Source organism: Pongo pygmaeus, chromosome 20, assembly GCF_028885625.2.
Source record: "Pongo pygmaeus isolate AG05252 chromosome 20, NHGRI_mPonPyg2-v2.0_pri, whole genome shotgun sequence".
Classification (NCBI taxonomy): domain Eukaryota; kingdom Metazoa; phylum Chordata; class Mammalia; order Primates; family Hominidae; genus Pongo; species Pongo pygmaeus.
The window spans coordinates 41,835,234-41,979,412 of NC_072393.2; the positions used below are offsets into that span (position 1 = coordinate 41,835,234).

The following is a 144,179-nucleotide window of genomic DNA, read 5'->3' on the forward strand; positions in this document are numbered from 1 at the left end:
AAGACTCTGTCTCAAAAATAAGTAAATAAATAAATAAATTCAAGTATATTGTATTTTCAAAAGCCATCTTTACCTTAAGAATGCAGAAACATTGAAATTAAAGATGGAGGCCAGGCACAGTGGCTCATGCCTGTAATCCCAGCACTTTGGGAGGCCGAGGCAGGCGGATCACTTGAGGTCAGGAGTTTGAGACCAGCCTGGCCAACATGGTGAAACCCCGTCTCTACTAAAAAAAAAAAAAATACAAAAATTAGCTGGGCATGGTGGTGTGCGCCTGTAACCTCAGCTACTCAGGAGGCTGAGGCATGAGAATTGCCTGAACATGGGAGGCGGAGGCTGCAGTGAGCCGAGATCGCACCACTGCGCTCTAGCCTGGGTGACAAAGCGAGACACTGTCTCAAAAAAAGAAAGAAAAACAAAAAAGAAATTAAAGATGGAAAAACTAACAATAAGCAAGTTCATGTAACTATACTACTTAAAATAACAGAAACTTTTTTTTTTTTTTTTTTTTTTTTAGACGGAGTTTAACTCTTGTCGCCCAGGCTGGAGTGCAATGGCGCGATCTCTGCTCACCACAACCTCTGCCTCCCGGGTTCAAGCGATTCTCCTGCCTTAGGCTCCCAAGTAGCTGGGATTACAGGCATGCACCACCACGACCGGGTAATTTTGTATTTTTAGTAGAGACGGGGTTTCTCCATGTTGGTCAGGCTGATCTGCCTGCCTTGGCCTCCTAAAGTGCTGGGATTATAGGTGTGAGCCACCGCGCCTGGCCCAATAACAGAAACTTTAAGACAAAATGCATTGTGAGACATATCTTGCTTCAACATCCTATAATGATCTTGTCTGAGGTAGTTACCTTGCAAGGGTGTTACTGTTTTCCTTGCTACCCTTGTAATATCCAGACCATAAAATGTAATAAAAACCTCAGCATTCTCTGAATGACCAATTATAAAATCAAACCTACATGTCAAAAATATTGCCAGATTTTGAAACTTTATCTAAAAATAATGTAAAGAATAGGTGAAGGAGCACATTCACCAGAGACACAACAGTGATTCCAATAAAATGGAAAGTGAGAATATAATCCAGGTATTTGATGCTCCTTGTGACCATGGGCAACAGACGAAAGGTTGGGGTGGGAGAGGTAAGGGGGAGTAGGTTGGTGTTTGCTGGGCTGATTGATCCTGGCTCTCAAGGGGGAAATAGGTTTGAACCCTCTGAATGTAACATGGATAGAATGCAAAGATTCCCCTGGGTCAACTCCTACCTCTATCTTTTACAATAGTAAAAGTTAATAGAAAACTATAATAACTAACAATAATTTGGATCCTATGAAAGAAGATTCGAGGCACTTTAAAAACTTCCAATCACAGTTGGGTGTGGTGGCTGGCTCATGCCTGTAGTCCCAGCTTTTCGGAGGCTGAGGCAAGAGGATCACAAGCCCAGGAGTTCAAGACGAGCCTGGGCAACATAGTGACACACTGGTGCTACAAAAAATTAACTGGACATTGCAGCACATGCCTGTAGTCCCAGTCACTCAGCAGGGACTGAGGTAGGAAGATGGCTTGAGCCCAGGACATCAAGACTGCAGTGACCCATGATCGTGCCCCTGCACTTCAGCCTGGGTAACAGAGCTAAAACCCTGTCTGAAAAACGAAAGAAAGAAAGAAAGAAAGAGAGAGAGAGAGAAGAAAGAAAGAGAGAGAGAGAGAGAGAGAAAGAAAGAAAGAAAGGGGTAGGGGAGGGACAGAGGGAGGGAAGAAAAGAAAGGCAGGCCAGGCCAGGTGGCTCATGCCTGTAATCCCAGTGCTTTGGAAGGCTGAGGCAGGCAGATCAAGAGGTCAGCAGTTTGAGACCAGCCCGGCCTACATGGTGAAACCCCATCTCTACTAAAAATACAATTAGCCAGTCGTGGTGGCGGGTGCCTGTAATCCCAGCTACTCAGGAGGCTGAGGCAGGAGAATTGCTTGAACCCAGGAGGCAGAGGTTGCAGCGAGCCGAGATCGAGCCATCGCATTCCAGCCTGGGCAACAGAGCAAGACTCCGTCTCAAAACAACAACAACAACAACAACAACAACAACAACAAAAAACCCTCCCAATTTGCTAAGTAAAAGGGAATGAGTCACAACTATGATTTATAGAAAAAAGACTGGGGCATCTATCTGATTAACATATAGTTATATATTATTACTGATTACTTCTTTTTTACTCCCCTTTTCCCTTTATGTAGCTTTTCACATGCTTATATGTATGGGGTACATGAGATGTTTTGATAAAGGCATACAATGTGTAATAATCACATCAGGGGAAATGGGATATCCATCACCTCAAGTATTTATCACTTATTTATGTTACAAACATTTCAATCATACCCTGTTATTTTTAAATATACAATAAATTATTGTTGACTGTAGTTACCCTGGTGTGCTATCAAATACTATATCTTATTCATACTAACTATATTTTTGTCCCCACTAACTATCCCTACTATCCCCTTCCCCTGCCCACTATCCTTCCCAGCCTCTGGTGACCATCATTCTACCTTCTATCTCCATGAGTTCAATTTTTAATTTTTAGCTCCCACAAATGAGTGAGAACGTGTGAAGTTTGTCGTTCTGTGCCTGGCTTATTTCACTTAACATAATGCCCTCTAGTTCCATGCATGTTGTTGCAAATGGCAGTATCTCATTCTTTTTATGGCTGAATAGTACTCCATTGTGTATGTATACCACATTGTCTTTATCCATTCATTGATTGATGGACATTTAGGTTGCTTCCAAATCTTGGCTATTATCAACAGTTCTGCAATAAACATGAGAGTGCAGCTCTCTTCAATATACGAATTTCCTTTCTTTTGGGTATATATCTAGTGGCAGGATTGCTGGATCATATGGTAGCTCTATTTTTTTTTTTTTTTTTTTTTTGAGACGGAGTCTTGCTCAGTCATCCAGGCTGGAGTGCAGTGGTGCGATCTCCCCTCACTCAAGCTCTGCCTCCCGGGTTCACACCATTCTCCTGCCTCAGCCTCCCGAGTAGCTGGGTCTATAGGCACCTGCCACGACGCCCGGCTAATTTTTTTTTGTATTTTTAGTAGAGACAGGGTTTCACCATGTTAGCCAGGATGGTCTCGATCTCCTGACCTCATGATCCACCCGCCTCGGCCTCCCAAAGTGGTAGCTCTGCTTTTATTTTCTTGAGGAACCTCCATACTTTTCTCCATAGTAGCTGTACTACTTTACATTCCCACTAACAGCATATGAGGGTTCTCTTTTCTCCACATCCTCACCAGCACTTGTTATTGTATGTCCTTTGGATAAAAGCCATTTTATTTTTATTTTATTATTATTATTATTTTTGAGACAGAGTTTCACTCTTGTTGCCCGGGCTGGAGTGCAATGGTGCGATCTTGGCTCACTGCAACCTCCACCTCCTGGGTTCAAGCAATTCTCCTGCCTCAGCCTCCTGAGTAGCTGGGATTACAGGCGCCCGCCACCACACCCGGCTAATTTTGTATTTTTAGTAGAGATTGGGGTTTCTCCATGTTGGTCAGGCTGGTCTCGAACTCCTGACCTCAGGTGATCCACCTGCCTCGGCCTCCCAAAGTGCTGGGATTACAGGAATGAGCTACTGGGCCCGGCTTCCTAAAATCCATTTTAACTGGGGTGAGATGATATCTCATTGTAGTTTTGATTTGCATTTCTCTGAGGATCAATGATGTTGAGCACCTTTTCACATATCTGTTGGCCATTTGTATGTCTTCTTTTGAGAAATGTCTATTCAGATCTTTTGCCCATTTAAAAAATCAGATTAGATTTTTTTCCTGTTGTTTGAGCTCCTTCTATATTATTAATCCCTTGTCAGATGGATAGTTTGCAAATTTTTTTCCCATGCTGTGGGTTGTCCCTTCACTTTGTTGATTGTTTCCTTTGCTGTGCTCCAGAAGCTTTTTAACTTGATGTGATCCCATTTATCCATTTCTGCTTTCACTGCCTGGGATGTTGGGGTATTTATTACTCAAGAAATCTTTGTCCAGACCAATATCCTGGTCTTTAATCTCTTTTTTTTCTTCCCAGGCTGGAATGCAATGGCACGATCTTGGCTCACTGCCAACTTCCGCCTCCCAGGTTCAAGTGATTCTCCTGCCTCAGCCCCCAAGTAGCTGGGATTACAGGCTCGCACCACCATGCCTGGCTAATTTTTTTTATTTTTTCTTTTTTGAGATGGAGTCTTGCTCTGTCGCCAGGCTGGAGTGCAGTGGTGTGATCTCGGCTTACTGCAACCTCTGCCTCCCGGGTTCAAGTGATTCTCCTGCCTTAGCCTCCAAAGTAGCTGGGACTACAGGCACGTGCCACCATGCCCAGCTAATTTTTGTATTTTTAGTAGAGATGGGGTTTCACCATGTTGGCCAGGATGGTCTCGATCTCTTGAACTCGTGATCCACCCACCTCGACCTCCCAAAGTGCTGGGATTACAGGTGTGAGCCACGGTGCCCAGCCATTTTGTTTTGTTTTTTTGAGACAGAGTCTTGCTCTGTTGCCCAGGCTGGAGTGCAGTGGCATGATCTTGGCTCACTGCAGCCTCTGTCTTCCAGGTTCAAGCGATCCTCCTGCCTCAGGTTCCAGAGTTTCTGGGATTACAGGCACATGCCACCACACACAGCTAATTTTTGTATTTTTAGTAGAGATGGGGTTTCACCATGTTGGCCAGGATGGTCTCGATCTCTTGACCTCGTGATCCACCCACCTCGACCTCCCAAAGTGCTGGGATTACAGGCGTGAGCCACCGTGCCTGGCCGTTTTGTTTTGTTTTTTTGAGACAGAGTCTTGCTCTGTTGCCCAGGCTGGAGTGCAGTGGCATGATCTTGGCTCACTGCAGCCTCTGTCTTCCAAGTTCAAGCGATCCTCCTGCCTCAGCTTCAGGAGTTTCTGGGATTACAGGCACATGCCACCACACCCAGGTAATTTTTGTATTTTAGTAGAGACGGGGTTTCTCCATGTTGGCCAGGCTGGTCTCAAACTCCGGACCTCAGCTGATCCGCCTGCCTCTGCCTCCCAAAGTGCTGGGATTATAGGCTTGAGCCACCATGCCTGGCCTCATTTTGATTTGATTTTTGTATATGGTGAGACGTAGGGGTTTAGTTTCAGTCTGCATGTGGATATTGTTCTCCCAGCACCATCTACTGGAGAGACTATCATTTCCCCAATGTATGTTCTTGGCACCTCTGTTGAAAATGAGTTCATTGTAGATGTACGGATGTATTTCCAGGTTCTCTATTCTGTTCCATCAGTTGATGTGTCTGTTTTTATGCCAGTACCATGCCGCTTTGGTTACTATAGCTCAGTAGTATAATTTGAAGTCAGGTAATGTGATTTCTCCAGTTTTGTTCTTTTTGCTTAGGATGGCTTTGGATATTCTGGGTCTTTTGTAGCTATTTTAGGGCTATTTTTTCTATTTCTGTGAATAATGTCATTGGCATTTTTATAGGGATTGCATTGAAACTGTGGTTTATTTCTGTAGTTTACACTTAGAGTAAGATGACAGAATGTCTACACAGAATCCTCACAGATATAAAGTACAGATATTGCCCATCACATTTTCAGTTGAATGAAAATGGGATGGAAATAGGAATAGAAAATCTATTTTCTATAAAGTAGGAATAGAAAATCATAGCCTGTACTAGAGACCAGGGAGAAATTAAGGGTCCAATGAAGGCAGGTAATATACACACAGTTTTAACACATTTCACCAAGGCAATAAGTCATTTCTCTTATAACACACAAACAAGAGTAGGGCTAAAAATAGGAAGAAAACAAAATCTCAAAAACTGGCTCTTTGGTAAAAAATGAGTAAAATATGGTTAAAAAAAAAAAGTGCTGCCCAATACCCACTCTCACCAGGTCTGTGGTCTGCATATGCAATAAGAAAATAAGATGGCCCAGGCGCAGTGGCTCATGCCTGTAATCCCAGCACTTTGGGAGGCCAAGGTGGGCGGATCACAAGTTCAAGAGATCAAGACCACCCTGGCCAACATGGTGAAACCCTGTCTCTACTAAAAATACAAAAATTAGCTGGGCGTGGTGGCGTGCACCTGTAGTCCCAGCTACTCAGGAGGCTGAGGCAGGAAAATCACTTGAACCCAGGAGGCGGAGGTTGCAGTGAGCCAAGATCGCGCCACAACACTCCAGCCTGGTGACAGAGGGAGACTCCATCTCAAATAAAATAAAATAAAATAGATATAAAAAATATTGTGAGATAGGTATGTCACCTTTATCTGCAGATTATATAACTATAGAGCCCAAAAGAATCTATCACCTTATAAGCAGAACCCTAATAAATTTTCAGATATTACTAGCATATTTTAAGTATTGTGAGACATCACAGTAGATGGTGTTATTATTAGATATTAGAGGGTCAGGAGGATGAAGAGTTATAAAAGAAACCTCAAGATGTGTTAATGAATTCCACTCAGTGTCAATTGTTTATTCATGTAGGATACTCTGCATTTAAACTGAATGAAATTCAAAATATAATCCTAATGTGTTTTTCATTGGAAAATAAATGAGTCAAAAATTCTCATGAAGAAACATCTTTATTTCCAAATAATAAACTATATATTAATAATATATACATACATCTTTATTTCCAAGTAATAAAAGCTACTGAAAAGTGTCAAGGATTGCTAGAATATGGAGAACAGAAACAGATGTATGTTAGCATTTAATATTCAACTGATAGTATTTTAATTCAGTAGGAGAAAGGTGAATAATAGTTACTTCTGGCATAATTGGTTTTATTCCTGGATAGAAACAAGCCTGACATCCTGCATTATATCGTATAATCAATTCCTGATGTATTAAAATATTAAATCTCTGTGTATACACACTCACAGAATCACATATATGAAAAACTGCACTCCGCTCCTTTATTCTCTTGCCCTCTGAAATCTTCTAGAAGCAAAACCTTCCTAGGAAACATAGAAAACAATGGAAATGACGCCGGGTGCGGTGGCTCACGCCTATAATGCCAGCACTTTGGGAGGCTGAGGAGGGTAGATTGTCTGAGGTCGGGAGTTCGAGACCAGCCTGACCAACATGGAAAAATGTCGTCTCTACTAAAAATACAAAATTATCCAGGCATGGTGGCGCATACCTGTAACCCCAGCTACTTGGGAGGCTGAGGCAGGAGAATCGCTTGAACCCGGGAGGTGGAGATTGCAGTAAGCCAAGATTGTGCCATTGCACTCCAGCCTGGGCAACAAGAGTGAAACTCTGTCTCAAAACAAAACAAAACAAAAACACTGGAAATGACTTGGGAAGCTTATTTTATAGAAATAAAACAGACAAGAATACAAAGTGTTTATTGCAGCATTACTTTTAGATGGCAAAAAAGCGCAAACAATCCACAATATCACAATTGGGAAAGTGGTTGAAAAGGCATTGGTAAATAATACTATGGAACATACTGTAACCATCGGAAAGCCTGTTAGATCATCATCTATTGAAGGAAAATCCAAAATGTACAGTTGAATGTAAAAAAGCAAATTTCAGGGAAATGTATAGCTATCCATTTTTCTGTAAAAACATAATAAAATAAATAATTGTGTGTTAATGTTTTAGCATGAAGAAATATATGGGCAATATACACAACCTTTAAATATTATTTAGAAGAAAAGTGACAGAGGGGAGGAAATGAATGGAGAAGGGCAAAGATAATCATTTTTTCTTTCTTTTTTTTTTTTTTTTTTTTGAGACTCTGTCACCCAGGCTGGAGTGCAGTCAGGATCTCAGCTCACTGCAACCTCTGCCTCCCGGGTTCAAGCGATTCTCCTGCCTCAGCCTCCCGAGCAGCTGGGAGTACAGGCACATGCCACCACGCCCAGCTAATTTTTGTATTTTTAGTAGAGATGGGGTTTCACCATATTGGCCAGGCTGCCACCTGCCTTGGCCTCCCAAAGCACTGGGATTACAGGCGTAAGCCACTGTGCCCAGCCCCTTTTCTTTTGTTTAATGGTATTGTTTCATTAATTTGGGTGCAAATGCACTATCTCTGTAATTTTAGATGAAGAACTTTATAAAAGACATAAGCACACAAGAAAAGAAAGTAAACAAAATTTCATTTGGCAGTTCTCATTTTGATAATGCAAAACATTACAACAGTCTATTTTTAGTAATTCTCTCATTTGCAGGTATTTTTGCTCACTCTACTTTTCTCAAATTTATTACAAAATATTTTACTTCCTTATGCCAGTAAAGTAAAGTAACACAATGTTCAGAGAGACCCGTCTACACAGGATCTACGAAAAAAGGAAGTGGGGCATAAAATAACAGTTCTACAGACATAAACTTCATCCTTCCACACATGCGATCTGTCCAGTGTGGGGAGCTGCTTGATGAGCATGTTTTGAGCACAGGGAAGGCCCATTTCAAAACACTAACTTAACCCCAAACAAAGCTACACTGTGGACTTTTTTTTTTTTTTTTTTTTTTGAGACAGTCTCATTCTGTTGCCCAGGCTGAAGTGCCATGGTGTGATCTTGGCTCACTGCAACCTCCGCCTCCTGTGTTCAAGTGCTTCTCCTGCCTCAGCCTCCCCAGTAGCTGGGATTACAGACATGTGCCACCATGCCTGGCTAAGTTTTGTATTTTTTAGTAAAAATGGGGTTTCAACATGTTGGCCAGGCTGGTCTCAAACTCCTGGCCTCAAATGATCCTTCCTCCTCAGCCTCCCAAAGTGCTGGGATTACAGGCGTCAGCCAAGATGTGTACTTCTATATAACTGAAATAGTTCCTTGAACATTTGATAAAGTTTTCCTTAGAAAGAGACTGTATTTGGTGCTTTATTAGTAATAGTTAACTGATCACATGCTAATTTTTCCCTGTTCTCTCTGTTTATGAGAGTCTTCGAAGAGTCCTAATTTTCTTGGAGTCAATATTGATGTATATTTTCCTTAAAAATCATTTTGTTTAAATTTTCAAACATATCAGAAAAAAGCATTACATTCAACAGAACCTTTTAAATCTGTAACTATGTTTCTATCTCTGTCCATTTTTTAAACATGATGCTGTTTCTCTTTTCATACTTTTTTTCCTCATTAGTGCACCAATATTTTGTTTATGTTCTTTTCTTTTTTACTGGGTATATAATGCAACAAAAAGAGTATTAGTCGGAATAAAGTCCTTCACACACATTATTCACAGTACTTTCCCCACCAACACCTAGGATTATTTCATGTTCAATAGGAAGTACATGATGATGGGAAATTTTCTTAACCTGTTACCTTCAAAGGGTCTTTCTTCAGTCAAATACCCTGCCTAATGGTGACTCAGTTCTGCAGAAGTTAAAAAGCCTTTCTACAAATAATAATACTGATGACGATGAATATAATAACGATGACTAACATTCAGTGAGTATGTATTTATCACGTCAGGCACAATTCTAAGCACTTTATGGGTCTTAATTCATTTAATCCTCACAAAGCATTATGAGGTAGGTATTATAATTATCCCCCATTTTATAATTTTTACTGAGACACGCATGTATATATAAACAGAAAAATGATCAGCAATAAATAATGAACTGATAAAGACTATCCTTTGTGATACGGTCAAAGGGTACATTTGCCTTTTTGTAATGTTTGCATCTTTTATAAGGAAAATATATTCACACATTACTTCTGCAATTAAAAGATATGATACAAAGATGTGCTTAGGGAGAATGTCCATCAGGGACTTGTATTTTGGCATGTATTATGGCAAAATATCTAGAGGAAACTACAATATCCACCAATAGGATTTCATAAGTGATATTACAATAACACAACAAAACACCATGAAGATAATGAAGGATCTCTATTGAGTAAAATGTTGTTCATGAATATTTTTACAATAACAAAGCCTTAATGTTATAAAGAGCAAAAAGAATAAGCCATCTTCAAAAATAAAGAGGTCACTTCTCCCAGGTACCAAAGGTATTTTTAAAATAGTATACAAATCAGGATGTAAACAGATGAAATTTATAGCTGTATAAATTTAATATGGATTAAAATACTAAGAATGTAACAATTAGAGAAATTAGGGGAAAAAATGAAAATCATAGGACTACATTTCTACAAAAATTCTTTGATGTTAAGAAGGTTAGAAAGGTGTTAAAAATGCTGTCATTTTCAGTATGACAGACTGAATTATCTATCATATTGCTAGACTGGATTATCTGATGTCAAGAGAAGTGAGCATTTAGTTAAGGGCTTCCAAAGTATATTCTATTCATAGAGTATTTCTCCAACATTATTTTTCCCAGGTTGAATAAGCTGTAGTCCACAAATAAAATGTTTCTACATTATTCTATCTAGAGGAATTATTAACAAGATAAATTCTGTTTTGAGCCATAAGTAAAAGCCTCCCTACACATTTCTTATATTCTGTTTCATCACCAGTACAAATTTTGATGCTGAATAAGTTGTGGGTCATAATTAAAGTTCTTTCCACATTCCCTATATTCATAGGGTTTCTCACTAGTATGAATTCTATGATGACTAATAAGCTGTGAACTCTGAGAATAAGCCTTCCCACATATCTTACATTCATAGGGTTTCTCACCAGTATGAATTCTCTGATGTCTAGTAAGGTCTGAGCCAGAACGAAAAGCCTTTTCACATTCCTTACATTCATAAGGTTTCTCACCTGTATGGATTCTTTGATGTTTAATAAGTTGTGAGCTCTGACTAAAGGCATTGCCACATTCCTTACATTCATAGGGTTTTTCCCCAGTATGAATTCTCTGATGTTGAGTAAAGTTTGAGCCACTACTAAAGGCCTTCCCGCATTCTTTGCATTCATAAGGCTTCTCACCTGTGTGAATTCTCTGATGTCGAGTGAAGTTTGAACCACTACTAAAGGCCTTCCCACATTCCTTACATTCATAGGGTTTCTCACCAGTGTGAATTCTGTGATGTCGAGTAAGGTCTGAGCCACAAATAAAGGTTTTTCCACATTCCTTACATTCAAAGGGTTTCTTGCCAGTATGAATTTTCTGATGATGAGCGAGTCTTGAGGGATGTCTAAAGGACTTTCCACATTCCTTACATTCATAGGGCTTCTCAATGGTATGAATTATCTCATGTGTAGCAAATTGTGAGCCATGTCTAAAGGTTTTCCTATACTCTTTAGATGCACAGAATTTCTTTTTACTATTAATGATTTGCTGTAATGTAAAGGATGGATGGTGACTCAAAGTGGGCAGATCTTCATGAGTGAATACCAATTGATTGAAATGTCCCCCTTGAGAGCCGAGTTGTTTCTTAAACTGCATATTACATTCCCAATCATCTCTGAAACTGGAGCACTGAAAATCATGTCTTGTGAGTTTTTCCATTATTTCCCACTGGGTTGATTCTATTTCATAAATTTCCTTCTTCAAAAATAATTTCTTGGTCTCACATCTTGATTCCAGGACTGAAAGAAAATATGAAAGTAATCACTCACGTTTTTCTTATTTGGGAGAAACAAAACTTCAATCAATATGGGAGAACTTAACTGAATTTTTTTACAAATGGATGAGGAAAAAAGAGAGTTACAAAACAGGTTACATAATAAGATGAGGGTAGTGATTAGGAAAACAAAGTAAGTCACTGGTTCCCAAACATTGCTACAGATCAGAATTACTTTGGGAAGCTTGCTAAATATACACATGCCTTAGTCCTATCTCCCTTGTTAAAGGATGACTCTAATCATAAACACACAAAATATCTCATTGCATATATACACACAGACATATAATAGCATCCCACAGTATGAATTATAAAATAAAGGAAATGGCCAGGCATGGTGGCTCCCACCTGTAATCCCAGCACCTTGGGAGGGTGAGGCAGGCAGATCACTTTGGTCAGGAGTTTGAGATCAGCCTGGCTAACATGGTGAAACCTGTCTCTACTAAAAATATAAAAATCTAGCGGGCATAGTGGTATGTGCCTGTAATCCCAGCTACTGGGGAGGCCGAGGCACAAGAATTGCCCAGGAGGCAGAGATTGCAGTGAGCCGAGATTGCCACTGCACTCCAGCCTGGGCGACAGGGTGAGTCTCTGTCTCAATAAATAAATAAATAAATAAAGGAATGATCACACTGTTAACAGGGCTATTGTCAGGATGAAATGAATATGCCTAACGGAAAATTCCCAGAGATCAGTAAACTATGGCCTATGGCCCTGCACCCATTCTTATAAATGAAGTTTTATTAGCCATACTTGTTATGTATTGTCTATGGATGCTTTTGCGCTAAAAGGGCAGAAGTGAGTAGTTATGATAGAGAATGTGTGAACTGCAAACCTAAAATACTTACTATTTGCCTTTCAAGAAAAAGTTTGCCAGCCCCTGGTTAGATATGCATTGTCTAATACAGTAGCCACTAGCTACATGTGGCTTTTAAAATTTCAAATAATTTAAGTAAATGTGCATTTTATTTTGAAATAAACAGCTGAATTTGAAAATTCAGTTTCTCAGTCACACTATTCACATTTCCAATGTTCAACAGCCAAACGTGGCTGGTAGCTTTTGTACTGGAAGTCTGTACTAAATATCACAAATGTAAAACATTTCCATTACCACTGAATGTTCTCTTGGATAGCCCTGGTCTGGATTCTGTAACTGGAGGGCCAGAGCACTTTAAAAAATGATAAGGAACTAGAGGGTGGCAATCCGGAAAAAAGCCTAGCTTAAGAAAAGTCAAATGTGGAATGAACATAGTATGAGTGGTAGATAGGACTCATTTGTGGACAGATATGGTATATGTTTGAGGTTTGATGAAAATAGTGTTTGTCTTGTAATTCTGAGATGCTGACCTTTGTTAAAGAGAAGAGGGGACTTAACAAGTACATGAGCACTATAGTAGTAATGACTGACTGGCAGAAAAGACATTTGTAGGTTCAAGAGACGGGGAGAGTAAAATGGAAGGCAGTGTATGGTACTGACAGATCAGAGATACTAGATTCAGTTACATGCGTTTTATACTCAAACTTGAATAATTATAAGCTTTGTTTTCTTGGGCAAATTAGTTCAACTTTCCAAGCCTGCAGTTCTCTGTCTAATACAATGGAATGATAGCCCTTACAACTGTTGTGAGGATTGGGATTAAAGTTTGTAAATACTATGGAAGAATTTCTGCCAGGCACAGTGGCTCACACCCGTAATCCCAGCACTTTGGGGGGCCAAGGCGGGCGGATCACGAGGTCAGGAGTTTGAGACCAGCCTGACCAACATGGTGAAACCCTATCTCTACTAAAAGTACAAAAATTAGCCGGGTGTGGTAGCGCACGTGCCTGTAATCCCAGCTACTCATGAGGCTGAGGCAGGATAATTGCTTGAACCCAGGAGGCGGAGACTGCAGTGAGCCAAGATCACACCACTGTACTCCAGCCTAGGGAACACAGCGAGACTCCGTCTCAAAAAAACAAACAAACAACAAAAAAAAGAATTTCCATACAAAAGTGGGGACATTAGGTCCGACCCCTTGACTCGTTAAAAAAAAAAAAAAAAAAGGAGAATAGCTAGAAGACTTGAAAGTCACTGACTCTTAGACAAGGAAATGGAGGGGTAAGGAAGGTACAGCTTTGTAAACTATTATAATATACATGTAATACAAATAAATTTTTAAAATAGTTTGGTCTGGTTACAGAGGGACAGGATCTCAGCTAGTATTCTTATCAGTTACCCACAGAGAAAGAAAGGACTATGGAATGAGATATGATGAAACGAAAAAATGCGTATAGCAAGGTGGTTGAGAAAACTGAAGGCTTTAGGGTTGTAAAAGAGGTCTGAATTCCGGACTTTTTAACTAGCTGAGAGGCCATAGACAAATTATGAAACCTCAATGAATATTGTTTTTATCATCTGTAAAACTGTCAAGTGTATGACACTAGTAGGCAGTCAATATTTTAGTGGAATAGTGTTCTGAATTAAGTAGGGAAGATAGTTTGAAATCATACTAGATCATATGGTAAAAACGTACATCATGCAATCTTTCTCTGATAGCTATAAGGCACTTAATCTGATCACTGAATCCTAAACAAACAAAAGACGTGAGAGGAAATCAACACTAGATTTAACTTATAAGAAACATCAAAAAGAGTTCTTCAAGTAGAAAGAAAAGGACACTAACAATATAAAAATATAAAACACTGTAAAGGTATGAATATAGTTATATTCAGAATACTCTGATAATGTAATAATAGTGCATAAATCACTTTTAACTCTAGTATAAAAGTTAAAAGACAAGGCTGGGCACGGTGGCTCACACCTGTAATCCTAGAACTTTGGGAGGCCAAGGCGGGCAGATCATGAGGTCAGGAGTTCGAGACCAGCCTCACCAATATGGTGAAACCCCGTCTCTACTAAAAATATAAAAATTAGCTGGGAATGGTAGCGTGTGCCTGTAATCCCAGCTACTCAGGAGGGTGAGGCAGGAGAACTGCTTGAACCCGGGAGGTGGAGGTTGCAGTGAGCTGAAATCTTGCCACTGCACTCCAGCCTGGGCAACAGAGCAAGACTCTGTCTCAAAACAAACAAACAAACAAACAAACAAACAAAAAACAAAACAAAAAACAAAAAAAGTTAAAAGACAAAGGTATTAAAAATAAATAAACCGGCCGGGTGCTGGTGGCTCACACGTGTAATCTCAGCACTTTGGGAGGCCGAGGTGTGCAGACCACGAGGTCAAGAGATCAAGACCATCCTGGCCAACATTGTGAAACTCCGTCTCTACTAAAAATACAAAAGTTAGCTGGCTGTGGTGGTGTGCGCCTGTACTACCAGCTACTCGGGAGGCTGAGGCAGGAGAATCACTTAAACCCAGGAGGCAGAGGTTGCAGTGAGCCGAGATCACGCCACTGCACTCCAGCCTGGGTGACAGTGTGAGACTCCATCTCAAATAAATAAATAAATTAATTAAATTAAATTAAATTAAAATTAAAATAAATAAACCTACAATCATTTGCTAATAGATACACAATATATAAAAGATGTACATTGTAATATCAATAATGTAATGTGGGTGGAGAAGTTAAAGTGTAGACTTCTTGTATGTGGTCAAAGTTAAGCTATTATTATTATTATTACTATTATTATTATTTTTTTTGAGAAACAGGGTCTTGCTCTGTAGCCCAGGCCAGAGTCCTCACTGTAGCCTCAACCTCCTGGGCTCAAGGGATCCTCCTACCTCAACCTCCTGAGTAGCTGAAACTAGACATGTGCCACCACACCTGGTTAATTTTTTTTTGAGACAGAGTCTTGCTCTGTCTCCCAGGCTGGAGTGCAGGGGCGCAATCTCGGTTCACTGCAACCTCTGCCTCCCAGGTTCAAGTGATTCTCCTGCCTCAGCCTCCCAAGTAGCTGGGATTACAGGCGCCTGCCACCACGCCTGGCTAATTTTTTGTATTTTTAATAGAGACAAAGTTTCATCATGTTGGCCAGACTGGTTTCCAACTCCTGACCTCAAGTGATCCTTAAACATTTTGGTAGAGACAGGGTCTCACTATGTTGCTCAGGCTGGTCTCAAACTCCTGGGCTCAAGCGATCCTCCCACCTCAGCCTCCCAAAGTGCTGGGAATACAGGTGTGAGCCACCATACCCAGCCTAAAGTTAAGTTATTATTAACTTACAATAGACTGTTATAACTATGAGATGTTTTAAATATGTAAGCCTTATGGAAACCACAGAGAAAAACTCTCTAGTAGATACACTGAAGACAAAGAGAAAGACATCAAATCATACCACCATAAAAAAATCAAATCAGAAAGAAAGAGTGAGATAGGAACAAAGACACTATAAAACAGTCAGGATTAGCTTGGCAGAGTGGTGCATGACTATAGCCCCAGTTACTTGAGAGGCTGAGGTAGGAAGATTGCTTGAGCCCAGGAGTTCAAAACTGCAGTGAGTTATGATCATATGATCATATGCAGTGAGTTATAAGGGAGACCTCATCTCTAAAACAACAACAACAACACAAACAAAGAATCATAAGAGACTACTATGAATAATTATATGCCAACAAATTGGATAAACTAGGAAAAAAAATGGATAAATTCCTAGAAACAAAACTACCAAGCCTGAATCATGAAGAAAGAGAAAATCTGAACAGACCAGTTATGAGTAGGATAGTTCCATCAGTAATCAAAAACCTCCTAATAAAGAAAAGACAAAGACCTGATGGCTTCACTAGTAAATTCTATCAAACACTTAAAGAAGAATTAACTCCAATTCTCCTCAAACTCTTCCAAAATGTTGAAGACGGAACACTTCCAAACTCATTTTATGAGGATAGTATTACCCTGACACCAAAACCAGACAAAAAATCTACAAGAAAATTACAGGCCAATATCCCTGATGAACATAGATACAAAAATCCTCAACAAAATACTAGCAAATGGAATTCAACAGCACATTAAAAGGATCATACACCATGATCAAGTGAGATTTATTCCTAGGATGCAGGGATGTTTCAACATAAGCAAAGCAATCAATGTGATACACCACATTAACAGAGTGAAGGATAAAAACCATATGATCATTTCAGTAGATATAGAAAAGTCATCTTACAAAATTCAACATACTTTCATAATCAAAACTCTCTCAACAAATTAGGTGTACAAGGAATTTACTTCAAAATAATAAAGGCCATATATGACAAACCTACAGCTAACATTATCCTCAACATTGGAAAGATAAAGTTTTTTCCCCTAAGATCAGAAACAAGACAACGATGTCCACTCTTGACACTCTGCTCAACATAGTACCAAAAGTCCTTTCTATTCCTTTTAGGCAATAAAAAGGAATAAAAGACATCCAAATTCAAAAAAACCCTAGGGGATCTACCATAAAACTGTTAGAAGTAATAAATGTTATTTATTTACAACTCAGTGTGCTCCCACCTCTAATTCCCGCACTTTGGGAGGCCGAGGTGGGCAGATTACTTGAGGTGAGGAGTTTGAGACCAGCCGGGCCAACATGGCAACACCTCATCTCTACTAAAAATACAAAAATTAGCCGGGTGATGGTGGGCACCTGTAATCCCAGCTACTCAGGAGGCTGAGGCACGAGAATCGCTTGAACCCAGGAGACGGAGGTTGCAGCGAGCCAAGATCACGCCACTGCACTCCAGCCTGGGTGACAGAGCGAGACTCTGTCTCAAAAAAAAAAGAAGTAATAAGGCCTCACGCGGTGGCTCATGCCTGTAATCCCAGCACTTTGGGAGGCCAAGGCGGGCGGATCATGATGTCAGGAGATCGAGACCATCCTGGCTAACACGGTGAAACCCCTCTCTACTAAAAATACAAAAAATTAGCCAGGCGTGGTGGCAGACGCCTATAGTCCCAACTACTAGGGAGGCTGAGGCAGGAGAATGGCGTGAACCCAGGAGGCCGAGCTTGCAGTGAGCCGAGATTGCACCACTGCACTCCAGCCTGGGCAACACAGCAAGACTCCCATCTCAAAAAAAAAAAAAAAAAAAAAGTAATAAATGTATGGGTATTCAGTAAGATACAAAAATCGGTTGTTTCTATAGACTAGCAACAAATTATCAGAAAAAGAAATCAAGAAGACAATCCCATGTATAATAACATCAAAAAGAATAAAGTACTTAGGAAAAAATTTAACAAAGGAAATCTGTATATGGAAAACTATAAAACACTGATGAAAAAAATGAAGACACACCAGGCATGGTGGCTCATGCCTGTAATCATAGCACTTTGGAAAGCTGAGACGGGCGGATTGCCTGAGCTCAGGAGTTCAAGACCAGCCTGGGCAATACAGTGAAGCCCCATCTCTACTAAAATACAGAAAAAAAAAAAAAAAAAAAATTAGCCAGGCATGGCAGCATGCACCTGTAGTCCTAGATACTCGGGAGGCTGAGGCAGAAGAACTGCTTGAACCCAGGAGGCGTAGATTGCAGTGAGCTGAGATCACACCACTGCACTCCAGCATGAGCAACAGAGTGAGACTCCATCTTAAAAAAAAAATTGCATTAAATAAAAAAGGGGGGTGGGGAGCTAGGGGAGAGATAGGATTAGAAGAAATACCTAATGTAGATGATAGGTTGATGGGTGTAGCAAACCACCATGGCATGTGTATACCTATGTAACAAACCTGCACATTCTGCACATGTATCCCAGAACTTAAAGTATAATAAAAAATAAATGAAGACACAAATAAAAGATATTCTGCATTCATAAATGGGAAGAATTAATATTGTTAAAATGTCCACACTACCCAAAGCAATCTACACATTCAGTGGAATCTCTAACAAAATTCCAAAGGTACTTTTCATACAAATAGCAAAAACAATCCTAAAATTCATATGGAACCATAGAAGACCCTGAAGAGTCAAGGTAATCTTGAACAAGAAGAACAAAGCTGGAGGCATCACTACATCTGATAGATTTCAAAATAGATTACAAAGCTGCAGTAATCAAAATAGCATGGCACTGGCATAAAAATAGACACATCAACCGATGGAACAGAATACAGAACCAAGAACCCATACAGAACCCATGCATTTATGGTCATTGGATTTTCAATAAAGATGCCAGGAAACACAATGGGGAAAAGACAGTTCAATAAATGGTGATGAGAAACTGGATAGCCACATGCAAAAGAATGAAATTGAATTCCTATCACATACATATACAAAAGTCAACTCAAAATGGATTAAAGACTTAAACATAAGACACAAAACTATAAAACTACTAGAAGAAAACAGAGGAGAGAAAGTTTCATGACATCAGTCTAGGCAATGGTTTTTTTTTGCATATTACCCCAAAACACAGAAAAGAAAAGCAAAAAATAGAAAAATGTGATTACGTCAAACTCAAAAGCTTCTGCACAGCAAAGGAAACAATTAACAGAGTGAAGAGACTATCCACAGAGTAGGATAAAATATTTTCAAACCTTGTATCTGGTAAGATGCTAATATCCAAAATGTATAAGGAACTCAACTCACTAACAAGAAAACAAATAACCCAATTAAAAAATGGGCATTTCTCAAAAGAAGACACAGAAACAGCCAATAGGTATATGAAAAAACACTCAACATTACTAATCATCAGGAAAATGGAAATTGAAACCACAATGAAATATCACCTCATTGCTGGGTACTGTGGCTCAGGCCTGTAATCCCAGCACTTTGGGAGGCCAAGGCGGGCGGATCACTTGAGGTCAGGAGTTCAACACCAGCCTGACCAACATGATGAAACCCCATCTCTACTAAAATACAAAAATTATGCGGGCATAGTGGCAGGCACTTGTAATCTCAGCTACTTGGGAGGCTGAGGTGGGAGAATCGCTTGAACCCCAGAGGCGGAGGTTGCAGTGAGCTGAGATTGCACCACTGCACTCCAGCCTGGGCAAAAAGAGTGAGACTCCATCTCAAAAAAACAAACAAACAAAAATCCCCTCACACCTGTCAGAACTGCTATTACCAAAAAGACAAAAAATAACAAGTGTTGGAAAGGATGTGGCAAAAAGGGAATCCTTGTACACTGTTGGTGGCATAAATTGAAACAGCCATTATGGAAAACAGCATGGACGTTTCTCAAAACTACCCTATAACTCAGCAAGCTCACTTCTGGGTATATATCCAAATGAAATCAAATCAGTATGGGGGAAAAAAATCTGCATTCTTATGTTCATTGCAGCATCATTCATGATAGCCAAGATATGGAATCAATGGATAAATTGATAAAGAAAATGTGATGTGTGGGCGTATATATGTATACACACACTGGAATATTATTAAGCCTTAAAAATGAAGAAAATCCTGTTATTTTCAACAACATAGATGAAGCTGGAGGACATGTGTGAAATAAGCCAGGCACAGAAAGACAGATACTGCAGTGATCTCACTTATATATGAATTCTAAAACGTTGAATTCATAGAAGAAGAAGGTAGAATGGAGGTCGCCAGGGGTCGGGGGATGGAGGAAAGAAGATATTGGTCAAAGGGTACAAAGTTCCAGTTACTCAGAATAAAAAATTTCTGGAGGCTAGGCATGGTGGCTCATGCCTGTAATCCCAGCACTTTGGGAGGCTGAGGTGGGCGGATCACAAGGTCAGGAGATTGAGACCATCCTGACTAACACGGTGAAACCCTGTCTCTACTAAAAATACAAAAAATTAGCCAGGCGTGGTGGCGGGTGCCTGTAATCCCAGCTACTCGGGAAGCTGAGGCAGGAGAATGGTGTGAACCCGGGAGAGAGAACATGCAGTGAGCCAAGATTGCGCCACTGCACTCCAGCCTGGGCGACAGAGCAAGACTTTGCCTCAAAAAAAAAGAAAAAAAAAAATTTCTGGAGCTCTAATATACAGCATTATATATTAATAGTATGTACTGCCATGTAAGTACATACCATTAATAGTAATACCAGTACAGAATGTATACCATAGTAACTATAGTTTATAATATTGTATTGTATACTTGGAATTTATTATGGGAGTAGATCTTAATGTTCTTACCACATACACACATATACAAATTGGTAACTATGTGATCTGATAGATACATTAATTGGCTTGATTATGGTAATCATTTCACAATGTATACACATATATCAAAATACCTAATTGTATACTGTAAATATATATAATTTTTTTTTGAGACAAAGTTTTCGCTCTTGTTGCCCAGGCTGGAGTGCAATGGCGCGATCTTGGCTCACTGCAACCTCTGCCTCTTGGGTTCAAGTGCTTCTCCTGCCTCAGCCTCCCAGGTAGCTGGGATTACAGGCATGTGCCACCACGCCTGGCCAATATATATAATTTTTATTTGCCAAATATACCTCAATAAAGCTAGGAAAAAGCTGGAATGAATTGTTTAAAAAACTTTCAGAGAAGGATGAAAATGATGACAGAAAATAATAAGTCATATGGAAGAAAAATTGATGTAAGAAATAAAATGAATGTAAAATATGAATTCTGGAAGGAAAATATGGCAATGATACAGAACTCTAATAAAACAAATTTCCAGGGTTGATGAAAACTCTTAGTATTCAGATGGTTCCCTTTTTGCTGAGCAATATATATGAGGAAAGAGGTTTTTGTTTTGTTTTGTTTTTGCCTCAGCCTCCCAAGTAGCTGGGATTACAGGCATGCGCCACCATACCTGGCTAATTTTTGTATTTTTAGTAGAGATGGGGTTTCATCACCTTGGCCAGGCTGGTCTTGAACTCCTGACCGTGTAATCCACCCACCACAGCTTCCCAAAGTGCTGGGATTACAGGAGTGAGCCACCGCTCCCAGCCTATTACTTTTTTTTTTTTTTTTTGAGACGGTTTTGCTCTTGTTGCCCAGACTGGAGTGCAATGGCTTGATCTCGGCTCACCACAACCTCTGCCTTCCAGGTTCAAGCAATTCTCCTGCCTTAGCCTTCTAAGTAGCTGGGATTACAGGCATGCACCACCATGCCCGGCTAATTTTTTGTATTTTTAGTAAAGATGGGGTTTCACCATGTTGGCCAGGCTGGTCTCGAACCCCAACTTCAGGTGATCCGCCCACCTCGGCCTCCCAAAGTGCTGGGATTACAGTCATGAGCCACCGCGCCTGGCCACCTATTACTTTTTTTTTTTTTTTTGAGACAGAACCTTGCTCTGTTGCCCAGGTGAGAGTACAGTGGCGTGATCTCAGCTCACTGCAACCTCCGCCTCCTGGGTTCAAGAGATCCTCCTGCCTCTCAGCCTCCCGAGTAGCTGAGATCATACCCAGCTATTTTTTTTGTATTTTTAGTAAAGATGGGGTTTCAATACGTTGGTTAGGCTGATCTCGAACTCCTGACCTCAAGTGATCTGCCCACCGTGACCTCCCAAAGTGCTGGGATTACAGGCATAAGCCACTGCGCCTGGCTTCCATATGATTTAAAGAAAGACCTAGGGTCTCATAGAATAATATTCAGAATGCCTTAGGATACCATCCAAAATCACTCAACATAAGAAGAATGAAGAAAATTTTAACTCACATGGCAAAAGACAACAGACACCAAAATAAAGGTGACTCATGTTGGAATTATCAGATAATGACTTTAAAGCAGCTATTTTAAAAATGCTTGAATAAGGAATCATGCACACTCTGCAAACCAATATAAAAATAGAAAGTTTCAGCAAAAGAGTAGAATATATAAAGAATAATAAATAAGTTTTAGAACTGAAAAGTGCAGTAGCCGAAATAAAAACCACTGGCTAGGCTCAAAAGCAGAATGGAGGTAATAAAGTCAATAAACTTGAAGATAGTTCAAAAGAAATTAGCTAATATGAATAACAGTGAAAAAAAAGATGGAAAATGCAAAAAGAACACAGCCTCTGGGAATGTAGAACAAGAAAAGATTTAACATTTGTGTCATCAGGGTTTCAGAAGGAGAAGAGATAGTATAGGACTCAAAAAAGATTTGAAGAAATAATGGCTGAAAACTTACAAATTTTGTAAAAGATAAAACAAGCAAAGCCATTTTGAGAAGCACAGCCACCCCAAATAGGATAAACCCAAAGAAATCCATACTCAGACACATCATAATCAAACTGCTGAAAATGAAAGACAAAATAAATAGTGAAAGAACTGTAAAAAAATAATGTATTACTTATGGGTGAACAATGACTTGAATGACTGGATTGCTCTTCACAAACTCTGGAGGCCAGAAAAAAAGTGGAACAATAATTTATTGTGCTGAAAAAAAGAGTTGTGAATCCAGAATTTTGTATCTACCAAAAATATCCTTCAGTGATGAAGGTGAGATTAAGAAAAGTAATACTGCAAATGTACATTGCAGCTCAGGCTGTGCCCTCAGAGTCTGTGTGGAAGTAGGCAATAGTGGGGACAGTGGTTAGTAAAAGAGCTTGTATCCCTTCTCAAAGGGGTTAAGTGCTTGTTAAATCCCGGAGACAGCTGTCATGTGAGAATGAAGGTCCAGTGCTGCTTTCCAGCTCTCCAAAGAAAATCAGAAATCCAGATTTCTATATTAAATCCTCTGATAGCTTGAGGCTGGTAACTAATTCAGAACATTAGAAAACTGTAGGGGCAGCACCAAATACAAACATGTGTAGGATACACCCTGAGTTACTAGGTTGTTACTTCAATGGAGTTTTCTGTTTCTTTGAACTTCAGAAATTATACCAAGATACATCTAATTAAAACTCCTGGCCGGACGCAGTGCCTCATGCCTGTGATCCCAGCACTTTGGGAGACCAAGGCAGGTGGATCACCTGAGGTCAAGAGTTTGAGACCTGGCCAACATGGTAAAACCTCATTTCTACTAAAAATACCAAAAAAAAATTAGACTTAGTGGCGTGCACCTGTAGTCCCAGCTACTCGGGGTGGCTGAGGCAGGAGAATCCCCTGAACCCAGGAGGCAGAGGTTGCAATGAGCCAAGATCACGCCACTGCACTCCAGCCTGGGCGACAGAGCGAGACTCTGTCTCGGAAAAAATAAAACAAAATAAAATAAAAAAATAAAATAAATCCTATGGAGATGGTTGATACTTTTGTTTTAACAGGTATTGACCATGTTGGGTTCAGGCTGCAAGTTCCAACAAGCCTTGTGTGGACTGTGATTCCAGTGTCAGTTTTCAAGGCCTTTGCAGTGTTATTTGGATTTGTCCTGTGTGTGCACCACCCAATCCAATCTGAAACTTACACTTTAGTTCTTGAAGTCTTTGATATGTTATTTAGGGACAGATCCACATATATTCGGGCAAAAATGAGCCTAAGAGTTCATAAAAACTGAGTTTTTTTGAACTTTGGGTTTTTTTTTTTTTTTGGAGATGGAGTTTTGCTCTTGTTGCCCAGGTTGGAGTGCAATGGCACGATCTTGGCTCACCCCAACCTTTGCCTCCTGGGTTCAAGCAATTCTCCTGCCTCAGCCTCCCGAGTAGCTGGGATTAGAGGCATGTGTCACCACGCCCGGCTAATTTTGTATTTTTAGTAGAGATGGGGTTTCTCCATGTTGGTCAGGCTGGTCTTGAACTCCCGACTTGAGGTGATCCACCCACCTCGGCCTCCCAAAGTGCTGGGATTACAGACATGAGCCACCATGCCGGGGCCAACTTTGGGTTTTTTAAAGTTGAACATGGGTTGCTTTTTTGAACTTGTTCCTTTCTGGGATCTTCTTGATACTTTCTAGTTCCCTGGAGCTCCCCTATTCAGTTCTCTAGTCATAACGCTGGGGCTTTAGTTACCTCCCTCTGCTATGTACTTTCTGCAACTATGCCTGGGTATGGCAGGAGGAAACAGAGAAAAAAAGTAATGGGGGTTCACTCCACAGCAACTCTAATAGGAAAAGAAGGTTCCTATCCCTTGTAGTTTTAGATACCTGCAGGCCCCCACTGCTTCCACTATTGCTGCTGCTGCTGTGAGATTGCCTGGAGGCTGGGACATGCAAAAACAGGGGGGAAAATATAGACATATATTTGTGTATATATACATATATGTATATATGTACATATGTATGTACATATACACACAAGCAAGAGATTGCCCCAGTCTCTCTTGGTGTTAAGAATCCCATTTCCTCCCATCCTGGCTAACGCAGTGAAACCCCGCCTCTACTAAAAATACAAAAAATTAGCCGGGCGTGGTGGGGGTGCCTGTAATCCAAGCTACTTGGGAGGCTGAGGTAGGAGCATCACTTGAACCCAGGAGGCGAAGGTTGCAGTGAGCCGAGACTGTGCCACTGCACTCCAGCCTGGGTGACAGAGCGAGACTCTGTCTCAAAATAAAAAAAAAAAAAGAATCCCATTTCCTGTGCCTTCCACCAAAACCAGAAGGCTTATCTTGGGCCAGATGCAGTAATCTCAGCACTTTGGGAGGCCAAGATGGAAGGACTGCTTGAGCCCAGGGGTTCAAAATCAGCCTAGACAACACAGGGAGATCTGGTTTCTACGAAAATTTTAAAAATTAGCTGGGCCTGGTGGCACATGTCTGTGGTTTCAGCTACTCGGGGGCTGAGGTAGGAGGACTGCTTGAGCCCAGGAGGTCCAGACTGCAGTGAGCTGTGGGTTCACCACTACACTCCAGCTGGAATTATCTCTGTCTATATCCTACGCAATAAACAAGTCAACTGCATTTGTAGACCCCCAAAAATATATAGAAAATAACTAGAAATAAAATATCAAATGAACTATAAGCCCTTTTTTGAGATAAGTTTATAAAAATACACTGAAATACCATCAAGAAGGCCTAAATAAATGGAGAAAAGTACTGCGATCATGGCAAACATGATTTAACATAATAAAGATATCAGTTACTACTAAAGTGATCTACAAATCACTTTCTTTTTTTTTTTTTTTTTTTGAGACAGAGTCTCACTCTGTTGCCCAGGCTATAGTGCAGTAGTACCATCTTGGCTCACTGCAACCTCTGCCTCCTGGGTTCAAGTGATGCTCATGCCTCAGACTCCCGAGTAGCTGGGACAACAGGTGTGCGCCACCACACCTGGCTAATTTTTGTGTTTACTTTTGTTGGGTTTTTTTTTTTTTGAGACAGAGTCTCACTCCATCACCCAGGCTGGAGTGCAGTGGCACGATCTCGGTTCACTGCAACCTCCACCTCCTGGGTTCAAGCAATTCTTGTGCCTCAGCCTCCCGAGTAGCTGGGATTACAGCTGTGTGCTATCACACCTGGCTAGTTTTTGTATTTTTAGTAGATCCTGGGTTTCACCACATTGTCCAGGCTGGTCTCGAACTCCTGGCCTCAAGTGATCTGCCCACCTCGGCCTCCCAAAGTGTTGGGATTACAGGCGTGAGCCACCACACCCGGCCAAATTCAATGTAATTATACATATTAAAAACTCAACATTTTGAATAAAACATAAAGTAATTTTTAATACTATATGAAAGATCAAAGCGATAAGTATAACCAAAATATGCCTAAAGAAAAGGTGGAGAGATGTGTCCTATCAGAAATCAAGACGTGTTATATAAACAAGAGTAATTAAGGCAGGGATAAAAAGGCTCAATGTAACAAGAAAGACCCAATGCATATATGAAATCTGAATATATGACAGAGGAGCATTGTTGATCAATGAAGAATAGACAGAGTTTTCATTTGAGAGGGAAACATAATTTTTTTGTTTTAAGAGACGGTGTTTCCCTCTGTTGCCCAGGCTGGTTTTGAATTCCTGGGCTCAAGCAACCCTCCTGCCTTAACCTCCCAAAGTGCTGGGATTATAGGCATGAGCTACCACACCCAGCCAATTTGTTTTCTATATAGGAAAAATAACTGATCTCCATCTCATACTATTCATAAAAATCAATTAAAGTTGCATTAATAGATCTTTAATAAGAAAGAGAAAACATAAAAATTCTTGGGAGTTCGAGATCAGCATGGGCAACACGGCAAAACCCTGTCTCTACAAAAAATATGAAAAGTTAGCCGAGAGCGATGGCACGTGCCTGCAGCCCCGGGAGGCTGAGGTGGGAAGATCACCTGAGCCTAGGAGGTAGAAGCTGCAGTGAGCCGTGATTGTTCCAGTGCACTCTAGCCTGGGTGACTTTTTCTGTCTTAAAAAAAAAAAAATTTGGAATTAAAGTAGAAAATTGGGCTAGGAAGGGGTTTCTGAAGATCCAAAAAGTATAAAGCATACAGGAAAAAGATAATAATGTTTATAAGCAATATATAATTTAACCACTAAACATACAATTTGACAATATTAACACAAAGAATTACTGTTCATCAAAAGATATCATAACAAAAGTGAATAAAAAAGACATAAACTGGAAAACATATCTATAAAACATGCGATTGATCAAAAATGAATATCTAGAATTTATACAAGGAATTCCTACAAATCTTAGGAAAAAGACAAATTAGCCTAATACAAAATGGATCAAAATGACATTACACAGAAGAGACACTAATGACCAATAAACATATGGAAAGGTAATCATCTTCAATAATGACCAGGGAAATTTAATTTAAAATGATAAAATAAGATTTCATACTCATCAATCAGATTATTAAAAATTGAAAAAATCTTATAATATCATAAGGAAAGATGGTGGAACAAAAGTACTTCCAACGTAAACTAATACAACACTTGGAAAACAGTTTGGCATCACCTTGCAAAGCTGAATAAGTATGTACACCAAGATCCCGCAATGGTACTCCTAAGTGTATTTCCTAACAAATCTCTTGCACATGTAAGTCTGCAGATGTAAATATTATTGTCATAATTATATGTTTACATATATACATTCTATATATTCTACTATGTTTATAAATACTTTTTTTTTTTTTTTTTGAGACGGAGTCTTGCTCTGTAGCCCAGGAGTGCAGTGGCATGATCTCAACTCACTGTAAGCTCCGCCTCCCAGGTTCATGCCATTCTCCTGCCTCAGCCTCTCGAGTAGCTGGGACTACAGGCGCCCGCCACCATGCCCGGCCAATTCTTTTTGTATTTTTAGTAGAGACGGGGTTTCATCATGTTAGCCAGGATGGTCTCAATCTCCTGACCTAGTGATTCGCCCACCTTGGCCTCCCAAAGTGCTGGGATTACAGGCGTTAGCCACCATGCCCGGCTTATAAATAACTATTTTAAGGGAAAAATTTAATGGATAGATTAAAAAGCATAAAGGTCATTGTTACAGAATATATTAGCAAATCAATATAAATCAAGGCCAAATAAATATATATAATATATTAAATATATATAAAGGCAGTATAAATGGAAAAACAGATGAAGAGTAAGAAACACAGACGTTTTATGTCAGTTTAATAGAAGGAAAAAAGGAAAAGGTAACAAGGCAATATTTGAAGAGATGACTACTAAGAATTTCCTATCACTAAAAAAAAAAAAGATGTAAGTCCTCAGATTGAAAAATACTACCAGAAGCAAAGCATAAGGGGAATAAAGGTAACCATATCTGAATTTATCACAGTAAAAATTTAGCCTATTAGAGGAAAACATTTTTCTCTAATGGAAAGGAACAAGAATCATCTATCAAAAAGAAAACAGTTAAGAATATCTTCATGGCCTTGTGGCAGGCAAAGATATATTTAAAAAGACAACAATGTACAGCTGGCTCTCTGTACTGGGTGGGAGGGGTGAGGAGGGTTGAGGTTTGGTTCCAGGACCATGGCAGACACCAAAATCTGCGGATGCTCAAGTCCCTTATATAAAATGGCACAGTAAGTTGGTTTCAACCAACTGTGAGTCTCAACCTATTAATACAGAGGGCCAACTATACGTATTTTACATCCATGATTGGTTGAGTCTGTGGATGCAGAATCCACGAATACGAAGGGCTGACTATACATATGCAATGATTCCATTCATGTAAGATTCAAATATAGGCTAAGGAAGAATTTCTTAATCGAGTCCCTATAAGTGTGAAGCATCAAAGAAAAGATGGATACATTTGACTACAGTAATCATTAGGAACTTCTGCTCACAGAAAAGAAAACCATAAAGAGAGCTAAATTCAATTCAGAGTAGAAAAAGATACTTGTAGTTCGTAGAACATGCAAAGTCCCATAAGCAGAACATATAAAGAACCCTTACACATTATTAAGAAAAATACAGACAATTCGGCTGGGCGCGGTGGCTCACGCCTATAATCCCAGAACTTTGGGAGGCTGAGGCAGGTGGATCACAAGGTCAGGAGATCGAGACCATCCTGGCTAACACGGTGAAACTCCATCTCCACTAAAAATACAAAAAAAATAGCTGGGCGAGGTGGCAGGCGCCTGTAGTCCCAGCTACTCAGGAGGCTGAGGCAAGAGAATGGTGTGAACCTGGGAGGTGGAGCTTGCAGTGAGCCGAGATGGCGCCACTGCACTCCAGCCTGGGTGACAGAGCAAGACTCCGTCAAAAAAAAAAAAAAAAAAAGAAAAAGAAAAATACAGACAATTCAACAGAAAAACAGGCAAAAGATTTGAGCAGGCATTTCACTACAGAATTTCAGCTGGGCGTCGTGGCTCATGACTGTAATCCCAGCACTTTGGGAGGCTGGGACAGGCGGATCACGAGGTCAGGAGTTTGAGACCATCCTGGCCAACAGTGAAACCCCATCTCTACTAAAAATATAAAAAATTAGCTGGGCATAGTGGTGGGCGCCTATAATCCCAGCTACACAGGAGGCTGAGGCAGAAGAACCGCTTGAACCTGAGAGGTGGAGGTTGAAGTAAGCCAAGATTGCACCACTGCACTCCAGCCTGGACAACAATGTGAGACTCCGTCTCCAAAAAAAAAAAAAAAAAAAAAAGAATTTCAAAAAACCAATGACTTGAAAATGTGTGCTAAAACTCATCAGGAAAGAAAAATGTGGCCAGGCACGGTGGCTCAAGACTGTAATCCTAGCACTTTGGGAGGCGGGTGGATCATTTGAGGTCAGGAGTTGAAGACCAGCCTGGCCAACGTGGTGAAACCCCATCTCTACGAAAAATATAAAAATTAGCCAGGCTTGGTGGCACGTGCTTGTAATTCCAGCTACTTGGGAGGCTGAGGTGGGAGAATTGCTTGCACCTGGGAGGCAGAGGTTGCAGTGAGCTGAGATTGTGCCACTGCACTCCAGCCTGGGTGACAGAGCGAGACTCCATCTCAAAAAAAAAAAAAAAAAAAAAGAAAAAAGGAGGAAATGCAAATTAAAACCACACTGAATTATTATTATACACTTACTAATTGATAAAAATCAAAGTTTGGGCTGGGTGTGGTGGCTCACGCCTGTAATCCCAGCACTTTGAGAGGCCGAGGCAGGTGGATCACCTGAGGTCAGGAGTTCGAGAGCAGCCTGACCAACAGGGAGAAACCCCATCTCTACTAAAAATACAAAATTAGCCAGGCGTGGTGGCCCATGCCTGTAATCCCAGCTACTTCGGAGGCTGAGGCAGAAGAATCACTTGAACCCAGGAGGCAGAGGTTGTGGTGAGCCAAGATCGTGTCATTGCACTCCAGCCTGGGCAACAAGAGCGAAACTCTGTCTCAAAAAAAAAAAAAAAAAAAATTAAAGTTTGACAATACCGTACATTAGGAAGCACGTGCAACAAGGGAACGTTCATATACTGCTGGTGAAATTGTAAACAAATATAAGTGTTGAAGAAAAGTTAAAATTAGGTAGCTCGGCTGGGCGAAGTGGCTTACTCCTGTAATCCCAACACTTTGGGAGGTTGAGGTGGGAGGATCACTTGAGGCCAGGAGTTAGAGACCAGCCTGGCCAACATGGCAAAACCCTGTCTCTACTAAAAATATAAAAATTAGCTGGGTGTGGTGCTGCATGCCTGTAATTCTCACAATTCGGGAGGCTAAGGCATGAGAATCGCTTGAATCTTGGAGGCAGAAGTTGCAGTGAACCCAGATCACGCCATTTCACTCCAGCCTGGGCGACAGGGCTAGACTCTGTCTCAAAAAAACTAAAAAATTAGGCAGCTAGTTTGGGAGCTGTGGCTCATGCCTGTAATCCCAGCACTTTTGGAGCCTGAGTGGTGGGATCACTTGAGCCCAGGAGTTCCAGACCAGCCTGGGCAACATGGCAAAACCCCGTCTCTACAAAAAATACAAAAAATTAACCAGGTGTGGTGGCATGCACCTGTATTCCCATCTACCCAGGAGGCTGAGGTGGGGGGATCATGTGAGCCCAGAAGGTGGTCAAGACTGCAGTGAGCCGTGATAGTGCCACTGCCCTCCAGCCTGGGTAAGAGTGGGACCCTGTTTCAAAAAAAAAAGTAAAAGCACCCTCTGGAAACCAATAGACAGGTAAATGTTATTATTTTGCAAAGTCCATAAAAACTGAAAGAATAAAACACAGTAATAGATTAAAAGTATGAAATATAGAAATGAACAAGTTAATTATCATGCTATGGTGAAAATGTCCACTCTCACAAGTACTCAATATAATGACAATAAAGCAGTTCAGCATACCAAGAAATCACTGTAAAATTTATATAACTTTGCATTAAGGTTATATAAGGGAGAAAATATCCATATTTTTTAAAATTACATAATGAGATTATGCAAGGGTGAAATGACATGAAGTCCTGGATTTACTTGAAATTATTTGCGGTGGGGCGCGGTGGCTTACGCCTGCAATCCCAGAATTTGGGAGGCCAAGGCAAGTGGATCACCTGAAGTCAAGAGTTCAAGACCAGCCTGGCCAACCTGGTGAAACCCCATCTCTATGAAAAATACAAAAAAATTTGCCAGGCATGGTGGCGGGTGCCTGTAATCCCACCTACTCGGGAGGCTGAGGCAGGAGAATCGCTTGAACTTGGGAGGTGGAGGTTGCAGTGAGCCAAGATCATGCCATTGCACTCCAGCCTGGGTAACAAGAGTGAAACTCCATCTCAAAAACAAAGAAAAAAAAGAAAATATTTGTGTGACAATAGGGGTAGATGAGTGGTATGTATTTTTGAAAATTTTCACAATGAAAAGCAACATTCTATGACTTGTAAAATAAATGAGCGAAAACATTTATTTAAAATAAAAATTAACCATTCTTAAAGAGTACAATGAAATGAATACTACCAAACACTGTGAGTGTCTGAAAGCTTCAGAAATATCTTGTCTCTGAGAATCTATCCTAAGCAAATACAGAAAAATCTATATGCATAAGGTTGTGCTTTTACATAAAGAATGCATATATGCATAAAGAATGGTGCTTTTACAAACAAGCATTGATTAGAAAGCAGCTTAACTATGTAAGTATAAGTACTTGAACAGCACTAAAAGAAGAAAAAACAGAATTATATGAGAAAATGCATGTAGAAACTATTACATACCTATCTAATCTTCATGGCCAGATCTTTTTGGTACTTTTCTTCCTGAGTTCCTGAGTTCACCTTCTATCCTGCTGTTGTTCAACCTACATTTCCTTGCCATATCTTCTCCTGCTGTAAACCTCTAGGTATCAGGGTGCTTCAGGTTTCTGTCTTTGCTATATTTATTCCCTAGGGTATTTCATCCAGTCACAAGACTCTATATCTCTATATTGAAGGCTCTCCAAATTTTCCTCCAACGCTGATCTGACCTCCCAGTTCCAGACTTCTATACTGAACTGCCTGCATGGCATCTATGCTGTGTCCAGTAAGCACCTGAAGCTTAACATAAGCAAACCCACCCTTGATTTTGCAAGACCCAAATCTACTCTTTCCCCATTTCAGTAATTACAAAGCCCATTCTTCCATAGCCTCTCCCTAAAAAGCATGAATCCTTTTTTTTCCGCTTATACTCCAAGACTGAATCCTGCTAACTCTTCCTTGAAAAGATTTCAAACCCACCACTTCCTTCCACTGCCACTGATAACATTTCAATGGTCTCTGAGCCATCACTGTATCTCAACCAGACTACTACAAAAATCTGCTAAACAGCCACTCTGCTTCCAATCTTGCCACCTACAAAGCAGCTAGGGAAATCTTTTTAAAATATATGTTGCATCAAAGACAGGCACAGTGGCTCACACCTGTAATCCCAGCACGTTGGGAGGCCGAGGTGGGAGGATCACCTGAGGTGAGGATTTCGAGACCAGCCTGGCCAACATGGTGAAACACTGTCTCTACTAAAATACAAAAATTAGCTGGCCATGGTGGCAGGTGCCTGTAGTCCCGGTTACTCAGGAGGATGAGGCACGAGAATCGCTTGAACCCAGGAGGCGGAGCTTGCAGTGAGCCAAGATCATGCCACTGCACTCCAGCCTGGGTGACAGAGCAAGACTCCATCTCAAACAAAAACAAAAACATGGCCCAGTGTGGTGGCTCACGCCTGTAATCCCAGCACTTTGGGAGGCCGAGGCAGGTGGATCACAAGGTCAGGAGATTGAGATCATCCTGGCTAACACGGTGAAACCCCGTCTTTACTAAAAAAAAAATACAAAAAAATTAGCCGGGTGTGGTGGTATGTGCCTGTAATCCCAGCTACTCGAGAGGCTGAGGCAGGAGAATCGCTTGAACCTGGGAAGCGGAGGTTGCAGTAAGCCGAGATCATGCCACTGCACTCCAGCTTGGGAGACAGAGCGAGACTCTGTCTCAAAAAAAAACAAAAAAATAATGAGTTGCATCAAGCCATTTCTAGGTGCACAGCCTTCTGATGACTTCTTGTCTTAGATGAAAAGATTTCCCATGGCCTGTATGGCAGACAGTACATAAACTGACCCACTCTTTCCCACTCCTGCCTCTTTGATCTCATCTCCCACCCATGTACCCCTCTGCTCTCACTCCTTCAGTCACTGGCCTCTGGGGCTGCTCCTCAAACACAGCCAATGCACAGCTGCCTCAGGCCCTTGAAGGTCTGCGTTCCTCCATCTGGAGTGGTCTTCCGCCCAGTACCCATATACAATAACTTACTATGGTGCTTCTTCAGGTCTCTGCCCAAACGTTACCATATCATTTGGTAAGATACGGTAAATTTCTCTTGCCTCTTCACATAAAATATCATCCTTTATCCCCTTCCTCTACTTCTTATTTCTTTTTAGTATTTACTATTACCTGGTATGTTATATATTCATCTATTTTCATATCTCTCCCTACACTGTGGGGTAGGTTCTGGGAACAGAGATGACGCATGTTCTTTTTTTTCTTTTTTTGAGATAGAGTCTCTCTCTGTCACTCAGGCTGGAGTGCAGTGGCGTAATCTTGGCTCACTGCAACCTCCACCTCCTGGGTTCAAGTGATTCTCCTGCCTCAGCCTCCTGAGTAGCTGGGATTACAGGCGCATGCCACCACACCCAGCTGATTTTTGTATTTTTTAGTAGAGATGGGGTTTCATCACGTTGGCCAGGCTGGTCTCGAACTCTTGACCTCAGGCAATCCTCCTGCTTCAGCCTCCCAAAGTGCTGGGATGACAGGTGTGAGCCACCGCACCCAATCACACATGTTCTATTCATTACTGTAACCTCAGTGTTGAGAATAGTGCTGGGCATACCATAGGCACTCCAGAAACATAAACTAAATGAATGAATGTGCTGTTCTGTTCCTCCTCCATCATACCAAATCTCTCTTTGCCAGCTCTTACCTTCTCCATGGAGACACAGGCCCTTTATTTCCAACCCTCTATATAAAGTCAATGACGCTCACACCAAAATCTCCCCCATGACTTCTATGTGGATCAACCCCTCTTCTACCTCGTTAGCCCTCACTTTCTGCTAAGCTCCCTATTTTAACTTCGCTTATGGTGGTGTTATTTGTAGACATGTTCTAGTACTTCTACTAGGCAGTAAGTTCTGAAATTGCTTATTCCTTTTTTAAACTCTGCAGCACCTAGCTGAGTGCCTTATACATGTTAGAAAATTAGTAAATGTTGGTAAAAAATATGAATGAATCAATGAGGGCATAAATCCCTATCCCAAAAAACTTAGTAAAAGAAAATAAGTCTTTGGCAGGGTAGGAAAAAATCTATTTCTGGAGACAGTGATGCTTTTATTAGACTAAATACAAAGGAGGATGAGAAGCTAGGAAGGAAATGGATCCAAAATATGGATAGAAAGGAATATCACTAGAAAGGGTGGAGGAGGGCACCAGCTGGTTAGAACTGAGAGAGAAGGATAAGAGGAGAAAAGCAGGTAAAGTGTCTTAGGTAAAGGGGAAAGGTTCCTTCATTTGAAAGCTCATGTAGAAAAGGTCTTACATTTGCACAACAGGCCAAAAGCCTTTGAGGAGAGTTTCCCAGATAGCATCTAAAAGATGCAGTCTCTCTACTGGCCAAATCACGCATTACCTGCTGTGCCTCACTTACCTGGCCACTGGCCTCTTGTTAGCTCTCTGTCAACCAACCAGGGCTCCTTCCCTTGCTCCAAGTAGGAGATCACATTTGGTTTAGAAACAGAATGCCCTGCTTACAAAAGAAGTAACAAAACAGATTTATCATGAGAATATCCTAGAATTCAAATCCAGTCCCTTCATTATAAAGAAAGACATGGCATTATGAGAAGAGTCAAAGAGAGGTACAACGGACTTATGAAACATAACGGAAGATGTAAAACATCCCCAAAAACTCAATGCAGCTTCCTTTTTCTAACTCTACCATATTCAGAACATTCCTGTGGAACAGAATGTCAAAATTCGACTGGTTTTTGAAAGCCAGGTGAGCATTTCACATTGGAGGAAGTAGGCCTTCCAAGGGCAGAATCTAAATTACTATGGACAGATGTCCTTACCCATTGAAACCAGGTTGCTGTAATTCTCCAACATCACATCTCTGTATAAATCTCTCTGATCATCATTCAGGCATTCCCACTCCTCCTGAGAGAAGTCTACGGACACATCACTGAACATCACTGACTCCTGGAACAATAACCACGTATATGACTTGATTAATTTTTAAAAAAGTATTTTTGTGAAGGAAAGAGAGAAGAAAAGGATTAAGGTAGAGGAAATAAAATATAGTGAGCATTTCAATGTCTGGGAAACAGTGGAGGACTGTAAACAAATAAGCACAACTGAATCACTGGGTTTCCAGGTCATTCTGTTTCCTCCAAATGAAACTGCCTGAGTATGCTAGGACACCTTCATTATCCAAACAAGGTTGGGAAGGTACAAAAATTCAGCTAAGAGGCCTTTCCCAATTAAATGAAATTGTATATGCAATGCCTCGCACTATACCTGTCATATAATAAATCAACGATACATGTGATCTTTCCCCCTCTCTTTTCCCAAATAGCTGAGAGTCAAATTTCAGAATAAGGGATAAAGACATTAAAAGCCTCCAGAGAGAAGAGCAGGTCATATAAAAGGCATCAAAAATTAGAGGGGCAATGGAATTCTCAAGAACACCTCTAAAAGCAAGAAACAATAAGAACAATTCTTCAATATTCTGATGGAGAAAATAAACTCTGACCTAGACTTTCATAAACAAACTATCATTCTGTTTTGAGTGTTGAGAAAAGACATTTGTAGACATCCAAGGACTCAAGAAGAGTTTCTTCGGAAACTTCTAGAGGATGTGCTCCACAAAAACGAGGGAGTAAACAAAAAAAGAAGACAACATAGGATTCAGGAAGTAGGTAAAGTTTCAGGGAAGCTGTGACTGAGAGAATAAACCAGACCAGATGGGAACAAGAAAACAGGAAATGGGGAATCAAGTCTCTACATCAAAAGGAACTGATGTGTCTGACCAGAGGGAAAACTTATTCATTGGCCTGTGGCAGTGATGCTGGAGATTCTGGATATAAACACACAAATGACTAGGCAAATTAGGGGGGGAAGCAATTAACCCCAGGAAAATGAAGGATTGTATAGAACAAAGCCATGAGCTCGCTTGGCAGAGAATAATATTTGCAGCCATAATAAGGTGTATACTATTGATTCAACCAAAAATGGTGATATGGTAACAGTCAGGAAAAACGAAAGCGCAGTATGGGAATACAATGTTCCCTTTAACTTTGCAATCAGTCAAGAGATAATGACTAAAGTGGGTTTATCAAAAAATGGTAGTTAACCAATTTTCAAGAGTTGAGGGCAGTGGCCACTTGGAGTAGGTCTGGTAATGGGACAAAACCAGAATTGAACTACTTCCCTTGTAGACATGTGTAAAATTAGTTTTAAAAATTTTGTATCTTAGAAAATTAAATTTGCATATAATTTAAGACTCTGATCCATTCCTATGCCAGACTATTATATAATAAGAAATGTTCCGTGTTACAACAAATGCTATTCGTATGTTTCTCACTGAATAATATTCTATTATAAGGCTATAAATGACATCTATCCTTTTGCCTTTAGAAATTCAGGCTAGAGGTGATCTTTAAAGACCTCGCCAACATTGGCCCAATCTTATTTATAACCACCTACTGCCCAGCTGTAAATTCCCCTTATAACTAAGCTACAGAAAACTGGTGAAGGATGATCCAGTTTCACCGTTGGTATTACTGACATCATTGCTTTTGTTTTTTAAACAGGATCTTCCTCTGTCACCCAGGCCGAAGTGCAGTGGCATGATCACATCTCACTGCAGCCATGACCTCCTGGGCTCAAGTGATCCTCCCACCTCAGCTTCCTGAGTAGCTGGGACTACAGGCATGCACCAACATGCCTGGCTAATTTTTGTATTTTTTTGTAGAGATGGGGTTTGCCGTGTTGCCCAGGCTAGTCACCTGGGTTCAAGCAAACCACTAGCCTCAACCTCCCAAAATGCTGGAATTACAGGTGTGAGTCACCACATTTGGCCACTGACATCAATTTTTCATGGATGCTTAGTGAGGTGTGAGAGCTTTGTACCAACCACTAGTCATACTTTCAAACATAAAAGGCTTGTTAACCAGGAGACCTTGCCATGTACTAGGACTGAAATCAAACAAAACCACAGCATGTATTTTCTTATTGGAAAACCCAGGTCTACGGAGCTAATGAGGGCTTTTCCCTATAAGGTGCCCCTAATTACTTATTTTCATCCCATCAAATCACTGTCCAAGCAAATTAAATTCATATTAATTCAATGTGGGGAACACATTTCTGCCCTATCAGGATTTTTGGTAGAAGTCTGAGATAGGAGATGCTGAAGGACTTGTAAACAAGTATGTAAACATTGTTTAAAAGCCGGGGGGTGGGGAACTGGAGAGGAGACTGGGGTTGTTTAGGAGGAAATGCATGTCCTTTTCCTAACAGGGGACCCTGGAAACCAGTGTAAAAAAAATTATTCCAAACCTGATCTGGGTCAGACCATTTTTACATTACATAATTCTTAATCTCTTTATGGAAAGAAATAAGTATTCTTGATGAAATTGATAGGGGATTTTCTGATGGACATTAATCTAAATTAAAACTTCTTCAGAGAAATTTGTTATTCAACCAGTTGGCTGACTAATACTTAACTGTGAGTTAAGAATATAAATTTTTTGCTGGGTGCAGTGGCTCATGCCTATAATTCCAGCTCTTTGGGAGGCTGAGGCAGGTAGATCACTTGAGGTCAGGAATTCGAGGCCAGCCTGGGCAACATGGCAAAACCTCATCTCTACTAAAAATACAAAAATTAGCTGGGTGTGGTTGTGGGCACCTGTAATCCCAGCTACTCAGGAGACTGAAGTAGGAGAATCACTTGAACCCGGGAGGCAGAGGTTGCAGTGAGCCAAGATCATGCCACTGTACTCCAGCCTAGAAGACAGAGCGAGACTCCATCTCAAAAAAAAAAAAAGTGTAAATTTTCTAACAATGATCATGTAATCAATTTTTTTTTTATGAATTGGCCTGTTAGAGATCCTTTCCTTTACAGCAAAATTCTGGCATTGCTCACAACCAAACTTTTTGAAAGGTGTTGTTTTTCTTTCTAACATCAAAAAGCATCATCATGAGGAAAGCAAATGTTTACAGGTACTAGAGGTAAAAATCACCCTATCTGAGCAAAAGGAAACAGTATCTCACCTGAGCCATGGCTCTGATATTTGTAGAAAAGGACCTTCTCTTGGCTCTTCTTTTGGAGAAGGGTAGAGCTGGGAGAGGCAAAAGAAGATAGATAAGACCCCACTTTCCTCACAGCTCCTGGCCCAGAATGATCATTTCCCTTCTGTTCATGCTTCAGAAATGCTTGTGGGGTATCATTGAGGAGAATGGGCAAATGTCTCTATCATCCCTAGCTTCAAAGATACCAGGCTGTAACTGGAGCAGGATGGATTAGGGCAACTCAATATGGCTTGGAGAATATATGTTTATATACACACACATACATACATATAAAGATTTTTTTAACTCATATTATACACACTACTTATACACATTGCTATTTTTACTTAATATATCTTGGAATGAAGTCCCAATTAGCACATACTGTGTTACATAACTGGTTTAATAGCTACATTGTAGTCCATTAAATGGATATAACTTAATTTTTTTTTTTCTTTTTGAGACAGAGTCTCACTCTGTCCCCCAGGCTGGAGTGCAGTGGTGCAATCTTGGCTCACTGCAACCTCCGTGTCCTGGGTTCAAGCGATTCTTCTGCCTCAGCCTCCCAAGGAGCTGGGACTACAGGCATGTGCCACCACGCCCAGCTAATTTTTTATATCTTTAGTAGTGATGGGGTTTCACTGTGTTAGCCAGGATGGTCTCGATCTCCTGTCCTTGTGATCCACCCGACTCCACCTCCCAAAGTGCTGAGATTGCAAGTATGAGCCGCTGCGCCTGGCCATAACTTATTTAACCAATCTGTGGCAAATCATCATTTAGGCTTTTTCTAGTTTTTCACTGTTACAAACAATGCTGTAATAAATATCCTTGTGCATATATCATTTTACCTGTATATGAATTCTTCACAATTAATTCCTAAAAGTATAATTGCTCAGAGATTACACATTTTAAGTTTGGATATACCTGGGTCAAACCAGTTTTCTTTTTCTTTTTTTTTTTTGAGACCGAGTCTTGCTCTGTCGCCCAGGCTGGAGTGCAGTGGCACAATCTCAGCTCACTGCAAGCTCCGCCTCCCAGGTTCACGCCATTCTTCTGCCTCAGCCTCCCAAGTAGCTGGGACTACAGGCTCCCACCACCACGCCCGGCTAACTTTTACATTTTTAGTAGAGACGGGGTTTCACCATGTTGGCCAGGCTGGTCTCAAACTCCTGACCTTCCAAAGTGCTGGGATTACAAGTGTGAGTCACCACACCCAGCCTTGGGTGTATTCTTTATAAACATCTTCACTTTAAGATGTTTAAAGTGCCCAAAAGAATAAGTTATACTAAAATACTAAAGGAAGACTACATTGTTTAAGGGGAAGAACTGAATTAGTGATCAATGTTTAAATGTTTAAGAAAATTTTGGTGTTTTGCTTATTAGCTACAAGAACTTAATAAACTTAAAATTATACAAACTATAAAGAGCACTATTCTTCTCTATGCACCAAGCTGCTTGATCATTAAACAATTCATCAATTATTTCATATAAAACTGACCACCCAGAAAGTAGCACCATGTTATCAATTATCTAATGGCTTCCTCTACCCACAGGCACTCACTCACTGCATTTCCCCAGATGAATACCAAAGGAATACAAGTGTCTCTTCTTCAAAACCTAAATGCACCCTTTGATATTATTATTCTTACTACCACATATTAAGCTCTTAGCATTCTTTTATAAACCAAATAGCCTATGATATATAATAGCCAGGCATTGTGCTAGATACTAAAAAGTCAAAAATAATCCAGAAAGATCTGGAAACATTGTTCCTTCTTCTATATTCCTCATTTTAAGCCCTCCTTTCTGGTCTCTCCTCCTGGCCTTCCTCTGGTTAAAGGGATGTCTTCAAATGCTGTACCTTCCAAGCAGGATGCCATGAAACATTCCCACTTCAACAGCTCCATACCTTGCTTGTTGCATTCTCAGCACTCCTCATCATTGCCCCAGAGGGCAGCCTCCCATGCTGAATTCTTACATCGGGGGATATGCTCTTCTCTTTTACATTCAGCCCTCATTAATGTAAAAAAAAAAAGTCTCATGAAATAAGAAAGAAAACTTCCTCAACTTGATGAGTAGCATCTACAAAATACCTCCTGTTGGGAGAGACAGTCACCATGGGTCTCCACATTCTTAGGCGTCTTGCTGGGTATGCCTAGAATGCAAGATTCTAACTACTCATTTCCCAGGGTTATTTATGCAGCTGATAACCCTGAGAGTTGAGATAAGAGCACAAACAGCAGGGTTGCTTACTGCTGATTATAAAAGCAATGGATTATCCAGGCTCAGTGTTCCTCAGTGGCTATGCCCATGCACTGCATGAATAGCATCCATGTAGACCCACATGCTGTCCCCATGGGAGCTGAGAGAAAGAGGAACTGATGAACACTGATGCCTATGCTGCTTGCTGTGCCATGAGTAATAAAGTCTTTGTCTCTGATCCAGGGGTCTCATGTTTTCTGCCAGCATTCATGAAACTAACAGGCTAATGTATGAGCTTGTATGTAGGAAAATATCAAATCCTAGAGCTAATATTATACCTAATGTTGAAACACTGAAAAATGTCCCCCTGAATCCAGGAAAAAAAGAATAATGTGTATTATCATCATTTCTTTTTAACAATGTAATAAAGGGCTTGGCCAGTACAATAGGGCACGATGAAGAAATAAAAGGTATAAAGATTGGTAGAAAAGGAAGAAAACTATCATTATTCACAGATGATAAGTTGCCAACATAGAAAATCCTAAATAATAAATTCTTAAAATTAGCAAGTGAATTAAACAACATGGTCTCATATAGGGACAATATACAAAAATCAATTGCATTCCTAGTAACAAGTAATTGGAAAATTGTTTAAAATGTAAATAGTATTCAGAGTTTCAATAATAAACATCAAATACCCAGGTATAAAGCTATCAAAAAATGTTACTAAAAACGACAACAAATTGGTAAGAGAAATTAAGGATCTTAACAAATGTAGACATATACCATATGTACTATAGATTGAATATTGATGTCAATTCTCCCAAAATTGATGTCAATTCTCCCTGGGTCTTGCTTTATCACCCAGGTTGGAGTGCTGTGGCACGATCAAAGCTCGCTGTAGCCTCAACCTGTGGGGCTCAAGCGATTCTCCCACCCCAGCCTCCTGAGAAGCGAGGAGTAGAAGCACGCCATCAAGTCCAGCTACATGTTTGGGGTTTTGTTTCTTTGTTTGTTTGCATGTTTGCTTGGTTTTAGTTGTTTTTTTGTTTTTTGTTTTGTAGAGACAGGGTCTCACTATGTTACCCAGGCTTGTCTTAAACTCCTGGGCTCAAGCAATCCTCCAGCCTTGGACTCCCAAAGTGCTGGGATTACAGGTGTCAGCCACTGCATCAGGCCCCAAAATGAACACATATATTTGTAAACAAAACCCCAGCAAGGCTTTGGGGGGAATAAGGTAAAAATTAGCAAGTTGATTCTAACATTTATTTGGAAATTAGAAGAGCTTATAATAGCCGAGATAGCTTGGAAAAGAAAAAAAGTAGGACTAAAACTACAGATTTCAAGACAGCAGTACAGACAAAAAAATAAAACCAAATTAGAATATAGAGTCCAGAAAGAGAGCCACATAGCCACATGTATATACTGTCACCTGATTTATGACAAAGACTCCATGAAATTTTTTTCTTTTTTTTTTTTTTTTTGAGACAGAGTCTCACTCTGTCACGCAGGCTGGAGTGCAGTGGCATGATCTTGGTTTACTGTAACCTCTGCCTCCCAGGTTCAAGTGATTCTCCTGCCTCAGCCTCCGGAGTAGCTGGGATTACAGGTGGCTGCCACCATGCCCAGCTAATTTTTGTATTTTTAGTGGAGTCAGGGTTTCACCACGTTGGCCAGGCTGGTCTCAAATTCCTGACCTCAGGTGATCTGCCTGCCTCGGCCTCCCAAAGTGCTGGGATTACAGGCGTGAGCCACCTTGCCCAGCCTCCATGCAGTTTAGATGGGCAAGGACAATCTTTTCAATAAACAGTGCCGGAACAACTAGGCACCCAACTGGAAAAAAAAATTAACCTTTACCCCATACATAAGAATTAATTCAAGAGGGATCACAGACTTAAGTGTGAATGTGAATGTTTAAAAGCTTCGGGGCCAGGCGTGGTGGCTCATGCCTGTAATCCCAGCACTTTGGCAGGCCAAGACCCACCGAGGCAGGCGGAACACCTGAGGTCAGGAGTTCGAGACCAGCCTGGGCAACATGTTGAAACCCCGTCTCTACTAAAAATACAAAAAAAATTAGCCGGGCATGGTGGCAGACACCTGTAATCCCAGCTACTCAGGAGGCTGAGGCAGGAAAATCGCTTGAACCCAGGAGGTAGAGGTTGCAGTAAGCTGAGATCACACCACTGAACTCCAGCCTGGGCAACAAGAGTGAGACTTCGTTTCAAAAAAAAAAACCACTAGTCATAAAAGACAAAGCACTAAATAAATATCTGTGACAAAAATGGGGAAAGACATAAACAGGCAATCTTTAAAAAGACTCTGAAATGTTCAAACACACTCATAATGAGAGAAATAAGAAAACAACAATGAGGGCTGGGCACAGTGGCTCATACCTGTAATCCCAGCACTTTGGGAGGCCGAGTCTGGTGGATCATCTGAGGTCAGGAATTTGGGACCAGCCTGGCCAACATGGTGGAACCCCATCTCTACTAAAAATACAAAAATTAGCTGGGCGTGGTGGCACGTGCCTGTAGTCCCAGCTACTCGGGAGGCTGAGGCAGGAGAATCACTTGAACCCGGCAGGCGGAGGTTGCAGTGAGCCGAGATCGCGCCACTGCACTCCAGCCCGGGCAACAGAGCAAGACCCTGTCTCGGAAAAAAAAAAAAAAAGAAAAGAAAAGAAAAAGAAAATAACACTGAGGTACTATTTCTCATTTATTAGACTGGTGAAAAGTAAAAAACATGACAACATATTCTGTTAGGTGGGCTGTGAAGGGAAACAGACATGCTCATACACAGCAAGTACGAATAAAAACTGGTACAAAAGTTCTAGAGGGAAATTTTGCAATACTTAACAAAACTACAAAGCACTTACCTTTTGACCCAGCAATACCGCTTCTAGGAATCTACCCTAAAGATACTCCTCCAGCAATAGAAAAATACATATATACAAGGTTATTGCAGCACTGTTTCTAGTAACAAAATATTATAAATGACCTAAATATCCATACGTAGGAAAGTGGTTCAATAAACTATGATAAATCCACAGGCTGCAGTATTATGTAACAATTAGAAAAGAATTATGAATATCTCTTTAACTGGCTAAGTGTTATCCAGAATGTACCATTAAGAGAAAGAAACAATGTACAAAAGAGTGCCTAGAGAATGCTATCTTTAATGTAAAAAGAATACAGGTAACTCTTCATTTGTGCAAAAGAAACACAGCAAGGATAAAGCAGAAACAAATGAAGTTGAATATATACAAGGAGTCTGTGGGAACTAAGTTAATTTTTATTTATTTATTTATTTTGAGACGGAGTCTCGCTCTGTCGCCCAGGCTGGAGTGCAGTGACGCGATCTCGGCTCACTGCAAGCTCCGCCTCCCAGGTTCACGCCATTATCCTGCCTCAGCCTCCCGAGTAGCTGGGACTACAGGCGCCCGCCACCACGCCCGGCTAATTTTTTGTATTTTTAGTAGAGACGGGGTTTCACCGTGTTAGCCAGGATGGTCTTGATCTCCCGACCTCGTGATCCGCCCGCCGCGGCCTCCCAAAGTGTTGGGATTACAGGAGTGAGCCACTGTCCCCTGCGAATGTTTTCATATTCAAAATAGTGTAGCCTGCGACAATCAACCAGGATGTGGGGGAACCCAAAATGCAACAAATGATCCTTAAATGTAAGAAAAAAAAAACCACACTGAAAAGAGTGGCAAAGAAAAGAACTAAATTGAGTAACTTTGGAAGATTTTTTTTACTATATACTATAAGCTTAAAGAAAAAGAGCTACACAGAGATTCTCTACTGTAGTTAGTAAATGTTTTTTACACAGGTCCAGGTTGGCAACTCTGAACTAATTTGCATGTATTCTAGGATAGAGCTAATTATTGATTCTGAGAAGCAGGTTTCTCACTGTTGGAAAATGAAGTAACAAGGAAATGGCCAAATTTGATGGGGGACAATTCTCCATGGGTCTTGCATGTTTCTGCATATCTTGCAAGCAGAGGTACTAAGTGTTTTTGTTCTGCACTATTTTACCAAGTTGTTTATACAGTGAACAGTCTTGGAAGACAGAGTTGGTCTCCTTCTACAGCAAAAGGTAGGCATTCTAACTATCCATTATAAAAAATTCAGGTTTCCTAAGGTCAAGGGAACACACAGATACCTGTGTATTTTGCATAATCCTGGGTGGATGACTGAATCAGTGCCAATCTGAAGATTGCCATGAGCAACAAAGCATCCTTTGTCTCTGACTCAGAAAGTCGAATGTCTTCTGAACATATCTGTGAAACTGACAAGCTAACTTACTAGCTTACAACTAGGGTAAAATCTCAGATAGTTCATAGTTCTTGGGAAAAGAAAATACCCTGTGGTACTGGAATAGAATTAAACATATGAGTGTAAACTGGTGTGTTTTATACATATAAACAAATAAATAGACATAAATGTGTGTGTAGACATTTGTGTATTTTCTCACTCTCTCCACTGACCAGAACCAGAGCAAAGACACACCAGTAGCAATAAGCACACCAAGTGCCCAGATCTTGGTTTATAAATTCATTCTCCAATAAAAGAAACTAACGCTGCTTGGAGAAATTGCTGAGCCCAGAGATGGAAGAGGGAAAATACAAGATGAACCTGGAACATCTTATGTCCCAGAAAGCAGGGTCGGGGGGAAGCTTTAAAAAATGATCACACGTTGAAAGGACACAAGAGCCAACTTAAGGAGCTTCTGATGGCCAAATATGGGAAAATCTGAACAGCAAAATAAATAATAATAATAGAGAATAGAATAAAATAAATATCCATGAGTCCATAGGTAAATAATTGAATAAACAAATGGGGACAAAAGAAAAACTTCAGCTGAATTAAATGTAAAGGAGTTTCATTGAGCAATGAACGATTCGCAAATCAGGCAGCCCCCAGAATCACGGCAGATTCAGAGACACTCCAGGGATGCCTCGTGGTCAGAACAAATTTATAGACAAAAAAAAGGGAAGTGACATACAAAAATCAGAAGTGAGGTGGAGAAACAGCTCAACTGGTTACAAGTTCTTGTTTGCCCCCCCCCCTTTTTTTTTTTTTTTGAGACGGAGTTTTGCTCTTGTTGCCTAAGCTAGAGTGCAATGGCGCGATCTCAGCTCACTGCAATTCTCCTGTGTCAGCCTCCTGAGTAGCTGGGATTACAGGCGCACTCCACCACACCTGGCTAATTTTTTGTATTTTTAGTAGAAATGGGGTTTCACCATGTTGGTCAGGCTGGTCTCCAACTCCTGACCTCAGGTGATCCGCCTGCCTCGGCTTCCCAAAGTGCTGGGATTACAGGCGCAAGCCACTGTGCCTGGACAGTGTTTGCCTTACTTAACATGGTTTGAACACTCAGCAATGTATGAGTGGTTGAAGTATTGCTGCTGGGATTAGCCAAGACTCAGCTTGTTACAGGCACATACACTGTTACAGGCACACAAGTTAGGTTTCCAATTCTGTCTACCTATTAGGTTACAGTTTGTCCATAAGGACTCAAATATAGAAGTACAAAGTCCTTCTCAGGCCACATTTAGTTCACTTTTAACAGGAGGAAGAAGAGACAGCTCTTCCTTATAGTAGAATTTAAATTATCAAAGTGTAAGAAATGATAGAAGGAGAAAATCACCACTAGGCAAACATCACAGTAATAATTGTTACAGGTAAAAATTATCAATGAATGTTAAAACTAATGGGTGAGAAAGCATGATGAGAAATAGGATTTTGGCATAGTTTCTTTTTTTTTTTTTGAGATGGAGTCTTGCCCTGTCACCCAGGCTGGAGTGCAGTGGCGCGATCTCAGCTCACTGCAAACTCCACCTCCTGGGTTCATGCCATTCTCCTGCCTCAGCCTCCTGAGTAGCTGGGACTACAGGCGCCCGCCACCACGCCCAGCTAATTTTTTGTATTTTTAGTAGAGACGGGGTTTCACCGTGTTAGCCAGGATGGTCTCGATCTCCTGACCTTGTGATCCGCCCGCCTCGGCCTCCCAAAGTGCTGGGATTACAGGCGTGAGCCACTGCACCCAGTCATTTTTACATAGTTTCAAATTATTTCCCCACAAGATATTTATTAAATAAAGTGGGAAAAACAGTAATTTTACACAGGAAAAATCTGGCAAACAACACTGTTACCAAGTTTTCAAAGTTAACATTGCTAATAATGAGATATACTAATATATATATCTCCTGATATGACACATTGAGAAGAGTTCACCATCATTTCTGTGATCTTCTTGCCAAAACTGCCCAGTCTAAATCTAACCATAAGGAAACATCAGGCAAACGCAAATTGAACGATATTCTACAGGCCAGGTGTGGCAATCCCAGCATTTTGGGAGGCCAAAGCAGGAGGATGTCTTGAAACCAGGAGTTCAAGACCAGCCTGGGCAATATAGCAAGATGCTATCTCTACAAAAAAAAAAAAAAAAAAAAGAAAAGAAAAGAAAATAGCCAGGAGTGGTGGTGTGCACCTGTAGTCCCAGCTACTCAGGGGCTGAGATGGAAGAATTGCTTGAGCCCTGGAGGTTGAGGCTGCAGTGAGCCATGGTCATGCCACTGCATTTGCACTCCAGCCTGGATGACAGAGCAAGACCTTGTCTATGTTAAAAAAAAAAAAAAAAAAAAAAAAAGTGGCCAGGGCTGGGCGCGGTAGCTCATGCCTGTAATCCCACTACTTTGGGAGGTCAGGTCGGACAGATCACCTGAGGTCAGGAGTTCGAGACCAGCCTGGCCAACATGGTGAAACCCCATCTCTACTAAAAATACAAAAATCAGCCGGGGGTGGTGGCAGATGAGTGTAATCCCAGCTACTTGGGAGGCTGAGGCAGGAGAATTGCTTGAACCCAGGAGGCAGAGGCTGCAGTAAGATGAGATCGCACCATTGCACTCCAGCCTGGGGGACAAGAGTGAGACTTCGTCTCAAAAAAAAAAAAAAAAAAAAAAAAAAGCGGTCAGGCACGGTGGCTCACACCTGTAATCCCAGCACTTTGGGAGGCTGAGGCAGGTAGATCACGAGGTCAGGATTTCGAGACCAGGCTGGCCAATATGGTGAAACCCTGTCTCTGCTAAAAATACAAAAATTAGCTGGGCGTGGTGGTGCGCTCCTATAGTCCCAGTTGCTCGGGAGGCTGAGGCAAGAGAATAGCTGGAATCCAGGAGGCGGAGGTTGTGGTGAGCCAAGATCGTGCCATTACACTCCAGCCTGGGTGACAGAGACTCCGTCTCAAAGAATAAGACAGAGAGAGACAGAGAAAAGAAAAAAAAAAGATATTTTACAAAATAACTGGCCAGTACTCTTCAAAAGTGTCAAAGTCCTAAAGATAAAAAGGATTAAAGAACTCTCAAAGATGGAAGGAGACTAATGAAACAATAAAATTCAATGCAGGACCTTGGATTGGACCCTGAAACAGTAAAGAAAATTTAGCAAAATTTGAAAAAGGGCTCTAACTTAATTAAAAGTCTTCTGTCAGCATAAATTTCCTGGTTTTCATCATTGTACTGTGGGCACCTGCAGAGTATTTGCAAATTCCTTATACTATGTTCACAACATGAAAATAAAATTTTAGGCCAGGCTTAGTGGCTCACACCTGTAATCCCAGCACTTTGGGAGGACGAGGCAGTTGCATCACCTGAGGTCAGGAGTTTGAGACCAGCCTGACCAACATGGTGAAACCCTGTCTCTACTAAAAATACAAAATTAGCTGGCCGTGGTGGTGCAAGCCTGTAATCCCAGCTACATGGGAGGCTGAGGCAGGAGGATCGCTTGAACCTAGGAGGTGGAGGTTGCAGTGAGCTGAGATCGTGCCATTGCACTCCAGCCTGGGCAGCAACAGCGAAACTCTGTCTCAAAAAAAAAAAAAGAAAGAAAGAAAGAAAAGAACATTTTAAAAAAATTTACAAAGGGGAAAGTGGACACAAAAAAGAGGATATACAAATGGCCAGTAAACATACAAAAAGGTGCTGAACATTATTTCACATCAAGGAAATACAAATTAAAACTATGATGAGGCTGCGTGCAGTGGCTCACACTTATAATCCCAGGATTTTGGGAGGCTGAGGCGGGCGGGAGTTTCACATGGTGAAACTCTGTCTCCACTAAAAATACAAAAATTAGCTGTGCATGGTGGCACACACCTGTAATCCCAGGTACTCAGGAGGCTGAGGCAGGAGAATCACTTGAACCTGGGAGGCGGAGGTTGCAGTGAGCTGATATCACACCACTACACTCCAGCCTGGATGACAAAGCGAGACTCTGTCTCAAAAAACAAAACGACAAAACAAAACAAAACAAAAACCTATGATGAAACTGCACCACACAACCAATAAAATAGTTAAAAGACTAACCGTACCAAATTACGGAGAGGATATGAAGCAACTGGAACTCTCATAGATTGCTGGATGGAGGGTAAACTGGAACAACCACATGAGAGCTTGGTAGTATCTATTAAACATTAGCCTACCCTATGATCTAGCAATGCCACTCCTAAGTATTAACCCAGGAGAAAAGCCTTCATGTGTTCACCAAAAACACGGTAGAGTGTTCACAGCTGCAGCATCATTTGTAACAGCCCCAAATTGGAAGCTACCCAAATATCCATCAACAATGTAATCGACTAATATACTACAATATATCCCCAGTATAGTGAGAGCTAAGTACAATTACACTGAACAACATGAATGAATTTCACAAACATAATATATAACAAAAGAAGCCTGGCATAAAACAGTACATGCTGTATAATTGCATATATACATGAAGTTCAAGAATGTGTAAGACAGCCAGACGCACTGGCTCATGCCTGTAATCCCAGCACTTTGGGAGGCCAAGGTGGGCGGATCACCTGAGGTCAGGACTAGCTTGGCCAACATGGGGAAACCCTGTCTCTACTAAAAATACAAAAATTAGCCAGGCGTGATGGTGGGTGCCTGTAATCCCAGCTACTCAGGAGGCTGAGGCAGGAGAATCGTTTGAACCCAGGAGGCGGAGGTTGCAGTGAGCCAAGATTGCATCACTGCACTCCAGCCTGGATGACAAGAGCAAGACTCTGTCTCAAAAAAAAAAAAAAAAAAAGAATGGGTAAAACTAGTTAATGATAGAATTCTGAATAGATTGTGTGAGGGAGAAATTACTGAGAAGGGGTATGAGGGAAGCATCTCAGGTCCTGGCAAAGTTCTTTGTATAGATCTAGGAGTGTTACACAGCTGTACACTTAAGATTTGCACACTTTATATAGGCTCTATGTATCTATTGACAGCCTCCTGCTCTGTTGCCCAGACTGAAGGGCAGTGGTGTGATCACGGCTTCCTGCAGCTGCAAAGCACTGGGCTCAAGGGATCCTCTCATCTCAACCTCCTGAGTAGCTAGGACTTATAGGTGCCAGCCACCATGCCCGGCTAATTTTTTATGTATGTATGTATTTATGGTAGAGTTAGGGTCTCACTATGTTGCCCAGGCTGGTCTCCAACTCCTGGCCTCAAGTGATCCTCTCACCTTGGCCTGGCAAAGTGCTGGGATTACACGCACGAGCCCCCACATCTGGCCTACAAAATTTTTTTTTAACTCTTGGAACTATGCTTTAGTAGGGATATGGAGCAGTAAAATATTTCAAACATTGCTGTTCAAGTACAAATTTGTGCAGCCACTCGGGTATGTATTTTGACACTGTTTAGTAAAGTGGAAGATATATGAACTGGCAATTCTGCTGGTAAATAAACTCAAGCATGTGTAGCCCATGTGAAAGAATGTTTGTGGCTATGTTGTTTATAAAATAAAAAGCTATAAATAACTAATAGGGCATCATTACTAGAAAGGATGCATAATTGTCGTATACTTCAGAAGGGAGAATACAATATAGAAAAGAAATTGAATTAACCGCGATTTTATCTAATAGGGATGATTCACAGAACTGTAAAAATAAACCAAAGACAATAAGACAACATTCATATAAAGTTTTAAAACGGGGAAAAACTGGAGTATAATGCCGAGAGAAGTATACATAAGTGATAAAACCTCACACTGTGTGACTTACCCAGCCACACAAAACTGATCACACTCCCACCATGGGGACATTCAGCTACAGACAATCCACGCCCAAAGCAACAGGGTCGCACACGCAGGGCCTCTATCGGTCACATAAGCACAAGTGCACACTTACCGAGGAGACGGTCACAGTCACAACCACATTGTCACAGTCGGCGCACACTTGTACCGGGTCACAGTCACGATCACACATTAACCACAGCCACACACACAGATAGAAACATGCAGTTACTCGCAGGTATCCCCACCTGAACTCTGCCGCACACAGTCACACAGCACATAGTCGCACACCACTACGGGGACAAACGCAGTAACACTCAACCAGGCACAAGCTCCCCACAGCCGCACACACAATGCCGCACGTGGTCCCGCTCCCTCTCACACACACCAGCAGCCACAGTCTCCGAGGCCGTGCTGCACACGGTGTGAGCGTTGGAAACACACTCATCACAAGAGCAGCCTGTCACAATCGCGCGATCATTCACCACACACCTCCACACAGACGCAAGCGCACACTTTCAATCTCACCTCCACCGCCGCACAAAGCCGAGGCTCGGCCCCCGGCCCCGCCCTCTCCCGGGTTCCTCACCTCAGGCCTTACGAGCTTCCGAAGCAGCCGAACCCTCCCCGGCACTGGGGTAGTTGCTGGTAAAGCCCTGAGGGTCCCGCCAGCGCGTGACTTGGAGGCTGAATTACCGCGAGAAGTACAGTCTTGCCGAGGAGACCTCCGGGAAGCGTAGTCAGAGACGTATCAAGGCCGGAGAAGATGGCTGCCGATCGTCAAAATTCCTGCCCGCGCCTTGCGTCAGCCCCGCGGAAAGGATCGCCCCCCTCGTCAAACCGCTCGCGCCCCAGAGGCCTCATGGAGCCCCGGCTCAGGCTTGGGCCTTGGCCCCCAAAGAAAGCCACTCCGACGTGTTTGAGATGGGCTTAGTTCCCGGACCTGTCCTACTGCCCCCAGGCGCTGGACAGCCTCAGAAAGAGGACAAGTCTGCATGGAAAGATAATGGCACCACTGAGCCTTCTGGGAGATGTAGTTCGGAGCTGGGAAGGCGGTTGGACCCTCCGAAAGTCATCTTAATTGCCCTCACAGATAAGCCGGCGCTGTGCTGCAGGCCTGAGTACTGTGCGCCCAGAGTGCGCAGGCGCAAACATCCTGGGTTGCTGTTTTGGCCTCTTTGTTCGGGCGTGAATTTTTAGTGCTCCTTAGTGCAGAGGGGTTATGGGACCAGAGGTTGTGAGACTCAAAACTGGTTGGGGACGCAGAAGGGGTGTAGACCAGGAACCTGCGACCTGATGCGGGGAGGTCGAAGGGAAAGGAATCGCCAAACGTGGGACGGGTTTGGAGAGGCAGAAAGAGAATTGCAAAGGGCAGGTGTTATTCTGACTTCTGTGTGCTTTGTGATAAATGAGTGGGACAGGAAGTAAGAGGAGTTTCACTTTCTCCTTCTGCAGTTATTTATGTACTTGGACTAAGTGTATCTCATGGCCAGTATTTGACTGCTTTTGACCTGTAAAGGTATTGTATACACAGTCAAGCATAGTTTAATAATAAGGATATATTCTGGCCGGGTGCAGTGGTTCACGCCTGAAATCCCAGCACTTTAGGAGGCTGAGGGGTTCAGGACCAGCCTGGGCAACACGGTGTAAACCCCGTCTATACTAAAACTGGAAAAATTAGCCGGGCGTGGTGATGCGCGCCTGTAGTCCCAGCTACTCGGGAGGCTGAGGCAGGAGAATCGCTTGAACCCAGGAGGCCGAGGTTGCAGTGAGCCAAGATTGCGCCACTGCACTCCAGCCTGGGCGACAGAGTGAGACTCGGTCTCAAAAAAAAAGAAGGATACATTCTGAGAAATGCGTTGTTGGGCAATTTCATTACTGTGTAATAATTTCATCATTATAGAGTGTACTGACACAAACCTAGACGGTATAGCTGACTGAACACTTAGGCTATATGGTATAACCTGTTGCTCCTAAACTACAAAGCTATACAGCATGTTACTGTACTGAATACAGTTGGAACACTGTAGGGACCAGCCCCACAACGTCTGTGGGTTTTTCTCCCCGTGTGCAGAGACTAGAGGTGGTAGAAATAAAGACACAAGACAGATAAAAGAAAAGACAGCTGGGCCCCCGGGGGACCACTACCACCAAGACGCAGAGACTGATAGTGGCCTCGAATGCCAGGCTGCGCTGTTATTTATTGGATACAAGACAAGGGGGCAGGGTAAGGAGTGTGAGCCATCTCCAGTGATAGGTAAGGTCACGTGGGTCACGTGTCCACTGGACAGGGGGCCCTTCCCTGTTTGGCAGCTGAGGCGGAGAGAGAGAAGACAGCTTACGCATTATTTCTGCATATCGGACACTTTAGTACTTTCAGTAATTTTGTTACTGCTATCTAGAAGGCAGAGCCAGGTGTACAGGATGGAACATGAAAGCGGACCAGTAGTGTGACTGCTGAAGCACAGCATCACAGGGAGACGGTTAGGCCTCCAGATAACTACGGGCGGGCCTGACTCATGTCAGGCCCTCCACAAGACATGGTGGAGTAGAGTCTTCTCTAAACTCCCGAGGGGAAAGGGAGACTCCCTTTGCCGGTCTGCTAAGTAGCAGGTGCTTTTCCTTGGCACTGAAGCTACTGCTAGACCACAGTCCGCTTGGTAACAGGCGTCTTCCCAGATGCTGGCGTTCTGCTAGACCAAGGAGTCCTCTGGTGGCCCTGTCCGGGCATAACAGAGGCTCACACACTTGTCTTCTGGTCACTTCTCACCATGTCCCTTCAGCTCGTACCTCTGTATGGCCTGGTTTTTCCTAGGTTATGATTGTAGAGTGAGGATTATTATAATATTTGAATAAAGAGTAATTACTACAAACTAATGATTAGTGATACCTATGTATAATCATATCTGTGATCTATATGTAGTATAACTCTTGATATTTTATATATTTTATTATACTGAAACAGCTCATGCCCTTGGTCTCTTGCCTCGGCACCTGGGTGGCTTGCCGCCCACAGAACACAATGGTAAGTATTTATGTATCTAAACATATCTAAACACACAAAAGGTACAGTAAAACAAAACAGCATAAAAAGTAAAAAATGGTACACCTGTATAGGGTACTTACCAAGAATGGAGGCTGCAGGACTGGAAGTTGCTCTGGAGAGTCGATGAGAGGTGAGTGAATGTGAAGGCTAGGGCATTACAGTACAACACTCTAGACTTTATAAACACTGTACACTTAGGCTACACTACATGTATTTAAAGTTTTTCTTCCATAATAAATTAACCCTTGTTTGCTGTAACTTTTTTACTTTATAAATGTTCAAATTTTTAAAAACTTTTTGACTCTTCTGTAATATTGCTTAGCTTAAAACACAAATACATTGCACAGCCCATGTGGGATCCATATCTCTTGGTAAGGAAATGTTGCAAGTCAGATGTCATTCTTATGTGGCTACATAGAGGTAGAAAGACTGCATATATGATACTGCCTTTCCCAACCACGGGTTCATATTCTAAAATATCACAACAATGCCCAATCTTTATGGGGTCATAGAAAATATGATTCACTATGGTTGGAGAATTTCCAGAGCCAATTTAAGTTCAGGAATGCTGGCAATGAGAATGATGAGTAGGAATCAGTGTAATGATTTACATAGTTGAAACTATTAACTGGGCCAGGCGCGGTGGCTCACGCCTGTAATCCCAGCACTTTGTGAGGCTGAGGTGGGCGGATCACCTGAGGTTAGGAGTTTGAGACCAGCCTGGGCAACATGGTGAAACCCTGTCTCTACTAAAAATACAAAAATTAGCTAGGCATGGTGGTGCACACCTGTGATACCAGCTACTCGGGAGGCCAAGGCAGGAGAACTGCTTGAACTTGGGAGGCGGAGGTTGCAGTCAGCCGAGATCACGCCACTGCATTCAAGCCTGGGTGACACAGCAAAGACTCCATCTCAAAAAAAAAGTTAAAATAAAATAAAACATATAGCCATTATTTTTCTGTTTGGGGCAATTTTAAAGTTTTTCTTTTGTCACAAAAACGGGAATGTACCTATGCAAAGGCTCGAAATAGGCCATCTTTTTTTTTTTTTTTGAGTTGGAGTTTCACTCTTGTTGCCCAGGCTGGAGTGCAATGGCGCGATCTCGTCTCACCACAACTTCCATCTCCTGGGTTCACGCGATTCTCCTGCCTCAGCCTCCCAAGTAGCTGGGATTACAGGCATGCACTACTACGCCTGGCTAATTTTGTGTTTCTAGTAGAGACGGGATTTCTCCATGTTGGTCAGGCTGGTCTCGAACTCCCGATCTCAGGTGATCTATCCACCTCGGTCTCTGAAAGTGCTGGGATTATAGGCATGAGCCACCGTGCCTGGAAAATAGGCCATCTTTTTAAACAAAAAGGCAATGATTCACAAAAGTCTATGAATAGAACATGTAACTAGTTGATAAAAATCTAATAGGATTTGTTAAAAGTCAGTCAAATCTAATACATCTGAAGTGTTCTTGTATAAAATATCACATGAAGAAAAGAAGACTTTGTTAATGTCTTAAAAAAAACGGTTTCTTCATAGACAATATGACAAGTTACCATTAAAAGTGTTTTGGGACAGCTGGGCATGGTGGCTCACGCCTGTAATCCCAGCACTTTGGGAGGCCGAGGCGGGCGGATCATGAGATCAGAAGATCAGGACCATCCTGGCTAACACAGTGAAACCCTGTCTCTACTAAAAACACAAAAAATTAGCCGGGCGTGGTGGCGGGCACCTGTAGTCCCAGCTACTCGGGAGGCTGAGGCAGGAGAATGGCGTGAACCTGGGAGGTGGAGCCTGCAGTGAGCTGAGATCGCGCCACTGCACTCCAGCCTGGGCAACAGAGCGAGACTCCGTCTCAAAAAAAAAAAAAAAGTGTTTGGGGAGACATAAGGAAATGCAACATTATTCTTCCTGAACACTTTTAGTTCAAGACTTTCCACTCAATAAAATAGGAAAGGATCTGAAATTGAGAAAATGTATTTGAGTACAAACAGCTTGTGAAACGTAATACTTTTTTTTTTGCATCATCAGAGGGTTTTACTGAACTTATAACCATCTTGCCCACTCAGTATGCAATTCAGATGTGAGCAAGGGGCCGGGCGCAATGGCTCACACCTGTAATCTCAGCACTTTGGAAGGCCGAGGCGGGCGAATCACCTGAGGTCAGGAGTTCGAGACCAGTCTGGCCAACATGGTGGAACCCAGTCTCTACTAAAAATACAAAAATTAGCTGGGCGTGGTGGTGTACACTTGTAATCCTAGGTACTCGGGAGGCTGAGGCAGGAGAATTGCTTGAACCTGGGAGGCAGAGATTTCAGTGAGTCCAGATCTCGCCATTGCACTCCAGCCTGGGTGACAGAGCAAGACTCCATCTCAAAACAAAACAAAACAAAACAAAGAAAAACAGATGTGAGAGGAGAGAGGTGTCTCACAGGAGCCTGTACTGTCTTCCGTCCTATGTGTGCCGGTACCTACCACAGGCAAAGAGTTTCTCCCCATTTTGTAGTAATACGATCTTGCTACTAGCAAAAAGAAGTAAACAGCCCCTGTAGAACGAAGGGACTAGAGCCACGGGACTAGAGTCATGGGACTAGAGTCATAGGATGAAGGTTTCCTCTTAATATTTTTTAATCTGATGTTTGAACCCTTTTTTTTTTTTCCTTGAGACAGTCTTGCTCTTTCACCCAGGCTAGAGTGCAGTGGCACGATCTTGGCTTACTGCAACCTCCACCTCCTGGGTTCAAACAATTCTCCTGCCTCAGCCTCCAGAGTAGCTGGGATTACAGGCGCTCACCACCACACCCAGCTAATTTTTGTATTTTTAGTAGAGATGGGGTTTCACCATGTGGGCCAGGCTAGTCTTGAACTCCTTACCTCAGGTGATCCACCCGCCTCGGGCTCCCAAGTGCTGGGATTACAGGCGTGAGCCACTGCGCATGGCCTGATGTTTGAACTCTCAATGCAGCATTCTAGAGAAGGGTGTTCAGGACCTCCTGTGCCCAAGGGACCGATAAAGAAAAAAGCTCCATTTATTATTTGGGATTTGATGCACAGATGAAAAACTTAACACACAATAACGGAAGTCGGTTGTTAGTAAATCACATCCTAGTCTTTCAGCACTTCCATAAGCAGACGACATCTTCAGTTGTCTAGCTCTTGTAGTTTTAGCATAGCACTATCAATGATGCCTATGTCCAGAATCAGTTAAAAAGAACATAATTTTTTTCTCTTAGTTCATCTATTTTTCACTGGCTCATGGTCCCAAGTGTATCTGAATGATTACCTTTGGGCATTCTCTGCTATTGCTTATTAGGGTGCTCTCGATTGTCCCCATGTTTTGTGGGCTGGTTGGGAGGGGGAGCTTGGGAAGGATGTGGGCTGGTTGGGAGGGGGAGCTTGGGAAGGAGGTTGTAAGTCATTGGGACACCTCCAGGGATGATTCCTTCCACGGCTGCAGGAAGTCCTCCTGGAGCCACGCCCACGATGCCTGGCAGATATCTGTATGTTGCACCGTTGAGCTCAGGATGAATTGCTTGCTGGTCTATTGCTAACCAAGGCGCTGATGTGACAAATAATTCCTTGTTCACACAGTTTCTTAAGCTTTCTGGGACGCGACCTGTGATGGCTCGGCGGATCCCGGTGGCAGCTGCCTCCTTCATCTCCAGTGATGCCCGCTTGCTGTCCCAGGCAGTGCGAGGAATGAAGATGAGATTTGGCGCATCTTTCAATGGAGCCTGAGCAAAGCTAAAGGGCTCCGATTCGTGCAAGCCAAGGGCTGCCCCTTGTATCCTGTCCTCCTTGAGGGCCTGTGCTAAGGCTTTCTTGTCCACCAGGCCACCACGGGCTGCGTTCACAAGGAATGCTCCCTGTCTCATCTGCTTTATAGTAAAGTCTTTGACGAGGTGGTGGTTATGTTCACTGAGATTGCAGTGCAAGGAGACGCAGTCACTCTGATACAGCAAACCCTGCAGGGTGTATCAGGGTCCCCTCTGCACGCCCTGGGACCGCTCTATCCCATCCTACAAGTAGGGGTGATAAAATACGACACTGAATCCAAAGGCCTTGGCTCGAACTGCAAACGCTTGCCCCGTGCAACCGAAGCCCATGAGGCCTAGCGTCTCCCACGAATGAGGGCCACTCCCGAGGCCACCTCGAGGATCTGCTCCACGCTCTGAACCCACATGCCTTCCCACAGTGCCTGGTACAGCCACGTGTTCCTCCGGCACAGATTGAGGATGTGGCAGACAGTGGAGTCGGCTGCCTCTTCCACGGCTGCGGAGGGGGTGTTGCACATAGTAATCCGGAGCTCCCTGGCAGCCTTGATGTCCACGTTGTCATAGCCACTTGCCTATCCACACGTTCACTCTCAGGGCATTGAACTTCTCCAGCTCTTCCCTTGTTTAGAATCTTCTCGTGGATCTCCTGCGTGGACTGTGCGTCACAGAAGGCCACAGTGGCCAGCTCCTTCAGGACCGGCATCTTCCACGGTGCGGTCGCAGCCATCCAGCAGCGCCAGCAGCGGGAGGGGGTGCAGGGGGCTGTTCGTGATCTGGGGGTGGATAGCTTCACAAATTCTGTCCAATCGCTGTCTCGTGATTTTGTGCTTATCCACCAGGGCCATTCTTTATGGAACTTTGCAACTCTCAGATCAAAAGGCAAAGCAGGCCCGGCATGGTGGCTCATGCCTGTAATCCCAGCACTTGGGAGGCCGAGGCAGGCAGATCACTTGAGGTCAGGAGTTTGAGACCAGCCTGGCCAACATGAGGAAACACTATCTTTACTAAAAATATAAAAATTAGCTGGGCATGGTGGCGCGCTCCTGTAATCCCAGCTACTCCGGAGGCTGAGGCAGGAGAATTGCTTGAACCTGGGAGTCAGAGTTTGCCGTGAGCTGAGATCATGCCACTGCACTCCAGCCTGAGTGACAGAGTGAGACTCTGTCTCCAAAAACCAAACCAAAACAAACAACAACAACAAAACAAAAGGCAAAGCAGTCCTCTAAAAACTTACGGAAACTCGCAGGAGTGTGTGTGCAAGACGCCACTATGAACCCAATATATATCTGTCCACAAACACTATAGTTCACAGGATGGGCTGTCCATCTTTTTTCTTTCTTTCTTTCTTTCTTTTTGTCACCAGGCTGGAGTGCAGTGGCACAATCTCAGCTCACTGCAATCTCCACCTCCCGGGTTCAAGTGATTGTCCTGCCTCAGCCTCCCGAGGAGCTGGGATTACAGGTGCGCACCACCACACCTGGCTAATTTTTGTATTTTAGTAGAGATGGGGTTTCACCATGTTGGACAGGATGGTCCCGATTTTCTGAACTTGTGATCCACCTGCCTTGGCCTCCCAAAGTGCTGGGATTACAGGTGTGAGCCACTAGCTGTCCATCTTTTTAAGGGAATGAAGCTTCGTTGGTTCAAAAACACTTAAAGTGATGAAACCCTCGTCCTGGGCAGTCAGCGTCCACAGCGGAAAGGCTCTCGCCTCTCCCACCCCTCCCGGAGGCTGTGCTGCCTCAGTTCAGCGCAGCATGGCTCCTGGTTCAGTCCCTCACTCCTCGGGCTGCTCCCAAGCCACCTTAAAATGACACACTGAATTTGGATTATTATTATTATCTTTTTTTTTTTTCAGATGGAGTCTTGCAGTTGTTGCCCAGGCTGGATTGCAGTGGCGCAATTTTGGCTCACTGCAACCTCCGCCTCCTGGGTTCAAGCAATTGTCCTGCCTTAGCCTCCCAAGTAGCTGGGATTACAGGCACCTGCCACCACGCCCAGCTAATTTTTGTATTTTTGGTAGAGACAGGGTTTCACCATGTTGGCCAGGCTGGTCTTGAACACCTGACCTCAGGTGATCCACTCTCCTTGGCCTCCCAAAGTGCTAAGATTACAGGTATGAGCCACCAAGCCTGGTCTAAACATTTATTTTTTTAATTTATTTTTTATTTTTCTTTTCTTTTTTTTTTTTTTTCTTTTTTGAGACAGAGTCTCGCTCTGTTGCCCAGGCTAGAGTGCACTGGCACAATCTCAGCTTACTGCATCCTCTGCCTCCTGGGTTCAAGTGATTCTCCTGCCTCAGCCTCCAGAGTAGCTGGGACTACAGGTGCCCGCCACCATGCCCAGCTAATTTTTATACTTTTAGTAGAGATGGGGTTTCACCATATTGGCCAGGCTGATCTCAAACTCCTGACCTTGTGATCTGCCTGCCTCGGCCTCCTAAAGTGCTGGGATTACAGGCATAAGCCACCGCGCCCGGCTATTTCTTATTTTTTTGAGACGGACTCTCGGCTCACTGCAACCTCTGCCTCCTGGGTTCAAGTGATTCTCCTGCCTCAGCCTCCTGACTAACTGGGATTACAGGCATGTACCACCATGCCTGGTTAATTTTTGCATTTTTAGTAGAGACGGCGTTTCACCCTGTTGGTCATGCTAATCTCGAACTCCTGACCTGGTTATCTGCCCACCTCAGCCTCCCAAAGCGCTGGGATTACAGGCTTTGAGCCGCCGCGCCTGGCCCCAAACATTTATTATTAATTATTCCTTATATTACATTTCCAGGATCTACTATATATATTTTTTATATTTTCATTTTATTTTTTATTAAGAAGTAATAATTGCATGTATTATGGGGTACAATTTGATGTATACATTGTATACATCGTGATGTGTACACAATGACACGTGTACATTGTGGAATGATTGAATCAGCTTTTCCAAGTGTGTTTTCTTCTCAGCACCTCCAAACCTCTCCTCAAGTTAGCCCCAGGCCTTGAGAGAAACAAAGTGCTCTCGCTTAAACTGGGTCGCTTTGATTCCCAGTGGAAAGTTGAGTCACAGAGGGAGGCTCTCTTTCATGTGCTTGGGTTTCACTCACTTTTATCAGCTGGACACTGCCGCAGGGGCTGATTGCTCCCACTCCCTTCCCCAGGTTCTGGGTTATCGTTCATGATTCCAGTGGATTTCCATTTTTCTTCTTGAAATAAAGTACACGGAGTTTATCTTTATGCACTATCATGCTATTCCCAAGTGGCTGAGGCATGCTCTAATCTGCCATCTTGGGGAAAGAAAAGTTTTACGTTTGATATCACAATTTACATATAATTTGTATCAATTAACAAATTGTTGTACCTATGGGTGTTTTGTAGTAGTTTTGTCTTTTTTTTTTTTTTTTTAAGTCAGAGTCCTGCTCTGTTGCCCAGGCTGGAGTGCAGTGGCGTGATCTCGGCTCACTGCAGTCTCCACCTTCCAGGTTCAAGCAATTCTCCTGCCTCAGCCTCCCAAGTAGCTGGGACTACAGGTGCATGCCATTATGCCCAACTAATTTTTTGTAGTTTTAGTAGAGATGGGGTTTCACCATGCTGGGCAGGCTGGTCTTGAACTCCTGACCTCGTGATCCCCCTGCCTGGGCCTCCCAAGTGCTGGGATTATAGGCGTGAGCCACCGCACCTGGCCCCCAGTTTTGTCTTTTAATCTTCAAACTAGAGAGAGAATTGATTTACACCTCACCATTACAGTATTAGAGTGTTGTGAATTTCACAATGTACTTATTTTTTACCTGTAAGTTCGTTTTTGTTTTTTTGGTTTTTTTTGAGATGGAGTCTCATTCTGTCATCCAGGCTGGAATGCAGTGGTGCGATCTCTGCTCACTGCAACCTCCACCTTGCGGGTTCAAGCGAATCTCCTGCCTCAGCTTCCCAAGTAGCTGGATTATAGGCATGTGCCACCATGCCCAGCTAATTTTTGTATTTTTAGTAGAGACAGGGTTTCACCATGTTGGCCAGACTGGTCTTGGACTTCGTCAGTGATCTGCCCGCCTTGGCCTTCCAAAGTGCTGGGATTACAGGCGTGAGCCACCATGGCCGGCCCTTTTTTTCTTTTTTGAGATGGAGTCTTGCACTGTTGCCCAGGCTGGAGTGCAGTGGCGCAATTTTGGCTCGTTGCAACCCCCACCTCCTGGGTTCAAGCAATTCTTCTGCTTCAGCCTCTCAAGTAGCTAGGATTACAGGCACCCACCACCACGCCCGGCTACTTTTTTTTTTGTATTTTTAGTAGAGACAGGGTTTCACTACGTTGGCCAGGCTGGTCTCGCACTCCTGACCTCGTGATCAGGTCGCCTCAGCCTCCCAAACTGTTGGGAATACAGGCGTGAGCCACAACGCCCGGCCCCCATCTTAGACATTTTAAAGTGTACTGTTCAGTGGTATTAAATACATTCATAATGTTGTGCAACCATCACCACCACCCATCTTTATAATTCTTTTCATCCTGTCATAATGAAAACCTATACCCATTAAACGATTAACTCCCCATTCTTCTTTTCTGCTAAAAACCGTAATTCTACTGTCTCTATGATTTTTGACTACTTTAAGTACCTTGTATAAGTGGAATCATATAGTATTTGTCTTTTTGTGTCTGGAATATTTCACTTAGCATTATGTGCTCAAAGTTCATCCACATTGTAGCCTATTACAGAATGTCCTTCATTTTGAAGGCCTAATACTATTCCACTGTATGTATATACCACATTTTGCTTACCCATTCATCTACCTATAGACACTGGGGTGGCCTCCATGTTTTCGGTATTATGAATAACACTGCTATAAACATGAGCATTTGAGTCCTTTCTTTCAATTCTTTTAACTATATACTCAGAAATGGAATTGTTGAATCATATGGTAGTTGTAGGTTTAATGTTTGTCTCTTTTCTTTTGGAGACAGGGTCTCTCTCTGTTGCCCAGACAGGAGGGCAGTGGTGAGACCACAGCTCACTGCAGCCTCAACCTCTAGGGTTCAAGCAATCCTCCCACCTCAACCTCCTGAGCAGCCTTCTGAGGAGGCAAGGGCTGAAGTTGCTGTGAACTGATATGAATATGCTGCTGGAAACTTGGGATAACTTGGATCTGTGCCACTGCTAACATTATCATGACATTATCAAGAATTCAGGGAGCGGTGGCTGACGCCTGTAATCCCAGCACTTTGGGAGGCTGAGGTGGGCGGATCACTTGAGGTCAGGAGTTCAAGACCAACCTGGCCAACATGGTGAAACCCTGTATCTACCAAAAATACAAAAATTAGCTGGGTGTGGTGGCAGGTGCCTGTAATCCCAGCTACTTAGGAGGCTGAGGCAGGAGAATCGCTTGAACCCGGGAGGTGGAGGTTGCAGTGAGCTGAGATCTCACCACTGCACTCCAGCCTGGGCAACAGAGCAAGACTCAAAAAGTCTGGCCAGGCGCGGTGGCTCACGCCTGTAATCCCAGCACTTTGGGAGGCCAAGGCAGGTGGATCACCTGAGGTCGGGAGTTCGAGACAGCCTGACCAACATGGAGAAGTGCTGTCTCTACTAAAAATACAAAATTATCCAAGCGTGGTGGTGTATGCCTGTAATCCCAGCTACTCCAGAGGCTGAGGCAAGAGAATCATGCCACTGCACTCCAGCCTGGGCAACAAGAGCAAAACTCCGTCTCAAAAAAAAAAAAAAAAAAAAAGTTAAAGTACAGGTGCATGCCACCACAGCCAGCTAATTTTTATATTTTTGTAGAGGTTGCCCAGGCTGATCTCGAACTCCTGGGCTCAAGAGATCCCCTCGTAAGCGGCTGGGCGCGGTGGCTCACGCCTGTAATCCCAGCACATTGGGAGGCCAAGGTGGGCAGATCACAAGGTCAGGAGATTGAGACCATCCTGGCTAACACGGTGAAACCCCATCTCTACTTAAAAATACAAAAAAATTAGCCGGGCGTGGTGGCGGGTGCCTGTAGTCCCAGCTACTTGGGAGGCTGAGGCAGGAGAATGGCGTGAACCTGGGAGGCGGAGCTTGCAGTGAGCCGAGATCGCGCCACTGTACTCCAGCCTGGGTGACACAGCCAGACTGCATCTCAAAAAAAAAAAAAAAAAAAAAAAAAAAAAAAGAGATCCTCTCGCCTCAGCCTTCCAAAGTGCTGTTTAATTTTTTGAGGAACTACTCTAATTTTTTCCACAGTGGCTGCACCATTGTACACCCTCATCAATAGGGCATAAGAGTTCCCATTTCTTTTTTTTTTTTTTTTTTGGAAACGGAGTCTTGCTCTGTCGTCCAGACTGGAGTGCAGTGGCTAATTTTTTTGTATTTTGTAGAGATGGGATTTCAGCATGTTGCCCAGGCAGGTCTCGAACTCCTGAGCTCAGGCAATCTGCCTGTCTTGGCCTTCCAAAGTGTTAGGAGTATAGGCATGAGCCACCTGCCAGGCCAGGTTCCCATTTCTTTTTATCCTTGTAAACACTTGTTACTTTCTGTATTTTGTTTAATAGCTATCCTAATGGATGAGTTGGTAATCAAATTTTAGTTTTGGTTTGCAAAGCACTGGCACATGAAAAAATCTTGGGCCGGGTGCAGTGGCTCACGCCTGTAATCCCAACACTTTGGGAGGCTGAGGCGGGCAGATCACCTGAGGTCAGGAGTTCGAGACCAGGCTGGCCAACATGGCGAATTCTCACCTCTACTAAAAATACAAAAATTAGCCAGGCATGGTGGTGTGCGCCTGTAATCCCAGCTACTCGGGAGGCTGAGGCAGAGAACTGCTTGAACCCAGGAAGCAGAGGTTGCAGTGAGCCTAGATTATGCTGCTGCACTGCAGCCTGGGCGACAGAACCAGACTCTGTCTCAAAACAAAAAACAAACAAACAAAAACTTCTTTGCATAAATGGCTATTTAAGTCATTTACCCTTTTGATCTGGTTGTTTGCTTTCTTGTTGAGTATTAGGAATTTTCTATATATTCTGGATATTGATCACACATCAGATACATGAATAACTTCAAATAGTGACTTTGTCTAATATCTCAGTTTTCAGAATTTCAGTACAATTGTTAAAAATAAATCAATTAGGGCCAGGTGCGGTGGCTCACACCTGTAATCCCAGCACTTTGGGAGGCCGAGGCGGGCGGATCACAAGGTCAGGAGATCGAGACCATCCTGGCTAACACGGTGAAACCCTGTCTCTACTAGAAAATACAAAAAATTAGCCAGGCGTGGTGGCAGGCACCTGTAGTCCCAGCTACTCGGGAGGCTGAGGCAGGAGAATGGCGTGAACCTGGGAGGCGGAGCTTGCAGTGAGCCGAGATCGTGCCACTCACTGCACTCAGCCTGGGCAAGAGATCGAGACTCCGTCTCAAAAAAAAAAAAAAAAAAAATCAATTAGGTAAATGTAAATGGGGTAGACATAAAAAGACTTTTCATGTAATTTAACATCTTACCATTATGTTAATTAATAGATATTTACTAAATGTCTTGGTTGGTACCAAATAAGATTAAAAAACCAAAATATGGATTGTTGAACACAAATGTTTGTTCTTGGCATTTTAAATCCTATAAAAACTGTAAATAGGCCAGGTGTGGTGGCTCACGCCTGTAATCCCAGCACTTTGGGAGGCCAAGCCGGGTGGATCATGAGGTCAAGAGTTCAAGACCAGCCTTGCTAACATGGTGAAACCCCGTCTCTACTAAAAATACAAAAATTAGCTGGGTATGGTGGCAGGGGCCTGTAATCCCAGCTACTCGGGAGGCTGAGGCAGAGAACTGCTTGAACCTGGGAGGCAGAGGTTGAAGTGAGCCACGATGGCACCACTGCACTCCAGCCTGGCAGACAGAGTGAGACTCCATCTCAAAAAAAAAAAAAAAAAAAAAAAGGAAAAGAACCAATAAGACAGAGAGATGTAAAGAAAGTTATTAATATGAAGATACATTTTTGGTAAGGCAAGTTAAAAGCAAAAGAGAATAACTTTGTATGAGAAAGAATTTTATGTGATAAATATTGGTCCTAAAGTGATTTTTTTTTTTTAAAGCATATGACAAAGTGGAAAGTCAAAGCATGTTGTCAAAGGTCTGAATAAGTTGTGATAAAGTTAGTGGAGACAGAGATCTGAATTACCCCATTACCAGTATTCATAGGAGACCACAGCAACTTCAGCCCGTGCCTTCTCAGAAGAAAGAATTCAACTGAGGGGAAGCAGAGAAAGAGACCAAGGCAAGTTTCAGAGCACGAGTGGAAGTTAATTTTAAAAGGCTTTAGAACAGTAAAGAAAGGAAAATTCACTTGGAAGAGAGCCAAGCAGATGCCTGAAGGTCCAAGAGAGAAAAGACCAAAAAAAAAAGAGTCTCTGGCCGGGTGCAGTGGCTCACGCCTGTAATCCCAGCACTTTGGGAGGCCGAGAAGGGTGGGTCATGAGGTCAGGAGATTGAGACCATCCTGGCCAACATGGTGAAACCCCGTCTCTACTAAAAATACAAAAATTAGCTGGACGTGGTGGTGCACACCTGTAATCCCAGCTACTTGGGAGGCTGAGGCAGGATAATCGCTTGAACCTGGGAGGTGGAGGTTGCAGTGAGCCGAGATCACGCCACTGCACTCCATCTTGGGTGACAGAGCAAGGCTTCGTCTCAAAAAAAAAAAAAAAAAAAGACTTTAGCCTTGATCCTAGGACTTTATAGATTCACCTCTTTCCCATGATTCTTCCCTTAGGGTGGGCTCCCCAATGCACAGTGCTTTCCTTACCCTTGGGAACTGAGCACACGCAGCATGTTTAGGGAGTTATATACATGCCCATCTGAGGCTTTTTTCCTTTATCTGGTGGCATGTGCCCCTGGAACGTCATGTCGCCATTTTGTCTCTTCACACACATGGCCAAGAAGCTGCTTCTCCCTGGGCCTGCAATCAATTAACACTTTTAATGTTAACAGGTGTGGACCATCAGGAGATTGTCCCTCCTTGGAATTATCTTTTTTTTTTTTTTTTTTTTTTTTGAGATGGAGTCTCACTCCGTCACCCAGGCTGGAGTGCCATGGTGCAATCTCAGCTCACTGCCTCTCGGGTTCAAGCGATTCTCCTGTCTCAGCCTCCCGAGTAGCTGGGACTACAGCATATGCCACCATGCCTGGCTAATTTTTGTATTTTCAGTAGAGGCAAAGTTTCATCATGTTGGTCAGGATGGTCTTGAACTCCTGACCTCAAATGATCTGCCCACCTTGGCCTCCCAAAGTGCTGAGATTACAGGTGTGAGCCACTGCACCCGGCAGAATTATCATTTTTAAAGAGGCAATGTCAAAACTGCCAAACTATTACCTGACATTCCTAGTGGGTGGGCGGAGAGCCCTCACCTGCCTTGCTCATGCCTAACTACATTTAACTATAAAATTCATGAAGGATAAATTTATGCAAGAAATTTTGTGTGTGACCAACTTGGCTATAATTAGAAGACAATTATTTGTCTAAATATTTAGCTTTGATATTAAAAATACACTAATATAAAATGGCCAGGCGCAATGGCTCACGCCTGTAATCCCAGGACTTTGGGAGGCCAAGGTAGGTGGATCACTTGAGCTCAGAATTTCAAGACCAGCCTGGGCAACATGAACCCTGTCTACAAAAAATAGAAAACCAGGCTGGGCACTGGTGGCTCACGCCTGTAATCCCAAGCACTTTGGGAGGCCGAGGTGGGCGGATCATGAAGTCAAGAGATCGAGACCATCCTGGCCAACATTGTGAAACCCAGTCTCTACTAAAAATATAAAAATTAGTTGGGCATGGTGGTGCGCGCCTGCAGTCCCAGTTACTCGGGAGGCTGAGGCAGAATCGCTTGAACCCAGGAGGCAGAGGTTGCGGTGAGCCAAGGTCGTGCCACTGCGCTCCAGCCTGGGCAACAGTGCAACACTCTGTCTCAACAAAAAAAAAAAAAAAAGAAAAAAGAAAACAATAGCCAGGCAGCCAGGCATGGTGGCGCATGCCTATAGTCCCAGCTACTTGGGAAGCTGAGGTGGGAGGATGGCTTGAGCCTGGGAGGTGGAGGTTGCAGTGAGCCAAGATTGTGCCACAATACTCCAGTCTGGGCGACAGAGCCAGACCTTAACTCAAGAAAAGAAAAAGGGGGGTAAAAAGACAAATAATCCTATAGAAAAATGAGCTAACAATATGAAAACTCTCAAAGAAGCAAATCTGGGAGCAAATGAGGTTTATACTCATCAAAGAAGCATACAATTAAGTAGCATCATAGGATCTATTGCAGAGCCAGAGGATATGTTGTTCTTTTGGACCTGACTCTGACATTTATTAAAAAATTTAAAATAACATCTATCCTTTGATCTACCAATCCCTTCCCTGTAATCTGACCCACAGAAATAAAAACAACTGAAATTGAAGGGGTGATTACATGAATTTTTATTGTAGCATTTCTTATGGTGGCAAACAAGCAAACTGTGAGTAAACAAGGGGCAGCTGAATAAATTTACAGTATATAATATTAGAGAATATGATGTTGCAGTTGCTCATCTTACTCTGACCATCGTAATCATTCTTTTTGCTGGGTCCAGGACCATGGCTAACTTATGGCACAAAGATAGCCCTGGTTTGGTCTGAATTTGAGTCCTAGTTATTCTGGTGGCTTCAACGCTACACAAGCACATGGGCAAAACACTTAAAAAATATGAAAGATTATTTAAGTAAAGCAAAATGAGGAACGGAAGAAGACAGTTTAGATTCATGTACATATACATATATTTTATTTGGGTATATTACCTCAGAAAATCAACAACTATCATTTTTAATCTTATCTCAAGACCAACCTTCAGAATGCTAATAAGAAATGCTTATTATAATGCTATAGTAATATTAACATTATATTGAGTTTAAAAGAAATTAATATATTTAAAATCAGTCTACGGTTTTAATGCTGTATACCCATTTTCATAATCATTCAAAAATATCAGGCCAGGCACAGTGGCTCACGCCTGTAATCCCAGCACTTTGGGAGGCCAAGGCGGGCAGATCCCCTGAGGTCGGGAGTTCAAGACCAGCCTGACCAACATAGAGAAACCCCATCTCTACTAAAAATACAAAATTAGCTGGGCGTGGTGGCTCACGCCTGTAATCCCAGTACTCTGGGAGGCCGAAGCAGGTGGATCATCTGAGGTCGGGAATTCGAGACCAGCCTGGCCAACGTGGTGAAACTCTGTCTCTACTAAAAGTACAAAATTAACCTGGCGTTGTGGCACATGCCTGTAATCCCAGCTACTCAGGAGGCTGAGGCAGGAGAATCACTTGAACCTGGGAGGCGGAGGTTGCAGTGAGCCAAGATCGTGCCATTGCACTGCAGCCTGGGCAACATGAACAAAACTCCGTCTCAAAAAAAAAAAAAAAAAAAAATCATTAGTAGCTTTCTCTGTCAATTTATTGTGGAAAGAAATCAAGTAAACAGAAATTCTCAAAAAGATTTGCTTCAAATAAAAGAACACTGTTCAGGTGGAAGATCTCCTTTTTCAGCACTGTCTTCCCAAGGTAACAAGGGGGTTGCGATTGACTTGAGTGTGTCTGACACAATTGAGAAAGAAATTTAGTCTGCAGGTTAAAAGTGAAGATGAAATTCAGGAGTTAATGTCTTACTCAACGGCTTATAAAAAATTTTTAAGAGTGACACAGTTTTCTCATTTTAAAAGTGGCTAATTTCTAATGCTAATACTGGTTATGCAGAGTATTAAAATTTCTGATAAATGTTTTAGTAAAAACTAATTCTGTCCATGTCTGTGCATATATTATTTAATAATATGATCCTTAAATGTATGTGATCCAACCAACCTGTGGCAAATCATAACCTTCAAGACTATATACAGATTAGAACTACGTACAGATTATGTAAAATTTACTCTTGTGACACATGAGTTGGTTTAATTGCAATCAAGTTGCCACCCCAATTAAAAATTATTTCATATTTTAAATATATGATTTTAGAAATATCTTCTATAGAATATTAGTATCTGACTAGGAATGTAAGTCCATTATATTTCATGTACAGCTTCCTCACTCTTATCTGGACTTTTTAATTTTCAGAAGTTTAAGGAAATAAATAGCACGAATGATAGAATGAACACAAATATTACCACCACCCAGAATTAATATTTCGTTATGTTTACTTAGAATGTTTATTTCTTTTTAATAAGAAATAGATACAAAATTGAAGTATCCTTTAACTACCATGCTTGGTAACATTTCCCTTCCACCTCCTTTCTTCCTAGAGGTAACCGCTCCACTTTTGGGAATTGAGTACATACATATCCTTTCAATCCATTCTTTAGTTTTACGTAATTTATCCATAACCAATTCTTAGTACTAGGGCTGGTTAGTGTTGATTTTATTCAAATTCACAGAAGCTTCACTACAATATGTTCATCATTTTCCTTCACTCTAATTTTTTTAAATATTTCTGTTAATATATAGACTTAATTTGTCACTTAACTGCTAGAGAGTACTCTACTATGTTACTATATCACATTTTATTCATCTATTTCACAAGAGACAGCATTTGTTTCCCAACTTCTGGCTACTATAACTCATGGTGCAATGAATTATACAGCTACAGACCAGTACATGACTCCCTGTGTTCATGTTTCTTGGGTATATGCATATATATAGTAGTTCCCCCTTATCCACAGCTTTGCTTTCCATGGTTTCAGTTACCTGTGGTCACCACAGTTCATAAATAGTTGAGAACAGTACAATAAGGTATTCTGAGAGAAAGATCATATTCACATAACTTTTATGATTACAGTATATTGTTATAATTGTTCCATATTATGTTTATTATTGTTTTAAATCTCTTTCTGTGTCTAATCTGTAAACTAAATTTTATCATAGGTATGTATATATAAGAAAAAAACATAGACATAGAGTTTGGTCCTATCTGGGTTTCAGGTATCCACTGGGGGTCTTAGAGTCCATCCCTTGCAGAAAATAGGGGACTACCATACTCAAGAGTGGAACTACCGGGTATTCTGGAATGTTTTAGAAATTCTTTCCTGCCCTAAGGTTTTAAAAACATTTTCTTATAAAACTGTTATATTATTAAGTATTGCTTTTTGCATTTTAGTCTTCAGTACTTTAAGAATTCGTAAGAAAGATATTTTATCATATGATGGGAGAGATTATTTTTCCATATGAAGAGTCAATTAATTTTTAAATAATCCATGATTCCCCCACCAATCTCGGATACTGCCTCTATCAATTACCAGTTCCCCATATATTCATGCACATATTTCTGAATTCAATATTCTGTCTCAGTCTCAGTTTATGACTGCCTCAACAACAAATAATTTTGATGATTCTAGTTTTACAAATCATGTATGTAGCAAAACATCACAAAAATGATAATTTTGTCTTTTAATTTCAAATCCTCATACGTCTCATATCTGTTTCTTAATGCATCTGTACGCCTTCCAGGAACACATTAAGTAGTGTCCATGACTAGATCCTAACTTTAATGAGAATACTCCTAGAAGTACAGCATCGATAATGCTTGTTGTGGCAGTTTTGGGGGTACGGGTTTTCTTTATACTATAATACTTATTAAACATCACAGTATTTAAGTTTTGAATTGCTGCTGAAGGACTTCCCACATTCATGTCACTTTAATGTAAAATGAATTTTCCAATACACTATTAAGTGTAAAATCTGCTGAACATTTTGCTAAATCCAAGGCATTCATAGAGAACTTTAATGAGTATGAATTCTCTGGTGTCTAATGTGATGTGACTTTTGGCTGAAAGCTTTCCCACATTCACTACACTGATAAGGTTTTTCACCAGTATGGATTCTCATGTGCAGAGCAAGGGTTGAGAACTGAGAAAAGGCTTTCCCACATTCATTACAACCATAGGGTTTCTCACCTGTATGGCTTCTCATATGCACAGTAAGAGATGAGCTTTGACAGAAGGCTTTCCCACAGACCTTACACTCATAAGGCTTATCACCCGTATGAATTCTCACATGTACAATAAGTGATGTGATTCGAGAGAAGGCTTTTCCACATTTATTACATTCATAGGGTTTCTCTCCTGTATGAATATTGTGATGTTTAATGAGGTATTGCTTCTGCCTGAAGATTGTTCCACATTCATTACATTTGTAGGGTTTCTCTCCAATATGAATTTTCTCATGCTCAGTGAGATTTGACTTGCCACTGAAGGCTTTCCCACATTCCTTACATGTATAAGGTTTCTCTCCTGTGTGACTTCTCTGGTGTCTAATGAGGCTTGACTTCTGAATGAAAGCTTTCCCACACCCTTTACATTCATAAGGTTTCTCTCCAGTATGGATTCTCTGATGTATAATGAGGTTTTCCTTCTGGCTAAAAGCTTTTCCACACTCACTACATTTAAAGGGCTTCTTTCCAGTATGGATGTTCTGATGTTTAATGAGGTATTGCTTCTGGCTGAAGGCTCTTCCACACTGATTACATTCAAATGGTTTTTCTCCAGTATGAATTTTCTCATGCTCAGTGAGATATGCTTTGCCGTTAAAGGCTTTGCCACATTCCTTACATGCATAGGGTTTGGTTCCTGTATGATTTTTCTGGTGTCTGATGATGGTTGGCATCTGAATAGAAACTTTTTCACATTCATAAGGTTTCTCTCCAGTGTGATGTTTCTGATGAGAAAGGAAGTTTTCCTTCTGGCTGAAGGCTTTTCCACATTTATTACATTTATATGCCTTCTTTCCTGTGTGACTTCTAAGGTGTAGAGTAAGGGATGAGACTCGAGAGCACACTTTACCACATTCGGTGCATTCATGAGATTTCTCTCCAGTATGCATTTTCTTATGCTCTATGAGGTTTTGCTTCAGGCTAAAGGTTTTTCTACATTCATTACATTCATAAGGTTTCTCTCCAGTATGAATTTGATCATGCTGAAGGAGATCTGATTCATGCTGAAGACTTTCCAACATGCCTATCATGCATGTGAATTTAATCAGGAGATTTCCCTAGTATCAAATAAGATGTAATAAGGATGAAAGCTTTCCCACATTCACTAAATTCATATGGTGTATTTTCAATATTAATTCTCGGGTATCTAATGAAGTTAAATTTATGATAGAAGACTTTTCTCACATTGATTACCCTGAGATGAGATGATTACAAAAAGGGATAAAATGTAACATTCTCTTTATATTCTTAATGGTTCTTATACAGCTTCTCTCATATTTAGGTATAAATTGTGTATAAATTATGTTTCAAACTCTTTTAAACTGAGTCCCATACACAGAAGGGTAGTCTTGAAGAATCAATGACTGTGTTCAGAGGAAATACTGTTTCCTAAATTTTCCCTCAGTCTGTATTTTCACAGAGAAAGATGAGACTTAACTTACAAGTCTTTCATGTTGCGTCTTTATCTGTTTATAAACTTCCCAGGCTTCTTCTAAAAGGAAGTACAAAAAAATCATCATTGAAAAAGAGTTAATACAATATATAGTGCCTGGCATGTAATAAGTGTCCAATAAATTAGGTCATCATTATCATCAACATAATATCACTAACACCTTTGAAGTTTCCCATTATTAATATAATTTCAGAAATGTGTTACTGTAAAATAGATTTTTTTTTTTTTGAGATGGAATTTCGCTCTTGTTGCCCAGGCTGGAGGGCAATGGTGCGATTTTGGCTCACCGCAACCTCTGCCTTCCAGGTTCAAGCAATTCTCCTGCCTCAGCCTCCTGAGTAGCTGGGATTACAGGAGCCCACCACCATGCCTGGCTAATTTTTGTATTTTTAGTAGAGACGAGGTTTCTCCATGTGGGCCAGGATGGTCTCGAACTCCTGACTTCGGGTGATCCGCCTGCCTCAGCCTCCCAAAGTGCTGGGATTACAGGCATAAGCCACTGCGCACGGCTGTAAAATAGATTCTTTATCCAAGCCTAGTCTCATTATAAAATAAAGTTCAAATACAAATAACATTCCCAGGTATGTGTAATTTTAATTGCTTTTAAATGTAACCCAGCACACTTCATAAATCAGTAAAATGAGAGAAAATAAGGCTAGGTATGGTGGTTCACACCTATAATCCCAGCACTTTGGAAGGGTGAGGCAGGAAAATTGCTTGAGGCCAGGAGTTTGAGAGCAACCTTGGTAATATAGCGAGATTCCCGTCTCTATAAAAAATTTAAAAACTAGCCAGGCATGGTGCCTGTAGTACTAGCTACTGAGGAGACTGAGGTGGGCAGATTGCTTAAGCCCAGGATTTCAGGGCTGCAATAAGCTATGATCATGCCAGTGTCTGGGTGACAGTGCAAGAATTGGTCTTTTATTTTATTTTTTTGAGTTGGAGTCTTGCTCTGTCGCCCAGGCTGGAGCACAGTGGTGCGATCTCGGCTCACTGCAAGCTCCGCCTCCTGGGTTCATGCCATTCTCCTGCCTCAGCTTCCCGAGTAGCTGGGACTACAAGCGCCCACCACCATGCCCTGCCAATTTTTTGTATTTTTAGTAGAAACGGGGTTTCACCACGTTGGCCAGGATGGTCTCGATCTCCTGACCTCGTGATCTGCCCGCCTTGCCCTCCCAAAGTGCTGGGATTACAGGCATGAGCCACCGCGCCTGGCCGACTCGGTCTTTAAAACATAAGGAATAGGTGAGAAACAGGATGAAAGGACAAATACTTAAAACACTGGGAGTGCATAGGAAGACAGGGCAAAAATAAAATGAACAGAAAAGTTTAAATAAGTTGCTTATTTCTATGTCTTCCCGAAACACCATTAAAATGACAGTAAAAGGGTGAAGAGGGACACATAAGAACTAAAAGGTTAAGAAGATATCAGTGGACAAAAAGTATTAGGAGGACTAGGGACAGTGGCTCATTCCTGTAATCCCAGCAATTTGGGAGGCCAAGGCAGGAGGACTGCTTGAGGCCAGGAGTTTGAGATCAGCCTAAGCAGCACAGCAAGGCTTTATCTCTAAAAAATTTAAAAAATTAGGTAGGTGCAGTAGCATACACCTGTAGTCTTAGTTACTTTGGAGGTTGAAGTAGGAGGATTGCTTGAGCCCAGGAGTTCGAGGCTGCAGTATGCTATGATCATGCCATTGCAATGCAGCCTAGGTGACAGAGTATGACCTTGTCTCTAAAAAAAAAAAGTATTAGGAAATTTTGGAAAGAAAGCAAATAAAGAACTGTAAATTAACAGCAGAACTGAGTGGTTTAAAGAAAAGCCAGCAGATGCGGGTGCCATCTTCACAGGTCTGTAACACAGATATTGACAGATAGGCTCTATCAGTGGAGAAACTGGGCAAGAGTGGAAGGCAGGGCTTACAAAATGACCGTGAAAGGACCAGCTAATGCCCTGAACTCTCCTAGCTGGACAGAAATGTGAAGTTTATCATCCAGACAAAACCAAGAGGCTCCAAATTTAGTGACGACCAGCAAAGTAATGAGAGCATCCTAGTAAGAGAAGAATGAGTAAAAGTTTATACACGTAACAGAGGGTCTTCTACTGTTAGATTCCGAGAATGCTGGTGGTTACTAGGTGTCAGATGATGGAAGAATTATTTTCTTTTTTCTTTCTTTCTTTTTTTTTTTTTTTGGGACAGAGTCTCACTCTGTTGCCCAGGCTGGAGTGCAGTGGTGCGATCTTGGCTCACTGCAACCTCTGCCTCCCGGGTTGAAGGGATTCTCCTGCATCAGCCTCCCGAGTAGCTGGGATTACAGGCGCCTGCCACTGCACCCGGCTAATTTTTGTATTTTTAGTTAGAGATGGGGCTTCGCCATGTTGGCCAGGCTGGTCTTGAATCCTGACCTCATGATCCACCCGCCTTGGCCTCCCAAAGTCCTGGGAATACAGGCATGAGCCACCGCACCCGGCCCGGAAGAATTGTTTTCTGAAAAAATGAGAAGACCATGAGAACACCTACAGATGCTAACATTTGGAATCGTCTAACGAAACACATCTATACTACTGATTGATGCACAGTGAAAATCACCATTTTATAAGCCCCGCTTATGTACACAAATTAATGTAGAGCTAAAGATCAGAAAACATTTGATGAAAGCCCTAACATCCAAGGCAGATCAAACAAAATACAAGGCAAAGAGCAGAAAAACTCACCCATATAATACTACAATTAATATCATGGAAAGTTAGGAGATTACTATTATCACTGCAATGAAATATTAACAGTGTTCTACAAAGAGGTGTTTTTAGAAATAAACAATATGAAATTGATCTTAAAAATTCAGTATGTTGGGGAAAGAAAGTCTAGAAAATCTCCTAGAATAAAAAAAGGAAGAATGGAAGAAGGGAGAAAGAGTGTAATGATTGGAACATTAGTGGGTTAGTAGAAGAATCTGGAAGGATCAACATCTACTAAAGAAGTTCCAAAGAAAGTATGAAGAAAAATGAATACAGGACATTTTCAAAGAGCTAATAAAGAACACTTCCCAGAATTACAAATCATGAGTCCACATACTTAGCAGTCCCATTGAGTACAAAGAACATTCCATTTAAAAAGATCCCGGCGAAAGCACATCAATACAAAATTTCAGCTAGGGATAAAAAGAGGATCCTAGTTTGAGACCAGCCTGTGCAACACAGTGTGATCTTGTCTCTACTAAAAATAAAAAAGATTATCTGGGTGTGGTGGCATATACATGTACTCCCTTCTACTTGGGGAGGCTGAGATGGTACGATGGCTTGAGCCCAGGAGAGTGAGCTATGATTACGCTACTGAACTCCGGCTTGGGCAAGAGTGAGACCTTAACAAACAAAAAAAAAATCCTAAATGTTCCAAAACATTTATCATATAAAAGGAAATAAAAGAAAAAGACATACCACATCAAAAAGGCATCAGATTGCAAGACAATGGATAATCCTAACCATAAGTTACTTCCAACCTAGACTTCTAGGTTTTACAGCTCTGTTTGAAAGCTTGGGAAGAATCAAAACACAAAAATGGAAAACTAAGCAAACAAAACAAAGAAGCAAATATTAATTAAAAGAAAAAGCAAAAGGTTATACAAGAAATCAAACAGAGTCATAGCAAATCATTTGGTTTACCAGTCAATAACGCTTACAGTGTTACAGTTATGTAAATGCTTACAAATGCTTTAATAAAAAAGCAGTGATCTTACTAGTATCAGAAGTCAGAAGGGGAAGTATGGGTATAACATACTGGGGGTAACATTTCAGAACCCCATTAGTAACTGAGAAAACAACCACTTTCAACCTCTGAATTCAAATCCATAAAATACAATATAAATAAAAAGAAAAATGTATACACATTTATAACATATTTTATTAATCAGTTTATCCTATATCTTGAAAATAGATTATAAACCACCTTTTTAAATGCCCAAAGAACATTCTCAAAATCAGCCCATATAGTAGCCTATTCCACAAAGTAGTAAAGGATGGACAAAATACTCTGACCAAAAAAACAAAAAACCCAACACATAGAAATGACAGAACAAAAACAAAACCTTTCACTTGTAAATTTCAGAATCTATTGGTTTGAACAAACCCTTTGGCCAGGGAAAATTAATGCTTGGAGAATAAAGTTTTAGCATAAAAGCTTACATCATTTAAAAAAAAAAGTAATAAAATAAGCACTCAAAGTAATTAACATAAGAAAAAGTAAATATAAGAAAAACAGACCAGGCATAGTGACTCACGCCTGTAATCCCAGCACTTTGGGAGGCCAAGGTGGGCAGATCACTTGAGGTTAGGCGATTGAGACCAGCCTGGCCAACATGGTGAAACCCCATCTCTACTAAAAATACAAAATTAGCCAGGTGTGGTGTGCACCTGTAATCCCAGCTACTCGGGGGGCTGAGGCAGGAGAATTGCTTGAATCCGGGAGGAGGAAGTTGCAGTGAACCAATATTGTGCCACTGTACTCTGGCCTGGGCAACAGAGTGAGACTCTGTCTCAAAGAAAAGAAAAGAAAAAGGAAAGAAAAACAGAAAATTAGTAAAAATAGGAAAAAGAAATTAATGTATTACAAACAGAAAAAGAGAAATAATAAATCCATGAGTGGATTCTTAGGGAAAAACTTAAAAGAAGTAAGAGTAAAAAAGAAAAAGATATTTGGAAATAACTATAGATAGAAAATATGGATAGTACAATTTTGTTAAACCTCATGCAAACAGAAAACTTAGCAAGTATAACCGATGCAAACTGAAAACAGAAAAGACAAAAAACCTAAACAGAAACATAAACATAGTACAAAATAGGGCTGGGTGTGGTGGCTCACGCCTATAATCCCAGAACTTTAGGAGGCTGAGGCAGGCAGATCATTTGAGCCCAGCAGTTCAAGACCAGCACTTTGGGAGGCCAAGGCAGGCAGATCACAAGGTCAGGAGATCGAGACCACTCTGGCTAACACGGTGAAACCCCGACTGTACTAAAAATACAAAAACAAAAAAAATTAGCTAGGCGTGGTGGCAGGCACCTGTAGTCCCAGCTACTCGGGAGGCTGAGGCAGAAGAATTACTTGAACCCAGGAGGCAGAGGTTGCAGTGAGCCGAGATCGCCCCACTGCACCCCAGCCTGGGTGACAGAGCGAGATTCCATCTCAAAAAAAAAAAAAAAAAAAGACCAGCCTGGCCAACACCGTGAGACCCTGTCTCTACAAACAATTTAAAAATTAGTGGGCGTAGTGGCAGGTGCCTGTAGTCCCAGCTGCTCAGAAGGTTGAGGTAGGAGGGTTACTTGAGTCAGGAGTTCAAGGCTGCAGTGAGCTGTGATCATGCCACTGCACTCCAGCCTGGGAGACAGAGTAAGACCTTGTCTCAAAAAAAAAAAAAAAAAAAAAAAAAAGAAAGAAGGAAAAAATAGAGCTCTTGCCCCTTAAAGCCCAAGGCATGGATGGCTTAGATGTGAATTTTACTAAACTTTGATTAGATAATGGTATTATTTATTTTAAGTTTTCCATTTACTTTTAAAAAATTCATGAAAATTGGTATGATGCATAACAGATCAGGACTTATGCTACTATATTCCAAACAATCCAAAAGAAAATTAAAAATTACATCTTCTCTGTAATTAAAACCCTACATCCTTCAGACACTTGTCAGAATTGAATTTTTAACACTGTAAATGACAATGCTGAACTGAACTAGAAAACATAATCAGAATAACAAGTAAAATGGTTCTTTCAACATTTATCCCATGGTTTAAAAAATATTCTCAGGACCAGGCGCAGTGGCACATGCCTGTAATCCCAGAACTTGGGGAGGATGAGGCAGGCAGATCACTTGAGGTCAGGAGTTCGAGACCAGTCTGGCCAACATGGTGAAACTCTGTCTCTACTAAAAATACAAAAATTAGCCAGGCATGGTGGTGGGCACCTGTAAATTCCAGCTACTCAGGAGGCTGAGGCAAAAGAATCGCTTGAACCCGGGAGGCAGAGGTTGCAGTGAGCCAAGATTGTGCCACTGCACTCCAGCCTGGGTGACACAGCAAGACTCTGTCTCAAAAAATAAAATAAGGCCGGGTGCGGTGGCTCACGCCTGTAATCCCAGCACTTTGGGAGGTGGAGGCAGGCAGAACACAAGGTCAGGAGTTTGAGACCAGTCTGGCCAACATAGTGAAACCCCGTCTCTACTAAAAATACAAAAAATTAGCTATGCGTGCTGGTGGCGCCTGTAGTCCCAGCTACTTGGGAGGATGAGGCAGCAGAATTGCTTGAACCTGGGAGGCAGAGCTTGCAGGGAGCCGAGATCACGCCACTGCACTCCAGCCCAGGTGACAGTGTGAGGCTCCATCTCAAACAAATTAAAAAAATAAATAAATAAAATAAAAAATGCTTTCAAAATATAAGTCAAAATGCTCTAATGGCGAGCAAACTCTTAATTGTATTATATGTAAATAGTGACCTGTTAAAACAAGGGTTGGCGCCAGGCTCGGTGGCTCACGCCTGTAATCCCAGCACTTTGGGAGGCCGAGGCGAGTGGATCACCTGAGGTCAGAAGTTTGAGACCAGCCTGGCCAACATAGTGAAACCCTGTCTCTACTAGAAATACAAAAAATTAGCTGGGCGTGGTGACATGTTCCTGTAATGCCAGCTACACAGGAGGTGGAGGCAGGAGAATCGCTTGAACCTGGGAGATGGAGGTTGTAGTGAGCTGAGATCGCAACATTGCACTCTGGCCTAGGCAACAAGAGCGAAACTCCATCTCAAAAAATAAATAAATAAATAAAATAAAAAACAAAAACAAAAACACCACAAGGTTGGCAAACTAAAAGAGTTTTCCTGGAACATGGCCATGTTTATTTATTTTCTTGTCCATGACTACTTTCACAGTATAATGCTTGAGTTGAGTAGCTGAAATGGAGACCCTGTAGCCTACAAAGACTTAAATATTAACCATCCGGCCCTTTACAGAAAAAGCTTGCTGAACTCCTGTCCTAGAGTAGCAATTCCTCCATCTTCTATCTGGCTGAAACCAGGCTGCATTGTTGATCCAGCTCCAACCACAGCCAGATAATAAAGAGACAACCTGGGAGGAATCCACATCCTTCAGGGACCATAAGCACCAAAGTTAGCATGCAAATCTGGACTATTCACCACATGAGTGTTATGTGACCAAGGAATCAATTCCTACATTCCTTAAACTGGCACTTTGAGGCTTATTATAGTCACTTAGCTTTACTGTGATTAGTACACTTCTTATTGCTTTACATATCATGAATCTGAGATGCCTAACAAATACTAATCACCAGCCTGGACCTCTCTCCTCAACAATCAATTCAAATACCAGCTGACTACTCAACATTTCCACTTGGATGTCTAATAGTGATCTAACTTACCCTGCCCCAATTCAAACTCTTGCTCCAGCTCCCAAACCAACTCCTCTCAAATTCTTCTCATCTCTTTAAATAGCAATCTCATTCTCCTTGTTGCTCAAACAATACTTCTCTTTCAGTCAGATTACACACCCTTTACAACCTTGTAGCTTACTGGCTATTCTGGACAATCCTCACTGTGACCACCAAGGTCTAAGCCACGTGTCTTGCCTGGATTATTTAATAGCCTCCTTACCAGTCTTGCTACTTTAGCTTTCACCTCTTTACAGTTCTCAACACAGCAGCCACAGTAATCTTGTCACAGTCAAATCATGTCACTGCTCTGCTTGAAAGCCTTTTTGTATCCTCATAAAAACATGTAGAAGCATACAGCAGACACTGTTAACAGTGGCTGCTTCTGGGAAACAGGGGATTGAGGGCCAGGAATGAAGAGACATACCCGATTGTTTTAATTTTCTATCAAGTATACATATTAAATTTTGATAATAACAGTATTATTTCTTTTTTTTTTTTTTTTTGAGATGGGAGTCTCACTCTGTCGCCCAGGCTGGAGTGCAGAGGCATGATCTCGGCTCACTGCAACCTCCGCCTCCTGAATTCAAGTGTTTCTTCTGCCTCAGGCTCCTGAGTAGCTGGGATTACAGGCGTGCGCCACCTCGCTAGGCTAATTTTTGTATTTTTAGTAGAGATGGGGTTTCACCATGTTGGTCAGGCTGGTCTCAAACTCCTGACCTCATGATCCACCTACCGCAGCCTCTCAAAGTGCTGGGATTACAGGATTACAGGATTACAGGTGCGCCACCATACCCGGCCATTATTATTTCTTTTTAAAATTAACAGGGTAATGAACTAATAGGAAGTCAGCTCTAATCCCCAAGCCTGTAATATTGTTAAAAAGCAGGAGTTGACATAGTGTTGGACTATGATGGCTGGAGGTAGGAAGACAATAGAAAACAAGAGTAAGGAAGCAAAATTCAATTCTGAGGAATATAACAATGGAAGGAGAAAGAATGATAGAAAGTTAAAATGTAAAGAAAAGAATCTACTTGCTAGTTTTTGAAAGTTTTTTTTATTGATACATAATTGTTGTACATAGAATGATTAATTTATTTTATTTATTATTAGTAGTATTATTTTTTAGACAGAGTCTCACTCTGTTGCCCAGGCTGGAGTGCAGTGGCACAATCTCAGCTCACTGCAAGTTCCACCTCCCAGGTTCACGCCATTCTCCCGCCTCAGCCTCCTGAGTAGCTGGAACTACAGGTGCCCGCCACCACACCTGGCTAATTTTGTTTTTGTATTTTTAGTAAAGACAGGGTTTCACCGTGTTAGCCAGGATGGTCGTGATCTCCCGACCTCGTGATCCGCCGGCCTCGGCCTCCCAAAGTGCTGGGATTACAGGCGTGAGCCACCAGGCCTGGCCAGAATGATTACATTTTAAAGAAAATAACTTACATGCTAGTTTTTGAAAACTAACAGATCTATGAAGGGCTGTGTGCTTAAGGAACTGCATCTAGGCATACAGGGAAAAGTGAAAAATGGAGAATGTTAGTGAAAGGAAGAAAAGTGAAATTGAGGCTTGTAAAAAAATCATAAAATTGAGGCTGCAAATGATGTAGAATGACTGGCATCCAGAATAGATTTTAGAAGAGCAATCAGTCCTCTAGAATCTGATAAAAAGGATGCATAGATTCAGGAAGACAGTCTGGAAATGTCATTTAGGTATCTAAAGAATTCCCAGCAACAGTCACTCTAAAAGACAAAGGCTAGTACGAAAATCTCAAACGAACAAACAAACAAACAAACAAAAAAACCCCACAACAACTCAGAGGCTGCAAATTCTCACTGAATAACTGCAATAAGTCTTTATCTCATTCATACCTACCAGGTTCTTGCTTACTCACACAAAGAGAACCTTCTTTACATTTCTTTCTCAATCATCTGTTGCTGTCTTTTAAGTGCTGACTTTAAACTTGTGAGCAGAAAAATGACACTGGACTTGGATGTTATGGTTGGGGAACAAAGCAGCATCCCAAAATTCAGGGAGAGCCGTTAGAACTCTAAGAGGTTTTGCAGCTCCTGAGGATGTACAAGGAAGCAGGCCTGTGAAAAAGAACAAAGTAATGATGACTCTTTGGCTTTGACCTACATGTGAGCAAATGGAAAAACAGTATTTGTACATAGCACCTCAGACCAGACCCATTATGCCATTCAAAAGCTCTACACATTTCAATGGCTGGGCATGGAAGCTCACGTCTGTAATCTCAGCACCTTGGGAGGCCAAGGCAGGCAGATCACTTGAGATTAGGAGTTTGAGACCCACCTGGCCAACATGGTGAAACCCTGTCTCTACTAAAAATACAAAAATTAGCCAGGTGTGGTGGCATATGCCTGTAGTCCCAGCTACTCAGGAGGCTGAGGCAAGAGAATCACTTGAAGCCAGGAGGCAGAGGTTGCAGTGAGCCAAGATCACGCCACTATACTCCAGCCTAAGCGACAGTGGAGACTCCATCTCAAGGAAGGAAAAAAAAAAAAAGCTCTAAACATTTCAAAAATGAGAAACAGAAAGGATCTTATTTTCAGAATTTAGGTTACACAGAGAAACTATGAGAGGCTAAGATGCCAGTTATCCACAATCACAACCTGTACAGGTTCCTTCGAGCAGGTGTCACTTGTGACCTTGCTCCTGACTGAAGTCACATCTTTGAATATAATTTTTCCCCATAACACTTTTCTCATACATATGAAGTAACCAACCTTGAGTGATATAGAAAAAAATACAGGAAATTATTCTGATGGTATTTATAGGTCAGAGCTCTAAAAAATTTAGAGGACTAATATTTTACTTAGATTAACTAGGAGAAGTTAAATATAGTAAGTGTCCTACAATAATAGTCTTCCCTTGATATCACAGGAGATTGGTTCCAGGATCACTATGGATACCAAAATCTGCAGATGCTCAAGTCCCTTATACTGCAAATATAAAGCCAGGCATGGTGGCTCACGCCTGTAATCCCAGCACTTCGGGAGGCTGAGGCAGGCGGACCACCCGAGGTCAGGAGTTCAAGACCAGGCTGGCCAAGATGGTGAAACCCTGTCTCTACTAAAAATAAAAAAATTAGCTGGGCATGGTGGCACACACCTGTACCCCAGCTACTTGGGAGGCTGAGGCAGGAGAATCGCTTGAACCCAGGAGGCAGAGGTTGCAGTGAGACGAGATTGCACCACTGCACTCCAGCCTGGGTGACGGAGTGGGACTCCATCTCAAAAAAATAAAAATAAAGTGAATGGAAGTATATTTACATATAATCTATGCACATCCTCCCATATACTTTAAAATTATCTCCAGATTACTTAATATACCTAATACAACGTAAATGTCTGGTAAATAGTTGTTATACTGTATTGTTCAGGGAATCATGACAAGAAAAAAAAATCTGTATATGTACAGTACAGACACAACCATCGCAAGCTTAACAACAGTTATGATTCATGTTTGGAGAATCCGTGGAAGCAGAGCCTACAGACACAGAGGGCTGACTGTATGTTCATTCACTGATTCAGCAAACATATACATTTATGATTATGTGTGCTGAGAAACCTTGGTTTACAATTTGTAATGGGATATAACAAATGAAAGGATCAAACTTACTCAGAAGCCTTCTCCAAGATTTAAGAGCCTTAGAACATGGCTAGACAGTGCTATGAATTGCTGAAACAGGTAGAGGGGAAACAGATGGAGGCAGACTCAGGAAGAAGGAGCTCTTTAGACATAATGAGCTTGAAGTTCCCTTGCAACTTCCAGGTGGACTGCACATTGGGCAATTAGATAATATGGATTAGGAGCTCAGGACAAGCCTCCAGCAGAAACAGACATTTATTAGTCATCTGTATTAGATGAAGCCATGGCAGTGTAATGTTGTTGCTGATAGGAGTACTTAGAGGTGAAAAGATGATCAAGACCAGAAACTTAGAAACACCAATAGTTAAGGGAAAAGCAGAAACTAAGTCCTGTCTTCTTTGTATCTTTTACTTTTTCTGTATATTTCAAAACTATTAACCCTCTTCCGTTTTTATTTTATTGAAAAATATGTTAAGAATAAGTGTGACAAGATACTTGAAGATAGAATACTTCTATCTTTGTATATAGAAGAAAAAAATTTTCCCTATATTTATAAAAGGCTGGGGAAACCCTGATTAAATTAGGAGTCAGATTGCTGCCCTCACTGACGAACTAGGGAGTTTCTTGACCTCTGCGCTAAAGGCAGGACAAGTAGCTTCCAAATTCTGTGCCGTCTGCACCACTGGAAACTACCTCTTAAAGATATTCCTTAGTCCAGGGTTTGTCCAAGCAACTGCACCAAAGTTTCTCCAAAGTATTAAGAAAAGTCAATGCCTACTGGGTGTACAGGCATCCAGTAACAAGTTTTTCGGAAATCTTTCCTCTTTAAAAAAATAACGGAAAGGTAATGCTGATTTTGTTTTCTACTCCACAACAGGTCTGCTTTTATATAAAAAATCATGTTTAAAATTACTTATCCGCTCAATTCCTTAGCCTTTTCCGTTTCCTATTTTCCAGAAAACGCATCTTTATTATTTCAGAAATGAGAAAAGTGGGGCTTAGAGGTTACTCCTCACAAAGCCATCCGTCCATCCTCACAAACTTGGAACCAGTTTCTCACTAACTCTGCAACCCTCAACACCCCCTCACACTCTCGGTCACCCACCTGCGAACCCACCCGTACTGTACCCCTGCCCCCAGCCACACAAACTCGGATCACCGCACATCACAGAAGGCTATTCCTCCCCTCCATACTCCCAGCCCCGTCGCAGGCACTGCAAATCCTCCCCTCCAGCGTCCCTGGCCCGCTTCAATGTCCAGAAACCCAAGTCCCACAGGGCCGAAGCCCAACTCACCGGCAGACAAAGGCGACCATGGCGAGTCGGAAATTCCGCGCCTGCGCACTCCTTCGGCGGGCAGCGCTCCCAGAGGTCTCCTGGGCTGGGCCAGGCCCCGGCTCAGAACCGGACAGAATCGACAGATCTTGGCCCGTCCTCCGTGCCACTCTTTCGAGGGTAGACTACATTTCCCAGAAGGCTCAGCGGTTTGAGTCAGCTTTTCGCGCGAACTTTTCCTCCGCCAGAGCTTGTGGGACTGTCTCTCTGGCCGGGACAGGGGTGTAAGGCCTTAGTCTTAGTTTACTCTATCCCTGGGATTGGGTAGTGGTGTGCCACAGGTGTAACATCAGTTTAAACACGCTGTGCTGACTTTATGTAACAGCCACGGTGCGATACTAAGCCAGGACCCCCCAGGAGACTCTCAGACACGGTTTGGGAATGAGGGTAATCCCTTTGGCTGGGATCAAGCCGGGCGCCATCTTGCTCATCGCGGGCGTGGCGCTGAACTACACTTCCCAGAAGGCGCCGCGCCCTCGGCCCTTCCCCTCGTGACTCCCGCGGCTCCGTGGAGAACTGCACGCGACCCAGGTGCTGGGCTCTGAGAGGGTCGGCTCGGAGACTACAGGATCCGGAGGAGGTTGGAGGTGAAGCGTATGGAATCCGGTGCGGAGGTTGAGACTGAGTATTAAGTCTGTTCAGGCGGAACGGGCTGAGGAAGGGCGGTTGTGAAATTGTGATTTTGTGACTGTATGTCCTAGCACAGTGTGTGTGTGATTGTGATTGTGTGTGACACCTTGTATACGGATGTGGGGAGGACTCTGCGGGTGTCCCGTGAGTCCTTGTGTTAGGACTGTTATTGTGTGACTGTGTAACGCTGTGTGAGAGTGTGGGTTAGCTGTGACTGTGTGCCCGCGGTGGGTGTGTGATTGTGACTCTGTGACCATATGTTCGTCTGTGTGCAGATATAGGGAGCTTTGTACTTGTGTAGTTGTGACTCTGTGTCCTTGTGTGGGAGTATGGAGGGTGGGTGCTTGTGACTTTGTGTCCAGTGGTGGGTGTGTGACTGTGAAGCACTGGGTGTGCGTGGAGTTGAGACTGTGTTTGTGTGTCTTTGACCAAATGTCACACAGTCATATGTAAGAGCAGAAGACAGTTCGGCCCCGTGATAGTAAAGGGGATTTTTCTATGACACTGAGTTTTGAGTTGGAAGCCCCAGTTTCCTCTGATAGCCCTCACATGGCGGGGGAGGGGAACGCAGAGTAAGCTCTGGCCTTGTCATTTGGGCCCCAGGGGAGGTGTATTGTCTCCCTTCTCATTTCTGTCCTCCAAGAGAGGTTCCCCAGAGGAGAGGAAATAATGGTTGTGATATCTAAAAGCCATGTTTAAGGTGCCTTTAAGTTTTCTCTTTGTTCCTGAAATGCTTTATTTTTCCAGGACCTGAATTTTTTTTTTTTTTTTTTTTTGAGATGGAGTCTCACTCTGTCGCCCGGGCTGGTGTGCAGTGGCGCGATCTCGGCTCACTGCAACCTCCGCCTCCCAGGTTCAAGCGATTCTCCTTCCTCAGCCTACCGAGTAGCTAGGATTACAGGTGCTGGCCACTACGCCCGGCTAATTTTTTTGTTGTTGTATTTTTAGTAGAGACGGGGCTTCACTATGTTGGCCAGGCTAGTCTCGAACTCGTAACCTCGTGATCCATCCACCTTGGCCTCCCAAAGTGCTGGGATTACAGGCATGAGCCACTGCGCCCGGCTGATTTTTTTTTTTTTGCAAATGCCTAAAAGGACTTATCAAGTAACCTGGAATCTTCTGTTTCTCTTTGGAAATATCTTCCTAATTTTCTCTTATTAATATAGCAAATGGTTCAGTTTAGCATGTATGCTTAGTTTGGTTTTACCTATATACATATGTAGATATATATGCATATACATGCAAATACATACACATATTTGTATATGCACATATTGAAATGTATCTCATGTTTTAAGGGATATTTTAACTTCCTACATAATTGAAAGCTATTTGAGAATACATTAAATTGTAGATACTGTTAATTGTTTTGCCACATGTGTGGCTAACCCAATATCCATTCCCTTTATTGCTATAAAAGTCCTGATCTTGTTTGTTTGCTCTGCTTAAATAAAGAAAAACAAACAGAAAACAACCCAAACTACATGTTCTAGCTTCTCCTGTTGGTGTAAGTTAAAGTTCTTAGATTGGGCTTCTCAGACAGTTTCTTTTTTTTTTGAAATGGAGTCTTCACTCAGTCACCCAGGTTGGAGTGCAGTAGCGTGATCTCGGCTCACTGCAACTTCCACCTCCCGGGTTCAAGCGGTTCTCCTGCCTCAGGCTCCTGAGTAGCTGGGATTACAGGCGCCCGCCACCATGCCCTGCTAATTTTTGTATTTTTAGTAGAGACGAGGTTTCCACCGTGTTGGCCAGGCTGGTCTCGAACTCCTGACCTCAGGTGATCCGCCCGCCTAGGCCTCCCAAAGTGCTGGGGTTACAGGCGTGAGCTACTGCACCTGGCCACTCAGGCAGTTCTTTAAAGGTGTGGGGATGGGGTGGGGCAGGCTCGGTGTGCATGCATTCTTTTCCCCTTTCTGTCTGGAATGTGGTTATCATGCTTCATGCAGAGCAGCTATCTCATAACCATGCATTTTTTTTTTTTTTGAGACAAGAGTCTTGCTCTGTGGCCCAGTCTGGAGTGCAGTGGCGCAATCTCAGCTCACTGCAACCTCAGCCTCCTGAGTTCAGGTGATGCTTCTGCCTCAGCCTCCTGAGTAGCTGGGACTACAGGCGTGCACTACCATGTCTGGCTAATTTTTGTATTTTTAGAAGAGATGGGGTTTCACCATGTTGGCCAGGCTGGTCTCAAACTCCTGATCTCAGGTGATCCGCCTGCCTTGGCCTCCCAAAGTGCTGGGATTACAGGTGTGAGCCACCATGCCCGGCCATAACCATGCATTTATAATGGAAGGAAGAGGATGAGAGTTTACAATGTCATATTAAATGAAAATAGAGGATTTTAAGTTATATATGTTGTGTGAAAGCAATTTGATTAGAAGATATGTATATTCTACCTATCTATGCATGAAATGTGTAGTTGCACTTTAATTTTCTTCATTGTAACTAGACTCAAGCTTGTGAAAGAAGGGACTTGTCTTTTTGTTTAGTTGTTCCATCTTCACCATTTACAATGGCTAGCACATAGTTGGCTCTCAGTAAATATGTGATTAATGAAAGAATAGTAAGTAGTTAGTTAATAAATGATAGCAGTGCTACTTAGTTTCTTTTTGGTTGCACAGAGGAAACATGCCCAGATTGCCTTAGGTTTCTGTTACTCTCTGAGATTACTCTGTGTTAACCCTACCTCTGGGGTAGGGAAGAGGTACGGCCAAGGGGTGTTATAAGCCAACATTCTTCAAACTGGGTATAAGTTCTTCATCATCCATAGGACTTTTTATGTTGGGCGAAAGATATTCACTGCTTTGATTATTTATTGTTTTCTTTGATTATTTATCAAGTTTCTGTAAAGCATAAAATATAACCAATTTTTCTCATATTTAAACTTGATTATTAATTTTGATTAATATATATTTCTTTTTTTTTTTTTTTTGAGACAGAGTCTTGCTCTGTCGCCTATGCTGGAGTGCAGTGGCACACTCTCGGCTCACTGCAATTTCCACCTCCCGGGTGCAAGCGAGTCTCCTGCCTTAGCCTCCTGAGTAGCTGGGATTACAGGTGCACACCACCATGCCTGGCTAATTTTTTGTATTTTTAGTAGAGACGGAGTTTCACCATGTTGGCCAGGCTGGTCTCGAACTCCTGACCTCAAGCAATCCACCCACCTTGGCCTCCCAAAGGGCTGGGATTACAGGAGTAAGCCACCGCACCTGGACAATTCTTTTTTTTTTTTTTTTGAGATGGAGTCTCATTCTGTCGTCCAGGCTGGAGTGCAGTGGCACTGTCTTGGCTCACTGCAACCTCTGTGTCCCAGGTTCAAGCGATTCTCCTTCCTCAGCCTCCCGAGTAGCTGAGATTACAGGTGCCCACCACCACTCCCGGCTAAATTTGTATTTTTAGTAGAGATGGGGTTTCGCCATATTGGCCAGGCTGGTCTCAAACTCCTGACCTTAAGTGATCTGCCTGCCTTGGCCTCCCAAAGTGCTGGGATTACAGGCATGAGTCACCGCACCTGGCCAGATTTGGATTCTTAAATGCCAACTGAGTTCTTAACAGGGAAATACTAGAAGCATTTCTGTTATATAAGGAAAGAGACAAGAATATATATCACATTACTATTTAACTTTTTTTTTTTCTTGAGATGGAGTTTTGCTCTTGTTGCCCAGGCTGGAGTGCAATGGTGCGATCTCGGCTCACCACAACCTCCGCCTCCCAGGTTCAAGTGATTCTCCTGCCTCAGCCTCCCGAGTAGCTAGGATTACAGGCTTGCGCCACCATGCCTGGCTAATTTTGTATGTGTAGCAGAGACAGGGTTTCTCCATGTTGATCAGGCTGGTCTCGAACTCCCGACCTCAGGTGGTCCACCTGCCTTGGCCTCCCAAAGTGCTGGGGTTACAGGTGTGAGCCACCGCACCTGGCCCTTAACTTCTTTTTTTTTTTTTTTTTTTTTAAGAGATGCTTGGTAGAGTAATTAAACAAGTAAAAAGATTTAGAGGCAAAAAAATTCTGAAAAGAGGAAATAACAATGACATTAAATGCCTAATTCCATAGGAAGTATGTCTGGAAGATAAATGTTTATGTATATATTTTTAATCACCCTCTGAACCTGAACTTGAGTTAATCAGACTCATTTATCACTAATATTTAAAAGGGCTCTATTGATCTGTTTCCAACACCATACTCTACTTCCATTCTCCTGCTGTAGACACTCATTCAAAATGATTAATTTGTTGGACGCGGTGGCTCACGCCTGTAATCCTAGCACTTTGGGAGGATGAGGCAGGCGGATCACCTGAGTTCAGGAGTTTGAGACCAGCCCATCCAACATGGCAAAACCCCCATCTCTACTAAAAATACAAAATTAGCCAGGCATGGTTGTGCACACCTGTAATCCCAGCTACTCGGGAGGCTGAGGCAGGAGAATTGCTTGAACCTGGGAGATGGAGGTTCCCGTGATCCCAGGTCATGGCATTGCACTCCAGCCTCGATGATAGAGTGAGACTCCAACTCAAAAAAAAAAAAAAAAAGATTAATTTTATCTTTATGCTTGAAAATGTTCTTACAAAGCATGTAGTTTATATACATGTATTAAAAATATATATAAATGTCTCCTGTTCTTTTTCAGTAATCACAATGTTTTTACAATTATCTGTTACTATGTCAACATTTATTTCAAGGCATTGATCACATTACCTACCTACTCTTCCAGGGAATGGACATGCAGATTGTCTCCATACCCTCCCACCACAGGAAATGCTGAAATTAATAATCTCACACATATCCCTTTATGGGCCAGTTTGAGAATTTCTTAGGCCACAGAATTTCTGGGTCATAGGATATGAGTTTACTTGACTACGTGGTGCCAGATTCTCTCCAGATTGGTTGTACGAGTCCAGACTCCCACCAGTATGGAATGAGAGTTTCCATATCCCACATCTGTATGAACACAGCACTGTGTAGCTCTCTCACAGTTATCAGTCTAAAAGGTATAAAGTAGTATTTCTTTGTAGTATTAATGTGCATTTCTCTGATTGCCAGTGATTTTGAATAGCTTTTATGCTTGTTAGCTTTTTCAGCTTTTATTTGTAAATTGCTTTTTGTACCTTTTGTTAAAATGTAATTGGGATTAGTCTTTTTCTTGTTAATTTGCAAATGTTTCTTACGTTTTCTAGATATTAACTCTCTGATAGTTTTAGACTCTGCTGATATCCTCTTATGTATTGTTTATTATACTTTTTATTAAACGGAAATACTTATTTTAATATTATTGTTATGTGTTTGCGTATATGTATGTGGCTTATGGTATTATTTAAGAAACATTTTTCTGGCTGGGCACGGTGGCTCACGCCTGTAATCCCAGCACTTTGGGAGGCCAAGGCGGGCGGATCACCTGAGGTCAGGAGTTCGAGACCAGCCTGGCCAACATGGTGAAACCCCCATCTCTACTAAAAATACACAAATTAATTGGGCGTGGTGGCGGGTGCCTATAAGCCCAGCTACTCAGGAGGTTGAGTCAGGAGAATTTCTTGAACCTAGGAGATGGAGGTTGCAGTGAGCCAAGATTGTGCCACTGCACTCCAGCCTGGGCAACAAGAGCAAAACTCTGTCTCAAAAAAAAAGAAAAAAAAAAGAAACATTTTTCTTCTCTAAGGTCACGAAGAAATTCTTCTACATTTTTGTCTCTTGACTTTGTAGTTCTACCTTACACAGTTAGGTCTTTAACCTATTCCAGAGTAAAATTTTGTATTTTCAAAAAAAAACTATTCTCCCATAATTCTCTTTCAGCCCTTCTCTGTGAGATGGTATTTTTTCCTGTCTCTGGATGAAATGTCTGTCAAGTGTCCTTATAGTCATTCTTAAGTAATAAAAAATCCAGTAGACAAGATCAGTCTTAATTTGCTAAATGAAATACCTGGTATATTACAATGATTAGTACTCTGAACTGTTTAAAATTAAGACTTCTTCCTACAACTGAATCTTAGGTAAAGATGGACACCTGCATGAGGGAAGGAATATGTGAGCAGCTTCCATTTCACCTCCATGGTCTTCTCAGCTTCCTCCAACAGTAGATTGTTCAGCCTCCCTAAAGCAGAAGAGGAAGGGGAAGGAAGAAAGGTAAGAGACAGGAAAGGTCTTACTTAACTGGTATTGTTATAATCAGTATTTGGTTCTCTTCTGCCTTCATGGATAGTCAAAGCTGACCCTTTTTCTTATTGTTAGGTGTTTTTCCAGGTTTCTAAGCAAACACCTTGCTGCAGATCTTCAACTGCAGGTGAGGCCATGTTGCCAGAACATCCTGTTTACAGAGGCCACTTAAAATCCTTACATTAACCCTAGGCATACTGTGGTCATCCTTTTCTGGTGGGTCACATTGACCCTCCAGAAGTTCTCTAGAACAGGATCCAAGATCTCCTGAGGTCAGCTCACTCCGTATGGTCCATATCCTGTCACCACGTGGGAATTAAGTTCCTATCTCTGTTTCTCCTAAATGCCAGGAAAAAAGGTAAAGTTCTCCTAAGAACTCTCTTAACACACTCCCCTTTGGATCTTAGAGGAACTGAGATGGATCAGGTCAACTTGCTTGGTTTGATTAGAGGAGGAAACACCCACCTCCTTTCCTCAGGGTGCTGAGAACAGACCCACAGCTCTTCCCCAAAATAGTCCCACCTCACAAAAAGTCCTCTTCCCCAGCCTCCCCAGCCTCTCACATGTCCTTGAGATATGTGGAACTGTAGCAAAAATTGTTTATAGCCAGTTTCTTTTAATTTTTTAAAATATGGTTGGCTGGGCGTGGTGGCTCATGCCTGTAACCCCAGCAATTTGGGAGGGCGAGGCGTGTGAATCACCTGAGGTCAGGAGTTCGAGACCAGCCTGACCAACATGGAGAAACCCCCATCTCTACTAAAAATACAAAATTAACCAGGCATGGTGGCACATGTCTGTAATCCCAGCTACTCGGGAGGCTGAGGCAGGAGAATTGCTTGAACCCCAGAGGCGGCGGTTGCAGTGAGCTGAGATCGTGCCATTGCACTCCAGCCTGGATGACAAGGCTCAAAAAAAAAAAAAAAAGATAGGGTCTTGCTCTGTACTCCAGGCAACCTTGGCTCACTGCAGCCTCAACCTCCTGGACTCAAGTAGTCCTCCCACCTCAGCCTCCTGAGTAGCTGGGACTACAAGCACATGCCACCACAGCTGGCTAATTTTTATAGTTTTTTTCTAGATGGCACCCGGCCTAGAAAGCAATTTTAAACAATGAGAAATTTCAAGAAGGTGGCTCGATATAAAATACGCCAAAATAGTACATGTAATGTATATGATATACATATATATATATGAAAACAACAAATAGAAGATTCAATTGAAAAAGTTGTAAAAGACCCCAGCAATGACAGACATAAAAATATAAGTTACTAAGGAATATAATTAGCAAGAATTGGTATAACCTTATGAAGAGAACTTGAATATGGAGGGACTAATCAGAAAACAAGTGGAAAAGCATAGTATAGGATGCCTCAAACTCCTAAGGGTTTAAAACTTAATTTGTAATAATTTAATGTGATCCCAATCTGATATTTTATTAATAAATTAATAATTGTTTTATTAAAGACAAGTTAATTCTGAAGTTCATGTGGAAAAGTCAATATGGCAGAATAGCCAGGAAAATTCTGAAAAAGAGTAATTCAGAACATTTACTCTACCGTATGTTTAAACATAAAATAATAGCCTTGGCTGGCTGTGGTGGTTTATACCTGTAATCACTAAAAGCACTTCGAGAGGCTGAGGTGGACGGATCATTTGAGCCCAGGAGTTTGAGACCAGCCTGGGCAACATAATGAAACACCACCTCTACAAAAATACAGAGATTAGCTGGGTATGTTGACACATGCGTATAGTCTCAGCCATCCTCCCAAATGCTTTGGGAGGCTTAGGCGGGAGGATGGCTTGAGCCTGGGAGGTCAAGACTGCAGTGAGCTGTGACTGTACTATTGAACTTCACTATTGACAGAGTGAGACCCTGTCTCAAAAGAAAAGAAAAGAAAAATCTGAAAATAGCATGGTTCTGACAGATGAGCAGACGGATCAGTGGAGTGGAATAGAAACTCCAGACCCAGTAGGTAGTGCAGTATTCTTCATATGGTAAAGACAGCATTTCTAATTAGGGGCACACATATGGATTTAGTACTTTGTTTATAATATACAACTGTATATTGTAACCGTTGTGGAGGGAAAGAAAATAGGTTCTTAACATTTCATATCTATTATTCCAAGTGGATCAGAGATTCAAATGTGAAAGATGAAATCTTAAAAGTTCTTGAAATAATGTGGAAAAAATGTTAGCCTCAGGACGTGGAAATCATTCTAAGTCTAACACAAATCCTAGAACCCATAATTGAAAATAGTAATAAATTAATTTTTTTACTTGGCAAAAACTATTAATGCTAAAATTCCAAAAGATAATTGATAGCCTGGGAAAACTTACCTGCAACATATATCCCAGAAAAAGTTAATTTTAATGAAATGAAAGTACTGCATATCTAATAAGGAGGAAAAATAATCAAAAAAGAGAATGAGCAAGGGATACAGAGATGGTTCATAGAAAAGGAACAAAAAATCGCCTTTTGGGATGCATGTTTTCATCTGTTTGGACTGTCATAACAAAATATCACAAACTGAGTAGCTTAAAAGACATAAATTTATTTTCTTATAGTTTTGAAGGCTGGAAGTTCAAGATAAGGGTGTCAGTACGGTTGATTTCTGGTGAAGGGCTGTCTTCCTGGCTTGTAGATGGCCACTTGCTTTTTGTGTCTTGACATGGCTGTTCTTCCGTGTGTGGGAGGAGAGAAAGAAATCTCTGGCGTCTCTTCCTGTTCTTATAAGAACACTATCAGATTAGGTTCCCACACTTACGACTTTCATTTAACCTTAATATCTCCTTAAAGGTCCTATCTCCAAATCCAGTTCCATCAGTCATTAGGGCTTTAACATGAAATACAGGTAGACACATTTCAGTGTACAATAATGTGAAAAGATAATTATCCTCGCTGATAGGAATAAAATGTAAATTAAATCTACAATTTTTACCTAGTAAAAGTTTACTGTGAACTAGATTTTTTCAGATGTAAGGCCAGGTGCGGTGACTCATGCCTGTAGTCCCAGCACTTCAGGAGGCCGAGGTGGGCAGATCATTTGAGGTCAGGAGTTCTAGACCAACCTGGCCAACACGGTGAAACCCTGTCTATAGTAAAATTACAAAAATTAGCCGGGAGTGGTGGCATGTACCTGTAGTCCCAGCTACTCAGGAGGCTGAGGCAGGAGAATCACTTGAACCCAGGAAGAGAGGTTGCAGTGAGCCGAGATCATGCCACTGCATTCCAGCCACCTTTTTTCCCCAATAGTGATATGGTTCGGGTCTGTGTACCCACCCAAATCTCATGTCAAATTGTAATCCCCAATGTTGGAGGTGGGGCCTGGTGGGAGGTGATTGGATCATGGGGTCAGATTTCCTCCTCGGTTGCTGCTTTCATGATATTGAGTGAATGCTCTTGAGATTTGGTTGTTTAAAAGTGTGTGGCACCGCCCCACTCTGTCTTCTTCCTGCTTTGGCCACGAAAGACGTGTGTGCTTTCCCTTCACCTTCTGCCATGATTTCAGTTTCCTGAGGCCTCCCGAGCCATGCTTCCTGTCGAGCCATGAGCCAATTAAATCTCTTTTCTTTATAAATCACCCAGTCTCAGGTATTTATTTATAGTAGTGTGAAGAATGAAGTAATACAAATAGCTTTTGAGGTACATGTGGTTTTTGGTTATGTGGATGAATTGTATAGTGGTAAAGTTTAAGATTTTAATTTTCGTGGTGGCTAACGCCTGTAATCCCAGTACTTTGGGAGGCTGAGGTGGGCAGATCATGAGATCAGGAGATTGAGACCATCCTGGCTAACATGGTGAAACCCTGTCTCTACTAAAAATACAAAAAATTAGCCAGGCATGGTGGCGGGCACCTGTAGTCCCAGCTACTTGGGAGGCTGAGGCAGGAGAATGGTGTGAACCCAGGAGGCGGAGCTTGCAGTGAGCCTAGATAGCACCACTGCACTCCAGACTGGGTAACAGAGCAAGACTCCGTCTCAAAAAAAAAAAAAAGAGTTTAACTTTTTAAGAAACTGCCAAGTTAGAAAATTAAAGAAACTAGAAAAGAGCAACTAAATCCAAAGCAAGCAAAAGAAAAACAATAAAGATCACAATGGAAATCAAAGAAATAGAAAACATTAAGACACATACTAGAAAATGTCTGAAACCAAAAGGTAATTATTTGAAAAGATAACTTGACAAGCAAAAAAGAACTCAAATTACCAAAATCAGAAATGAAAGAAGGGAAATCACTATCAAAAACCTACAAAATTTAAACTTTATGCTAACAAATTAGGCAAACTAGATAAAAGGGAAACATTTCTGATAAGTCGTAAACTATGAGAACCAACTCTAGAAGAAATTTCAAAACTTGAATTGACCTATAACTAAAAAAGGACTTTATTAAAATTTTCCATGAATAGTCCATAAATAGAAATCTATGAAATATTTAAAGAAAAAATAATACCAATACTTCACAAATTCTTTCAGGAAACAGACAAGGAGAAGGAGAAGGAAACAGTTCTGAGATCATACTATGAGGCCAGTATTAAGCCTATACCAAAGGCAGATTTTAAATATCAAAAGAAAGCCAGGTGCAGTGGCTCATGCCTGTAATCCCAGCATGTTGGGAGGCCGAGGCGGGCAGATCACGATATCAGAAGTTTGTGACCAGCCTGGCCAACATGGGGAAACCCTGTCTCTACTAAAAATACAAAAATTAGCCGGGCGTGGTGGCTTGCAACTGTAGTCTCAGCTACTCAGGAGGCTGAGGCAGAAGAATCGCTTGAACCCAGGAGGCGGAGGTTGCAGTGAGCTGAGATGGTGCCACTGCACTCCAGCCTGGGCAACGGAGAGAGACTCCATCTCAAAATAAATAAATAAAATAAAATAATACAAAAATTAGCTGGGTGTGGTGGCAGGTGCCTGTAATTCCAGCTACATGGGAGGCTAAGGCAGGAGAATTGCTTGAACCCAGGAGGTGGAGGTTGCAGTGAGCCAAAATCACACCATTGCACTCCAGCCTGGGCAACAAGAGCAAGACTCCGTCTTAAAAAAAAAAAAAGTAAAAATAAAATAAAATAAATATCAATAGAAAAACTGCAGACCATGAACTACAGACTCTCATGAACACAGACACAAAAATCCTGAACAAGGCCGAGCGCAGTGGCTCACACTTATAATCCCAGCACTTTGCGAGGCCAAGGCAGGCAGATTGCTTGAGCCCACAAGTTTGACATCAGCCTGGGACCCATGGTGAAACCCTGTCTCTACAAAAAGTAAAAAACTAGCCAGGCATGGTGGCGTCACTGTAGTACCAGCTACTCAAGAGGCTGAGGTGAGAGCATCATCTGAACCCATGGAGGTCAAGGCTACAGTGAGCCACGATCACGCCATTTTACTCTGGTCTTGGCAACAGTGTGAGACCCTGTCTCAAAAAAGAAAAACGTCCTTAACAACAACAACAACAAAAAACACTGAAAAAAAGCATCTGACAGAATCCCAAACCCATTGATAAGCTCTCAACATACAATTAAGTTGAAAATATATGATTTCAATAGACAAAAAATTATTTGATACAGTCCCACATACATGCATGATTTAAAACTTTTGAAATGCTAGGAATAGAGCTAGGAAAATAAAGGAGTTTCCTCATCCTGATGAAAGGTATTGTATCAGTCAGGCTTGAATAAGACAAGCAGAGTCGATAAGAGATATATACATACTGTATCTGTATATTAAGGGATTTATTAGAGGGGACTGGCTTGTGTAATTATGGGGGTTGGTTAAGCAGTCTCTATAAGGCTGTATCTCTCTGATGCTACAGCTTAAAGTCCAGGCATGGTACCTGAAGTCCTAGCTACTCAGGAGACTAAGTCAAGAGGGATTGCTTGAGCCCAGGAGGTTGAAGATGCAGTGAGCTGTGGTTGTGCCACTGCATTCCAGCCTGGGCAACAGGGTGAGACCCTGTCTCTAAAAATAGTAATAATGAAGTAAAAATAAATAATGTAAATGTTTCATGCAGAAATGAAAAGATACTAGAAAGTAACACAAAGCTACAGGAAGAAATAAAGAACACTGGTAAAGATAACTACATAACTATGTATTTACATAGGTAAATACAAAAGCCAGCAATATTGTATTTTTGGCATGTATTCCTGTCTTCTTCCTATATGATTTAAAAGAAAAATGTAGCTGGGCACAGTGGCTTATCCTGTAATCTCAGCGCTTTGGTAGGCCAAGGTGGATGGATCACTTGAGCTCAGGAGTTCCAAGACAGCCTGGAGAAACATGGTGAAACCCTGTCTCTACAAAAAATACAAAAATTAGCTGGGTGTGGTAGCAGGCACCTGTCGTCCCAGCTACTCGGGAGGCTGGGGCAGGAGAGTCGCTTGAACCCAGGAGGCAGAGGTTGCAATGAGCCGAGATCACGCCATTGCACTCCAGCCCAGGCGAGACTCCCATCTAAAAAAAAAAAAAAAAAAAAAAAGGTAAATGCATACAACAGTAATTATAAGTCTCTATAAATGGGCACACAATGTGTAAAGATGTAATTCCTGTCAATAATAATATAAATGGGGAAGGACAGAGATGTATAGGACCAGAATTTTTGTAAACTATTGAAGCTAAGATAGTATTAATTCAAAGTAGAATATGTGTTAACTCCAAGGCAAACACTGAGAAAATGAATACAAAATGTACAGAAAATAAAATAAAGGAACCAAAATGATACAGTAAAATAAATTCCGGCCAGGCATGGTGGCTCCCGCCTGTAAGCACCTTGGGAGGCTGAGGCGGGTGGATCACCTGAGGTCGGGAGTTTGAGACCAGCCTGACCGACACAGAAAAACCCTGTCTCTACTAAAAATACAACATTAGCCGGCCATGGTGGCACATGCCTGTAATCCCAGCTACTCAGGAAGCTGAGGCAGGAGAATCACTTGAACCTGGGAGGCGGAGATTGCTGTGAGCTGAGGTTGTGCCATTGCACTCCAGCCTGGGCAACAAGAGTGAAACACCATCTCACCAAAAAAAAAAAAAAAAAAAAAAAAGAAAAAATGCCATTAAACACAAAAGGTGGCAATATTGGGAGAATTAAGAAACAAAGAGACATACACAAAACAAATTAAAATATGGCAGAAGTCAGTCCTTCTTTACAAGCAATTAATTTAAACGTATATTGATTAAACTCTCCAATTAAAAGGCAGAGATTGCCAGATGGATTAAAAAAAAATGATCCAACTACTATATGCTGTCCACAAGAGACTCAGTATAAATCCAAAAGTGTAAATAGGTTGAAAGTGAGAGGAGTGGACAAAGATTCCATGCAAATAGTTAAGCAAAGAGAGGTAGGGTGGCTATGCTAGTATCAAACAAAATAGACTTTAAGTAAAAAATTTTTACAAGGGACAAAAAACGACATTATATATTGATCAAATGGTCAATGCATCAAAAGATATAATAGTTATAAACACAAACACACCAAACAGAGCCCCAAAAGAAGTGAAGCAAACACTACAAAAAGTTGTAGGCAAAAAAAAAAAAAAAAGTTCTACAATAGTTGGAGTCTTCAATACTTCACATTCAATAACGGATGGAACATCTACACAGAACATCAAGAAGGAAATAGAGAACTGGAAGATTATCAACTAACAACACCTAACATGTACACAACACTCTACCCCAAAACAGCAAAATACACATTTCCTCATTTTTCCCAGTATGGTTATGTTAAGAATTTCCCAAATCTTCACATTTTAGTTTCTTATTGCTTAAGAATTCCTCCTTCAATTCATCTCTCTCCTTTCCTGTTTTATATGCACAGTAAAGGGAACCCAAGCCACAAGTTCAATAATTAGAAATCTCTGCTACTATTCAGTTTTCACTGGTTGGAAGTGCTACCTTCCACAAAACACTAGAACATGATTCACCCAAGTTCCTTGCTACAATAACCTGTTTCTCATTTCTGAGACTAAACCATTATGGCCTTAAATGTCCATATTTCTACCAACATTTTGTTCTTGATTGTTTCTTTAATATGAATACCGTTCATGACAGTATTCTTTAAAATGGAAGCTTTCTCTCCAGTGGTTCAATTTTTTTTTTTTGAGTCCTCCCCAGAATCATTTTTACATCCATATTTCTAGTATCCACCCTCAGAATTCTTCCAGCCTATTTGCCCACCACCCAGTTCCAAAGCTTGGATTTGCACATTTTTAGGTATTTGTTACAGCAGCACCCCACTTCTCAGTACCAACAACTGTCTTAGTTTGCTTAGGGTGTTGTAAGAAAATGCCATAGACTGTGAGGCTTAAATACAGATATTTATTTTCTCATTGTTCTAATTAAAATAGGGATTAGCAGGTTTAATTCCTGGTAAGGGCTCTCTTGGCTTCTCCTTGTGTCCTCAGGTGGACTTTCCTTTGTGTGTGAGCATAGGGAGAGACGTCTCTCCTTCCTCTTCTCCTAAGATCACCATTTGTATCAAATTAGAATCACATTCTTATGTCCTCATTGCCCTATGTCCAAATACAATCACATTGCAGGTTAAGGGGTGAATTCTGGCAAGTTGGAGTTGGGTCGGGGGGTGGCACAGTGGGTTATATAACTCCAGAAATCTCAGTCACAGACTGTTTACCTGTCCCTAACATACACATGTTAGTCGCCATTAAATACAATTAGAATTCCTTCAGGACATATAAAATTTAATGGTGCAGGACAGCAGAAAACAGGATGAGACTGCAATATCCTATCCTATTGAATATGAGAATAAAGCTCCTATGCAGGCTGGAGAAAAGTCAGAAAGAATAAAGGGGCAAATGAAAATGGAAAGAATGGTGAAGTTTTATATTTTTGAGTAAAAATAGTAAAAACCAAACAGTAATACCACCAACAATAATTATATTATGGTTTCAAGTAAGTGTGAAATGCCATAAGTTCATTACAAAGTTCAATGAAAAATGTTAATATGATAAAAATATAGCTGTAACTACAAATAAGGAAAACATAATAAGGATACATTTTATTCATTAATTATTTGTTAATGACTTCAAAAAGTAAAAGCCAAGACACAAGGATATTTTGTTCTCTCACTAATTTTAATGTCTGTATAGAAGGTTTAGATATTTAGTTTTAATTTGTTTAAGCTGAAAGGAAAAAAAACACACACAAAGAAATACAGGACAAGTTCTCCTGGAGAACTATACCAAAAAGAGGAACATTAGCACTGATGGTAACTCAGGATAAAAAGGTAAAATGAGATCCAAGAGTAAATTAGCTGTGTTGTCACATTAATAGAATTTAGTTAGAAATAGAGCTACTACTCTATTTCAAAGATACGAAATAGCAAATATCCTGACAAAAAGGTTAACATACTCTTGTTCTTACCATGTGGGACATGAAACAACCAACTACATATCTTTTAAAACTACTTGAATAAGCAATATTTACATAAAACATAGCTCAATATATCAGATGAGAAAGTGGCTTAATACTGGTAATCATTCACACCTTTATAGAGTACATAAATTCTGGGAAAGACACCAGTTTCAAAAATTAAAATGTAATGAATGACGGTGACATAAATTTATCTGAAAATAATAGTAAAATTTTCTTATAAAAATCAAATAACCGGCCAGGCATGGTGGCTCACACCTATAATCCCAGCACTTTGGGAGGCCGAGGCGGGGGGATCACAAGGTCAGGAAATTGAGACTGTCTTGGCTAACATGGTGAAACTCCGTCTTTACTAAAATACAATTAGCCGGGCATGGTGGCGCATGCCTGTAATCCCAGCTACTTGGCAGGCTGAGGCAGGGAAATCGCTTGAATCTGGGAGGTGGAGGTTGCAGTGAGCTGAGATGACGCCACTGCACTCCAGCCTGGCGACAGAACAAGGCTCTATCTCAAAATAAATAAATAAATCCAATAACCAGGCTGGGTGCGGTGGCTCATGCCTGTAATCCCAGCACTTTGGGAGGTTGAGGCAGGCGGGAGTTCAAGACCAGACTGACCAACATGGAGAAATCCCGTCTCTACTAAAAATACAAAATTAGCCGGGCATGATAATCCCAGCTGTAATCCCAGCTACTCGGGAGGCTGAGCCGGAGAATAGCTTGAACCTGGAAGGCAAAGGTTGAGGTGAGCCAAGATCGTGCCACTGGACTCCAGCCTAGGCAACAAGAGCAAACCTCTGTCTCAAAAAAAAAAAAAAAAAAAAAAAAAAATCTAATAACCAGTGGCTCGTGATCTCATTGACTGCATAACCAAGTCAGCAGTCCTAAGAGAGATGATTTTGGAGTTAAATGAGATTAGTTAAACCAAAGAAGGTCTGCTGATTGTTGAAATGCCCAAACCTAGTAAGGCAACTCTGAGAGGGAATAAAAAGAAAAATAATGATAATAGATTAAAAAACAATTGAAGCCATGTTAATATATAGTTGTAAATCCTCTTAATGCAAGTTCAGTGGTCATTTTTTCTCCCCTTTTAAAGGTGTTTGACAAATTTAAGAATGATAATTTAAGAGAATGATAAATTTTAAGAGACTTACTGGGTGAGTAGTTTTATCAAATATTTAAGAGTTCTCTTCATTTGGATCCTGGTTGGTACAGCCTGCAGGTAAAAAGACTGCTTAAAGGAACTGGTTATATTCCAATATAACACACATACACACTATATATACACACACACATATATATGTGTGTGTGTATATATATATAGTACCCAGTATATAGTGTATATACTATATATACATATATTGTGTGTGTATATAGTGTTATATAGTGCATGTGAGTATATATAGCATACATCACACACTATATACACACATATAGTATATGTGATATAGATAGTATACATCACACACACACTATATACACTATATGTGAAGGGGTGGGTTGCCCCTCCACAACTGTGGGTGTTTGCCTTTAGGTGGAACGAGAGACTTGGAAAAGAAAGAGATACAGAGACAAAGTATAGAGAAAGAAAAAGGGACCCAGGGGACTGGCGTTCAGCATATAGAGGATCCACGCCGGCACCGGCCTCTGAGTTCCCTTAGTATTTATTGATCATTATCAGGCGTGGCAGGATAATAGGGTAATAGTGGAGAGAAGGTCAGAAGGTAAACACATGAACAAATGTCTCTGCATCATAAACAAAGTTAAGAAAAAAGTGCTGCTTTTGATGTGCATATACATAAACATCTCAATATCTTAAGGAGCTGCCAGCATGTCCCACCTCCAGCCGTAAGGCAGTTTTCCTCTATCTCAGTAGATGGAATATACAATCGGGCTTTACACCGAGACATTCCATTGCGCAGGGACGAGCAGGAGACCGAAGCCTTCCTCTTATCTCAACTGCAAAGAGGCATTCCTTCCTCTTTTACTAATCCTCCTCAGCACAGACCCTTTACGGGTGTCGGACTGGGGGACGGTCAGGTCTTTCCCTTCCCACGAGGCCATATTTCAGACTATCACGTGGGGAGAAACCTTGGACAATACCTGGCTTTCCTAGGCAGAGGTCCCTGCGGCCTTCCGCGTGTTTTGTGTCTCTGGGTACTTGAGATTAGGGAGTGGTTTGAGATTAGGGAGTGGTGATGACTCTTAACGAGCATGCTGCCTTCAAGCATTTGTTTAACGAAGCACACCCTGCACAGTCCTTAATCCATTTTACCCTGAGTTGACACAGCACGTTTCAGGGAGCATAGGGTTGGGGGTAGGGTTACAGATTAACAGCATCTCAAGGCAGAAGAATTTTTCTTAGTACAGAACAAAATGGAGTCTCCTATGTCTACTTCTTTCTACACAGACACAGTAACAATCTGATCTCTCTTTCTTTTCCCCACAATATGTATATAGTGTGTGTGTGTTATGGTGGAATATAACCAGTTCCTATGTATGTGTTTTTTTGGGGGGGAATACGTTATATCAAAATAAAGTAGAAATTTAAAGAGAAGTCAACAATTTGATGAAAATGGAAAGGAGATCACACTTCTATCATTCAAAACAAAACACAACAAGAACATTACACAAAATGATCTGTAAGACTGTAAAAATACATAGCATCTGACTAGGAGTTCTAACTCTCTGGAGGAAAATAAGTATAGATATCACAAGCAAAGAATTACAATGCAGAAAAGATAGTGAATATTACAATTAAAAAACTGAATAGTCAAAAGAGCAATAATACAGACATCAAAAGCTATTGTAAACAAAACATGCCAGGATGAGAAACTCATGAAAAAAACTCTTTTTAACATAAAAAGGAGAAATATTTGGCAACATCTAACAAAGCTGTAAGTATATATCAGCTGTGACTAAGCAATTCTACGTCTACATAGAATGACCATGAAGTTTAAAAACAGACTTTAAAAGAAGGAGATACTGAATTGCCTTGATTACCTATTAAATCCATCCACAGTATTTTCCTGTGAAAATCAGAAATAGAAAACCACTTTATACATTTATTTCAGTCAAATGATTTCTCACCAGTGTAAATTTTCGGTTGGCAAGTAAGATGCCCAACAACACTAAAGGAATTCCCACATTCCTTACATTCATAGGGTTTATCATCAGTATGAATGCGCTGATGTTTGGTAAAGGATGAACTATGTCTAAAGGCCTTCCCACATGCCTTGCATTCATAGGGTTTTTCTCCAGTATGAATTCTCTGATGTTCTGTAAGGGCTGAACTATGTCTAAAGGCCTTCCCACATACCTTACATTCATAAGGTTTCTCACCACTATGAATTCTTTGATGTTGAATAAGGGCTGACGTAAGTCTAAAGAACTTTCCACACTCCTTACATTCATAAGGTTTTTGACCACTGTGAATTCTTTCATGTCGAGTAAGTTCACTACCTACTCCAAATGCTTTCTCACATTCTTTACATTTATAGGGTTTTTCACCAGTATGAATCCTCTGATGTCTAGTCAGGGATGAACTATTTCTAAAGACCTTTCCACATGCTTTGCATTCATAGGGTTTCTTACCAGTATGAATTCTCTGATGACGAGCAAGTTCTCTACATACTCCAAAAGCTTTCCCACATTCCTTACATGCATAAGGTTTCTCACCAGTGTGAATTCTCTGATGTTCAATGAGCTGTGAACTAATTCTAAAAACCTTCTCACAGTGCATACATTTGTAGGGTTTCTCACCAGTATGAATTCTCTGATGTTCGGTAAGCTGTGAATGAAATCTGAAGTCCTTGCCACATTCCATACATTTGTAAGTTTTCTCATCAGTATGGATTTTCTGATGTCGAGTAAGTTGTGCATGCACTCTAAAGGATTTCCCACAGAATGAGCATTCAAAGTGTTTCTCACCATCATGAACTCTTTGAAGTGGAGTAACTTCTCCAACTCTTTCAAAGGTCCTTCTGTATTCCTTACATTTATAGAACTTCTCATTATGAATTTTCTGGTATACATTAAGGTCTTTATAAAAACTACATGTATTCCCATATTCCATATATTTACAAGGTTTCACACCAGTATGAATATTCAGTTGTAACATATTGGAGTTATCTATCCCAAAGGTTTTCCAACATTGATTACATTCATAGTTTTTTCCACCAGTATGTATTTTCTGATATTCATCAAACTCTAAGTCACAACTGAAGACCTTTTCATATTTGTTGTATTCATAGGGCTTCTCACTGTCATGAGTTCTCTGAGGTAAAGTAAGAGATTCATGAGTTTTGTAACTGGGCACATTTTCAGGGATGATTTTCATTTGACTGAAATATCCCACTTCAGGTCCTTGTACTTCAATCTTGCTTTTGCTTTGCCAGTCATTTCTGAAAATGGAACTTTCAAGGCCACGTAACTTGCTACTTTCCATTACCTCCCACTGAGAACCAGTGTTTTTAATAATATCTTTTCCTACAGATAAATGCTTAGTCTCATTCCTGGACTCCAAATCTAAAAGAAAGGAAAAAATAATTTTCAGGTACTACAAAAATAAAACAGTTACAGAAAGAAGAGACAATTTAAGAATAATTCACCATATACATGAATTGGTTAAAATACTGTTATGAAAGATAAATTTAGAGAGCTCACAGACTAACAGCAGAACATAAATATTATGAGGATTGTGATAAAGGTAACAGATTAAGTCAGTGGATCTGAAATTTGTGTGTTGGTCATCACCTGGTAAGCTCGTTGGTTAAACGGAATCAAAATCTGTAGATGCAGAACCAGTCATTAGCATCTTGTAGAGGTAATACTAATGCAGATCAAAATTTGATAATCCATATATACTAACACTTTTGTGGTTTTCCTCCCCAAAAATAAACTTTACTGAGGATAATAACAAGGTGCGGTTTGTAAGCCCTCATTTTGCCCGGGCCTGTTGGCTCACGCCTGTAATCCTAGCACTTTGGGAGGGCAAGGTGGGTGGGTTACCTGAGCTCAGAACTTTGAGACCAGCCTGGGCAACACAGTGAAACCCTGCCTCTACTAAAATACAAACAGCCGGGCATGATGGCTTGCACCTGTAGTCCCAGCTACTCGGGAGGCTGAGGCACAAGAATTGCTTGGACCCAGGAGGTGAAGGCTGCAGGGAGCTGTGATCGCACCACTGCACTCTAGGCTGGGCAGTGGAGCGAGAGTCCGTCTCAAAAAAAAATACACCTCATTTTAACCCATTCTCTTAATCATTTTTCACTTCCTAGATCAAAACAAATTTCCTATCATTTAGAGCTATCCACAGGACATTTCATTTCACATAAATGGTCTCTTTGTATGCCAGCTTCTTTTCAAGGTCTCAAGATACCCTCAGAAAGGGCATATTAGTTCACCCTAAATAACTTCATTTCTGTTTCTAATCCCATATCTAGTGCCTTACCCTCATATACTGAATAAAGTGTATTCAGTACTTTTCTCTTACACCATTTACTTCCTTATTTCTTAAATTCCACAAGGACAAATGTGATAAATTTTCATGTGCCAATGTATAACAAGCCCTAAGGACATAGTATATGATAATTAATTAGAGGAAAAGTAATTCACTGTATGAATGAATCTAAATAAAAATAAAAGTATATATACAAAGATAAGTCACTAGAAAACAACAATTATCAAAATAATTATGTAACTATAAGAATAATGCCAGTTATCAATGCCTCCCAACCCTCACATTGTATTAGTGATTACATATGTATATTTATAATACAGTAAGATACATAAATATGGCAAACATTCATATGTATTTATTTTCCAACTGCTTCTCCACTTACACATATTGTCCACCACTATTACTTACTCCCTCCTATGCAGAGCCATGATTGACATGTGGAATGAAGAAATACAATCAAGATGAGATGTGTTATTTACTTCTCTTCAATAGCATATTTACATTTACTCCGCTGTCCTCCTAAAACCTTCCTCTATTTTTTCTTTTATGTTCTTTTACAGATATTCCTTTCCATTTTCTTATAGCGAAAGTCAACTAATGCTGTACTTCCCAAAAATATATTTCAGATATTAAAATAATACCTGAATATAATTATAACTACTGTTAGACTTACACAATTCTGAGCAAGGGCTTATGAGTGAAAAGGAGAATATGCTAACAGAATCATATGAAGAAGGTGGTCTAGGTAGACAAGATTGGAAGGCACTTTGTAACAAAGGATTTATGGACATCATCTGGAGGCCAACAATGAGAGAAGGGAATGCCTGAGGAAAACTCAGAGTGATACATAAACACTGCATGATAAAGGGCAAGAATAATTTTCTGTGACTTAATTATGTATAAGATGAAATAATACAGGCATCAATATCTGACAAAAACATTAAAACCAGATTTGAGTGCCAGTATCAGTAAATCAAAAGTAGTTTCAGTTAGAAATAAAGAAGCTCTCTACTAGGCTGGGTGCAGTGGCTGTAACATCTGTAATCCCAGCATTTTGAGAGGCCAAGGTGGGTAGATCACTTGAGGTCAGTAGTTACAGAACAGCCTGGCCAACATGGTGAAACCCCGTCTCTATTAAAAATACAAAAAAACTTAGCTGGGCATGGCGGCACATGCCTGTAATCCCAGCTACTTGGGAGGCTGAGGCAGGAGAATCATTCAAACCTGGGAGATGGAGGTTGCAGTGAGCTGAGATTGCGCCACTGCACTCCAGGCTGGGCACAGAGTGAGACTGTGTCTTGAAAAAAAAAAAAAAGAAAAAAAAAAAAGAAGCTCGCTACTAAATAAATAACTGTTGAGTCAATGTGGAAATGTAATTGAAATCACAAAGTTTGTAGAGAACCATGATGTTGAAAACATTTCTAACTGACATCTATGGAACACAAATACATTTGTCTGATAAAAAGTAAAAACTTAAATGCTTTTTTAAAAAAAAGTAAAAATAACCAATGTATATATCCTACTAAAGATAAAAGAACAGTGACCTAAAGGTGAGAAATTAGCAAACAATCACAATGTGATGAAAACATACACAAAATGTTATAAGACTCCTATGCTAATAAAGCTGAAAATGTAGATTAATGAATGGATTTCTTGGTAAAGGGATATTTAAAACCAACCCAAAAAGCAACAATAGTTGGAAAAAAACAAATTCCTGGAGTGAGATAAAATTTTCAAACACTCACTCCATGAAACAGAAAAATCATAACCATGCCTTATTGTCCTTATTGAAATAAACCAGATAATAAACCAGGAATCGTAGAACAAAGACCTGAATCATGATCTGGACCAGGGGAGGTATGAGATGTACCCTGTAATGTTTTGCCAGAAAGAAAAAAGTTTTACAACAGTGGGTCACGTCAAAGGGACACAAAAATAGCTTGAGGGAGCTAAAGTGCCACCATTTTGACAATTCAAGAGTCAAATGAGGGGAAAAAAGTTTATGTACAGAAACATGCCAAACTAAACAAACCAGAAAAATGCACTCATATCCAATTCAATGCTAGGTCTGGGATAGGGAGCGTATGGAATGAGCCTTGGATAAGCTTTTGACAAAAAGTGAGAATAAATTCAAAGGTTAAAGGATAAAGCCAAAGCACCCAGAAATCACCATAAGAAACATGGTATCAGTATATCAAAATTTCATCCAATATTCATACAGCTGGACATCAAAAATCAGACTCTGGTGGGCTAATGTATACTGAACCAATAAAATCAATACACATAATGAGACTTAATAGAAGGTATGAAAATTTCTACTGCACCATTTGAGGTGGCTACTTACTTACAGTAATATAAAAGACATATAATAAAAAAAGCCTCTTTGCCTTTCCTATTAGAATTACAAAAGTTTACCAAAGAACATGACAGCAACTAATATATAAAAGGAATGACAAATTGAAACACATTGATTCCAATAAGGACTTCCACTTGCAAAAACATTAGGTGAATCACTGAAAAGGAACTGTGTATCTATAAAATGCCAAATTAAGACCAGAGAGATTGGTTTCTGACCACACTGTCTGAATTAGCTCTTTCTCCATCATACGCTATCCCTTTATTCTTACACATATCACTATATATATTCTCTACTTATTTGTTTACTTGTTTATTATACATCTCAAGAACTAGTATGTCAATTCCATGAGAGCAGGTTCTGTATTGGTCTTGTTCACCATTGTACTGATATCTGTCTCAATGTAGACACTGAATAAATATTGAGGATGTGAATGAGCATTTTTTTTTGGTCAATATATACATACATAAGTCTACATACAAGATGAACTGGAAAACAGTTGGGGGCATTGAAGATCTTAATTTCCTCCAAGTGCCAGGCTTTTGTTTGTTTTTTTAAAACAAACAAACAAAAAACACCGTCTGGGCTGGGTGCAGTGGCTCACACCTGTAATCCCACCACTTTGGGAGGCCAAGGCAGGGAGATCACGAGGTCAGGAGATCGAGACCATCCTGGCTAACACGGTGATACCCCGTCTCTACTAAAAATACAAAAAATTAGCCGGGCGTGGTGGCGTGCGCCTGTAGTCCCAGCTACGCAGGAGGCTGAGACAGAATGGCATGAACCCAGGAGACGGAGGTTGCAGCGAGCTGAGATTGCGCCACTGCACTCCAGCCTGGGTGACAGAGCGAGACTCTGTCTCAAAAAAATAAATAAAACAACAACAACAACAACATCAAAATAAAAACCCACAGGCTTTTGAAGGGATTTTCCCAACAGAATCACAGGGGCTAATCTCCCTCCTGGACCAGATGGGCTTTGTGCTTTGGCAATGACTTTCTATCACTCATTGGCCATCACTTACCTGGCCCTGTCTTCTTTCACATCCCATAAACTCTATAGAGCAACTTCCCTTCCTGCAGTAAGGTGATCCCAATTGGATTAGAAATGGAAGACTGCTTCCAACAAAGAAATGTAACAATATATTTTTTATTATGGCCAATTTTTAAAATACAGCTTTGAGAATTGGCTAAAGTTTTACTAAATAAAATCAAAATTATATTGATAAAGATGTCAGAAAAGAGAAATGTGAGGGAACTGGAAAAACATTCACCTTAGAGTAACCACAGAATTATCAAGTATAAAGAGACTAGACAGGCAAAGAAAGCTCTTATGTTATTTAAACCCATACTAATTCCGTCTGGAGAAGCAGTATAACAGTTAAAAATTATTGTCTTTGGTGCCAGATTGCCTGGGTAGAAAGCCTACCTCTGCAATTAAGTGGCTGTGTAGCCTTGCAGAAGTACCTAAATACTCTCTGTTGTAAGCAACCTCTTCTGTACAACAATAATACAAATAGCACTTATATCACAGAGTTATTGTAAGAATTAAACAAGTCCTTTTTTTATGAGATGGAGTCTTCCCCTGTTGCCCAGGCTGGAGTGCAGTGGCGCAATCTCGGCTCACTGCAACCTCCACCTCCCGAGTTCAAGCAGGTTCAAGCAATTCTGCTGCCTCAGCCTCCTGAGTAGCTGGGACTACAGGCACATGCCACCATGCCTGGCTAATTTTTTTGTATTTTAGTAGAGATGGGATTTCACCGTGTTGCCCAGGCTGGTCGCGAACTCCTGAGCTCAGGCAGTCCACCCACCTCGGCCTCCCAAAGTGCTGGGATTACAGGCATGAGCCACCACGCCCAGCCGAGAGTCAATTATGTAAAGTGCTTAGGACGGGGCCAAGTAGAAGGCAAGAACTGTGGAAGCTGAGAAGAAAGTTAGTAACTTTCTGAGCTATTAAAAGGTCCTTGGTGGAATACTAATTTAATGTTAAATGCGAAGTTCTTTAGCCATAAAGCAGGTGGGAGGAAATGAATATGAACTCTTTATCAATCCATCAATATATAAGTTGTAGAGATTCTTTTAACGATCATAACAAATCAGGACACACAGTATGTTAAAAGTTCTCCCAGAAGGCAGGTAAGAATATAAAGTATTTATAGCAATTCTGACCTCAAACACAATGTACAGGTTGTACATCCCTAATCTACAATCTGAAATTCAGCTACAAAATCCTAAACTTTTTGAGCACTGACATGATGCTACAAGTGAAATACACGTAACTACTTAACATAAACTTTGTTTCATGCACAAAACTATTAAAAACATTGTATAAAATTACCTTCAGTCTATGTGTATAAAGTGTACATGGAACATAAATGAATTTTGTGTTTCAATTTGGGTTCCATCCCTAAGATATCTCATTATGTATATGCAGATATTCCAAAATCTGAAAAAAAATCCCAAATCCAAAACACTCTCATCCCAAGTATTCTGGATAAGGGATACTCAACCTGTAATGTCTCAATGATATGCTGTATGTGTCCCATAAGTCAAATCCAGCTCCTTGGTATCAAAGAAGGTAGAAAGTATACGAAGGGCCTGAGAAGGTAAGAATATCATGAAGAATGTAAAAGACTAATGGAGATGTCATTTGCAACACAACAATACTGAAAACATGCCTTTGAAATCAGAAGTTCACCTAGTTTCTTAAAACATAGCCTTGAGGCCAGCGCAGTGGCTCACGCCTGTAATCCCAACACTCTGGGAGGCCGAGGTGGGCGAATCACAAGGTCAGGAGTTCAAGACCAGCCTGGCCAACATAGTGAAACCCTGCCTTTACTAAAAATACAAAAAATTAGATGGGTATAGTGGCGGGCACCTGTAATCCCAGCTACTCAGGAGGCTGAGGCAGGAGAATCGCTTGAACCCAGGAGGCAGAGGTTGCAGTGAGCCAAGATCATGTCACTGCACTCCAGCCTGGGTGAAAGAGTGAGACTCCATCTCGAAAACAAAACAAAACATAGATAGCCTTGAGTTCATTGAATATCAGCTGATCGTCTAGAGAGTATATTCTAAGTTATTTGAGGCAGATAAATTTACCCAGTGAGAGTAAGTTGCTGTAGTTCTCCATCATCACATCCCAGTACAAGTTCCTCTGAGCAGAATCCAGATATTCCCATTCCTCCTGAGAGAAGTTGATGACCACATCCCTGAGTGTCACCAGTTCCTGAAACAACAAACCCGTACATTACAGGTAAAATTTAAGGAAATATTTTTGAGAAAAAGACAAGAGGAATTGCCTTATAGCAAGGGGATTGGACAGTAAACAAGGAGGCCAAAAGAAGACTGTGACATGGGAAGTAAGGAAATTAGTGCTTCCAAACCAGACTATCATCTTTCAAGACTCCCTTTGATCCACTGAAATCTTTCTGCATACTTATGGGATCTCTTATTTAGCCAACCATGTCTGGAAATTAATAACCAGTTTACAAATTAAAAGAAGTACTATATACAAGCACATTTCATGCTATGTGCCTGCCTCATGAATCATCAATAAAGGTAAGTTTCTATACCGTCATTCCCCTGTACAGGAGAAAAATATCTAACTTTGAAAACGGGGTATGAACAAAATTAAAGATTTCTTGTAGCTCCAAGTTCATTACTATGTGACATATTATTTCACATTATATAATAAGAATTATTACTTCTAGCGATAAAGTTTTTAGTGTTTTTTAGTGGCTACAGAGTAGTTTTCTTGTTAAAAATATAATAGCCTTAATTATATTCCAACATTTAGGTTAGACAAGGTCTTCTCCAATTCTGCGTCTACAATCATCATCATTTTGTATGACTTGAGGCCATTCAACATCAAATCAATCTACCTGGAAACTCAAGTCTGTGGAGAAGGTCAGAGTATGCCCAATTATCAAACAGATCCATCTGCTTTTTCCCTATCCAAGAATACGACAAGGAAAAGTCTAGGGATTCAACTTTTGCTTTATATCTGCTCTTGACAAAGGACTGGACACATAGGAGTGTTGAACATTCTTTGGGGAATAGAGGCACACAGGAGGGACACTGTGCTGTTAGACTCCAGCCCTTACTAGAAAGCGAAGAAGTATGGGGTTGTGGTACAGGTTCTTTGACAGAGGTGTTTGGTAGGAAGAATCAGAAAAAGGAAATATCACAAAGAAAAGAGAAATAGTTAACTTACATGGTCCATGGTTAGAACTGTAAAGAATTGGTCAGGGAATTCCACTTCTGGCATGACAGCATGAGGAGCTCCATGGACATGATCCCCAATGAAACTGTAAACATTATTTTTTAAGAAAGAACCACCATTTAAAGTCTCTGGAAATGGTGCTAGGAATGTACAGCAAATGAAGAAACATTAGTTTAAGAAAATCTCAAAAAACATGTTAAGAACTCTGAGAGTCTAGACTCCGTGAACCAAACCTGAGCCCTCCATTGTCCATTCTATCTTGGTGAGAAAGACTCCACTCCAGACAGGATAGCCAAGGGCATGGTGCTTCTTCACCACTTCTCAACCCTTGCCCCAGTCGGATAGCTATCTTCCTAGGTGGGGTAAGACATCATCACTTTTCACTCTGCCCCAGTTACCTGTTGCACAGCTGAAGAATGAGGACTCCCTTCCTCTGCCTAGCCCCAAAACATGAAATGTAGGCTTTAACTTGGATGTGGTACTGCTGAGCATACTGAGGTTCCAACTGTTGTGTCCTGGCTCCCGGGGCAGGTGTTCCATGCCCAAACAGGCAAGCCAGGGAGACCTGGCTGCTGCCCCATCTGCCATCTACCAAGCACTCAGCTCCTAAAGCAGGGGAATCACTCAGAGAGATGCATGCCTTTGTCCGAACCTCCAGCAGTAGAATGGTGGCTCTGAGATTTTGTCCAGGGGGAGAAGTAGGCCATAGAACAGAGAGTTCTGTATTGCTTCTCAAAGGAACTGAATTGACTTGCAACAGAATGTGGAGAAGTTTAAACCTAAGGGCAATGTCAAAAACTGAAAATTTTGGTGAAGGGCAATTGGGAGGAGGTTGATAGATTAGAGATGTATGTTATACTGTAGGGTGGCTTGTTTGCCAGACAGAAACTGAGAGACACCTGGGAAGACATTCTATTGTCAGAACAAATCTCAAACACTGACCTCAAAAAAGCCCCAGTTTGATTACATTAGCCTGTGAAGCAATGTATACTCCAGGGCACTTATGAAAGCAATACTGCCATAAGTTGCAACTAGTGGTGCTTAACAGCTGGGGGTGGTCAGGGAGATGCTCAAAGACAGCCCAGTCAAAACCACTATCATCTAATGCTGTCTGTAGAAGTAGGCAAGGCTGTACTCCCAATGAGCAACATCAGAGATTTTACAACATGGTGGGAATAGACTTCACTAAAATAATCCAGATCCAGAGAGTCCATTCTCATGCTGCTATAAGAATATACCCAAGACTAGGTAATTTACAAAGGAAAGAGGCTTAATTGACTCACAGTTCTGCATGGCTGGGGAGGCCTCAGGAAACTTACAATCATGGCAGAAGGCACCTCTTCACAGGGTGGTAGGAGACAGAATGAGAGGCGAGCTAAGGGGGAAGCCCCTTATAAAACCATCAGATCTTGTGAGAACTCACTCACTATTACAAGAACAGTATGGGGGAAACCACCCCCATGATTCAATTATCTCCACCTGGTCCTGCCCTTGACATGTGGGGATTATTACAATTCAAGGTGAGTCTCGGGTGGAGATACAAGAGCCAAACCATATCACAGTCACTAAGCAAGTAAATAAGCAAGTACCAATAACAAGCCCTGAGGCAGAGGGTGTGGACAAAAGTACTGGAGTTCCAACAATAGTCTATAATGTCCACTTTCCACAAACAAGAGACAGGCAAAGAAACAGGAAAGTATGATTCACACACTGGAAAAGAAGCCCACAACAGAAACTGCTTGTAAGAGCAACCAGATTTAACAGGCAAAGACTTCAAGTTATAAACAGGCAAAGACTTCAAATTATACATTATAATACATATTCAAGTAGACAAAGGAAACCATAAAGAAGTAAATGTAGGTATGATCATAATGTTGCATCAAAAGGAGAATATCAACAGAGATAAAAATTACTAAAAAGAAACATGGAAATTCTGAAGTTACAAAGTATAATAACTGAAATGAAATTTTCACTAGAAGGACTCAATAGTAGATATGAACTGGCAGAAGTATTAGCAAAGTTGAAGACAGATTAATAGCAATGGTGTAATATGATGAACAGAGAGAAAACAAGACAAATTAACATCTCAGAGAAATGTGGGACCCCATTAACCACACTGATATAAACAGGAGTACCAGAAGAGAGGTGAGAGAGAAAAAAAGGATTTAAAATTTACAAAGAAATAATGGATTTAAAATCCCCAAACTTACTGAAAATCATTAAACTGCACATCCAGGAAGCTCAACAAACACCAAGCAGGATAAATGCATAGAGATCCAAACATAGATGCATCATTATAAAAGCACTGAAATCCAAAGAAAGAAATGGAGAAAATCTTGAAAGCACTAAAAGGAAACTGCAGGCTAGAAGTGAAACTAATACAAAAGTATTAACTGCTGATTTCTCATCAGAAAAAAATGAAGGCCAGAAAGCAGTGGGATGATATATACAAAGTACTCACACACACAAAATCCTTCAACCCAGAATCCTAAATCTATCAACATGTAAAAAAATGAAGTGACCCCCTACCTCACACCACTTACAAAAATTAACTCAAAATGGATTAAAGTCTTAAATATAATGCCTGAAACTATAAAAATCCTAGAAGAAAACATAGTGAAACTCTTGACATTGGTCTTGCGATGATTTTTAAAAATATAACACCAAAAGCACCAGAAACAAAAGCAAAAACAAAGAAATGGCACCAAATAAAATTAAAAAGCTTTTACAAAATAAAGGAAACAATTTAAAAAGTGAAATGACATTCTACAGCATGGGAGAAAATATGTGCAAATTATATATCTGACAAGGGGTTAATATCTAAATATATAAGAAATTCATTCAACTCAATAGCAAAAAAAAAAAAAAAAAAATCCAATTAAAAAATAAGGAAAGAACCTGATAGACATTTTTGCGAAGAAGATATACAAATGGTCAACAGGTATATAAAAAGGTGCTCAATATCACTAAACATCAGGGAAATGCAAATCAAAGCCACAATGAAATATCACCTCACACCTGATAAGACTGCTGTTATCAAAAAGACAAGAAAGAAAAAAAATGTTGACAAGGATATGGAAAAAAGGGAAGCCTTGTACACTGTCAGGGATGTAAATTAGTACAATCCTTCTGAAAAAGAGTATGGAGGTTCCTCAAAAACTTAAAAATAGGACAACCATACACTCCAGCAATCCTGCTTCTGGCTATACAGCCAAAAGAAATGAAGTCAATAACTTATTTCCCCCTGCACCGAGACAGTCTCGCTCTTTCACCCACAGTGGAGCGCAGTGCCGCAATCTCGGTTCACTGCAACCTCTGCCTCCTGGGTTCAAGCAATTCTCCTGTCTCAGCCTCCTGAGTAGCTGGGATTACAGGCGTGTGGCACCATGCCCGGCTAAGCTTTGTATTTTTAGTAGAGCCGGGGTTTCACCATGTTGGCCAGGCTGGTCTCAAACTCCTGAGCTCGTGATCCACCCATCTTGGCCTCCCAAAGTGCTGGAATTACAGGCGTGAGCCACCACGCATGGCCAAAGTTAGTAACTTGAAGAGATATTTGCAGTCCTTTTCATGGCCACATTATTCATAGTAACCAAGGTATGGAAACCTAAGTGTCCATCAATGGGTGGACAGATAAAAGTGTGTTTGTATGTGTGTGTATACATATATGTATGTGTCAATTATATATCAGTAAAACAGAGGGGGGTGGTTATCCTTATGCAGCAAACCTACACTTCAAAACTTAAGAACATTTCAAAACTTAAGATGAAAAGACATTTCCAGATAAAAACTGAATTTATTGCTAGCTGACTGACCTTAAAAAGTACTCAAGGAAGCTCTTTAGGCTGAAAACAGGTGATCCCAGGCAGTAATACAAATCCATATGAAAAAAGAGAAGTGGCCAGGTGCGTTGGCTCACACCTGTAATTCCAGCACTTTGAGAGGCTGCGGCGGGAGGATCACCTGACGTTGGGAGTTCGAGACCAGCCTGATCAATGTGGAGAAATCTGGTCTCTACTAAAAATAAAAAATTAGCTGGGTGTGGTGACACATGCCTGTAATCTCAGCTACTCGGGAGGCTGAGGCAGAAGAATCACATGAACCCGGGAGGCAGAGGTTGCAGTGAGCCGAGATCACGCCATTGCACTCCAGCCTGCGCAACAAGAGCGAAACTCTGTCTCAAAAAAAAAAAAAAAAAAGAGAAGCAAGGCAATTTTATGTAATTATAAAAGACAGTATATATATGTATCTCTTCTCCTCTTAACTGATATACAAATTTTATGAAACGTGTATTTATGTATTATTGGGCCCATAACATACAGAAATGTAATATATTTGCCAATAATAACACAAAGAAGGCAGGGGAAAGCAAAGTTGTACTGGGCTAAGGAAATGAATCCAGATGGTAACTCGAATCTATCTGGACCAAATGAGGAGAACCCAAAGAGAGAAATCAGATTGATAAAATAAAAGTTATAAATGTATAAAGGTTCTCCTTTCTTCTCATTTTTTTTAAAACATAGATTTATATAAGGTAAAAATTACAACAACGGTTGGTTGAGTTCGAAACATCTGTAGATGTAATGTGAAGACCAATATTACTATAAGAGAAGATGAAAGGAAATAAGAGTTACATAGGAGTAAATTTCTCTATCTCACTTGAATTAAGCCAATATAAATCAGAAGCTGTTTCTGAAGTAAGATATTTGGCAGAATAAATCTCTAAGCAGCAAAGTGTTCAGGGTGCTGCTCGGCTTCTCTTAACTACTCAGAGTAAAATGTGAGAAGAAACAATACAAAGATGGGATTTATAACACGGAAGCAAAACATAGAGATTTGAAAATTCTCAGCCTGAGCATGTAAATAAAAAGGTATTTAGGAAAGTAAACCAAGTGTGTGACCAAGTAACCTTCTGATCAGAGTGTGGCTAGAAAGAAGCCAGGTGTTTTCATCATGACAAAAGGAGAATGAACCCAATGGCACTTCAGAGAGCTTCAAGGCTGCTCCTCCCATCACAGGTCCACAGTGCGAGGGCTTTGAAGGCAGGATGGTTTCAAGGGAAGGGCCTAGAACACTCATGGAACTTTGGGCTGCCCGGGGCTGCCTCAAGTCTCTGCTCTCCACATCCTGGCACAGTGCTCCTTGGCTGCCGTAGTTGTGGCTCCAGTGGGCTCAGGTGCAGTTTAGTCCCTGCTCTGGAGGGCAAAGTGGTGAACCTCAGCATCCGCATGGTGCTGATTTTGCAAGTGTGCAGAGTGCACAGGATGTGGAAGCATGGCATCCTTCAAAGAGATTTCTTTTTTTTTTCTTTTTTGAGACAGAGTCTCACTGTATTGCCCAAGCTGGAGTGCAGTGGTGCGATCTTGGCTCACTGCAACCTCCGCCTCTCCCAGGCTCAAGCAATTCTCTTGCCTCAGCCTCCCAAATAGATGGGATTACAGGCATGCGATTCCTTGGAGAGCCTCAGGGCCTAGACAGAGACCTACTAGAGGCAGAGCCACTGCAGACAGTCCCCACTAGGGCATTGTCCAGTGGAGTCATAGAGGCTGTGCCACTCCCCAAACCCTAGACCTGTAGAGCCAGCAGCATGCAACATGGGCCTGGGAGAGCCAGTGGCACCTGACTCCAACCCATGAGAGCTGCAGTATGAACTGTGCACACCAAAGCCATGGTGGCAGGGTCCCTTCGGGCCTTTGGGGTCCAACCCCCATCCCAGTGTGTCTGGAATATGTGACAAGGAGTCAAAGATGATTATTCTCCAGGCTAAAGGTCTATTGTTGTTTGCCCTGTTCAGTTTTGGACCTACTTGAGACCAGTGACCCATACTTTCTTATTTATCTGTTTTGGAGTAGAAATGTCTGTCCTGGCCCGGGTACAGTGGCTCATGCCTATAATCTCAGCACTCTGGGAGGCCGAGGCAGGCGGATCACCTGAGGTCGGGAGTTCAAGACCAGCCTGACCAACATGGAGAAACCCCGTTTCTACTAATAATACAAAAAAATTAGCCAGGAATGGTGGTGCATGCCTGTAATCCCAGCTACTTGGGAGGCTGAGGTAGGCCTCCCTCGCTTCAACCCGGGAGGCAGAGGTTGCGGTGAGCCAAGATCGCACCATTGCACTCCAGCCTGGGGAAAAAAAAAAAAGAAATGTCTGTCTTATTCCATTATTATTCCATTGTAGCTTGGAAGCACATAACTAGTTTGGTTTCACAGGTACAGGACTAGAGAGCAATTTGCCTCAGGATGAATCACCACATGATTTAGATAATACCTAGATGAGACTCTGCCCTTTAAGTTGACTTTAAAGTTTATGCTGAAATGAGTTTTAATACTTTGGGGGCTAATGGAATGAAACGAATGTATTTTGTATGTGAGAAAGACATGAATATAGGGGGGGTCCAGGGGCAGAATGTAACATGTCCTCTCCAAAATTCAGTTGTTACCAATGCGATAGTATTAGAAGGTGAAGCCTGGCCAGGCGCAGTGGCTCATGCCTGTAATCCCAGCACTTTGGGAGGCCGAGGTGGGCGGATCACGAGGTCAGGAGATCGAGACCATCTTGGCTAACATGGTGAAACCCCGTCTCTACTAAAAAAAATACAAAAAAATAGCCGGGCATGGTGGCAGGCGTCTGTAGTCCCAGCTACTCGGGAGGCTGAGGCAGGAGAATGGCATGAACCTGGGAGGCAGAGCTTGCAGTGAGCTGATATTGTGCCCTCCAGCCTGGGCGACAGAGCAACACTCTGTCTCCAAAAAAAAAAAAAAAAAAAAAAAAAAAAGAAGATGGAGCCTTTAAGAGGTGATGAGGGCTCCTCCCTTTGTGAATGGGATTACAGCCTTCATAAAAGAGGCTCAATGCAGACTTCCTTGTCCTCCCTTTTGCATGTGAGGACACACGTCCTTTCTGGAGGATGCAGCATCAAGGCACCCTTGAAAGAGGACAATTGAACCTGATGATGCCTTGATCTTGGACTTCATAACCTACAGAACTGTGATACATTTCTGTTCTTTATAAATCAGGTATTTTGTTATAGCAGCACAAACAGACTAAGAAAGTTGTCTATGGGTGCTGGGCGCGGTGGCTCACGCCTGTAATCCCAGCACTTTGGGAGGCTGAGGCGGGTGGATCATGAGGTCAGGAGTTCGAGACCAGTCTGGCCAACATAGTGAAACCCTGTCTCTACTAAAAATACACCAAAAATTAGCCGGGCCTGGTGGTGTGCGCCTGTAATCCTAGCTACTCGGGAGGCTGAGGCAGGAAAATCACGTGAACCCAAGAGGCGGAGGTTGCAGTGAGCCGAGATCACACCACTGCACTCCAGCCTGGGCGACAGAATGAGACTGTGTCTCAAAAAAAAAAAAAAAAGAAAAGAAAATTGTCTATGGGTGACTCAGCTGCAAAGCTTCAAGGAGATTGAGAGTAAGACGATGGAAACAACAGTCAAGCCAAGAACCAAATCAGGAACACAATCCTGTTTACAATTGCCACTAAAAGAATAACATACCTAAGAATACAGCTAACCAGGGAGGTGAAAGATCTCTACAATGAGAACCACAAAACACTGCTCAAAGAAATCAGATGACACAAATGGAAAAACATGGTAGGAAGAATCAATATCATTAAAATGGCCATACTGCCCAAGGCAATTTATAGATTCAATGCTATTCCTATCAAACTACCAAGGACATTCTTCACAGAACTAGAAAAAGCTATTTTAAAATTCACATGGAACCAAAAAGGGCCTGAATAGCCAAGGTAATCCTAAGCAAAAAGAACAATGCTAGTTATATCATACTACCTGACTTCAAGCTATACTACAAGGCTACAGTAACCAAAACGCAATGGTGTTGGTACAGAAACAGACACACAGACCAATGGAATAGAATAGAGGACCTAGAAAGTCACACACCTGCAACCAACTGATCTTTGACAAAGTCAACAAAAATAAGCAATGAGGAAAGGACTCCCTATTCAATAAATGGTGCTGGGATGACTGGCATATGCAGAAGAATGAAACTGGACCTGTACTTTTCAACATATACAAAAATTAACTCAAGTTTGATGAAAGGCTTAAATGTAAGAACTAAAACTAAAAATCCAGAAGAAAACCTAGGAAATACCCTTGTAAACATCAGCCTTGGCAGATAATTTATGACTAATTCCTCAAAAGCAACTGAAACAAAACAAAAATTGACAAGTGAGACCTAACTAAAGAGCTTCCGCTCAGCAAAAGAAATTATCAACAGAGTAAACAACAACTTACAGAATGGGAGAAAATACTCACAAACTACACATTTAACAAAGGTCTAATATCCAGAATCTACAAGGAATTTAAACAATTCAACAAGAAGAAAACAATCCCACTAAAAGTGGGTAAAGGATATGAACAGACCCTTCTCAAAAGACATACAAGCAGCCAACAAACATACTTTTTAAAATGCCCCACACCACTAATCTTCAGAGAAATGCAAATCAAAACCACAATGAATTAGCCATCTCATATCAGTCAGAGCGATTATTGTTAAAAAGTCAAAAGTAACAGATGTTGGTGAGGCTGCAGAGAAAAGGGAATGCTTATACACTGTTGGTGGGAGTGTAAATTAGTTTAGCCACTGTGGGATGCAGTTTGGAGATTTCTCAAATAACTAAAAATAGAACAACCATTTGACTCAGCAATCCCATTACTGGGTACATACCCAAAAGAAAATAAATCATTTTACAAAAAAGACACATGCACTCATGTTCATCACAGCACTATTCACAATAGCAAATACACAGAATCAACCTAGGTGCCCCTCAACAGTGGCTTGGATAAAGAAAATGTGGTATACATATGTCATGGAATATCATACATAAAAAAGAACAAAATCATGTCCTTTGAAGCAACATGGATGCAGCTTGAGGCCATTATTCTAAAAGCATTAATGCAGAAAAAGAAAATCAAATACTGCATGTTCTCACTGCTAAGTGGGAGCTAAACACTGGGTACAGATAGACATAAATATGGGAACAATACACACTGCGACTACTAGAGGCGGGAGGAAGGGAGAGAAACAAGAGTTGAAAAACTATTGGGTACTAGGTTCACTACCTGGAAGACAAGATCAATTGTACTCCAAATCTCAGCATCATGCAATATACTCATGTTAACAAACCTGCAAATGTACCCCCTGAATCGAAAATAAAAGTTGAAAAAAAAAACCAAAAACAAAATGAAGGAGAAACTAAAACATACCCAAGTAAACAAAAACTGAGGGACCTCATTCGAAGACATGCCATAATAGAAAAGCTAAGGGGAGCCCTGCAAGTTGGAATGAAAAGACAGTAGAAAGTAACTCAAAGCCATGTACAAAAATGAAGAACAGGCCAGGCACGGTGGCTCACGCCTGTAATCCCAGCACTTTGGGAGGCCAAGGCAGGCGGATCATGAGGTCAGGAGTTCGAGACCAGCCTGGCCAACATGGTGAAACCCCATCTCTACTAAAAATACAAAAATTAGCTGGGCATGGTGGCACATGCCTATAATCCCAGCTACTTGGGAGGCTGATGTAGGAGAATCGCTTGACCCCGGAGGTGGAGGTTGCAGTGAGCAGAGATCATGCCACTGCACTCATGCCTGGGTGACAGAGTGAGACCCTGTCTAAAAAAAAAAAAAAAAGAAAATAACGATAAAGGTAGCTAAAAAGGCAAAGCAAATACAAAACTCTATTGCATCTTGGGCTTGTGGGTCCTCTTTATTTCCCCAATATGATTTAAAAGACTAATGTGTAAAACAGTCATTATAAACCAATGTTAAAGGGCACACAATATATAAAAATGTAACCTGTGACAAAACAACATGAAGAGGCGCAGAACTGTATAGGAACAGAGTTTTGGATATAGTATTAAAGCTAAGGAGTGTGCAGCACAGTTTTGACTCAACAGGTCTGGAATTTTGTTTGTCTAAGACAGGGTCTCACTCTTTTGCCCCAGCTGGAGTGCCGTAGTGTCTGGAATGTTTAAACCCTGCCTATTCCAAAGAAAGTTGTAGCCCTTGACTAACACCTAGAAGATAAATTCTGGCCCCGGAATAGCCAGCTTTTATTAATTTTAATGTGATCCTTTCACTAGTGGGAAAACAACAACAACAACACTTTTCTGAGTTGTGTGAGTCCATCCAGCAGTCAGTGAATCTGAAAGTGGTCTTGGAGTTCCCTGACCAAAGTCTATTAATTCAAACCAGTTATTTGTAAATGTAAAATATTCACTATAATCTTCAGAATACATGCTAAGAAAACAATCAGCTTATATAAAAGAAATGACAAGGGAATTAAAATGGTACAGTACAATAAGTCAATTAAAAACAAAAGAAGGCCAGGCGTAGTGGCTCATACCACTTATCCCAACACTTTTGGGAAGCTGAGGCAGGCAGATCGCTTGAGCCCAGGAGTTCAAGACCAGCTTGGCCAACATGGTGAAACCCTGACTCTACCAAAAATGCAAAAAATTAGCCAGGCATGGTGGTGCTCACCTGTGGTCCCAGCTGTTGGGGAGGTGGGGGGCGGGGGTGTGTGGGAGCTGGGGCTGGGATGGGAGGATCACTTGAGCCCAGGCGGTTGAGGCTGCAGTGAGGTGCGACTGCACCACTGAACTCCAGCCTGGGTGATGGAGTGATACCTTGTCTCAAAAAAATTTAAAAAAAGGGCCAGGCCTGGTGGCTCATGCCTGTAATCCCAGCACTCTGGGAGGCCAAGACAGGTACATCACCTGAGGTCAGGAGTTTCAGACCAGTCCGGCCAATATGGTAAAATCCCATCTCTACTAAAAATACAAAAATTAGCCTGGTGTGGTGGCAGGCACCTGTAATCTCAGCTACTTGGGAGGCTGAGGCAGGAGAAGCACTTGAAGGAGGCGGAGGTTGCAGTGAGCCGAGATTGCGCCACTGCACTCCAGCCTGGGCAACAGAGCGAGACTGTCTCCAAAAAAAAAAAAAAAAAAAAAAATTCATATGACATTGCAACAGATTCGGAATAGCCAAAACAAATCTGCTGGAAGACTGATATTTCCCAATTCAGAACTGACTATAAAACCACAATAATCAAGACTGTGGGGCACGGAATATGGATAGATATATTGATCAATGGAATAGAACTGAGTGAAAATTTAAACCAGTGTAGCTGGGGTCAGGTGATTTTTGACAAGGGTGCCAATCTAATGAAATAGAGGAAAGAACAGTCTTTTCAACAAATGGTGCCAGAAAAATTGAATATCCACATGCAAAAGAATGAAATTGCATCACTCCTTAAAAACACATAAAAAAAAATAACTGAAAACAGATCAATGACCCAAATATAAGAACTAAAACTATAAAACTCAGAAGGAAATGTAGGGGTAAGTCATCATGAACTTATATTTGGCAACGGATTCTTTTTTTTTTTTTTTTGAGATGGAGTCTTACTCTGTCACCCAGAGTGGGGTGCAGTGGCGCCATCTCGGCTCACTGCAACCTCCACCTCCCAGGTTCAAGTGATTCTCCTGCCTCAGCCTCCTCTCGAGTAGCTGGGATTACAGGTGCCCACCACCATGCCTGGCTAATTTTTGTATTTTTAGTAGGAGATGGGGTTTCACCATGCTGGCCAGGCTGGTTTCAAACTCTTGACCTCAAGTGATCCACCCATCTCTGCCTCCCAAAGTGCTGGGATTACAGTCTGAGCCACTGCATCTGGCCTATATTTGGCAATGGATTCTTAAATGATGACACCAAAAGCAGAAGCAGCAAAAGAAAATTTTGATAAATTAGGATGTATCAAAACTAAAAGCTTTTGTGCATCAAAAAATCATTATAGAAGAAACTGATAGGACAGCCTGCACGATGTGAGAAAATATTTGCAAATCATATATCTCATGAGCATTTAACATCCAGAATACATAAAAACTCCTACAACTCAGCCCAACAAAAAGACAAACAGCCCAAGTTAAAAACTGGCAAAAGACTTCAGTAGACATTTCTTCATAAAAGATGAACAAATGGCCAACAAGTACATTGAAAAGATGCTCAAAATCATTAGACAATAGGAAAATAATAACAGAACCATGAGAATAACATCAGCAAGATGGCAGTTGAGGAAGCTTCAATTCCCTATTCTCTATTGAAACACTTGAAAAACAACTAGAGACTAGCTAAAATATCTTTGTAAGGGTCTGGAAATCACTCAAAGACTATAACTATCAAGCAAATGCCCAGTCAAGAGAAAGCCACATTCAAAATGGTAGTGAATTTGTTGATTATGTTACTTGTGCCCTTACTCCATCTCTAGTGCAGCCTGGAAGAAGCAGCCCAGTTCCCATTTCCCTCCTTCAGGCCAGAAGGAACAAAGCAGAGCTTATTTGGAACATGCTAATCTGTCTGTGGGCTCCTTGAGGTACTAAGGTACTGGGTTCTGTTTTGTCTGATTTTCTTTCTTTTTTTTTTTTAGACAGAGTCTCGCTTTGTCATCCAGGCTGGAGTGTAGTGGCATGATCTCGGCTCACTGCAACCTCTGCCTCCCAGGTGCAAGCAATTCTCCTGCCTCAGCCTCCTGTGCGGCTGGGATTATAGGTGCACGCCACCACGCCTGGCAAATTTTTGTATTTTTAATAAAGACAGGGTTTCACTAGGTTGGCCAGGCTGGTCTCGAACTCCTAACCTCAAGTGATCTGCCTGCCTCGGCCTCCCAAAGTGCTGGGATTACAGGTGTGAGCCACTCTGACTTTTGAGTTTCAACATGTAAAAAGCTGCACAGCTCAGATCTCAGGCAGGTAAAGGCCACAAAGGACAGTGGTGGGCACTGTGGTGCATCAAAGCTAAAACACTATTAAAACTAGAAATAAGTGCAGCAGCACTGCAGGATATAAGATCAATATGCAAAACTCAATGATATTTTAATTGCCTGGACACTTGTGGATACTTGAAGCAAACAATTACAGGTGCGAAAATATAACATCTAGGGCCTAAGAAGCAAGGGTGAAACCCTATGGAAATTAAGGCATTTGAAAGCAGCTATGCATATTGGGGAAACTGGTAAAAGCACATACACAGGTATAGGCACAGGCATGCTACAGACCCAGGAAAAATGTAAGACCTTAGACTTTCACCCTGAGATGATCCCAAGGCCCTAATTAGTGAAGATCTTCTCCAACAGTCTGCAAAAATTGGAGAAGTAGCTGTTTCTTCAAATGCCCAGTTTTCAACAAAAGACTGCAAGGCATACAAAGACACAGGAAAACAGGGTCCAAATAAATTACATTTGAAGGAACAAAAGCATTGGAGTAACTAGAAAAAGGCTTTGTAAAAACTGTCTTAAATATGCTCATAGAGCTAAAGGAAAACAGAGAAAGAACTAGAAAGGAAATCAGGAAAATGACATATAAATAAGTGAGATACCAACAAAGAGAAATAATTACTTTTTAAAAAACTGGCTGGGTGTCGTGGCTCATGCCTGTAATCCCAGCACTTAGGGAGGCTGAGGCGGGCAAATAACATGAGGCCAGGAGTTCCAGACTAGCCTGGCCAACATGGTAAAACCCTGTCTGACCTGTAGTCCCAGCTACTCAGGAGGCTGAGGCATGACAATTGCTTGAGCCTGGGAGGCACAGAGGTTGCAGTGAGCCGAGATCACACAACTGCACTCCAGCCTGGGTGACAGGGCAAGACTCTTGTTGCAAAAAAAAGAAAAAGAAAAAAACGAAGAATTGGCTCAGAGTGCTCAAACCCTGCACATTCCAAAGAAGAAATTGTCCTTGACCAGCTCCTGGGAGATAATCTCTGAGCAGTTAAGAGTATCCTGCCTGATTAACAGAGTCTATGTATATCTGAGGTCTTAGCCATGCCAGATAGCTTTTGTTAACAATGTGGTTTATGGTAAATACCTGTATCCATCTGACTTCTGGGTAGGCTTGACTAAGTAGGTAAGGTCAGTGCACAGAACCTTCATGCCCACATGACTGATCGTCAATAAAAACCCTGGACATGGGCCAGGGCAGTAGCTCACACCTGTAATTCCAACACTTTGGGAGGCAGAGGCAGGTGGATCACTTGAGCCCAGGAGTTCAAGACCAGCTTGGGCAACATGGCAAAACCTCATCTATACAAATAATACAAAAATTAGCCAGGTGTTGTGGTGTGTGCCTGTAGTCCCAGCTACTTGGGAGACTGAGGTGGGAGGATCCCTTGAGGCTGGGAAGTAGAGGCCGCATTGAGCCGTGACCCCACCACTGCATTTCAGCCTGGGTGAGAGAGCAAGACCCTATCTTAAAAAAAAAAAAACAACCCCACAAGAAAACAAAGCAAAACAAAAAACCCTGGAAACCATGGCTTAGGAGAGCTTCCCTGGTTGGCCACGCTTCACGTTTGTATTTACACATTGTTGCTGGGAGAATTAGGTGCTGCCTGTGCAACTGCACTGGAAGCTTGCACCTGGTTTCTCCCGGTATTTGCCCTATGCAACTTTTCCCTTTGCTGATTTTAATGTGTACCTTTTCATTGTAATGAAGAATAACCATGAGCATAACAGCTTTTCTGAGTTCTGTGAGTCCTTCTAGCAAATCATTGAACCTAAGACAATCAAATTGCCTTAATAGAACATTTGCAAATCTGGCTTTTAAAAAATTCATTTCAAGTGCCCATCAAAATTAACTTTGTATTTTCATTGCTCTTGATTTACAGAAAATGTATGGGGAATACTAAGAATCTTCACAAACCAGCTTTTTTCTTCCCTTGCGGATAAGGACTTAAAGTGCCAGGCCTTTATTTATTTCTCTAGGTTTATGTCCATATTAATGTATCCAGGCCTCACAAAGACCCTAAAGCACTTATATAATTATTGTCTACATTCTACAACAAGAAACTGTAAAGCGGAAAAATGAGTAACTATTAACCCCTTTGAAATGTAGTATGAACATATAACTGAATTTTAAATTTTTTTCACTTTTCCTAAGCTAATTAACACAGGATTACCTTTTATTTTAATTAACTTAAATTTAAATACAAAAGCAATATAAATGTTTTTCTATTAAATGCAACTTTATTGTTTTGGTAGGACTATAATTCACCTTAAACACTGAAAATTTAGCATCCAAACTGAGACATGCAATAACAATAAAACATATACCAGATTTTGAAAACTTGGTATAAAGATATGAGTGTAAAGTATTTCAGTGTATTCATATCATTACATGTTGAAATAATATTTTGGATATATTGGTTTAAATAAAATACATTACCAAAATTAACTTCAGCTGTTTCTTTTTCTTTTTAAAATGTGTTTAAAGCCGGGCGCAGTGGCTCACGCCTGTAATCCCAGCACTTTGGGAGGATGAGGTAGGTGGATCACCTGAGGTCAGGAGTTCGAGACCAGCCCAGCCAACATGATGAAACCCCGTCTCTACTAAAAATTCAAAAATTAGCTGGGCATGGTGGCAAGCGCCTGTAATCCCAGCTACTTGGGAGGCTGAGGCAGGAGACTCACTTGAACCTGGGAGGCAGAGGTTGCAGGGAACTGAGATTGCACCATTGCACTCCAGCCTGGGCAATAAGAGTGAAACTCTGTCTCAAAAAACAACAACAACAAAGTGTCTAATGGAAATTTTTAAATTACCTAAGTGGCTTTATATTATATTTGCATTAGACTGTGCTGCTTTAGACTCAAACACCACTGTATCAGGCTGCCTCTCACAATCTACACCAATATGTGGTCTGAATTAGTCACACTGCCAAATCTCAAACCAGATTTGGTTGTCACCACTTAAATCCCCTCATGAATGTTCTGGAAAAACTCCCTGCCCTTGTTGACATAGCCTTCTCTGCATACAACTCCTATCATATTCCCACTCCTAAATGTCTCCAAAGCCAACTTTGATTAATACCTACCATCTCCTATCTTGCTTTGTTTGCAAATCAAGTCTGTAAATAAGATCAAAGGTATCTAGTGTGCTATTCTACTTAATCACTCATCTCCTCCTTAACAAATTACATTCTAAAGAAAAGTTTCAACTTCTCCTCCAGGAGTTGTATTTCTATACCATAAAAACCCTTTGGAAAAAAAGAAGCACATGGGAGAATTGAATGATTTACCTAATGGGTATGTGAATATTCAATGAAAAGGAAATGGGCATTCGGAAAGGCAATGGAGGACAAGTGGACCCATCTCTACGGTCCTGTTGTTAATTGGCAAGGGAAAGCCAAGGGACCAGGTAAATGAACAAAAAAATAAACTAACCTTGAGTTAGCCATTAGTACCAATGCTGTCTTCCACTTCAGGGGGCCTTCACTTGCAGAACTACATAACCAAGAGGGAGAAAGGACTCATGACATCCTGGACTGGTTAAATAAGAACACATTGTTCACCACCAGAAAAGCCCATCACACACAACAAACACACCCAGATCGAAGAGGGAAACTAGAATACTGTCGACTCCTCCCCACATCCGAGAAAAAGGTACGACCAATGCCTAGCAGTTTCTAGGGAACACAGCTCAGGAAATACTGTAGTTCTTCAATGTATAAATGGCCTCCAAATTCATGCAAGGGGAGTTATCCCAGGAATAAATACTACACCTATGCCTTCCCCTTCACGTGTTCCCAGGAAACTTCATTTATCTATCTTATCTATCTACCTATCTATCTATTATTTATCTATCATTTATCTATCTTCTATATATCATCTATCTAATCTATCTATATGCGTGTGTGTGTATGTATAAGACCTCACGAAGAGATTACATCACAGACATCACAGAGTCGGGAAAATGACGCTTTACCCAAAACAAACTCCTACAGGCTCATGGAAAAAAACAAACAAACAAACAAAAACACTTCTACCCCGTTCACACTTATAGTTGGTCACAACAGTGCTGTCACACGATCACGTCACCGTAGACCAGGGTTACACGATAGGCCCCGCCCCTACTCACCGTCCTGAGTCCGATCAAACAGCACCCACGGCACACGCTAGGGTCTCCGTCTCACACACACACACACCACAATGACGTCGTAACAAACAATAGCACTAACAACCATCGTCCGCAGCTCCCGCGTACAGAGGCCTCAGGCTACCGGCTCCACGTGGACCGACCGCGCCCAGCAGCGCGGGGCCACCTCACCGCGAGCTCCTCCCGCAGCCCGGCCCGGGTCACCTCGACTCACCAAGCTTAACTCAATAACCACAACACCGGAAAAGGAAGCAAAGCTCGAAGTTCATCCGCGGCCCTGGGGCCTGTGGGAAACGTAGTCCAACAACGAAAGCGCCCTGAAGCTCAAGCGGAGCCCGCTGGCCGCAGGGGCCGCACCACGCCCCAGACCCCGGAGTTTCCGGGTGCGCAGACCCTTGCCCTCAGCAGAGGCTGCCGCTGCGCGTCCCCTAAGCGCGGAAGAGGCGGCTGGTGGTCCCCGACGGCAAGGTGAAGTCGAGGCAGTAATCGGGAACCTAGGTTGGGAGGACAGAATGGGGAACAGGAAGCTGGGGCGAGGGTGGCCTTGGGGGAGGTGGGGGGCCGCGGAATTCTAGGTGGCCCCTGCCTCACCTCTGGAAAGAACCGGAAGCCCGGGCCGGGGAGGGTGAAGGGAGTCGCGGACCCGGCTGCTCAGCCGAGGAGGAAACCCGGACCCCAGGCTGAGGGAGGCCGAAGAAGGAACTGGAGGGCCGGGCTGGGAAGGCCTGAAGCAGGTACAGGCTTTAGGCTGGGGAGGGTCGAGGGGAGAACTCGGAGCCTGAGTCGGGCGAGGTTTTGCTCCACTCTGGCTTCTAAGTGTGAGGGCCTCAGGATGTAACCCGTGGTCGTAAACCTGAGGGTGACTTGGAGTTTTTGTCCGTTTTGCACCATGAGAAAGGCCCCAAGTGGAATCTGGCAGGTAGCGGCGGCTCAGTATGTGTGTGTCTGCCTTAGGGCGTGTTTTACACTGTTGACGAAAAGACTCAAACTCTAAAGTATTTGAAGAGACTTATTCTGAGCTAAATATGAGTGACCAATGGCCGGTGGCCCAGCCCTCAGGAGATCTTGAGAACCTGTGTCCAGGGTGGTCGGGATATATGTGGTTTTATATCTTTTAGGGAAACATGAGACACCAATCAAATACATGTAAAATGTACATTGATTCCCTCCGGAAAGGCGGGACAACTGGAAGGTGGCTGGCCTTCCAGGTCATAGGTAGATTCAAAGATTATTTGATTGGCAATGGGTTGAGTTATTGACGTAAGACTTAGGAATGTCTCCAGGTAGCAGGCTTCACAGAGAATAGATTGTAAATGTTTCTTTTCAGACTTGGGGTCTTTTCTATCAGTAATTCCAAAATGGAGGAGGGGATAATGAGGCATGTCCGACCCGCCCACCCCCGCCTTTCCATCATGGCTTTACTAGTTTTTCAGGTTAGGAATGCCCTGGCCAAGAGGAGGGATCCATTCAGATGGTCTGGGTGTGCTTAAGATTTTATTTTTGGTTTACAACACCAGCACCACCGGAGTTTGCTGGTGTCCTTTTCAGTCAGTTTCAAAGCAGAGACAGCCATAGTTCTGATTTGTGTCACTGTAACTGTCAGTTCTGGAATTCCGTATTTCTCCTTTAGTTTACCCTAATGTCTGTGAGATTTCATGTGTAGTTCATTTTTCTTTTTCTGAACAGCACTCCATTGTGCAAATATACCACAATTTGTGTAGTCATTTTTCTGTTGTTGAACATTTGGCATATTTACAGGTTTTATACATTACGAATAAAGCTGGCACGTTTCCATTTCTCCTGGGCAAATATTTAGAAGAAAAGTTGCTAGGTAATTGGTAAGTTTACATTTAACTTTCCAAGAAGCCGATAAGCCTTTTAGAATGATTAGTTGTGATTTGTGTGTGTGAGATTGTGTAACTGGAGTAAGTAGTTTTTGAGTTTGCTTTGCTATGTTTGTATGGAATTATGAGATGGGCTCAACAGGGTTGTGAATGTCATGTAGGGTCCATAGATTGTGGCTTTGTGGAGTAGGTAAGATCACAGGAAACTGAATGTGTCTGTGCTAATTGTTATTTATCATGGTTTTGTGTGTACATTCCATGATAACTGAAAATGGATCACTATGTAAGTGATGTTAATGACTGAAGAACTCTGTGTGTCTGGTGTATTTCATTTTGCTTGCAGAATTATGACAGTTTCTAATAACCAAAATATCACAAGCATTGGAAACTAGGAGGTAAAATTATAATTTCTAGATGACAGGGTTGCATTACCTGGAAACATCATACAAACTAAATCCAATATGTTGAAATGAGGAGGACTCCATATGTAGCACAGAAGAAAAATACTTTCATCCCTACCACTTTGAATAGTTATATAGATGAGGTCCCATCCCCCCGTCCCCTGCTTGCCCCTGGATGAAATTGAGGGCGATTTAATGCCCTCCTAAATCACTTTAAGCCAGGTAAAAGTACTTGAAATACTAAAAATCACAAAGTCAGCTGTGTAGTAATTAAAATAGTCATTTTCTAATTAAAATATTTACTGTAAAAATCAAATTTCAAACTTCATTTAAAAGAAAAATTCCTTTCAACTGTCTGGAGCCTACAGTGTAATTACTTTCTTCTCTACTTCCCCAACCTGTATTACTAAATAGTTACTATCTGGCATAATGATTAGTATTTAATAGTAAATGTTTATTAGTTAACTAGGCAGGTTTAACCAAGTTATTATAGAAACTCTAAGAGGTTTCACATGTGTTTTTTTTGTTTTGTTTTGTTTTGTTTGTTTGTTTTGAGGTGGAGTCTTGCTCTGTCACCCAGGTGGGAGTGCAATGGCGTCGTCTCGGCTCACTGCAACCTCCGCCTCCCGGGTTCAAGCAATTATCCTGCCTCAGCCTCCCAAGTAGGTGGGATTACAGGCACCTGCCACCACACCCGGCTAATTTTTGTATTTTTAGTAGAGACAGGGTTTCACCATGTTGGCCAGGCTGGTCTCCAACTGCTGACCTCTTGATCCAGCCACTTCCGCCTCCCAAAGTGCTGGGATTACAGGCGTGAGCCACTGCACCCGGCCTCACGTGGCTTCTTTTGCCTCCCTTCTCTGTGTTGTTCACCTTTTAAAAAAAAGAATCCAAAAGAGCAAGGGTCCTTTCCTGCAAATTATAAAAGCTATGGCTGAGAATGTTTCTTCTCTCCTTTCTGAAATATCTTTCCCCCAGGATAACTGAGCATTTGCCTACCATGAAACTTCCATGAGATAGGATTCTCCATTTTCTTTTATTCTAGTCAGATAACCATGTTGCCTTCTCCAGTTTCCCTTCTAATTGTAACTACTGTTCACTTAATTGGATATTTTGGCCAGGCGCGGTGGCTCATGCCTGTAATCCCAACACTTTGGGAGGCTGAGGCAGGTGGATCACGAGGTCAGGAGTTCAAGACCAGCCTGGCCAACATAGTGAAACCCCGTCTCTACTAAAAATACAAAAATTATCCAGGCGTGGTAGCCCGCGCCTGTAGTCCCAGCTACTCGGGAGGCTGAGGCAGGAGAATTGCTTGAACCCGGGAAGCGGAGGTTGCAGTGAGCCAAGATCGTGCCATTGTACTCCATCCTGGGCTACAAAGCAAGACTCCGTCTCAAAATAATAATAATAATAATAATTGGCTATCACTCAGCACTCCTTTTCACTCCTATAAACAGAAACATATTCCCTTGAATTAAATAAGCATATATTCCTTTTATAAACCTTTTTTATACAGATAGTGATTTGATGTCTATGTAGTGAGTACTCAGGAGAGCCCATACAAGGGAAAGCCTCATCATGTCCACATATCTCAGTTTACTAGTGAGTGATTCTACTTTTTCTTTTTTTTTTTTTTTTTTTGAGACAGGGTCTCTGTCACCCAGGCTGGGGAGCAGTGGCACAATCTTGGCTTACTGCAGCCTCGACCTCTCAGGCTCAAGTGACTCTCCCATTTCAGTCTCCTGAGTAGATGGGACCACAGGCACCCACTACCATACCTGGCTAATTTTTGTATTTTGTATTTTAGGTGGAGACAAGGTTTCGCCACATTGACTGGGCTGGTCTCGAACTCCTGAGCTCAAGCAACCCGCCCTCCTTGACCTCCCAAAGTGCTAGGATTACAGGTGTGAACCACCGTGCCCCGCCCTACTTTCTATGAAGTAGAATGGGTAGATCACATTATTATTAACAGCATATGGGAAGAGGGAGGTCCTCCCATGTTACATTGTTCTCCCTTCACCTTCTGGGTCATGTTGCACCACTGTTTCCCTTCTAGCCATATCCCAGGGGGCCTTGTCCCATTTATACAGCTCCATTCTAGTGGCCACCAGAGGAATGGGAGTAATCTGATTGAAAGATAAGATACAAGATTGTACTCTCTTTTTTTTTGGAGACAGAGTCACCCAGGTTGGAATGCAGTGGCATGGTCATGGCTCACCGCAGTCTCAAACTCCTGGGCCCAAGTGATCCTCCCACTCAGCCTCCTGAGTAGCTGGGACTACAGGCACATGCAACCACATGCAGCTATTTTTTTAAAAATTTTCTGTAGAGACGGGGTCTCACTGTGTTGCTCAGTTTGTCTCAAACTCCTGGGCTCAAGTGATCCTCCTGCCTTGGCCTCACAAAGTACTAGGGTTACAGGCATGAGTCACCACGCTCAGCTGAACTCTACTCTTGATGTTCAGGAAAGCACTGGAGAAGAGAGAGGACAAGAGAAACAGGTCCGTGGTGCCAGGAGCCTAGGAATAGAGCAGGCCTTCAGTCTTGGTGAAAAAATAAATGGTATTCTAAGCCTTCCCTTGGACATTAATTCAGTACTACCCACTCTTTTTCTCTTGTCCATTCCTCCCTTACATTTTTTTTTACAAAATGAAGAACTCAATCCCTTATTTTTTTTTCCTATCGTTCAAGTGAGGGGCAAGAACAAAGAGTGGGGGGGAGATTTGTTTTTTTTTTTTTTTTTTTGAGACGGAGTCTTACTCTGTCGCCCAGGCTGGAGTGCAGTGGTGCTATCTCGGCTCACTGCAACCTCTGCCTCCCAGGTTCAAGCGCTCCTCCTGCCTCAGCCTCCCAAGTAGCTGGGACTACAGGCGCGCGCCACCACACACAGCTAATTTTTTGTATTTTTAGTAGAGACGAGGTTTCAACATGTTGGACAGGATGGTCTTGGTCTCTTTTTTTTTTTTTTTTGAGATGGAGTCTCACTCTGTTGCCCAGGCTGGAGTGCAGTGGCGCGATCTCGGCTCACTGCAAGCTCCACCTCCCGGGTTCACGCCATTCTCTTGCCTCAGCCTCCGGAGTAGCTGGGACTACAGGCACCCGCCACGATGCCCGGCTAATTTTTTGTATTTTTAGTAGAGATGGGATTTCACCGTGTTAGCCAGGATGGTCTCGATCTCCTGACCTTGTGATCCCCCCACCTCAGCCTCCAAAAGTGCTGGGATTATAGGCATGAGCCGCTGCACCCCACTGGGGGAGAATTTTTTTTTTGAGATGAAGTGTTGCTCTGTTGCCCAGGCTGGAGTGCAGTGGTGCGATCTTGGCTCACTGCAACCTCTGCCTCCCGGGTTCAAGCAATTCTGCTGCCTCAGCCTCCCTGGTAGCTGGGATTACTGGCATGTGTGCCACCACACTTGGCTGATTTTTGTGTTTTTAGTACAGATGGTTTCGCCATTTGGCCAGGCTGGTCTTGAACTCCTGACTTCAAGTGATCTGCCAACCTTGGCCTCCCAAAGTGCTGGGATTACAGGCGTGAGCCACCGCACCCAGCCATATGTAGTATTAAGTTGGGTATTTGCGCCTGGAGGCAGTGGCTCATGCCTATAATCCCAGCACTTCGGGAGGCCGAGGTGGGTGGATCACCTGAGGTCAGGAGTTCGAGACCAGCCTGGCCCACATGGCGAAAACCTGTCTCTACTAAAAATTAGCCGGGCATGGTCGTGGGTGCTTGTAATCCCAGCTACTCGGGAGGCTGAGGCAGAGAATTGCTTGAACCTGGGAGGTGGAGGTTGTAGTGAGCCGAGATTGCGCCGTTGCACTCCAGCCTGGGAGACAGAGTGAGACTCCATCTAAAAAAAAAAAAATACTACATGTGTGAATTAGAAATTCTAAGCTGAGAAAGCTACTTAAAATTGGTCAAGAAAAATATACACATTAAGTATAAGAAAGTTGGCATGGCTATAGTAGTATCAGATAATAGGCCTCAAAACAATGTATATGGCAGGAGATAGGTAACAGTCATAAAAGAGCAGGTCATTAGGAATTTGCATATACATTTGTCACTACAGGGATACATTCTGACAAATGTGTTATTAGGTGATTGCATCATGCAAGCATCATAGAGCACACTAACACAAACAGCAGTGGGGTAGCCTACTACATACCTAGGTTATATGGTATAGCCTATTGCTCCTAGGCTACAAACCTGTATAGCACATTATATAGCATATAGCATACCTGTATTGAATGCTGTAGGCATTTATAACACAGTGGTATTTGTGTATCTAAACATAGAAAAGGTACAGTAAAAATACTTTGTAAAATATTAAAAAATGGCACACCGATATAAGATACTTGCCATGAATGGAGCTTGCGGGACTGAATTTCTGGGTGCATCAGTGAGTGAGTTGTGAGAGAATGCTAAGGACTAGGATATTACTGTATACTGCTGTAGACTTTACAAGCAGTACACTTAGGCTTCACTAAATTTATTTTTTAAAGTTTTCTTCAATAATAAATTAACCTTAGCTTCCTGTAATATTTTTACATTATAAACTTACTATTTTTTATCTTTCTGAATTGTAGTAACACTTCACTTAAAACGCAAACACATTATATAGCAACACAAAAATATTTCTGTCCTTATTCTATAGGCTTTTTTCTATTTAAAATTTTTTTTATTTTTAAAATGTTACTTTTTAAACTTTCTTGTTAAAAACAAACACACTTTAGCCTGGGTCTACACAGGGTCTAGAGTATCAATATCTCTGTCTTTTACCGCCATATCTTGTTCAACTAGAATGTCGTCTTCAGGATTAAAAATATGCATGGAGCTGTCATCACCTATGAAAAAAATGCCTTCTTCTGGATACCTCCTGAAGGACTTGCCTAAGGCTGTTTTTCAGTTACTTTTTTTTTTTAATAAGTAGAAGGAGTACAGTCTAAAATAATAATACAAATAGTACAATAAATTACATAAACTAGTAATGTAATCACTTATTATTATCACCTATTACGTACTATACATAATTGCATGTGCTATATTTTTATACAACTGGAAGCACAGTAGGTTTAATTACACCAGCGTCACCACAAACACCTGAGTGATATGTTGCATGACAACGTCAACAAGTGATAGGAATTTTTCAGCTCCATTGTAATCTTATGGGACCACCATTGTATATGTGTCCATCATTGAGTAAAATGTTATTACATGACACATGACTGTATGTGTTCATCAGGAATATGTATGCTGGTATGAACCTATAATGAGAGTGTTAAATTTTATGAAGCAAAAACTAACAGAACAAAAGAAAGATCCACACGCATAATTGGAAATCCACAATTATATCTCATTAATTGATAGCACTTGTAGGCAAGAAATTCAGTAGTATATGTAATCAGCTCTTCATATATGCAGATTCAACCAATGGCAACGCACAAATATTCAGAAAAAACACAATGACAGTAAAAAAAATACAAATTTTAAAATACAGTATAAAATTATTTACATAGCATTTACATTGTATTAGGTATTATAAAAAATCTAGAGATGGTTTAAAGTATACGGAAGGTTGTGCATAGGTTATATGCAACTACTACACCATTTTGTATAACAAACTTGGGCATCTGTAGGTTTTGGTATCCACAAGGTGTCCTGGAACCAGTCCCCTGTGGATAGCAAGGGACAACTGTATAGAAGATGTGAACCACACCAGTCAACATGACCTAATTGTTGTTTACAGAACACCATACCCACAATTGAAAAATTACATTCTTTTCATGTACCTGAACAGTCCCCACAATAGACTATAGGCTGGACCATAAGTCACAATAAACTTCAAAAGATTGCCACATTACAGGGAATGTGCATTAGAAACCAGTAATAAGAAACCTATACAGTCGTTCAATACATGGAAATTAAATAACCCACTTCTAAATCTACAGATCATTGAATAAGGGGAAAATGTTTTGAAATATGAAAAAGTGACAATACAGCATATCAAAATTGGAAGGATACAGCTAAAGCAGAGTTGAGAGGAATGTTAAGTACTTAAATAAAAAAAGGAGAAATTCATAGCAGCATTATTCACAATAGCCAAGAAATAGGTACAACCCAGATGTCCATCAGTGGATGAATGGATAAACAAAATGTGGTAATATGATTTGGATATTTGTTCCCTCAAAATCTCACATGGACATGTGACCCCCAATGTTGGAGGTGGCACCTAGTGGGAGGTGTTGGATTATGGGGTGGATCTCATGAATGGCTTGGTGTCCTCCACATGGATATGAGTTCACCCTATAGCTAGTTGTTTAAAAGAGCCTGGCACCTCCTCCCTCCCCCTTTTGTTCCCTCTTGCCATGTGATATGCTAGCTCTTCCTTTGCCTTCTGCCATAATTGTAAGCTTCCTGAGGCCTCACCAGAAGCAGATGCTGGCACTATGCTTCTTGTACAGCCTATAGAACCATAAGCTAAATAAATCATTTTTCTTTATAAATTACCCAGCCTCAGGTATTCCTTTATAGCAACACAAAATAGACTAATACATGTGGCATATACATACAATGTAATATTATTCAGCCTTGGAAGGAAATTTTGACATATGCTACAATGTGGCTGAACCTTGAGGATATTCTAACAAGCCAATCACAAAAAGATAACTACTTATGATTCCACTCATATGAAGTATCTAGAGTAGTCCAACTCATAAAATCAGAAAGTATTACTGGTCTCCCACTTTTAGGCTATTAACGCTTGTAGTGAGAGTTTGTAGGTTTCTTGTGGTTGCCAGGGGCTGGGGGCGGGGGGGGAAAGGGTAATTATTATTTGATGGATATAGTTTCACATTTACAGGATGAAAAAGTTGTGGATGTTGGTTGTACAAAAATGGGAATATACTTAATGCTGCTGAGCTGTGTACTCAAATAGTTAAGATGGTAAATTTTATATTACATGTATACTTTGCTACAATTTTTAAAAATGAAGAAAGGCTTAAACAAGAATAATAAACATGCTATATGCTAAACCAAAAGTCAAAAAAAAGAAATAAAGATGGGCATAAATCGGCCGGGCGTGGTGGCTCATGCCTGTAATGCCAGCACTGTGGGAGGCCGAGACGGGCGGATCACGAGGTCAGGAGATCGAGACCATCCTGACTAACACAGTGAAACCCCATCTCTACTAAAAATGCAAAAAATTAGCCGGGAGTTGTGGCAGGCGCCTGTAGTCGCAGCTATTCGGGAGGCTGAGGCAGGAGAATGGCCTAAATCCGGGAGGAGGAGCTTGCAGTGAGCCAAGATCGGGCCACTGCACTCCAGGCTGGGTGACAGAGCGAGACTCCATCTCAAAAAAAAAAAAAAAAAAAGATGAGCATAAATCAATTAGGTAGAAATAGAAAGCAGACCATTAAGAAAATGAACAAAACAAAAAGTTTATTTGAAGGTATTTTAAAAATTGATAAATCCTAGTAAGCATAATTAATAAAAGAGAAAACACAAATTACCCATGTCAGGAATAAAAATGAAGATGCCACTACGGATCCTATAGACAGTAAAATGATAAGGCAATATTATGAACAATTTTATGCCAGTAAATTTGACATTTTAGATGAAATTCATCCATTCCTTTAAAAGCACAGCTTCTCAAAACTCTTGACTCGAGATGAAATAGAAAAACAAAGTCTGTATCTAATTTTTTGTTTGTTTGGAGACAGGGTCTTGCTCTGTCACCCAGACGAGTCTAGTGGCATGATCATGACTCACTACAGACTCAACCTACTAGTATCAAGTGATTCTCCTGTCTCAGCCTCCCAAGTAGATGGGACTACAGGTGGGCACCACTATGTCCAGCTAATTAAAAAAAAAATTTAGAGACAGGGTCTCACTTTGTTGTGCAGGCTGGTCTTGAACTCCTGGGCTCAAGAAATCCTCCCACCTTGGCCTCCCAAAGTGCTGAGATTTCAGGCATGTGCCATGACACCTGGCCTAAAATTTTAAGTTTTAATAAATAAAAATCCATACATACAGAACCAGGTTCAGCTCCACTGAAACCCCTGCAACAGCCAAAAGTAAATGTAACATGGTTTTGAATGCTGTCTTAATCCAGGGCACATGAAAAACCCTTAAAAACAAAAACAAAGCATACCTCTGCCCCACCGAGATGAGCTCAAAAACAAAAATTACAAACAACAAGGAAATAACCATCACAGGAGGGTCAGCAGAGTAAATAAATAATAAAGTTGGCACCTACAAGAACTGCATATGATATGACAATATGAAAGAATATGAAATGTTTTAAATGGAAAAAAACTCATAATGAAAGCATAATACTTAAAAAGAATCAGTAGATTTAAAAAATAACCAAAGAAAATTTCTAGAAATAAAAAAGATCTTAAGTATAGAGAACATAACAGGCACAGCTCAAAATTAATGAACTTAAAGATATATCTGAAGAGATTACCTATAATGCAGCACAGAGATAAAAAGTGAAATACAGATGAGAAACTGAGACATGGAAGAAAATAAAAGGGCCCAAGACACATCTAATAAATGTCATAAAAGGAGAAAAAGGAGGAGAAGCATCAGAAGAAAAAGTGGTTTACAACTTTTCATAATTAAACTCAATTTTAAGGTGAGGAATCAAAATGAGTGTCAAGTAAGATAATGAAAGCGGATCTAACACCTAGACACATCACAGTGATAATGCAAAACAGAAATCTTGAAAAGAAGGAAGGGAGGGAAGGAAAGAAAAGAAAAACAGAAAAGACATGCTACCTAAAAGGAAAGATGATTGGGCACAAGATATCAGAAGACAGGAGAATAATACCTTCAAAGTGATAGAGGAAAAGTAGCAATTAAGAGTGGGGCAAAATAAAGACATTTTCAGACAAGGTAAGGTTTTTCTCATAGACTCACTGGAAGAATTTCTAAAGGATGTGAATCAGCAAAAAGAAAAACCCAGAAAGAATGAGATAAAATTTTAAATGATGAGCAAGGAAATTGGTAAATATGTTGGGGATTCTGTTTACTAAGTAATGATGATTACTTTTTATGGAATTTCAAAACAAATTAGATCAAAAGCACCCGACAAAAATAGAAAGAGGCCGGATGCAGTAGTTCACACCTGTAATCCCAGCACTTTGGGAGGCCAAGATGGGCAGATCACTTGAGGTCAGGAGTTGGAGACCAGCCTGGCCAACATGCTGAAACCCCATCTTCACTAAAAATACAAAAATCAGCTGGGTGTGGTGGTGCTCACCTGTAATCCCAGCTACTCAGGAGGCTAAGGCAAGATAATCGCTTGAACCCAGGAGGTGGTGGTTGCCGTGAACTGAGATTGCCCCACTGCACTCCACCCTGGGTAACAGAGGGAGACTCTGTCTCAAAAAAAAAAAAAAAAGAAGAAAGAATGTACTTACAGCATTCTAAGGTCTTTTTTATTGCTCAAGAAGGAGATACCAATTAGTCATTAAGTCAAAGATGCAAGGTTAAGAGTAACTTCCGATAGTAAAGCAATACAATATCTTATTTTTAATCCAGTGCAGGGGAAAGGAGAATAAAGAGCACTTAATTGATCTCATAGAAGTCAATAAAACATAAAAGCAGCAGCAAGTATAAGCCTGATTAAAAAGAAAGTGGGGAAAGAGATGGGTCATTGAGCTAAGGGGAGGCCTGGTGACAGCTCTTGGAAGATGAAGTCTGACCAGAATAGCACATAAGTCAATCAGGTTGCTGTGGCCAAAGTGCATGGTCCTTGCCTCTCTGAGTTTGTGGTAGGGAGAAACAACAAACCCAACACTAAACATGGAGGAAAGAACTAAAGACTCAGGCCTATCAGTTTCCACTCCCTGCCCTCCCATTACTCCCAGTTTAAAGGCTTACATGGGCTCATGGATGAGTGGGAAGTTTTTGTGAGGTTTGATAGAGAAATGAGCTGCCTCTTGACCAGCAGAGAGCCCCAGGTTCATCCTCATGTGGAGTAACAGAGCTGCAGGGCAGTCAGTGTTCCAGAGCCCTGTGCTCACAGATCTAGCTACAATCCCCACCTGCACTGTTTTTAGTTGTGTGTATCCCTTAATGTTACTGAACCTCATTCTGTTCTGATGTAAAATGAAGACAGGCATTTCTGCTCAACCCATTTCATCTGTAAATTGAGGGAATAAGTCTTTATGAAATGAGACAAAGTATATTCAGTGTCTGCAGTGCAGTCAATAAATTAGTGTCTTTCTGTTTCTCACAAAACTGAAATAAAAGCTGGAAAATTGCTTTGTAAACCATAAGGCACTATGCATACAAAAGAGATTACTATGAATTTTTCCTAAGTGATTAACTCATGACTCCTTTCCATACTCCTCAGCAGTGGCAACATTGGGAGGCTGGATTTTGGTGGGATGGAAGATAACAAGGAGACTCTGGTTTCTGGCCAGCTCCAGGACTGGATGTGATGGTTAACGATACTTAACATCACCACACAGCTCATTCTCTAGCTGGCTCAGTAACTATGGATCTCTAAGCAATGTCTTAACATTTACGCTTACATCTGCTAAGCTAAGTATGTACTGTTCCTTGATTTACATGCCAAATTGATTATTTAAGGGATTCCAACTGTGGATCATGAGGCAGAGGAGGTGACAATGAAAGGTCAGGCAAAGACAGGAGTGTCCATTGTGGAATACGAAATCCCATCCTCACTATAAAACATTATATGCTGTTTATTACATTTTAACTTCAGAAATTATCAACTCCATTTTCCATTTCCTTGTAATATGTATTGAGCTTTTCAGTCCTGTTTTGTCATCATGCAAACAAGTAAAATTCTTAAGGATGCAGACCCACCTAATAGTACTAAAAGGGAATCTTTAAAAAATATGGAGATGTCTTCTCCCTATGGAGCTGCAGGGGAAAAGACACCACTCTGTGTCATAAAATCTATTTAAATGGTTGCCGGGCGCGGTGGCTCACACCTGTAATCCCAGCACTTTGGGAGGCCGAGGCAGGTGGATCATGAGGTCAGGAGTTCAAGACCAGCCTGACCAATATGATGAAACCCCATCTCTACTAAAAATATAAAAATTAGTGGGGTGTGGTGGTGCGCATCTGTAATCCCAGCTACTCAGGAGGCTGAAGCGGGAGAATTGCTTGGAGCCGGGAGATGGAGGCTGCAGTGAGCTGAGATGATGCCATTGCACTCCAGCCTGGGCAACAGAGCGAAAGCGAGACTCCGTCTCAAAAAAAAAAAAAAAAAAAAGCTATTTAAAAGAACCTGATATGATAAAGTATTGAATTGAGAACACTCAGTGAATATCAGCATTACTCTCCTGTTCAGTAGAGAGATAACTCTGATCATCCTCAGCTATTTTCCTGTCTATAATTTGCTTATTTGTATTATTTGTGCAAAGGAGTCTTTAAGACCTCATATTTCAATAGTAATCCTAAATCCTGTTGTTTATGTCATAATTCACTGCCCTGATAATGCTTAAACTCATCTCTGTTTTTCTAAAAGACATAAATATGTATAAGGTTTCTATATTAAGAAAAAAGACGAGTATGCAGTTTCTGTTTACTCCTATCAGCATAAAGGTATAATAAAATCCCATGAGTGGCTGGGCGTGGTGGCTCACACCTGTAATCCCAACACTTTGGGAGGCTGAGGCAGGTG

General features: G+C 41.5%; 3 protein-coding genes, 1 long non-coding RNA gene and 2 pseudogenes across 36 annotated transcripts in view; 2 read left to right on the top strand and 4 right to left on the bottom strand.

Annotated features, from left to right (window-relative positions):
* Positions 1-6,571: 6,571 nt before the first annotated feature.
* ZNF566 (zinc finger protein 566) lies at positions 6,572-51,290 on the bottom strand. Of its 8 annotated transcripts, none has more exons than XM_063657583.1 (6): positions 51,166-51,290; positions 40,175-40,326; positions 38,296-38,363; positions 35,097-35,223; positions 34,676-34,771; positions 6,572-11,451 (listed from the first exon to the last, which is right to left on the bottom strand). In XM_063657583.1, exons 2-6 carry the CDS (start codon positions 40,218-40,220, stop codon positions 10,427-10,429), a joined length of 1,362 nt encoding a protein of 453 aa, XP_063513653.1. In that variant the 5' UTR covers positions 40,221-40,326; positions 51,166-51,290; the 3' UTR covers positions 6,572-10,426. The 8 variants fall into 8 exon arrangements, with proteins under 8 accessions (XP_063513653.1, XP_063513652.1, XP_063513659.1 ...); XM_063657582.1 differs by having other exon boundaries at positions 34,676-34,774; XM_063657585.1 differs by having other exon boundaries at positions 8,636-11,451; positions 34,676-34,774; positions 40,223-40,326.
* Positions 51,291-51,342: 52 nt separating this feature from the next.
* LOC129019556 (uncharacterized) lies at positions 51,343-53,915 on the top strand (annotated as a pseudogene).
* Positions 53,916-56,487: 2,572 nt separating this feature from the next.
* Positions 56,488-85,409, bottom strand: ZNF260 (zinc finger protein 260). Of its 10 annotated transcripts, none has more exons than XR_010124915.1 (4): positions 85,110-85,409; positions 82,097-82,295; positions 72,771-72,820; positions 56,488-56,606 (listed from the first exon to the last, which is right to left on the bottom strand). XR_010124915.1 is itself a non-coding variant. In XM_054462367.2 (4 exons), the coding sequence occupies exon 4, from the start codon at positions 72,357-72,359 to the stop codon at positions 71,121-71,123; it is 1,239 nt and encodes a 412-aa protein (XP_054318342.1). In that variant the 5' UTR covers positions 72,360-72,386; positions 72,771-72,820; positions 82,078-82,295; positions 85,110-85,409; the 3' UTR covers positions 67,773-71,120. The 10 variants fall into 10 exon arrangements, 6 of the variants coding, with proteins under 6 accessions (XP_054318342.1, XP_054318344.1, XP_063513662.1 ...); XR_010124913.1 differs by having other exon boundaries at positions 56,592-56,606; positions 82,078-82,295; XR_010124914.1 differs by having other exon boundaries at positions 56,592-56,606; positions 82,074-82,295.
* On the bottom strand, positions 56,913-58,303 carry LOC129019560 (C-terminal-binding protein 2-like; annotated as a pseudogene).
* A 15,567-nt stretch (positions 85,410-100,976) lies between the features above and the next one.
* Positions 100,977-144,179, bottom strand: part of ZNF529 (zinc finger protein 529) — a 61,579-nt gene continuing 18,376 nt past the window's right edge. For 2 of the 11 annotated variants that reach the window (XM_054462357.2, XM_054462359.2), the window contains 3 exons: positions 113,322-113,415; positions 112,208-112,334; positions 100,977-105,819 (listed from right to left, as the gene is read on the bottom strand). In XM_054462357.2, the coding sequence (XP_054318332.2) occupies positions 104,363-105,819; positions 112,208-112,334; positions 113,322-113,375 (1,638 nt within the window). In that variant the 5' untranslated portion in view covers positions 113,376-113,415 and the 3' untranslated portion in view covers positions 100,977-104,362. Of the gene's footprint in view, positions 105,820-111,618; positions 111,707-112,207; positions 112,335-113,321; positions 113,416-129,562; positions 129,623-129,900; positions 130,131-130,256; positions 130,510-144,179 lie in introns of those variants that run through there. The other 9 variants (XM_063657570.1, XM_054462354.2, XM_054462355.2 and 6 more) reach the window with 9 other exon arrangements.
* Positions 130,408-144,179, top strand: part of LOC129019562 (uncharacterized) — a 21,451-nt gene continuing 7,679 nt past the window's right edge. The window contains exons 1-3 of one of the 7 annotated variants that reach the window (XR_010124918.1): positions 130,578-132,112; positions 133,076-133,181; positions 134,327-134,423. This is a non-coding gene — a long non-coding RNA (uncharacterized LOC129019562). Of the gene's footprint in view, positions 133,182-134,326; positions 134,424-137,317 lie in introns of all 7 variants that reach the window. The other 6 variants (XR_010124916.1, XR_010124919.1, XR_010124920.1 and 3 more) reach the window with 6 other exon arrangements.

Bases quoted from the DNA above. Each gene is read 5' to 3' on its own strand.
- ZNF260 (XM_054462367.2), bottom strand. From the start codon at position 72,359: ATGATAGGCATGTTGGAAAGTCTTCAGCATGAATCAGATCTCCTTCAG.
- ZNF566 (XM_063657582.1), bottom strand. From the start codon at position 40,220: ATGGAGCTGTTGAAGTGGGAATGTTTCATGGCATCCTGCTTGGAAG. The intron at 35,224-38,295 runs GTGAGATACTGT...TTATTGTTCCAG, and splicing joins ATATCAGAGCCATGGCTCAG to GAGTCAGTGATGTTCAGTGA. The intron at 11,452-34,675 runs GTAAGTGAGGCA...ATTTTCTTTCAG, and splicing joins AACAAGAGGCCAGTGGCCAG to TCCTGGAATCAAGATGTGAG.